Source organism: Maylandia zebra, linkage group LG15 (assembly GCF_041146795.1).
Source record: "Maylandia zebra isolate NMK-2024a linkage group LG15, Mzebra_GT3a, whole genome shotgun sequence".
NCBI classification, from domain to species: Eukaryota; Metazoa; Chordata; class Actinopteri; order Cichliformes; family Cichlidae; genus Maylandia; species Maylandia zebra.
Window position 1 is genome coordinate 3,500,295 of NC_135181.1, and position 143,472 is coordinate 3,643,766.

Here is a 143,472-nt window from a genome sequence, read left to right on the forward strand (position 1 = left end):
AAACAGAGTGTGGGCAGAGGTTATGATGGTTCCGGCAATATGCCATAAAATCTGTTCACCCAAAGAAATATGGTCTCTCTCACTCTCCCTCCATCTTTTCATACATGGATTCACTTGTCATCAATATATGTTTAACATCTAACAAAAATACCTCTGTGTGTGGATTCTTGTTGGACTTTTAATGAACCCTAACAGTTCACCTTTTCTTACTTTTCAGCGTTTGTGTGTTGAATTGTGATGGTCTAGTATGACAACATCATTGGGGCTTTAAAATAATAAATATGCCAAGAGAAGGGCTGCTGAACTGAGTTAATGTCATGTAAGGTTTATAGCTGACTGTACAATGTAAACACATGCCATGCCAGTCCTCTGAGATATGGACATGTGGCTACACAGTGATATGGCTGAGAGCTAATATCTACGTTTTGGAAGAAGATAAAGATTTCCAGATTTTTTCCTTTAGTTTTATTTTTAGTGACCCGGTGCAATTAAACCCTGCGGCTTACATGTAAAGAATAAATGCAAAAGTCATGGAAAAGCATAATTGAGATGTAAACCTAATATAAAGGGAGCTAACTTAACTGTAGTTAAAACTTTAGATGATCTGATCTGCTTCAGAAAAAGGGTAACCCCCCAACACCACCAACACCACCCAGCAGTCTCCCTCTTCCTCTCATTTGCTTTCTCTCAGTGCTAATCTAAATTCCTCATGAACACCTTCCATCAGGCGGCTGATGATCCGTGCAGAGCGCCCTCCCTGACGAGTTTCATCACGGCTCCAATACACATAGACACTTACATGCAACACACACTGCATTGAGCCGCGAGCCTTGACCTTTGACTTCATCACCCATAATTCCACCGTGTTTGGATCCCACACACACTGGCCTCTGAGCGCTAACAGATAAATCCAGAGGACTTTCACCAACATAAATAGGAGAGGCACACACAGACACCACAAGGCAATGGTGTGTGCGCATGTGGCCAGGACGGTTCTCCCCTTTGAGACTCAGATTTAATTTAGGAGCACAGCTATGACTCTCTTGACTGCTATAGGCGCCATGCCCTGTAACGACACGGGGGCCAACGGAAGAGAGCACGGGAGAGCGTGCAGACATTTGTGAAAGTTTGAGGCTAACAAGTCTAAGGTAACTTTTTTCAGCCGGTAAAAACAACGGCGCAGGCACCAGGCCTCTCATTTTTTCAGACTAATATGCCGCAAGCTTGTATTTGTGCTCAAAGATTCCTACATGCATAAGTAGAACAGTCTGCTCATTTAGCTCAGTAATATTGAACTTTTATAAAACATAAAAAAAATTACAGAGTTAAAAAAAAGATCAAAACTAAAAATATCTCTTCTAAAAATTGGATTTGTGATTAATATAAATGTTACCAATGAGCAAGTTCAGATTGCTGCTATAAAACCCTAGATTTCTGTTTCTTCACTTATTTTTGAACCTTTATTTATTTTTTTACTGTTTCTTAGAATGAAAAGTGTGGAGAGGAACAAATCCAGTTATGCTCTTTTGATTGCATCGGCGCACGTTATCCAGATCTGCAGAGAGTGATGGTTTTTGAGTTACACGGTCAAAAATATAAAATTAGTAGCTGGACGCAAAATGTCTGCATCAACCTCCTCACGTTGTCGTCTCTGTACATGTACCGTCTCACCTCAAATCCAATTAGAACAACAGAGTGTGTGTTGGCTGCGGGCTGCATGGATGGATACATATAGCATGCCTCCAAAAAAGCATGTACATCCGCGTGTGTGTATGTGCGCTTGCATCTGTTGTTTCTCTGCCTATATGAGTCTAAATGGGGCCGTGTTTAAGCCTTGTAAACACTAAACATAGTGGGGCTGTGACCAGCACTCTGCCACGCTGCTTTTGATTAGCAGGTTACAACAGAGTGATCAGAGACAGCCAGGCGAACGGAAACCAGAGAATGTGTTTTATGTGGACCTTATTTTAGCATATATTTCCCAGAATTAGCTCCAAACATGGCGGGGGTAATTTCAGACACGGGGATGTAAATGCTAAATATAACACGGCAAACATCTAACAGATGCAAAGACAGAAACTAATAAAATGCGAAGGTTTCCTTGCCAAGTCTGTACATAAATGTGCATTGATGTGGAGCGCATCCGCACCCACCCAGAAAAGGCGCACACATGTAGCAGATGATGTGGGGGCAGCATAGATGTTGCTATAAGCGTTTCCTGTAAAACAATTTTCCCTGAAAACAAACTTCTAAAAGATGATCATAGACATAAACAAGATGCCTGAAATACAAGCATGTGTGCCCATTTCTATTTGTGTCTGTGCAACAGCTCCGGCTAAAAAACCCACTCTGACCGAAGCTCTGAGGTGTCTCATTATCAAGTTCAGAGAGTTCCTACCATACAGAGGTGCTAACCAAGATGCCGTGGAAGGATCAAAAGGGGTCTAGACTGAGCAGCCTATTACCACTATAAACAACCACGCACACACACACACACTCAAATCTTCAAGTACCTCTTACCCCCCGGATCAGCCCTCTTTGTGCTTCTGTTGCCCTGTTGTTTATGTCTGTCAGCAACTTCCCCTACACACACACTCCAGCACCACTGGCACAAGAGCATATAAGGAGTCAAAATAAAGTTATCTGAACGTAAACATGGACATATCGCAAAGACTGGGAACGAAGGGAGGAGGAGGATGAAAGAAAGGGGGGGAAGCCAGGGAGAATTGTTATCTGTTGCCATCAGCGAGAGAAAGAAGGTGTTGAAAGGAGAAAACCCCAAATCCTACACATCTGTATCTGAAAGAGCAGGAAATGCACATTGACACAAAAGGAAATTAACACCCCGTAACCACAAAGCACATTAGGGCAAAAAAAAAAACCCAAGAAACCGCTACAGGTAATCGCAAGTTGGGGCAGATGCCATGGGTGTGTTTCAGCAGCAGCCAGTGAGGCGTAGAGGTGACACCATACAGTCGGGATTACTGATATAATTACACTAACACAGGCAACACAACACTGTACAGCAGCAAAAATCACAGAGTCAGGGAACGTTGTGTGTGAGAAAGCTAACGGCCAGGCTGCGACAGCTTTGTATAAAACCATCAGAGTGTGGGGCAGGAAAGGCCAAATCACTTACATATTTTAAAGACTTCAAGGGGGGAAAGAGAGGAAATGAGTGGAGGGGACTAACAAGGGCTCTACGTGAGTGTGTTGTGAGGGTGACAGCATGCTGGCAACACCTCCAGAATTAACACCTTATTATTCACACATACATCATTATGTGTGTGTGTGTGTGTGTGTGTGTGTGTGTGTGTGTGTGTGTGTGTGTGTGTGTGTGTGTTTTTGCGTGTAAGGAAGCAAAAGAAGGGCCGTTATTCGTCCTTTAAAAGTTTTGAAATCTTTCTTTTCACAGACTTTAAAGAGAACTCAAGTCCGAGCACTAAACTGTATTTTAGTGAAAGTGATGCGGACACTTGCATGAGGTGAAATTAGGTTTAAACGAACGATTTGCTGATGCCGTTCACAGGAAGTGAGATTAGATTTGACTGACTCATCAAAGCAAGTCCCCATTAGTGCTTAAAAAACCTACTGCAAGAAAAAAGATGATCTTTCACAACAAACACAGCGTTTCCTCAGATGATTCCCAGACTGACGTGTTTCAGTTTTCAAATAATACGAGCAAGGTTCAGTTGCGTTCGGCGCTCTGTTCACATCGTCCATTTGAAACATGCAGCGTTTTCAACATTTACCCTCAGCTTTATGGTGCATGATAACAAAAACACAGGAATCATACGTAATTTAATAAAACTTTTCCTTCACTGCTTTCTTTATGAGGCACGGCAGCTCTGCGTGTTTACTGAGTAGACCAGGAAACTGGAGATGGACCATGATCTCCCCTTCCTCTATGCAACTCCCTGTGTGAGTACAGACCTAATCATCACCCGACCTAAATCTGTACCCCCCACAGCCACGTCACGCATGCAATTTCAATGTTGCATGCAGGGCTAACCAGTTAGCAAACCTGTAAAAATGTGCCTCAGTCGTGTGTTAAATGTGTCTTCGCTTAATTGATGATTGTATTAATGATCAAACCGATACATATCAGTGGATTCAGCAAGCTGGGATCATAGGTTATAATGGTCGCTGCCACTTCCTCTAAACCCTGAGTCATTTATAACAGCAACTCAACAGTTCCCTCTCACAAACTCCACTCCTCCTCCTCTTCTCACCGCTCCCTCCCTTCCCTAACCTCTCTCCTTCTATCTCTTCCCCTGCACCTCCCTATCGCCCGTCTCTCCTCCCCAGTCCTGCAAAAACTGTGTGAATAACTTCAACCTTCATACACAGAGGAGATAAGTGATAAGTGTGTGTCCGTGTGTGTGTGTGTGTGTTTATGAGTGTAATTAATGAGCTTGTGGGGGTGAGGACATCGTGTCAGACGGCTGTCTCCATGTGCAATCAGTTGTTACCTTAGAAACACAGAGAAGAACCAGATTTTCATTACAACACAACGCAAATCTTTGGCGGAGGCAGACAAGCAGCCGCTCTACTTTTTCCAACATTTATCCTGTTGCTGACCTTTTAATTGCACACAATCAGGGAGACGGATACACTCGTTTATCTTCTTCGTGGCTTTCCTCTCTGTGATATCACAAAGTCTATCCTGAGTCCTTGATATCCACAGCTATTAGCCCCAACTTTGGGGATTGCTCACTGTAGCTGGCTCTGTCCGGCTGCTGTCTGTTCGGTGAGGCCGCCGTTATTTATCACCCAAAGTTAAAATGGAGGGGGGCTCGCCCGGCGCCCGAGCCTTATTAGTGAGATTTACAGTGTGCAGGAAAAGCTCTCATGGGGGGAAACTCTGCTCTAAGCACCATCAGCTGTTCATCAGATAACACCCAGAGCAGTACATGGTCCATGCATGGGAGCTCAAACACATACACAGAAAGGTACAGCGGAAACGTGCCAATAATTTCCCACTGGGTTCAAAACATGGACCGTAATGTGACCTTTCCACTTGTGTAGCGGCTGTTGTTGATGGAGTTCAGTATGATTTTTCTTTTCTTTTCATCCCATAAACGCACTCATAACATTTTAATTCATGATTGTTTTATAATCTTAATCTTTAAAGTAATAAAGTTAATTATATTTTACCAGTATGTTGCTTTCTTTCTGTTTTACTATGAATGTCAAAAACATATGTGGTGACTGCCAGCAACATGCGTTGTCCATGTTCACTGTAGATTTTTAAGCGGTATCATCATTTTAATTGCATCCCTTCTAAAATTAGCAAAGCACAAAAAAGGTTTTAATACCCAGCACTGGTGCGATGAGAAGACTCGTGCTGACACAACTAATGGCAGAAAGCCAGTGAGGGATCAGGTTATTCACAGTTTTCTGTCATGTGACTTACGCGGCGACCTGAAGGCCAAACACTGTTAGAACACACCCCACAGAATAAAATATATATGTGAGCAAAGTGCACATTTTGGGTCCACATACACTAACTTATTGCAGTATTTCAGTTCTCTTGTAGACAATGTGATGATAAAAGGATGTAAAATTTTAGACAGTGATATATATGTATTTTAATGTGAAAGGGTCAATACACTGATTTGATATCAGTTTGATTGATGGAAAACTGTCAGTTTTTACGATTACATCATAGAAGCTATGTTAGCAGCATTAGCCTGAAAACAGAAGTGACATGTAAACAAACTAGACTAAAGATAGTTTATCCCCCCCCCCCTCCCCCAATAAGGTAATTACCTTATAAGCAAGCACACATCAGTAAAATGAAATGTGATGAAAGTAGAGGCCTCACAGGAGAGGTATCTTAGATCCAGGAAGTCAAGATGATATTTCATTATTGCTCATTTACATAGTTTGACTTGTTTATCAAAGAACACACCTTGTAAAGCTGCAATTAATTCTTTACTTCTTGCTTGGCATTAAATCAATCAGTTAAAATAAAATCAACAAAACTTGGAAAATATCCTGGATGTGACTGAAAAAATGCTAAATTAAAGGTGTGAAGAAGTTTGGCATGTTTACTTTTGTTTTTTCTTTGTAGATGAACTTTAAGTGTGTGTCAATAGGGATCTGCAGAAACAGGTCATTGGTATTTGTTTGGTGAACATTAAAAAGAGCTATAACACTGAGATTTGAGAGGTAAATAGCAGGATATCCTTCATTTTGTAAGCAAAGGTTAGAGATGATTAGCAAACATTAATGTAAGATTTCCTCCCACAGATCTATAAGGAGTTCCTGTAGTCAGTGTCAAATACAGTAATATCTTGATTAGATTAACAAAATCTTGTCCCATAAATCTAACCGAAGCATTTTGTTTCTAACGTCTGGTAAAATATTCCTAAACTTTAAATGACCCACCAATGACAACCCGAGGAAGAAGGAGGAACTCGTTGATCTGTTTAGTCACAAGTTGCCACTTTGAGAGAGATTTGCTGGAAGCTCAGCCACATTGACTTTTACGCTGTGTTCATACAAATCAATCAAATTAAAAGTAGATTAATTTGATCATCAATAAAACAGACAGCAGCCTGATAGCAAACATAAAAAGCAAGCAAATCTGTCACACAGCCAACTTGTTCAGCTGAACAACCATCCTGCGATCGTGGCTCAAGAGTTCGCCTTGTAATCGGAAGGTTGCTGGTTCGAGCCCCGGCTTGGACAGTCTCGGTCGTTGTGTCCTTGGGCAAGACACTTCACCCGTTGCCTAATGGTGGTGGTCAGAGGGCCCGGTGGCGCCAGTGTCCGGCAGCCTCGCCTCTGTCAGTGCGCCCCAGGGTGGCTGTGGCTACATGTAGCTGCCATCACCAGTGTGTGAATGTGTGTGTGGATCACTGGTTGTGTAAAGCGCTTTGGGGTCCTTAGGGACTAGAAAAGCTCTATACAAATACAGACCATTTACCATTTTAACTGAACAAATATGGTAAAACTAACAAAGAGGAAGAAGTTTTTATTTTACCCTCCAGGTGGGCATTACTATCATGACATGATGAAAAAAACTATGAAATGCATTCGTGAGTCAGACGACCTGCAGAGAGGGGAACATCATCTGTGTGACCCACAGTGTACCTGAACAGCGCTGGGCTGTGGAGGATTTTTGGTGTCACAGTCAGAAGTACAGCTCAGCTGACCACATTTTGTACAACTGTAACTGAAACGGCTTCTTTTAAATTTTAGAAATTACAAAGTATCAAAATGAAAATGCATCTCAAGTATAGTCCCCACAACATCAGTAACACCACTGGTAGGAAATAAAAAGCACCGAGCACAAATATAAGAGTTTAGTGTTTATATGTTTCTGAGTGCAGGCTTTGGCTAAACAAGATATGAATTGCTCCGACAATATGAACAACAATTAGCTGCATGCCAGAACATTAATTGGTAAGTCATTTTTGTATTTTTCCATCTAAGGTTATCAAAATTGTCCTAATTTATTTATTTATTTATTTATTTTGTTTGCTTTTCTTAATATTGTTTCAATTAGATCAGGTTTGGGCCTTTTGATTGGCCAGACCAGGCTTTGTAAAGTTGCCACTTGTAAATGTAAACTGTAAATGTTACAGAAACCTACTAAAAACTGAACAATCAAAAATTACAATCATCAGCATTTAGGTAAAATAAAGATTTTTAGTTGTTTAGTATATCTTGTAATTAATTTGAGGATCTAAATCTTCTTCCACCACTAAATAATACACAATCAACACAATAGCTTAATTTTTTTTTTTTTTTTAATGAATGAATTCTGATAAAACTTTGTAGGGGTGTAGAGTGGGCTCATGTTAACAATCTGGAAAAACAACCATCAAGGACTTCAAGGTCACCTTAATGATTTATTGGTCAAAAACTGATTAAAAAAATAACCGTATAACCGTATAAACATTTAAAATATCATGTCATGTTTGACCTCTGAAGTTATCTGGAGGTCAAAGTGATAAAAATGCCATATAGAGCTATTTTAAAATATGTTTCTTACTCCCATTGTGTGTATTGACAACATAGAGGCATATAGGAAAAGATATATTATTATGACTTATATAGATTACAGTAACAGCTTCTAACATAATAATTTAAATAAATGTTACTGAAGAAGAATAATCTATTTGGAAAACAAAGTCAACTTTTAATGAAATGAATCAAAAAAGATAATATAAAATAACTGTATTCAAAATTATGTCAAGTGTATTCAAATGGATTTCAACAGAGCAAATAACAAAGACCTGAATTATGTGCTTTTTTCAACTACATACAAACGTCTGACTTTAAAGTAAATACTCCCCAGAGAGTGAGCCTGTGGAGGTTTGCGCTCTCAGGGTGTTTATTTTCCCTGCTTTGGGTATTTCTTGTCAGGAGTGGGTCTAACAGTGCATCTCAACTTATTTCCAGATACAGACACAAATAGCTTGCGGTAATGTGCTGGCCACTGTCACGGCCCAAAAAGCCCGTCTCACCCACCTCAGTCAGTCCAAGTGTTAAATAAGTGCTTGCTATATCTCGTGTTGCTAAACGGTAGGCTTGCACACTCTTATCGGGACTCTTAAGTGCTGTAGTGGGTGAGAAAAGACAAACAGGGTCTCTGTCATGTGTCTCTGTCACAGTCTCTGTGCTCAGGATCTGGCCCGATAGCCATCGAGAGCATCATTTGTCACTTACTACATGCGTAAGTGTCGCGTGACAAACAGACACCCCTGCTGCAGTCGCATATTTAACCTACGCGTACACACGTAAACATTTAGTGCTTTTATAGAGTCACTAAAGCAGTTTGTGCAACACGTGCCCACCTCACACTACCCACAAGTATAGGTAGAAAAAATGATTCAACAATAAGTGCCACTGATTGCACTATAATGTTATAAAAACTGCCTGGCAACAGATTTTCTCTGCAAAATGTGTTTATTGAAATATTTCAAAATACTGGAGCAGGCGTTGCAGTTTTACTGAAAGATCAAACAGGCACAAAGCGCTGGACCAAGGCCGCAAATTCTGATATCAATTCAAGTTTTCAGCTGTGATGTTATATGTATGAGGCCACTAAACAGATCCTGTGGAGCACTTTCGCTATCATCCATATGCAGTAGCTTTTTTCCTTCCTTCCAGGCAGCGGCGGTTGTGTGCTGGATGTTCCTGTCGAGCCGTCTCCACCAGAATCCAAAGGAGCCGGAGTGATTTCTTAAGCTGTTTTCTTGGCCTTGGCTATGGCTACGACAGAAAAAGTGTCTTTATGTAAGTTAGTGTGCGTGCTCGTGTGTGTTGGGACTTCTTTGCAGTGTGCGTCTGTGTGTGCGTGGATATGATAAGTATGATGGGGTTATGTTAGAATCAGTTCCTCTGCTCCACTGAGGCTGAGACAGAAGGGCAGGATGCGGCAGAGAAACAAAACCAAGCGTGACTTTGTGTGTCTGTGCGCGCGCGTCTGTGTGTGCATGTGTGGGAATACAAGCTGCCTGTATTTACATGGCAAAAGTTCATTTCTATCCTTTGAAGTGGGGAGTATCAGTGTCTTAAGAAAACACACAGAGGAAAGGCCAGTTGGCTGGGTGTGCGTTTGTGTGTGAGAGGGAGAGGAAAGAGAAAAACAGAAAGAGAAAAAGGAGAAACCATTAATAACTTCTTTATCACAGAGGTCTCTCTTTGCCTTCATCTTCTCCTCATCCTCCCGTCATCCCTCTTCTGCTCCCTAATCTCACCGTCAGCATTTCTTTCACTACTTGTCTCATAGCAGCAGAATGATGGGGCTTGGTGACTCCAGCCATCATAAATATGACAGCGGGCATCTTCATTAATGTGAAACTAGCACCTCCCATCTTCCAGTGCATGTCTATGTGTATTTGAGTAAGCCTCGGTAGGGATGTATGCGTTTCCCCTGTCCTCACCCTTATCTTCGCTATATACAAAAAGGTCTCGTCTCTTCAGAGAGGGGAAAAGATTATGCACACAGAAAACTGTCGGAGAGACAACATCAGACTATGATAGATGTTAGCTGGGGTGAGAAAGAGAGGTCACCATATCAGAGGCATGAAAATAATATCTCATTCACCCTCAGCTGTTGCTTGTGTTTTGTGTTGGGAAATGTTAGTATGAAAAATTAAGATGGTAAACATAATTTCTGATGACAATCAACCTTGACTTTGAGCATGTTAGCATGCTATTCAATGTATGAAAGATGGATGTGGCCGCCGTGATACTGAGTGTTGGTTAGTGAAGTCCCGTCTAAGAAACCTTGACTTGAGCATTTTGATCAGCTCATCAGGAAAGTGTTTACTGGCCTCATAGATCAACTGTACGGTGGCCCCTAGAGACAAAGCATGTATAAACTCCAAAACACTTACAAATTCCAAAGAGCACGCACAAACTCCTCAACACATACAAAATCCAAAACACATGCAAACTCCAAAACACATGCAAAATCCAAAACACGTACAAAATCCAAGGCACGTACAAGCTCCAAAACACATACAAAATCCAAAACACGTACAAAATCCAAAACACGTGCAAAATCCAAAACACGTGCAAAATCCAAAACACGCGCAAACTCCAAAACACGTGCAAACTCCAAAACACGTACAAAATTCAAAACACGTACAAAATTCAAAACACGTACAAAATCCAAAACACATGCAAAATCCAAAACACGTACAAAATTCAAAACACGTGCAAAATCCAAAACACGTACAAAATTCAAAACACGTGCAAACTCCAAAACACGTGCAAAATACAAAACACGTACAAAATTCAAAACACGTGCAAACTCCAAAACACATACAAAATCCAAAACACGTGCAAAATCCAAAACACGTGCAAAATCCAAAACACGTACAAAATTCAAAACACATGCAAACTCCAAAACATGTACAAAATCCAAAACACATGCAAAATCCAAAACACGTGCAAAATCCAAAACACGTACAAAATTCAAAACACGTGCAAACTCCAAAACACGTGCAAAATACAAAACATGTACAAAATTCAAAACACATGCAAAATACAAAACACGTACAAAATCCAAAACACATGCAAAATCCAAAACACGTACAAAATCCAAAACACGTGCAAAATCCAAAACACGTCGTTAGCTTGATAGCATAATTGCCTAAGTCATTTTTTTGTGTTTTCGGAAAACAAGAAAAAACTAATTTTCTAAATATCACATGCATATTTTTAATTGATATTTTCACAGAACATTTAAGTATATGTGAGGAAAAGTATGGAAAAAGAACAAAACCCAACATCATTTCTTTTGTCTAATAAAAGTGACTTAGGCAGATTATGCCTATGACTTAGGCAGTTTTTCTTCAAACTATAAAATGAACATGACATACTATAATGTAACCATAACACACTGTAACTTTTCAATTTTAATCACAAAATGGCAGCTAGAGTAAGGAGACTTACTCACTTCACCTCACCCACCCATTAATTTGCAGAGGAGGCCTGTAGGCTCATAAAAGAGGTGTGCGTGTGTCTATGTGTGTTTGTATCTGTCTGTGTGTGTTTGTCTCTCTCTTCTCTCTCTTTCTCTTCGTGTGCGGGTGTGTGTGTGTGCGTGTGTGTGTGTGTGTGTGTGTGCGTGCGTGTGTGTGTGTGTACTATTTGGTAGGCTATGTATACTACTGATGAGGAAGATCATCATAGTACTTGTGGGCCACTCTTGGTAGTACATTTTTCATTGACTGTAAGTCACTGTATTTCCTCAGGGTGATGGGCAACTGAGCAGGAAAGAGTGGGATCCACTTGAATGGCTTGTTGTCGGGTATGCTGATGCGCCGAGGCAGGTCTTCCCAGTCAGATTCAAAATCCAGCTTGTACCTGATCCGTCCATCAGTCAAGTACTGCAAAGCCCGGAGGTCATGGACTGTGGGGTCCCCAACTTTTTTGCCGGGTCGAATATTGGTGACATAGGTGCCAGATAACTTCATGAAGTCATTGTGGTATAGTTGAGTCACCCTGTATGGGGATGGATTAATGCGTGCAGCCTCAAAGATGACAACGTAATCTCGTGGAGTGTAAACGTCTTGCACAATGCGCCGTTCAATTAGACTGTGCATGGAGTCACACTCCATCTGTGTGTGGCCTGCAACTAGAAATTTCTGCTCAATGCTGACACCATGCTTCATGGCCAGGTAAAGGTAGGCGTTGCTGATGGTAGCACACCGGTTCTGATACCCGCAGCCATCACTCCAGACAATGACTTTCTCAATGTTTCTGTTGGCCTGTAGGACAGACTCAAAGTGGTTGGACTGCAGATGTGCAAAAACCTCACTGCTGAGGGAGCCTTCATGTTCTTCCCAAGCATAACAGTACCCATCTCTGTTGTTCATGTTGAAGCAGGTAAAGTTGTGCATCTGTAATTTAGTTTTGTAGTACATTGTACTTGCTTTTGTCTGGGGGCAAAGAAGAACGCGTTGAAGGTCCATTGTCCACACTGAAAGTGTGTCACTGGATTCATTTTTGTCTGCAGCCTTTTCAGCTTGAGCCTGACTCTTCAATCTCAAGTGTGTAGCAAGAGCATCCTCATCTGTATTTCCTACCTTGGCGCTTACACAGATGTCACATTGGTCTTTTTTTGGAATGAACACAGAGTAATCCTGCTCTCCAAAAACCTTCCGAAAGTATGTCTCACTCACAGCACGCTTTCCATTCTCATTGGCAGCATTCTGGTATTCCTTGTGAAGCTCTCTCAAAACTGTTCCTGGCTCCAGGAACTTCTTGTTCTGATAAGAGGGAACCTGGCGGCAGTAATGGGATGGGACTGTAGGTATTCCAGAGAGCCACTCTTTCAGGAAGGCCTGGTCTCCATCTGATATTGGCATATGAGGACCAGTCTTGTTGATCTTGGGGTTGGGCTGGGTATGAGTGTTGGGTTTCATGCCTGCAGTTAACCATGATCCAATGGTTCTCAGGGCAATACCAAGTGTGGAACAGAAAAGATTTTTGCACACAGGTATTTTGCATCTATCTGAGAGTTGCAGGTGGTATAGCAGAGATGTTGTTCTCCTTGAATCAACACCACCTTTCTTCTGTTTTATGGGCACATTTTCAACAACAGTCTGGATATACACCTTGCGTGTCTCCCAGGAAGGCATGGACCAGAAATTGTTGAAGATTCCTCTTCTCTCAACTTCAGTCAGTAGCTCACAACTTCTTTTCGTTGACTTGAAGCAGTGCTGTGATGTGCATGGTGGGCCCATGGCCTTTGGTGGTCTCTCCTGTCCCATTGTATTCTTGTAATTCTCTCCCTTCAGACGCTTTTCTTTGATGACATTTTTCTTCCACGTATGGGGCAGTGGACGCTTGTGACGAACAGCAGAAGTGCTGGGGGTTGGACTGGCTTCCTCTTCCTCTGCTTCCACCTCCCCTCCTTCCTCTTCCTCCCCTTCATCTTCGTCTCCTTCCCCTTTCTTTTCCTCTCCATCTTCCTCTCCTTCTCCTTCCTTTTCCTCTCCTTCCCCTTCCTTTTCTTCTCCTTCATCTTCGTCTCCTTCCCCTTTCTTTTCCTCTCTTTCATCTTCCTCTCCTTCTCCTTCCTTTTCCTCTCCTTCCCCTTCCTTTTCTTCTCCTTCATCTTCCTCTCCTTCCCCTTTCTTTTCCTCTCCTTCATCTTCCTCTCCTTCCTCTGGCTGCTTATCAGTCTGTTGCCCCATATCAACATAATTTCCTCCTTCTCCCTCATCTATATCCACCAACTCCTCTAAGTTCACATCAACTTCCTTTCCTGATGATACAACAGAAAATAAAATGCTGTTGGAGTATCTTAAAATGGTAAATCAAGATGACATCTAAATCTACTTGTGTAGTCAAAATGTCTGCTATGTAAAAAAAAAAAAAAATCAATTTGTACTATTAATATCAAATCAAATCAATTTATTTTTGTATAGCCCAAAATCACAACAACAGTCGCCTCAAAGGGCTACATGAATATTACTGGCAATAGAGTTCAACCAGTATCAGTCATTTGAACACAGTCAATATAAAGTCCAATTTAACAATTAACAATGAACCCAGGGCGTCCCCCGTCCTTAGACTCTCCTCCTAATAAAAAGCAAATGTTTGAAACATAATATAATTTGCAAACTTGCTGAAAATGCTCAAATTGCCTTTGAAATTGCCAAAGATTTACTCTGGTAGCATGCTGCTGTTAGCTAGCTGCTAGCTTGTACTACATTACTATGCTAATGCTACACTACTAACGCTAATGTTAGCTAGCCATCATACTTTGTTTGCAACAAAAAAGTAATCTTTTAACATGGTCATAACCTCTTTGATTGAATGAAAATACATTTAGTGACCAAAAAACTAAAAAAATATGAACTTTTACCAGATGTAAATGAATCAAAAAGAAGAGCAAGGGCTTCACTTGCGGTCAACCTCTTCTTCTTATCAGCCATTTTGCATACATCAAAACTGCCTAAGTCAAATTGATTGTAGCAAAACTGCCTAAGTCCAATGGTAAAACTGCCTAAGTCAAATGAATGACTTAGGCAAGTATGTTTTTTGACTCTTATGAGTGTTGTGATTGGCCAATGACATAGGCAGACGGACAGGATGATGCAGCAGTGGTAGGGGAGTAAAGTTAGGCAAAAATCTCAATTTGACCAAAAAATGACTTAGGCACTTATGCTATGAAGCTAACGACGTACAAAATTCAAAACACATGCAAACTCCAAATCACAACGGAAGTGCTCCAGGACGCTAGGGGCAGTGTTGAGCTCGATTTGTAAAATAAACGGCAAGTTTGTTGCAAACACATGGGCTCTAGTCTCCGTTGCGCTTCCCAGGTTGCCTAGCAACTATGATACTAACAGCTGGAAACGTGTCATACAACTTTTTTTGACAGAAATGAAGGAGAACATATTTTTTTTTCATTTGTTTGTTTGTTTCTACAAGAGCTTTGTGTGATTTGATAAGTATCTGAGGCTGAGACCACAGGACAGTAAAACATGATTTTTGGGCTTCATTTCTGTACTGAACAGTCATTTAAGATTAGCTAATGTTGTTCATGAGACTAAAGTCATATCACTTTGGTAATGTAAATATAATATGGCCAATATTATGGTTATTATATTAGTCATTATTAGGTATTACAGCAGTGAACATGAACTCTTTGTCAAATACTGAGCTTCAGTACAGATTCAAGTTGCAGTTATTTACATGTCTTACCACCTTAAATCTTCACTCAAAGACAAGTATATAGGAATGACTGCCAAATTTATTTGCCACTGAAGCCGAAGGATGGCATCTGAATAAAACCTCTCTTGACATGCCTAGATGACATTAAAGCTTGGTTGGCTCTAAACTTTTTAAATTTGAATGAAAAGAAAACAGATTTGTTGGTGTTTGGACCCAGTGGCCCCTGTGAGTCCTCTTCTTTTCATTTGGAACCCGTGGAGGTTTATTTTAAACCTGTTGTTACTGCCCTTGGTTTTAAGTTGGACCAGTCCATTTTTATCATTTAAGGCGACTGGCAAGAGTGAAATTGTTTCTTTCTAGGCAGCACTTTGAAACCGTGATCCATGCTTTTATTTCTTCCCCTGTGGACTACTGTAACGCACTTTATGTGGGGGTCAGTCAGTTGTTACTCTGACATCTGCAGCTGGTTCAAAATGTATATTGACAGTGCATATATAGGTGTATCATATATAAGAGACAAATGTTGTTCCTTCAGTATGTTGGCATTACTAAATTTGGCTCAAATGCTTACATACATGTGTAAAAAGAAAATGTACAAGCTGTGAGCTGTTTCAAATCAAATCACTTTTATTGTCACATCACATGTGCAGGTACATTGGTACAGCACATGTGAGTGAAATTCTTGTGTGCGAGCTTCACAAGCAACAGAGTTGTGCAAAATACAATAATGTAAACAAGCAAAATACAAGAATGGCTACATCTGAAACTAATAAATATATGTACAATATATAATAGTATATATATGTTTCTGATAAAATGAAGAGTAGACTGATGTATTAAATATTCCTTTATTGGGTGAGAAAATCAGACCATGTCATAACTGCTTTAAGTCATACAGAATAGATATCAGAGCTTTAAACAGGCTGACGTCTGCTAAATGGGTCAAACTGGGCAGAAAGTATACAAACACATAACATCCTTATAGAATATGATGTAACACTATAGATCAACTTACCTCAGAATATATAAAGCATATAAACAATTACAGCAATATGATGCAACAAACACAGCAGTGCTACTGATCCAAAATACTCAAAGCTTCATAGAACTGAAACAAACATTTATTTTTAGCTCCATTCTGCTGCTGATACAGACTTTAGGTTTCTGAACATTAAACTTGTTGCTGCCTTTCATAGTGTGTAACTTGAAGGCCCTGAGTACTTTCTCCCACACTGGAAACACTGGAATGATAAAATTATTTGAACATTACCTAATAAGACTGATTCAGGACAGACAATTAGTTATTTTAAACTTTTCTAGCAGTCCTTCACAAACAGGGAACAGTCTGTCTATTCTCTCCATCTGTCAGCTGCTGCTGGCTCTTCCTCCTCCTCTTCCTCACATACTGCTGAGATTGTCCTGGTGGATCATCAGGGGTGCAAAGCCTCACAGATGATGTAATGCAGTGGGTCCCTCAGTCTGTCCTCACTCTGGACACTTGCAGGTGTCACACATAGAAATCAAATGTGTGATAAGCTGCAGGATTCAAACACAAGTGTGACTTATAAATACATGTTCATACTTTTATTCCACAATCAGAGAGAAAGAAACAGAGAGAGAGTGCAGGACAGACAGACAGGTGACAGTCTCAGGTGTACACACTGCTACAAAACAGCACCAGAGAAGGAGGATTTAGTGTTTGTGTCATTACGAGTGTAAACAAGAAGAGTTCCCAGATGGTACAGTGGACACATGTGTGACTCCGGTGATTAAAGCATCTTTCTTTCAGCTTAAGGAGTGAACCGTCAGCTGACTGACATGACTGACTTTAATTACGCATAAAATCATCACATTCTCTGTAAGATTAAAGTCAGCTATTGAACGGCGAATATTTTGAAGTGAAGGCTTTAAAACCAAGTTAGTACAAACGTCACTAATGTCACATAACTTTCCCGACATGTTGCCAACAGTAATGTTTTAATGTTCTTCATTATAAAAACATTTGCGCATAAATAAGTGACATAATATTCAGTACTTACTTCTGGAAGTTTACTCTTCGTCCGCTCCGCTTCCGCCGTTTTTTTTCGGCAAAATTATCCAAACCACCGCCGCGCTATGAAGTCTGGGATATGTTGGGCCATGAAGGCTACACAGACCCATCCTTAAAATTCAGGGAAATTAAGGACGCATTTGAGGGCCGCATTTCGAGCAGCCTTTGAATTGGGACAGTCTTTGTCGTGTCGCTGTGACATAATCGGCCTTAAAATGCGGCCTTTAAGGCTGCAGACCCCAAATCCGGTCATTGGTACTTCCTGGCTTGTGTAGTTACTAGGTAACAAAAGCTCAACACTGCCCCTAGCGTCCTGGAGCACTTCCGTTGTGTTTTGGATTTTGCATGTGTTTTGGAGTTTGCGCGTGTTTTGGGGTTTGCACGTGTTTTGGATTTTGCACGTGTTTTGTATTTTGCACGTGTTTTGGATTTTGTACGTGTTTTGTATTTTGCATGTGTTTTGTATTTTGCACGTGTTTTGTATTTTGCATGTGTTTTGTATTTTGCATGTGTTTTGGAGTTTGCACGTGTTTTGGAGTTTGCATGTGTTTTGGATTTTGCATGCGTTTTGTATTTTGTACGTGTTTTGTATTTTGCACGTGTTTTGTATTTTGTACGTGTTTTGTATTTTGCATGTGTTTTGGATTTTGTAAGTGTTTTGGAGTTTGCACGTGTTTTGTATATTGTACGTGTTTTGTATTTTGTAAGTGTTTTGTATTTTGTATGTGTTTTGTATTTTGTACGTGTTTTGGAGTTTGCATGTGTTTTGTATTTTGTACGTGTTTTGGAGTTTGCACGTGTTTTGGATTTTGTAAGTGCTTTGGAGTTTGCACGTGTTTTGTATTTTGCACGTGTTTTGTATATTGTACGTGTTTTGTATTTTGTACGTGTTTTGTATTTTGTATGTGTTTTGTATTTTGTACGTGTTTTGGAGTTTGCATGTGTTTTGTATTTTGTACGTGTTTTGGAGTTTGCACGTGTTTTGGATTTTGTAAGTGCTTTGGAGTTTGCACGTGTTTTGTATTTTGTACGTGTTTTGTCTTTTGCATGTTTTTTATTTTGTAAGTGTTTTGGAGTTTGCACGTGTTTTGGATTTTGTAAGTGCTTTGGAGTTTGCACGTGTTTTGTATTTTGTACGTGTTTTGGATTTTGCATGTTTTTTGTATTTTGTACGTGTTTTGTCTTTTGCATGTGTTTTTTATTTTGTAAGTGTTTTGGAGCTTGCATGTGTTTTGGATTTTGCACGTGTTTTGGATTTTGTAAGTGTTTTGGAGTTTGTACGTGCTTTGTCTCTAGGGGCCACCGTACAACTGTGATGAGGGGTTGCTTTGTGCCAGACTTCTATCCGGCCTTTAAGTCTGACGTCATTAGCCGTGCCTGGGCCCAAACTCCGCTGCAGGTCCCTAAGTCACGCGATCACCGCGGCATCACTGAGAGTTAAAAACTGTCTAAATTCTTGAATCTGTAATAAAATGATCAGCGTTGCTCTACCAGGTGTAACAATTAAGTTTAACATCCAGGCATCCATGAAAACAGGATTTATTAAATTTAAAGTTAGAAGTTAGCGGGGAGTTAGCTCGCTAGTTTCCATCTAAATATAAATTACCATGTTCTGAATGAGAGATTCTGAAACAAATTAACACGTACAGCTCTGCTATCACTTCCAATATAAATGAAGACAGGGTTACTGAAGTTGGGCTAGCTGGTATATAATGATGTGCTGCGTGATCGCTAGCTACACAACTATGTTAGCATAACATAAACACAGTTAAGCTGGAGGATGAACGCTAACTTTTTCCACTCGATAAAAGTTAACGTGAGGGTTCCCGATGGTTAGAGACAAATGCAATCGCATGGCAGGATGCTGTAAACGGACCAAACTTCAGTCAGGAGAACAACTGAGATAATCCATCTACAATACGAGGTTAGTCATTCATACACTGCTGCATGGGCTGGGCTTTAGTTACATCGTAAGGGTTTAAAAACTGAGCTTTAAAAGGATTAGCGGTAATAAAAACCGAGAGAGGCCGACACTGATCACTGACTGTTTTTAGGGGCTTGTTGAGATTAAATAGAACAAGATACAAAGAATTAAAACATGTTAAATACACAAAAGCCTTTATTAAACGCAGAGTAGTTTGGGCCCAGAAGCAGGATTCATCACGGCATCACTTAAAGACTGGATACAGTCTGACTTCTTTTTCAGTCAGACGCGTTTCCCCCTGCTGGTCATTAGAAAAAACACATATAAAGTATCCCAAGGCTAAGTGTATCTTTCATATGCAGTCAATAACGCTGAAATGCATTTTTGTTTTTACATTTTCTCCCCACATGTTTAAACACATTTCCAGAAACTCTAAACCCAAACTGAAAAGATTTAACCGCTTTGTTAAAACTCCACAGAAGTCTTGTAAAAAGAAACATGGCACCAAAAACCATGTTCTGTCTTCTCAACACTCTCCTCCTTCCACCAAAACAATACTGAGAGTTATCTTACAGGCGTTGATTTGATCTGCGGTATCAGTGGAGCTGTGCTTAGACTTTAGCAGTTTTGAGTCATATTTCTGATGCATCGGCGTCACGTTTTCAGAATTGTGCTCGATTCTTTGCGTCTACAACTCTCAGAAGCACCACTGCCTGCACTACACAGCCATTAGCATTGTTTCACACTATCACTGGTGCGACCGTCTGTGCTCCATCTCAGGTTTTGTGTCACACTACATTACTGCAGTTTCTACCTACAGTTTCTTGCTTTTCATCAAATACAGCCCATCCAAGCAAAGACCCCTCAGCCTTTACCCTGTGAGCTTCACGTCATCCAAAAAGATCGCCCGTAAAAAGTTTGACAGGCAGCATTAGAGAGACCTCGGACAATGACAGCGCAAGATCACTTTTACATACCATTTGTCCATTAATAGGAATAAAGGCACGCCTGTACAACAACACACTCTCAACACGTGTGCAGAGGTTTCACTAACTTTATGACGTCTTGTAATATTTTTTATTGGAAGCGAGAGGGGAACGGAGAAAGATAGGAAGAGTGAGACAGACAGATGGAGACAGAGAAGTGGGGAGGTCGCTCCATGAGCCAGTATCTGCAGATAAAATAATCTGGTTATTCTCAGCAGCACCAGGAGGAGACATGCCTTGTACATGGCGTGGCCCTGTGAGTGCGCGATTAAATGTGTCTATGTGTTAATTACATCTACAGGGAACAGATACTTTACATGAACTCCAACTACTTGAAAGCTGAAGCGAAACGGTGGGTGTGTTCACTTTGGGGCAAAGACACAAAGAGTGTCCTTTAATAACTGGTTCTTTTTGATGTAATCATTAAGCCGTGATCGTAAGCATATAAATGTTATTTACTGCTTGTTTGTGTCCTGTACTTTACAACTTTTTAAACTTTTTAAATGCTATTACTTTTTATCACAGTTTCTTCACATACACGGGAAAATGTGATGTTGTGAACTTTTTCCTAAGATTTTTTGTCTAAACTCAGCAAAATAAGGAGCACCACATATTTTACGATTTTACCAAATACAATATGCTCGGTGCCTTCTAATTTTCTCTGTATGGCAAAAATCTAGAAACAGAAACTCTCCGATTCATATTCTTTTAGTGTTGAGGCCAGAAGTTGGTAAACCTCTTGCAGGCCTGGACGAAGATCACTGTACCTCAGATGTTTATGGAAAACAAGACTGAAGTATTGAGTGGATTACACTGGTTGATGAAAGTAATGTCAACTCCATTTTTACTGTAAATGTTTTTTGGTTTTTATGATGGCCAAGTATTTTTGAACATTTTTGTGGAATCATAAAAAACACAAAGTCTGTGCTGTTTTTCCATCCCACGAAAGAATCACTATTTTTCTTGGTTTTCACTGATTATGTATGTAATTTATCTCAAAGAACGTTTCTACTTAAAATAGTACTACTGCACAGTGAGGAAGTATTTGGCTCCCTTCCTGATTTCTTAGTTTTTTTAATATTTTCTATTTAGGTCCTCAGTCATTCAAGTCATTGATATCTAGGGAGCTTGGAACGAAAATCAGCTAAGACCAATAAGAGATACATAATGGATGACAGCAGGTCCTCGATGGGACAAGAATCAGCTGTTCATCTGCATCTAAAGGATAAAGGTCGCTCTTTCGAGGATGCCAATGTTCACAGAGAGAAGACAGACGGTTTGAAAGAGGAGTGAAAGAAGCCATCTATGTCCGCTGTCAGTCACATGACAGGGTGAGGCAAGATCTCACAATAGTTTCACCCTTAAACTCTACTGATGATGACCAGTGATGGGAATAACAGCGTTACAAGTAACGTTACTAACGGCGTGTAGTTAATGTGTTGTCTTGTGTAGTTAGTGTGTAGTGTTGTGGATAGTTTTGTGTTGTGTGTCAGAACAATGAGGCGACTGCTGTCTCCAGGTAGAAACAGGAGTGATACACCTGCTGCTGTCAGACCTGCAGGTATCAGGCTGTGATGTTCTTCTTTATAGTGGACAGAAATATTTGGAGTGGCACAAATAATTTGTGCAGCATTTTATTGAAGAACAGCTGATTGTTTGAAATGTTTTATGTTTTCTGTCTGATTTTAGATCAATTATGTTAATACAGTCTGTCAAAATGAAAACCTGACTGTAAATTCAGACACGTGAGGTTGTGCTGAAAAGGATGATACCAAACAAGGCAAAGTAAATAGTTTTAAAGGTGAAATGTGGAGGAAACATCAAAACTAGTGAAAAATGGCCAATTATACCCTGGACCCCAGAGGGTTAAACAATTGTTTTTTTTCTTCTTTTTTTTTTTAAAGTAACGCAATAGTTTCAAGTAATTAATTACTTTTAGAATCTAGTAACACAGTTACTAACTCAGTAACTTTTTTGAAGTAGTAGCTATAATTAATTACTTTTTCAAAGTAACTTGCCCAACACTGGTGATGACCCACACCATTTCTCACACCTTGGCTCATGTGATGAGGCAAATGATCAATAGTGGGTCAACGACCCTCTTAACTCCCCACAGGGTTTAAAATCTGGGCCCACGTGGCAACGAGTCTCTCATATTGCTGTGCAGGAATTTTGGCCCACTCTTCTTTGCAGAATTGTTTTAATTCAGCCACACTGGACAGTTTTCCAGAATGACCAGCTTGTTTAAATTCATACCAAAGCATCACAGTTGGATTTAAGTGTGGACTTTGATTAGGTCGCTCCAAAACCTTTTTGTGAGCATTCAGAGTTGGACTTGATGGTGTGTTTTGGATCATTGTACTGCTGCATACACTATGTGTGCTCAAGCTTCAAGCCATCACCTTGTGATTTTCTAGAGAGCAGAATTCCTGGTTCCACGAATTACAGCAAGTCATCCAGATCCTGAACCATCACAAGTCATATTTGACTTTTAGCGTGATGTTCTTTCAATGAAATGCTCTCTTAGTTTTATGCGACATGTAATGAGACTCAAAGCTTCCAACAAGGTGAAGTTTTGTCTCTTTAGTCCACAGAATAGTTTCCCAAAAGTCTTGGAGACCGTCAACATGTTTTTTTACAAATGTTAGACAACCTTTGTTGGTCTTTCTGTGTTCAGCATTTACTTCCACCTTTTGAATTCTCCCATTTTGCCCAGTCTCTTTCATATTGAGGCACGCGAGGCCTGCAATTCTTTAGAACTTGTTCGGGGTTCTTTTGAGACCTCCTGGGTGAGTCATTAATGCGCTCTAGGAGTAATCTTGGTAGGCCAGACACTCATGTAAAGGTTCACCACTGTTCCAAGTATTTTCCATTTGTGAATAATGGCTCTCACTGTGGTTCACTGGAGTCCCAAAGCCTTAGAAATGACTTTGTAACCCTTTCCACGCTAACAGTTGGTTACTTTGTTCCTCAGCCGTTTCTTTAGATTGGTGATCTGAAACAGTGTAACAAATAAGTGTAACAAATAAGTGTAACAAATATACAAAAAAACCAAAACAACTAAGAATCACAAAGGAGCCAAATCTTCTTCACAACTCTTGAAAATGAACCAATTACACTACACTAGAGCTACTCACTAGAGTACCTCAGTTTTTCAGAGCTGTGATAAACAAACGGGACATTTTATTCCCGGGACATCAAATGCTGCCATTTTGGTATCTCACAGAGACACACGAGAAGTCCTTTGCCATGAAGCACTGGATCAGAGCAGAAGGGAGACAGATCTGTCACTCCCACCTCATCACACTTGTAAAGGATCGTACTGGGTAGGCGTCATTTTTCAACCTGCAGGATTAATGTTGTGAAGGGCAGTCTTTAAGCCAAACTGTCATCTTTTATTAAAGTTCATCGAGTAGTTTTTAGTGACAAATGTAAACAGACAGTGAAAGGAAAACTCACACTGATCAACATATAAAAACTAAAACTCAGCCAAACAGAAAGTGAACCTCCTGGCTGACAAGTGTGCAGCTACTTTGTAGTTCATTAATAAAGGGACGTTATGTATTCAGCTCTACCACAGATGGTGAGTCAAGGCCCTATCAGCAAAGAACACCTTTTGTGTATTTTTATGTTTGTGGGAATGGGATGAGAAACTTTGAACCAGAATAATAAGAAGGCTTTTTTTGTTGTTGTTTTTCTGTTGGAGGATCATTGCATGAAAAACCAGTGAGAGCCACCCATCTGCTAATCTCAAAATCAGCTGTTTTCAGCCAGTAACATTGATGCTCTTATGTTCACGCAGTGTTGTGAACCCCTGACAGTCCCAGAAAGTTGCAGTCATCACAGCTTTGGTTCAGTCGATCAAACCAACCTGTAAACCAGCAGGTTGTCTGGCAAAGAAAATACAACTTTGTCCAGTTAACACTCAGTAGGTCAGCGTGCTTTACATGCTGCGAGAAATCTGGTTATCTCTGATGCTACTGCAGTAACTGTCAGCTCTGCTTTTATAGGCCTTATGTTTTTAAGCCTGAGACCAAAAAAGATACATAAATAATCTATTGCATCTCTGATCAATCACATAACACCACTATATTTATTTGGTACTCCTGAATATTGATAATCTCCTTACAGCCCTTTTAAAGGGAAGAAAAAAAGCTAAAGACATCATTAACATTACATTAAGCTCACTCGTCTCTTCTGCATGTCCAGGGTTATAAAGCCTCTCATGATGTGACATTCCTTTCAGTCATACTTAAATATCCTACCACTACTACTTACTGGCTGCATTTAATGACATTCAGATGATATAAATACTTCATTTCAAGGTTTCTGCTCAGGAATTAAATGAGACCTTGGCTGCAATCGTCACATGGAGACCTACCAGCAAAGAGGGCCTGTGACTTATTTCGGGTGCTGAGCCATAGCTTAAGTAACCACTGTCATTGACAGCATTCAATAAGTCTATTTCCAACTGTTTTAGTGGCTCAATTTTCACTGCCCCATTGCAAACAGATTGTGGGGTTAAGGCCAGGAAAATAGTCATAGGTTGAAGTTGCATCCAAGCGTTTTAGAGTGCAGAACTTCTGATGCGGGGTCAAACTCTTTAATAAGCTACTTCTGTTGACATAAATTATAAATTGAAAGGATTTTGTTACAGTTTCAGTCAAAAGAATTGCAGGAGCAAAAAGCAAAAATGGACAAGTGTTATGAATCACATAAACTTTTCCATGCTAGTATATAACCTTCCTGTTCGTCTGTCCTCTACCTTTGTCTATCTGTGTCATTTCAGTTCAAAAGCAGATAAAAAACTGACAGCACTGCACTAAATCTCTATCACTGGCTTCATTCCTTTTTGTTATCTTGCACTTTTTATGTCCAAAGCAGTATTGCAAGAACATAAAGAAAAGAAAAAAAGACAAAGGAAGAAATGTAAAATACCGATATGCACATCCCTTGCTCTGAAAATCCAAGAAATTAGCTCCAAAAGGCCAGGACCACATGAGACTGTGGGAGGTAGGTGGGGTGTTGCCATTTGTCTGTGTGTCTTCAGCAAATTTGAGGTGCCTACAAATGTGTGTGTGGGTGAACGCGTGACTGGTTTTATCATCAGAATTCTTAAAATGCTTCACTCTGTCTGCGCTGATATCATAGCCTAACCCTAAACAAGCTATCAACAGTCACAGTTCACCAACAGCTATCAGCATTATCATCATCATTTCATGTCATCAGTATCATCCTGGACCCCACATTCATCGTGGTGCTGCAGCTTTGCAGTAAACAAGGTTGCAGGTTGACGGGGGAAGCCTGAAGGATGAATTACAGAAGAATTTCCACAGTTTTATATCTGCAGACAGGAAAAAGCAAGTGAGTAAAGCTGCTTCCTCTGGTACAGAAATATGTACCAGGCAGATTGGAAATGCACCTGTGGGAGTAAAAGTGTTTTCAAACCCCAGTGATGCGAAGGTCAAGAGTGTCAGTCAGTTGAAAGACAGCAGAAGCATATTTTCAACAGGCAGGACTGTTAAGTAGCTAGATAACTGAGTGTTATCATTAAATACCTTTGAAGGCCACGTCACAGCCTGGGTAGGGTACGGCTGGTGTTCATGGAACTGATAAAAATAAAATCTGTGTTTAAGAAATTAATGTCACTTTGTCTTTTTTTTTTCTACCAAAGCCAGCAAAGTCCGCTAATTACGTCCTGTTTGCTGGTACAAAGACAGCAGCTGACGAGGACTGGTTAGTCAAGACACACAGCACAGAGTCAGAGACCACAGAAAAAGGCTGACTGATTTTAAATGAGAAATGTGAATGCCTTCATATTTAAACGTATCTTTACTTATCTTGTAGGCCAGATAAGTAAAATCTGCAAATCAAATCTAATGTTAAATGTTACAGTCTGGTTCTCTACATCAGCACTTTGATACTTTTACTCCTTTCTGAAGTAAAAGTATAATTTTGGAAGGAAAACTTTGTGTATTTCCAAATTTACCAGTTTTATACCTTTTTTAAAATTTGTTTACTTTTTGATTTTATTTATTGTTATATTTCTTCAACAGTGCAATTTAGTAGTTTTGAACACTTTGCAGTTCTTTAGCGTGTCATATCCAGCTGATAGATTTAATCTTCCAGTCACGGTTACCTATCAAATCGATCGTGGCTCAAGAGTTGGGAGTTCGCCTTGTAATCGGAAGGTTGCCGGTTCGAGCCCCGGCTCGGACAGTCTCGGTCGTTGTGTCCTTGGGCAAGACACTTCACCCGTTGCCTACTGGTGGTGGTCAGAGGGCCTGGTGGCGCCAGTGTCCGGCAGCCTCGCCTCTGTCAGTGCGCCCCAGGGTGGCTGTGGCTACAATGTAGCTGCCATCACCAGTGTGTGAATGTGTGCGTGAATGGGTGGATGACTGGATATGTAAAGCGCTTTGGGGTCCTTAGGGACTAGTAAAGCGCTATATAAATACAGGCCATTTACCATTTATCAAATATTCCACAAAGGCTTTTTTTATTTTTTTTTTATTTAACCACTTATGATACTTTATACAATTCACCTGGTCTGGTCTGAAAACACCAGTAATTGAGTCTCTTTGTCATGGGTTAGGTTTTCTAAAATGGAGCCAAAGCTAAAAATGTTTGTTCACTGGTTGCTTTTGTAGTCGTTTTGAACAGTGATGCATAAATGATGTTGCCTACCCGTTAAGTTGGATATGTTAAGTTTTTTAAGCATTAAATATTTTTTTAAGTTAAGAAAGAATACGAAAATGTTGATATTTTATATGTTGTTTGTTGTATCTACATCAGTACGCACTATTACGTACAGAAGTCTGTCACATTTTTTCCATTAGAGTCTGTTAAGAGATTTGAACTTTTAAACCAGGCAAGGCTTAAGTGTTCTCGCATGACTATAAAATACAAACAGCTACATGTGCTGGCTGTGTGTCATTGTGTGCGTCTGCATTTTAGTCAAAGTGCTATGAAGATACACAGGCATCTTCATAGCACTTTGACTGGAATCATGGCACACTGAACGCCATAAAACTGAAGGTGAAAATTCAATTTTCCTCCCGCCTAAGCTGGTGCTGGTTTTGTTATTATGAAGGTGATCAAAAATGCCACACACTTTCTCTCGTTTCCTCTCACACACACACACACACACACAAACCACAAGTCCCTCACAGGCCTATACAGACCTGTCTTTAAGTATTAAAAGCACCTCCAGAACGGACGGTTGGGTTGGGAAAAAAAACCAACACCATGAAAGTTTAGCCAAGACTGTACTTGTCCCTAGAAACCTACAACCATTGTTAGCGTTACTATTATTATTATTGTTAATAATAATAATCATATCAAACGAAATCACCACAAATATGACAGCATTTCCTCAAGGCTTCATTCTCAAAGCATTTTTCACTTTCTCCAAGACGCACATCTGAAAAATATTCTCAAGTTTCAAAGGAAATACAGTACAGCCCACCTAAAGCTTAAAACAGGTTATTGCTGAAGCAGCTGCATCTAAATGTTCCACTTTTGTTCTTAGAAATATTAGATAAACAGATGATTTTTGTGAGTTATTTGGTCATAGACTCACTCTGGGTCATTTTTTAGACAGAACATGCACTTTAGTTTGCCACATGGGTTCAGCAACAGAAAACAAAAACGACCGTGCATGTGTGCAAGTGTAGATATTACCCATCTACACTTGCACAGAGGACTGTCAAAGTAAAGTTCTTTTGTAATTTGGTAAGGGACAACATTTAGCATAAAACTAAAACTGTGGTGTATACCAATATAAAAAAACACACATTTTTCTATCAAATCAGGAAGTTTTGACACTCCAAGAGAGCTCCAGCTAAATCCCAAGGGCACAAGCGGGATGGTGCATCCCTAGCAGCTATGATGATGGTGGTCTGCAGGTTTTTTTAAGAAGATGATCCCATATTGGTCAAATTTAAAACATACGAGGGTTTCTGATGTTTCTGGGCCACTTACCTAAGCCTTTTCCTGCCCTTACTTACAAAACGAGTTATTAACTGCAATCTACAAGCAGTTCAACATTAAAAATGGACTTGCTTTACTTTTTTTTTTTTTAAAACCAAAAATCACATGAGAAGACTCATTTAGCACAGAGTGGGAGTCCTAGTTTAGCATAAAAGCTTAAACCAGGCAGAAATAGCATAAAAATCCAATATGGAATCAAAGCTTTTCAAACGCTCTCTAATTAGCACGTTATATCAGCTTGTTTAACAGATACAGAAAGAGAAATGGAAACACTTCCATTTGTGGTTTTAGGTGGAGTTGCATGCTGAAACTATTTCTTGACAAACAACAGGCAGATTGTTGGGCACTGTACCCAGCGTCACAGTCTTCTTGTCTCAGTCGCCATGTTCGGCCCCACCGCCCATCGTCTACAGAACAGAAAGCCAAAATCAAACTCTGCAACCCTGATGGAAGGCTTCAGTTAGAACTGTAGGCGGTTTAATCTTAACGCTGACCATATCTGAACTCCGGCACGACGTATTTATTGCACAGAGTTTAGCGGGATATCAATCTTCTTGTCCAACGTTAAGAAAAAACAGGAATAAGTATATTTGTCAAAATGCCGGCCGACTCCTTTCCCATTACTGACACAGAAGAATGTATTCAACTGTGTTCAAGGTGCTGATGCATGCCGAGGAATGCATGCAGACATTTTGTGCAATTCTTGGGAAACAAAGTCCACAAAATAAACAGATTCGAAGTTGACACAACTACAAAGTGGAAATCATCACATTGGCTGAACCACATGAAACAATAACTATTAAGTCATTCTCCTGCCCTCTTAAAATCCATAATATGTTGAGTCTGTTAATCGTTTCCTCACTTGCTGGGACATGATGAAATGTGCTGACAATCAAAATAGCATTTGGTTTATTTTCTCTCCTCATGGTTACCCTGTATACATGAACATAAAACATGAAATGCAACTCCTGGCACAGGCCTCAGAACCCTGCCAAGTAATGAGTGCATGTGTGTGCGCGCTTTTACCCCGTTGGGCTTCGGATTGATCGTGATTGTTTCCTTCTACGTCCCTTCAAAAAGTTTTCATGTTTCTCAAGGCTGAAACTTTATGTTGACTGTGGTCTCGGGGTTTGGTTATTTTTGAGAGCAAATGCAGAGAAAAATATCCCAAACATTTTAACGGCCTTTCTTCAAAGGAAGTCGAGTCGCTGTTGAATTTAATTAACAGACAGAATCGAGATTGCTCTTAAATAGCTTGGCTTTTTACTGTGCTTTTAAAAACTTCAACATAAAAACCACATTTAGCAGTCATTAAGTCCACGGATCGCCACACCACTTTACTTAAGTACAAAATTAGGCTAAAATGGGAGAAATCTTTATAAACGTAGCGGGACATTTTTGGGACTCGAATGCAGACATGTGCACCCAAGATACTCTGCACAGCTTTTAACAGCATCACAAAGGTAAATACGGACATTATAAAAGAACAGAAATGACCCTGGTCCAGTGTAGCGATTCTTAAAGGACAGAGTAGGCGTATGTACAGTGCCTTGGCAGTTCTAGTCCAATATTCTCAGTGATGGATTCGTTCTCCAACAGGTTTTGAATAGTTTGTTTAACCTAAAAAGTATCAGACAAATAATCACGTCTGAAGAAACCTGTATCAGTGCGCCACAGGATACATCAAAGATTTGTTTTTACGAATCTCATAACATCCTCGGTCCTCTCACTCTAGGCTACATGTTACACATAAATAAGGTCAAGCATGTGCAGCTGCTTCACGTCCCATCTGTTTAACATAAGAAAGAGCTCCCTCCTGAGGCCGTTCTCGGCGCTACCCGGCTTTTCCCTGGAGAGACCAGACAAGAAGCGATCCAGATGTGGAGGAGGAGAACAGAAAGGGTGCAAGGGCAGGTAAAGTGACAGGACTTGTACGTGTGTGATGTCTTCATTGGTGTGTGTGTGTGTGTGTGATGACTTAATGCAAGTCCCAGCGGGCTGAAGATTTTAACAGAGCATGGATCACAATTACTGTTCCTCAGAGAGAGAATGGCAAAAAAGGGACATAAATGTTCTCTCTCTCCAAGTCTCACTCTTTCTCATACATACACACACCACAGACAGGCGCACACACATACATCTGCTTTGTTCCTTAAGTCCGGCAGCTGAAATTCCCATCAGAACTTTTACATCGTAAAGCCCCATCATCATCACTGCAGCCTCTCTTTGGTTTCCTCCTTTGTTCTTCGGCCACGCTCTCCATTCCTTCATCTGTAGGTCACACACACTATTCTCTTGCAATATTTATTAAACAGAAAAGAGCTGTGTTTACTTTCAGTTTTAGAAGGAAAACTGTTGAGAGAACTACTGCAAACGCAGGTTCGTGGCAACAGAAGGTTTTCAACAGATTAGTGGATGTCAGCAGGCCTCAGCAGCTAGTTCAGCCGCCAAGCACGCCATCCAAGAAGAAAGAGGGTAAAGGTTTTATTCGTGAGAATGCAAAGCTCACCAGAAGAAGATCATAACGCGTTATAATGTGTTGGCAGCAATATATGAAAATATACGCACTGAGACAATCTTTTTTTAAGGTGCCAGGGCTTCACTAGAAGTCTGTTCGGCACGCAACAGAGCGACACAGAGGTGACAGCGGTGATGACTAAAGCAGAAGTAACATCAGATGGTGAAGGACACACACGCGTGAAATAAAGCACCTCGGAGGCAACATATTGCCAGCTCATTACATTCACTTGCACAATGGCCTTTAACACCGCACACCACCTAGAGAGCTGCGTGGCCCCCCACGCTGCAGCATCATCTCACACATACCGACCGAGAAAACAATCTTCTTTATGTGATATGTTTTTGTCACATTAGCTACACTGCACAGGGTTTATATCAGAAGGCTCTTTCAGGACCTGAATCGGTCAACAAAAGCACCCAAGTTACACCTAAATACAGTGGTTAGAATTATTTATTGCCTCAAACTAAGGTAAGCCGATGCAATACAACATAGTCGTGCTGTGGCACACAACGGTACTGTCCTGGGTCGCAGGTCAGAGGTCACATGTCCCACTGACATTCTGCTGACTACTCCTTCTTCAGCCAATCATCAATCAGCTTCCATTATCAGATCACATAACTGCAGCAACGAGCTCTGTCAGCAGTTAGCTGAAGGCCAAGAAAAAGAGCTGTGTGTGTGTGTGTGTGTGTGTGTGTGTGTGTGTGTGTGTACGGGCATTCCAGGCCCTGATGTGGTGTGAGGGTCAGGGGTGAGCCGTATGCAGGCCCTCATCAGCTCTCCTGGGAGGGAGGGGGGAGGCGAGGGGGCAGATGAGTAAATGCACACTTGTTGACCACTCACTCTGTTTAAGTGACATGAGTGTAATGATGAAACAGTGGAAACATGCGAAGAATCCACCAGCAATCAGCACTGTTGTTCTTTGCTGGTGGTTTCTAAAACAATTAGATTTCAAAACCAATTAATTTGACTAATAATGAACTAATAATTTGAATTTAAAAGCTGTCGGTTGCAACAATGAACTCGTAATTTTTACATCAAGGGGAAAGATTTTCTTTGGTCTTGAGTAATAGCCCTCCAGGTTTTTCTTGGACACTGTCATTTTGCGTGCAGTCTTTATACCTGACCAGAGTTGACCCGTCTACTGTAAACTGAAGTTTCATAAGAAACGTCTCTGTGGAAGGGTGGCTGTCAACAAGTTATTCTTAAGGAAGAGGGAGAAAAGCCTGGGATATGCCAAATTACACAAGAACTGGAACAGGTCTTTATGGAGTGATGAATCCAAATGTGACATTTTTGGTTGAAATCGTCATCAGTACATATAAACACAACAGTGAGTGTCTACAGCCATTTGTAAATCATGATGGAGTCTATATCATGGTTTGACGCTGCATTTGCAATACCATCTGCAAAGCGTTTGATGCATGACAACGATACTAAACAACAGCCAATGCAGGAAACTACACACTGGAACACCACCAGTCATGGATTGGCCTCCCCATTATTGAAGCAGTGCAGGATCATGCCCAAAAGTTGGTTCTGTTCATCTGGATGTAGCATTTTCAGTGGGAGAGATGTTTCATATTTGCATATTAATGATCAAAGAACTGACCTCACAGCCCATTGTTCCTTCAGTGGGCTGGTTTCAGTCATTATGCAAATGTACTGTTTATAAGATTGGGGAAACCTGCAGTCAGCTGAGACTGAAGAAGTCACTTGGATGAGTGATGAAACGTTTCTCCCACAAAATGCTACGTCCAGATGAACAGAATCAACCTTTGGGAATTTACTTACCTGAATGATTGAGCATGCATCGAGAACTGTGCTCGTTACCTTCTCTGTTCTGAACATAGCCACTAAGTTCCTTCACTGTAATTTTCCGTATAGAAACCCCAGAGTGAGAATGTCCACCTGCACCTCAGTAAATTGAATTTTGTCCATTTTCCCTCCTTTCATCCTGTGTTTGGCTGAGTTCACGCACACACACACACACACACACACACACACACACACACACACACACACACCCCTCTGCTCTGCTTTAAAGCACTGCCTATCCAAACAGGAAAGTAGCCTCTGCCCCTGCAGCAGTTGAGGGCACAGCAGTGGAGATTTCATTAGTCACAGCTAACAGGCAAATTATTCGCTTCAGCACACCTGTAAAACTTTACTGTGTGTCAATCTCACACAATCACAGACACAGCTTATAGGTGAGAGTGGGTGAGTTTGTGGACCTGTAGGTGGGTGTGAAAAGATGGGTGTGTAACTAACACACACACACACACACACACACACACACACCACACACACACACACACACACACACATGTTTTTGTGTTAATATGAACTGTGTCGGTCGGGCCTCCCTGGGTATGTGCACAGTTTATGTCCAATAGTATGACTGGCATCCAAAGGCGATGGGTTATTTATATTTAAGGTAAAGCAAACTCAAAAGCTGTATGCTTAGTTAAATAGCTGTAATCAACTTTTAAAACACAGACTGAAAAACAAAGTCTGGGGATGGAATAAATACTCTTCACAATTTAACACACAACACCACCCTGGGAATTTCACCCAGAGAATACTGGATCGAAATAATGCCAATTACCAGGAAGACACTCAGATCCGTTATACTCGAGACGCGGTTCAATGATTAAAAACAGATTGTTTTAAATAGTTGATAATATATTTTCAATGTAAAAGCACAAGCAGCGATATCAATATACAAGTATTCTAAAAATTCAGAGCGGAGGCTTACCAGTGTGGGGGGGGGGGCAGGGATGCCACCAGCGTTGGTCAAGTTACTTGAAAAAAGTAATCAGTAACTAATTACTTCCCCAAAAAAGTAATCCCGTTACTTTACTGATTACTTATTTTCTAAAAAAAATTAATTACTTAGTTACTTTTTAAAAACACGATTTACAACCTGAGTAGGTGATAAAGCGATAGATCTTTCAGCCCAATTCTACTTTCTGCATAATCCATCATACAAAATGTAATCAAATGGAAAAGTCCCTTTTTTAAACTTGTTTTATTAGTTTTAATCTTTTAACTTTATGCATCAAGCAAATATTACATTATATGCAACATTCTCTGACTTGAAGAAATTAGTTTAACATTTAAACCTATTTTCTGCACATTCCAGCTCATAAAATAAAATATTTTTTGTGTTTACACTCAGTCTTTCAAATAGATGCAAGTAAAACACAGCAGAAAATAAATAAAGTCAAAGACTCAGCGGTCCTGTTGCTCTATTTTCACCTGTAAAGCAGGAGTGGGGCAGGCGGAGGTTTGTCCTGGTGCAGGTGTGCCGCAGCGGTCAGTAGAAGAATCCGCGAGTTTCTCTGTGAGTTTCCCATTACGTCATAGCTCACTCGGTGCTTGTTCAGGGGTTTTTTTTGCTGTAAAAAGAGGTTTTCTTCCCACGCACAACGGATGCTAATGTTTTTGTCACTTTTTATGGAATCAAACTCAAAGTAAGGTCAGTACTTCCACGCTTTAAACGCTGCACGCTCATACTCTCTCCCGCACTCGATATATGATCCACTGTTGATCTGCCCACAGCTGTTGTCACGAACGTCGCACTCGCTTACGTCACTGTCGTGAGACATTCTTGCAAAAAAAAAAAATCACGGTTTTAGTAACGCAGCAACGCAGCGTTCCTACGGGAAAGTAACGGTAATCTAATTACCGTTTTTGCAATAATAATCCCTTACTTTACTCGTTACTTGAAAAAAAGTAATCAGATTACAGTAATGTGTTACAAGTAATGCATTACTGCCCATCTCTGGATGCCACACACAGAACAATTAAAAAAAGGAAAACTCACCAATACACAAGTGCAGCACACTATCATACACACACTAATACAACTGAAAAACACAGGTGTGTCATACTCAAAGGATCCCACCACCAAAGCACCTCAGTCTCCTCCACGTCAGGCCCTCTGCATCTGAGTAAAAGAAACAAAGAAAGTTATAACGTGTTCATAAAAAACTAATATGCACACACTGGGGTCAGCCCAACTGCAGAAACACACTGGTGATCTGCAGCTAGAAAAAGGGCCTCCTACCAGTGGTGTGACAGAAACCAAATTACGAATCAAAACAACAGAGAGCCAGGCATACAAACTAAATTAAACCTTAAATCTGGAATAGCCGAGTCACTGTGTTATTCCAAATTGTCCCCCGCCCCACTACTCCAATCTAATAATTAAGTCAGTCACATGTACGCCAGCCGGCTCCCGTGGCCGTCATGTATGTAGCCACTGTCCACACAGACGTCCACTCGAGGCTGGCAGCAGAAGGGAAAAAGAAACCTTGCAAACTCAAACTAAAGGAGAAAGGCAAAGCAGCAGCACCTCTGTCAGGAAAAGATGCCCACACTTCCTGCAAGGTGTCATACCATACATATTTACTAAAAGAAAAACAACATCAAGCAGGGATTGTTACAAATCAAAATTACACACCGATCAACGGCGGCACTCAATTTACTAACGAGGTGGCTCGTAGGAGGCTCCGGCAGCTACAACCTATGAATAGCATTAGTTTACCACCGAGCGACATAGTATACACATGCGCCAAATAAACACCTACCAGCCACAATGGAGGCTTCAAAAAGGCAATATCTGTAACATGAGAAACACCACTCAACACACGCACCACCAAGTCAGGCTGAGACAGCAGCGACGCGCACGCAGCTCCTACCTGCAACACCGGGGGAAGTCAGGTGATCGAAAGGAGACGACAACAGGTACGCGGATTCGGGGATGTTCAGATGGCCGCTACTATTTATACTAGCGCCCCTGATGCGCCTGACTCAAAGTGGGATCAACAAGAACATCTTTTTTCCCTACTTCAGTAAAGGCTCAGTCACACTAGATGAGTAAAAACCGTTTGGAAAATTAGAGGAAAACAAATGGTGGTTACCTGTTGATTGTACTAAATTTTGTTTTTTGCATTTGGCAACCAATTGCAAGTACAGGTTGAGCAGGCAATGCCCACTAGGAGACTAGTTCATCCATCCATCCATCCATTCGCTTCCGCTTATCCTTTTCAGGGTCGCAGGGGGTGCTGGAGCCTATCCCAGCTGTTGGAGACTAGTTCAGTCACTAGGAAATTGCACAGGTTTCCTGGTGGGAGGCAATGTGTCTCTAAACAACCACAGTCCAACTCTGAATGACTTCAATCACTGTCAGACAGACAGGCGATGGTTTACAAGTACTTGCTGTCCAATTTATGGAGGCAAACAGATCGCCAACAGGTTGCAATCAATCTGAGTAAGTCTCACAAACAGACTGGACATGATGGACAACTTTACACTATTCAAATGCAAACTGATTTAGTGACTCTTTTTCTATTTTCTTCAAAACCTTCTTGTGGTAACTTTTCTTTTAGGCCTTTGAAAGCAAAGGATACATTTTCAAGTTACAACCATGCAGGCTTTCATCCCTCCAATTTAATAATGGTCTTAAGTTGGTCACATCTATAAAAATAACCAGTTTCAGCCACTAAGGAGTCTTCTGAGGTCTTGCTGTGAAGTCTTCCTTTTAGCGACTACAGAGGAATGAACATCTATATAACAGGAGATTTTTAGTCAAAAATAGTAAAGGAAATCATTTTAAAGGCAGACACGTAGGCTCTTTAAAGCATGAATTGACGGTGAAATGACGCACAGCTTCCAACTAAACATTTAGTGTCTCAGGGTTTAATTATTTTTTCTACACGACCTCTGTTTGAATGTTTCTCATTTAGTATCCTTTCTTTAAAGCCACACGTGCTGAGGCCCAGAGAAGAAGAAGACAGCATTAATCAAAAGCCCCATTCACCTGTTTGAGGGTTTAGGGTTTCAGTGTTTAAAATAACCTAAAACAGAAAGATGAAGGAAGGCCACCGATGTGCGTATGTGCAAAGAGGCTTTGAGGTTAAGGGAAATTCTCACCATTTTACAGCAAGTGCCAAAAATCTGCATCCTGCCTGATGAATAGAGCTGGAGAATCGCACAAAAACGTCCACACACAGACACCGGTACCCCCTGTCTGGCAGCCTCTTTGTAGCCATGTTGTGATTGTATCAGATGTGGAGCGATAGAGGTTTGAAGTTTGGGGGTGTTGGTAGGGGCATGTGTGAATTTGTAATGTGCTTATACTGGAACCGCAAAGACAGGAGATAGGGGCTCCAAAGCGGTGCTATACTCCCACACGCTCACTCAAAGACACACACACTAACACACTGTGGGGAGTGGAACTCTAGCTCCCTGAACTCCTTTCATCTGAAGGTGGAAGTGAGTGCCAGGTTTCCTGGAGTCACACCGAGATACAGCACTCTATATCCTCTGCAAATCTACTGCCTGCTGCCTGTGTGTGTGTTTTTGTGCGTTTTGGTTCAAAGACTTAAAGTGTACATTGCTGAGGTGAGCTGCGTCTGATCTCTCGAGCTACAGCATATGTATAGCACCTCACAGTTTGAATTGTTGGACTAAACCGTATAGCACCTTTTGTAAGGGGGCTCTGCAGATGTCGGAGTTAACAGAGAGGATGTTTTAAAACTTTGCTTTACTGTACCTGTGTTGCTGTGATGTACAAGGCTCAACATGCATAAGAGATCAGATAGCCTCCATGTGTGGTGGTGACTGAGGTCCTTGAAGGTCACCAGAAGCTAAAGGACAAGTAGCAAATGGTGTCACTTAGCTTAACGGCAGGTTAGGGGTCAAAGGAGAAATGCACGGGACTGTTGAACTGGACAGCAACAAAACACCTACAGCACGCTGCACTGTGACATAAAAGAAAACATCCAGTGTGGTCCATAAGCGACCACAAGGGATCTTAAATCAAACAATCAATGTTTAAGTGCAGACTTTTAACTTTAATTCAAATTACTGCAAAAGGTTTTTTGTTGTTTTTTTTTGTTCTCCATTTCCAGAGGCTCAAAAGTAATTGGACAAGAAAAACTATTTTAAATGTAAGGATTGTTTTAATATTTGGATGATATTCTTTGAAGTTAGTGACTGCATATACATATAAATATGAGTGTGATGGGTCCTAACAAAGGGTCGATATCTAACAAGTAAGGTGTGAGAATGTGTTTCAAAAATCTAACTGTGCACAGAGTGTAACATACTGAATTCTTCAGGCAGATACAGACAAGAACAACAAGCTCTCAGTCCCAGGATGTCGAATACTGACGTTTTCTGAATCCTTATGGCCTGAGTTGACTTATGCTACTCAAAGCTGTCAGCAATTATCTTACCTCTGTGCAACTGATCATTTCCTGTCTGCTACCCTTAAAAAATCCCTGAGAAAATCAAGAGGTTGTTATATTAACTGTGGTAGTGTGGTTAGGCTCTTGTTGCTGTGTGTTTTTGCCTTGTCGTTTGGATCAGTGTTAGTAATTGGACTCACCTCCTTCTATGTGCAGGTGCTTCCAGTCTCAGAAGACTCTGAGACAGAGAGAAAGCTGTCTCCCTGTGCCGCATTCCCAAACACTCCAAAACAGCTTCATCAACCTGTTTTCCTTCAGTTTCCACAATAAACATGTTGAACTTTTAATCTGTGGCCAGTGTTTGAGTCCAGCCCTCAGTCTCAGCTCGAACCGGACCACTATGATGTGGCTGCTGTGCACAGGGCTAAAGTCTCAACTCATGTTCAGCCCAATGCTGAAGAAACTGATCACAGTGCAAATGGATGACGCCCCATATTACATCCTTTTTTCAGTTTTTTGATTGGTTCAACAAAACGTTTTAATCACAATTTCATTATCGTCATACTACAGCCAGCCTGTCCTGGGAGAAGGATGGCTGAATGTTCTTATGTTTCAGGCACATGGGCCAGACGTGGCCGTCAAAAAGGCCAGGTGGGTCTGGTACCAGGTAGTTTCTTGTAAATACGAGATGCTGAAAGGCACAAACGCATGCATGCACATAAACGCACAAAAGACTTCCTCTTGCTCACTGTGGTCGTGGTATTGTGAGGGTAGCTGGTCTAGCTCCTGTTTCTGTTTCTTCATATAATATTATCAAAGCATCTCTCTGTGTCTGTGGATCTCGGAAAATCCGCCCTCACTTCCTGAGCTGACGTTCTCTCTTTATCTCTCTCTCAGGCTCTCGCTATCTCACCTTCTCTTTCACTATTACACATATGCACACACCATGCATGGTGATGAAGGATGGTAACCCTCCTTTCCCCGGTCTCCTGCTGATTTACACACACCCTCTTTGACAAAGCACCTGGAATAACACCTCAACACACACTGGCACACATACCAGAAAGACAGAGCCGCTCTACTGTTGCTGTGCCAAGATAACCATGAAGCAAAAATCACACAACAGGACTGTTGCATTAGACATGACTGTGGGATCATTATGCAAACAAAAGGGGGAAAAAACAGTTTCCTTGTTTCTCTGTTAATGACATTTCAACCGAGGTTCTCCTCATTAAGCCATTACCACATAAACTCTCAACATACTGCAGCTGCGGGATTAAACTGCATATCTTTGACCAATACACCACATCAGCAACATTACTGTCATGGAACATTTCATGAGCTTACATGATTCATTTGACCTTTGTTTCACTTGCTCCTTAACATGACTTCTTCCTCTGCCAAATGGCAGACGCAAGGCCCCACTGGGCAAGTCTGAGCTGGAGGACACAGTGGAACAAATGGAGCAAAGAGAGAACGAGAGAGAAGGCGAGAAACGGCGAGAAACGGCGAGATAGTGAGAGTGTTTTATCTTATGTGGAAGAAGGACATTGGCATGATGGAGAAAAGTACTAAATGTGCACTCTCTGGGTGTTTTTGCTATGTGGGCAGGAGAGTGAGTAAAGACACCAATCTATGAAGATAAAGCCCATCCTGGTCAGGAGGAGGAGGAGGAGGAGGAAGGGGAATAAAAAGATAAGAGAAAAAAAACAGTGAAGCCATTCATAGAGCTTCAGGGAAGTAGCTTTGTACTGGGAGGAACTGAGTGGAAGAGAAGGAATTAAAGTAAATTTTAGGAGCTACAAAAATAATAGGGTAGCTACAAAAATCAAAGATATTAGCAAAGCAACGGGGCTGTTTGATCTATATGGAGATACATATACAGTGTACAGTGTGCCATGCGTGTGGTCTCATGCTCTCATCCTGTTTAGGAAAGAGAGACCCCTGCTTCCTTTGGCTCTGAACCCACTGTTGTGACTACATTACAGCTCCTCCACTGCCTCCCCCAACTCCATATGTCTACCATACTAAAACCCAACAGCAGCCCATGCACACACGGCTACACCCTTTTCAGAGCACCCTTTCTAGCTTTTAATTAAACACAATTAAGGTAACAGTTAAGGTTTAAGAGAACACATGAGAAACGCTTTGCTCTTTGTTGTCATTTTAAAAGCAGATTATACTATAGTGTGTGATAGTAAGTCCACAAATTTGCTAAACACTGCTCGGTAATTTTGATATTTCCCTGTTACCAGATTTAAATATGAATCCATTAAACTTTGGCAGCGTGTAATCAATTAGAGATACATAAGACTGCTTATGGTGTATGAAATAGCTTTGCAAATATTTGGGGGTTAACAGTGATATACCCTGTTTACAGCAGTGATATGCAACTATACTTCACAGTTTAAAGACTGTTTCGGTCATTCCTGGTGTTTCTTTTTGACAGTACAGCAACTCGAAACACAAACAAAGAGTCTATTATTTTCTTTCGCTTACTAGCTTGGATGAGAAGTACAATCTTCCTAAAAAGCGCATTGCTATATTATGAAAGTTGTGTTTCTAATGTTGCTTAGAGCCTAAATTATGGCCAATGGGGACACATGTCTTATAGCAGGTCACTGGAGGAACAAGTTCTGGATGCAGCGAGTCAGAAGAAGCTCTGTCCACAGAAGCAGGAGAAGTGAATGCAGGTAACAAATTTTACTCAGTAAGTTCCACCTATCCTACCACCCAGTTAAAACAAAGCAACAAAAGGAGAGGAGGAACCATTGTGCCTTTTTTTGATTGATACTAGGCTTAAGAGCAACTTAACCATGCATCACTGAAAAATGGTGCTAAAGAGTACCCAAGGTTCTTTAGCCTGACATCAAGTGTTCCTCAACAATTGAAATATGTGACAAGTTGACGGTGAAACTCTTCTCACTAGTGTTATGTACAAACAGAAAGACAGCACATCACAGAAAATATGCCAAAAGCCATCTTAGTCATGTCTCTGGGATACTAGCTGCTTTGATTCCCAGGAATGTGAATGGATTGTTTTAGCTGCTACTTAGACATCTAGATGGAAAGAAAAATCCTCTGCTTTACCATGACACTGGCTTCTTTCTACAAATAAACTGTGTTTTTCCCTTTCATTTTATTTTAAACCCATCATTCAGTTTCCCAAAGTAGGTGGATGAATTGTACAAAGGCACCGTCCCAGCTGAAAATGAGCAAGAGATGAAAGAGACTTATAAACGATTCATGGTCACATCCACACCTTCAGCCAATCTGGGATCACTAATTAACCTAAAGACTTACTAATAAACCACTCCAACCATTGTTAAAATGTTGCACCAAACCAATTAACAGAAACTTACACATGTTTTTGTTTATAAAAGCGAAAAACAAGATGCACAGCTGATTAGTAAAATTCCAAAATCTTTGTGGATGCATGACCGAAGAGTAGATGAAGCCAGGGAAACAGTTTTCCTGTGGTTTCAGTCGTTATCCTAAGCTAACAGCATTAACAGAGTGGAGTCGCATTGATCTTTTCATTTTGTGCTCTCTTAGAAAGACAGTGAACTCGGGAATTCCCCCAAAATTTGGAAACATTTTTTTAAAGGGAAAAAAAAAGCTTTTAGATACACAGTAACATCTTTGTCTTAGCAGACTAATAGGAAATATACACTGGCAGTAAGGGAAAAAGAGGAAACCTGGAGCGAATTTCTTCATGTTTACCCAAAATATACAAAGCCCAATTCCCTCCTTCCCAGCTGAGCCCTCACAAATCCGCCAACCGCTTATCAAATTAAACCCCCATTAGCAGCATAAACATACAGGCTCACACACACTCGCACAAACAAGCCATTACCAATACAAACATGCTTGTGCCTCACACATGTTTAACTACCCTTCCTGCTCAGAGTGTGTTGCAGACTCTCCAAATAATCTTTCACAGCAAACTCGACTTGTCTTCACATACAGGTAAACGGCTCTGTGCGTCACACGCTGCCCCGAAACAGCACGGCTTCTTGACCTGCGTCTTAATTGTCAGCACTTGTCGCTCCGTGCGTCCTCAAGCATTTCAGATTTAGCCCCATATTGTCACACCTGATGAGACCCGGCACCCAGCATGGAGTCGGCAGTCTAATTCTTTCCATGTGCACTTGTTAACATGTAGGATTTTCTTTGCAGCCACCATAAAGCAGAGTGCAGGTAACACAATCTCATGAAACTTGGCTCTGTCTGCCAGCTGCTAAAGGGATTTACCTCGTGATGTGGTAATGTAAGCCCCCAAAGTAAGACACCGACGTAAAAAGGACAATTTCATTTGTCCTTCTTCTTCTTCCTGTGTGGCCCCGAGGGGATGGCTGGCTAGCAGTCGAGGGTGAGAGATTGGGGAAAGCAGAGAGTAAATGGAACGCTTATATGCACTCCATCAGCATAAACCAATCAACAGATGATTTTCAGGTGGACACCAGTGTTTGCATGCGTTTATGGGGCACGTCCAGGGTACGGATATAGCGGGGGTATTGGAAAACCCGGGGGCAGAGCTTTTGGTAAAAGGTAGCCAAAAATTCAAACTCTGTAAAGATTGTTTATGGATTAACTCAAGCAGCAGAAGCTGAAGCTCCCTCGGTATGTTTCAAACTCTCTTATCTCGTCCATAAAGTTCGGCTCAATAACACCAACTTGAAATGAATCCCTCAAACATAATAGAAAGTTCATCAGGAGTATCTTCCATTCTTCCCTCTTATTCAACTGATACGAGCAGGAAGGACCATGTCTCAAGGTCTTTGTAAATGTATTAACAGTTTGCCAGAACTTCTTTCACACATCATCAGTAGTATGAGTTATTCTGGAGGCCTGCGGAAACAGAGGGAAGTCATGCTTCGCTCTTTTACTCTGCATTTGGTTTTGTTTGCGAGACGCTTATGGTCATTTGCTGAAACGTGCTGAAGAGCCATTTTGCTGCTGGCAATTTTTTCTTTCTGAAAGCAGACCCACATTTGGATTGCTGTTTTAAGTGAAATTACATTACTGACATTGCTTTATAGTCTGGAAACTTTCCATGATCCTGTAAAAAGCATCCAATCACCTCTACTTAACTATGCACCCTCATAAAAGGTCGATTAGGAAGCCATTTTTGTTGTTTATTTGCATGCTCCATAGAGATACACTCTGTGGCTCTTAAATGTTTAGAAAAGGCTCTAAACAAAAACCCTGAAGTCCTGCCTGCTTTCTTCCTCCTCTTTCCTCTTCTTCGTCTTTCTTCCTCCTCCTCTCTGGAATTCTACTCTTTCTCTATTCTAATAAATCTGAAGGGGCCTCTTCCACTTTTACAGGAACAGCAACTCATTAAATGGTTGATTTCAGATGGCAGAGTGTGAATGTTTTGAGTTAACTTTATTGATCTGCGAGTGGGTCTGTGGGCCAGAGAGTAACGGACGTCCCCTCCAGCACATGGGCAGTAGATTTACACCTCTGCATTTAAAGACACCACTAAACCCAGATGGCTGCAGGCCTGCTCTCGCCTGTGCCGTGCTGGCAGGGACGCTGTGGTTGTCTCTGCTATACACATACATAAACACAGCAAAATGGGAAAAACCTATTTTACTCACTTACCTGCATGAATGCATCCTCCAAGGCCTGTGAGCCCACGCCTGGTTTACTTCTGCCACCTTGGAAGTGTCTGCGGCACACAAAGAGGTCGTGTGGCAGTCATGCAAAACAGATTTAAATTACAGAATAATTTATTTTAGCTGATTTTCATTCACAGTGGGAATGAAGGAGAAGCTGCAGAGCCCGGGGTAAGTGGAAGAAACAGAAAACAGATGACATGAAATCCAACTTACTCAGCCGAATGAATCAAGCCAAATTATTTTACTCTTCTGTGACATGTTTTTGAAATATGGCGGTTGCTCTTTGAGCGTGACCTAACAGTGACACTTAAGGGGGAAAAGGACCTGAAAGACAGTCCAGTTTAATTAAGGAGTGTTTTTTAGATCCTGCAACTTGTATTTGTCCTCCCTTCACTGTATCAGCCAGAGAGAATTTGGTCTGTCTCCTATATATATTACATCACTCGCTGAGCATGAGCCATTTCCCATAAACCTCTGTGGTCCCCAGGGTTTCCCACCCATGAGATCAGGGAAACGGGCAGGGTGATTAGGAAGAACCAAGACTGCCTTTTACCAGTAGTGAGTTCAGTTTTTATCTTGCCTGTTTCTGTTCAGCCATCCAACAGGTTCCTGTGAGAGCCAACCATGCAGCACATCATTTGTTTTGCAACCGTTTCATGCTCATTTAGTCATGGAGTCTCCATCTCTGTGTGCCGGATTAATCTGTTTAGACTGTCTCTTCCCTTTCTCTCTCCGTATCGCTGCCTCTCTCGCTTCCCCTCAGGGCGGAAAGCTGTGAGGCTGTAAGGTCCTTCTCTTCCCACAACTGCTCACAATCACCCCTGTGACTGTTCGCCTGTCAATCACTTCATCACATCAGACCCACACTGAGCAGATCGAGCCTGCTGGCATACAAACACATATAATACACAAAAAAAAAGAGACGGGGTTTACGGGGGGAGTGGAGAGATGAAGGGGGTCCTGTCAGCACCTGCTGCGCCTCACCGGAAAATGTGCACAGATGCACACACATATACACACACCACAGAGCACAACTCTGTGAAGGTACCTCTTTAATATTGGTCGTATTTACTCAGCCTCCCTCTACGTTGCCTCCAACCATGCTGACCTACAGTGTCAGCAGGGGCTACTCTGCTGAGAACCACGCTGCAAAGCGCATACATGCAGAAATGACACAGAGGCGCACAGAAGCATGTATGTGCAACGAGAAACAGGAAGGTCAAACAGCTTGAAATACACACAAACATCTAAGGCACCCTAAAATCAGGTACTCTCTATGAGCTGCGCAATCACACCGAAATATAGACTTTACTATTTCTCAGATTGCTTCTTATGAATGCTCAACCTCCCAATTAATTTCATCTGTTTCTGTCCAAACCACACACACACACACACACACACACACACACACAGATGAAACGCACACACACAAACATACACACCGAGTCCATTAGGCTCATGTGTTGGGCCCAAACCACGGCCCAGAGTGCTCTTTCATGGCTCCATCATTACATCAATAAGTCTTCACATTAATCTCAGCACAGCACACAGGCTATTACCAGACCAGCCCTGCACCACAGAGGCTCGCTCCGAAGCAGACACAGGCAAAATAGTAGACAAATATATTCTGGATACTTGAAAAACACACTAAGGCGTGCTCGGTTAGTCTCGGTTTGCCGAGGGATGTGTCCACTTCTGAAGCTGCTTAAACAGCAGAGGGTGAATTACGTATGCCTTAAGCAGTTCAAATGCATGAAACCGTATCTAGATATATTCATCTCCGTCTGCTGTGAAAAGACCTCAAAAAGACTTAAAGAGTTGTGTTTTTTTAATGTAAATGCTGATTTAATACACAGCCCAAAATTATTTTTGAGGAGCTGGTTTCAATAGCGGCTAATAAGAAGCTTTCGCCAGAGCCTTTTCGAATCTGCGTAACATAAGATCATGCCCTTTTAATAAAGCTCTTGAGAGTAGTGTGGAAAAAAAAGCATGGTAACTCTTGAGAGATTACCTTACATTGCTTATTATTAAATCAGTCTTTGGTCTGCAGTAAAGAGCACCTGTAAGAAAAAGCGGTTGCTTAATAATCAGTGGGATGAGCTGCTGAGGCAGCTAAGGCGAGGCAGCCGTCACAAACACATCATCAATCGCATTTAAAATGAAAAGAAAATGACTCAAGACATTCAGAGAAAGAAAGAATGAACGAAAGGGTAGAAGGAGAAAACATGGAAGAAAGAAGCCGAGTGGGCTTGAGAGGAGGCCACTTCTGTCTGGACAGGAAAGGGGGTTTTTTAACCCCTGACCCAGGTCCACTTTTCGTCTGTGTGTGTGTGTGTGTGTGTGTGTGTGTGTGTGTGTGCGTGTGTGTGTGTGTGTGTGTGTGTGTGCGTGTTTCTCCCCTTAGAACAGGTTCTTTCTGACACTGGTACAGGGACAGATGGTGCTTGTTGTCATGGCAGTCCACGCAGGTGCGTATGCGTGGGGTTTCCTGTCCCAAGGTTCAGGAAGGCAGTGTGGAGGGGTGTTTATTATTCGCAGTGCCAACGGGTAGCAGATTCCAGTCGTTCCCAAGAGTCAGGAGGAACGATAGAGGATAGAAGGAAAGGAAAAAAGTGTGTGTGTGTTGGGGGGGGGGGGATAAAGAAGAAAGTCAAGGAGAGAGTGGTAAGCTGTAAAACTCTGGAAGAGCGTCCACTTTTATCGCTCTGGATCTGTTCTTGGATGAGAAAAGCTGTGAAGTATGTTTTTCACTCGTCTCTCATTCTCTGCCATAATAAAAGAATAAAAGAATATTGCCTCAGAAACCTCCACTGTTCCAGGAATGGCGGCCTCAGCGCCGATGACCTCAGATATTGTTCCGCTGTATTCTTTTATTCTCTTTCAACGTTTTGGGCCGCAAATGCGAGACGGGAGAACGAAGGGGGGGGAGGCGTGGTGGGAGCGGAGAAGCTGGGGCCAAGGGTCACTGCTGCAGAGTCTCCCCTGAAGGCAAGTCCGCTACAAACGGGGTAATAATAAACGTTTGTCGTTTTGAGTTTCCAAACCCCACCGCCCCATTACTCTGTCACGTTAGTCTGCAGGCTTCGACTCCTTTACCAAACACACTCGCCTAGACCCATCGAATTCACAAACTTACTGTAAACGCAATCTTAAACGTATGTTCTACAAACTGTAAATCAATAGTTAGGGTTCTGGTTAAGTCACTGGACAAATATGTTGTAATCGTTGTCCTCTGAAAAATCTAACATTACTAATGCCGCTTTTTGTTGTTGTTGCAAGGATCAATTCAAAAATACTAAAAATCTGAAGTTACAAGAGCAAATTTTTTTTTTTAAATGACAATCATATCTACTAAAAACTCCCAAACCTACTAAAAAATAATAAGAAACCTATTTTCTTTTGTAAGAGTTAACCCCAAGCTCAATAAAAATTAAAAATGAAGCATGAAATTAAATAACCCTAACTGATTTGTCCCAACACACGTAGAAACACATCGGCATTTAAGAAATATGTCAGTGCTGTCCGTCTGATCCCAGGCTTTGCTGTTTGACTTGTTTGTTTTAGTGTTTACTCAGGAATGTCAGACATCCGAGGACACAGCTGAGAGGAAGGTCAAAACCGCAAACCTCCAAAGGCTCAACAAACATTATTAAATTCTAATTTGTTATAAAATGTTTGCGGAAAGTGGCGCAGTAAAACTATTAACGATTTCACTGGTTTATGCACTGTGGGAGCGTGTTCCCTTTAAATCCAAACTACACAAGCCTGATGATTAAATCGGGCAGGTTTGTATATCGTGCCAGATCTCGAGCATACAGTGCATCATGTAAAGAAACATCACCGCCAGAACTGAGTGCCATCAAAACATAAAACAAAGTCGTAACCGAGGAAGCAAAAATTTAAAGGTATAAAAGAACCTAGCAAGAAAAGTCACAGGGTGCAAAGTTTGAGCGGACAAAGGCTAAAAACCATCTCCTCAGAGCACATGACCTAAGATGATTTCACTGATCGTAACTTTTTTCTTTGGATTCATTTTTCTCAGTAGAAGCGTATGAGTCAATACCCTGTTTGAACGCAAACATTAATGACACATTCACTGAGCTTTAGAAACAAAAAGTTGATAATTAGAAAAAAGCTCCCGAGGAGCAGAGCTCTGGTTATTTGAGTGCATCATTTAGCAAGAATTCTGAGATCAGGCTTTCCACTTTTATCTGTAAAAAAAAACAAAAAAAACGAGCCTGATCTATAGTGTGGAAGAGAGGGGAGGAACAGGGGATCATAGTGCTGAAAGGGCTGTTAAGTCAGATAGATCTTTTGGAACCCTAACAGACATAATTACTCTAATAATGACGGACTATACAATAGCCAATATCGCTGCAGCCTGCATGAGGGGAACATGTGTTGCTGCTATGTGTCCATTTGTGTGTACGCTGTGTACTCATTAGCGAAAAGCCTCAGTGCAGACTAGCTCCAGTTACAGTAGTAAACGCTGCCTTTGAACTTTTAATGGAGCCCTGAAACCCAACTAGGCCTTAAAAACACACAGATCTGCAGCAGAAGACAAAATGCAGAGAAAAAGGGAGAAATGGTAACAATAAATAAATTCACATAAAATGCAAGCAATGTATGAACTAAGACAGCGAGCTAAAAACCTGCCGTAAGATTTAGATCCACAACACCGTAATAACATCCAGGCACAAATGCTATGGTTTGGTCAATGTTAACAAAGCAGCTGTTAATTAGCCAACTAATGAAGCACAACATGTTAAATAATCGCACAGCTGTTCACCTGCTGATGGACACATATTGTAGCTTCATACTGGTATATCAGGTATCTTAAAATTCTCATTTACGCACATCATTATCATCATTAGGGCCCCTGCTCTGTGCGGCACCTGTACCTGTGCCTGCATGCAGTAATTAAATCGCCAACCGGTGTGTGTGTGTGTGTGTGTGTGTGTGTGTGTGTGTGTGTGTGTGTGTGTGTGTGTAAGTCAGTGGGTATTTATCAGGGTGGGTGTTTGTGCTGCACAATCTCCTGGTATGCATTGCAATAAACAGATGTTGAGTCTTTATGAGGTCTTTACAACAGGTTCAGTGTGTGTGTGTGTGTGTGTGTGTGTGTGTGTGTGTGTGTGTGTGTGTGTGTGTGTGTGTGTGTGTGTGTGTGTGTGTGTGTGTGTGTGTGTGTGTGAGAGAGAAAGCCTACATGGGCCTAACATGGAAACCTCTCATCAGTGAGCCAAAAAAAGACAGACCACAAACGGAAATAAGCAGGAAATGTAAATGTTAAGAGAAATACTGCTCATTAAAACATGAGCAATTTAAACCATTGTGGGAAAACCGTCTACGTTAGCAAACAATAACGACAGCAATGCCACCTCTGCTAATTGTTTTATATGTCGATTTGTCAGAGAAAAACTGGATGTCACTACAAAATATGAATTTTAACTGCCTCAGTCTTCCCAGTGGGTAAGCATGCAGATTGCGTTATCAGCATTAAACAATAAATTACACGTGTGCTTTCCCTGCTATCGCGTCTCCAAATCTCTACTGAAGGCTCGCTCAGCGATGAGAGTGGGGAAGGCTTGTGAACAGAACTGTTTATTTGACTATGAGCTGTTTACAGAGATGGACGCTGTGGGGCTGAGTGACAGCATGAGAAAATACCTCTGATAATATACTGACATGCAGAGAACTCGGCAGTGAACCTGACTCCTTGCTCAGCTCTCAGGACCTATGGGCATCCCTCCAGAGTTAATCGGAAAAAAAATTTTTAATCACGTTCCTAATTCTATTAACTCTTAAAATACCACGATCTTGACTTATCCCAGCAGGAAAAGGCCAGGTGTTTAAATAATATTAGCCGAGGCTTTGCAAGTGTAATGGCTATGAATTTGTTTTCTAACACCTCTGCCGGGTCAAAAATATCTGCTGAGAATAGGCCTATCTAACATTATCTAATATTTGCTTTTATTATTAGATACTGCAAATACTGCAACACACAGGCCTAGAGATCGGTCAGTGAACATCTGGCAACCACTGGGGGAAAATGTATATTCCACAACTGGTGGGCAAGTGGTTGCAGGAGTTGCTGGATGTCTGTGAAATCAGCTGCTCAAGTCCAATTCACACAAGCCTAGAGACAAGTCAGTGACCCCCTGGCAACCACTGGTCGCTAGGGAAAAGTGCGTACTCCACATCCGCTTGGCGAGCAGCTGCTGGAGATTCCTGGCAGTCAGTAGCATAAAACCAGTCACAAAGAGCTGAACGGTGCTGCACTAAAAACCTCTTAGTTGACTTCTACAGTTGCCAGTAGTTTCTTCCTTGATCTCTCGGCCTGTGTGACTGAGGCCTTATGCAGATGTTTGGAAAGGTAAAGAACCACCTACTGCTTTTCAGGTTTGACTGAAGGATTTATAGAATATTGTCAGTACTAAATAGTTCCATAAAAGCAACTCGTTTGCATTTTACATTGTTAGATGAGTACTAGAGAAACAAATTCATCTTCTAGATCTTCGTGGTCGTATGTAAGTCTTATAGCATCGTACTAAAAATATCATATTACATGAGACCACTTTGTTTTCTGAGAATGAAAATGTTCCACATGGAAATGTTTACTTACTCACACTCTTGGACAAGCACGTGTAGCTAAGACTTCACCATCCTTTTTGCCGCTTGTTTTTCTCTCTGCCCTTCCTGTCGCACAACAACGTAGAGATGATGATTTAGAAATGTTTCAATCCCAGTTATAATGACAGTGAAACATTAAAACAAGTCCATCTCATTTTAACAGTTGGGCCTGCGGGTACAGAGTACCTCCTGCTGACAAAACAATGATCACCACCTGAACCTATTGTTAAACAGAGCTGAATACTGCTGCTTTTATAACCAATAAAAGTGTTCATCGGAAGAGTCTGGAAACGTAAACATTGAAAAATCTCCATTTATTGTGTTTTCTCATTCTATCAGCATCTGTTTTTAACAGGGAGAGAGATTTGTGCAGGGAAATAAAAAGTGAAACTTTACTTTTTTTTTCTCCCCACTTTCACAATAAAGTTCTAGACAGATGACAGCTGTGGACACACAGAGTGCAAGCTGCATGTTTTATCGCCTTCACCCATAAATAAAAAACGCAGAGTGGAAGAAATACAGTCAAAATATATGATTTATGGCAACGGGCACAGAAGGGAGTCTGGAGATTTCTTGGACAATATGAAAATAAAACTGCAATAAAACTGCACGGGCCTTGATTGTGGTCTATGGAGAGACATGGAGGGACTCCAGCACAGCTTTATTACTTCATCTAAGAGAGAGCAAGAGAAAAGGAGGCACACATCAACAGATTCAGACACTATTACAGTCAAATCCTTTACCCAAAGTGGCCACAGTCTCCATCCAAGGACCCCAGCCCCTTTTTCACCCAGCAAAAAAGGGCACAGTAGAGGACAAAACCTTCCCAATTGAGTTTACCCAGCTCTGTATTTACATAAACCTTTTACAACTTAACTTCATGGCAGGCATCATCAAGTCTTAAACTGATGGTAGTTGTATAAACATTGTGGGGAAAGAAGAATTAATGTTTTAAATAGTAAAACGGACTGCTGTTTATGTAAGTGGTTGGTAACCTTATGGTGATTGCCAACTTAACAAATAATTTACCACCATTTTCATTTCCCACAACATCACAGCACCCAGCTCTGCTGCTCTAAGCATTTAAATTCACTTTGAGGGAGCCATCTTTCTCATCTGGGAGGCGGAGAGGTGAAAGGGAGACGGGAAAGCGTGCATTTTTTAGGCGATTAGAGCAACAGATAACTGGGCGCTAGGCGAAAACAGCCTGATAGTCTGCAGGCCACTGAAAGAAAATGCTCCAGACTTCCATGGAGATTTAGCAGTAAGAATCTTCTCCTTTTCCCTCTTCTCTGAAAATAGGCTATTATATGGTGTTGCATCTTTCTTGGCTGGAGCTTCGCAAAAGATGTAGGGTTTCAGAGAGCATACTGGGGGACCGGTGAAACTGGAGACAATATCAACAAATATGGCCTTGTATTTTTAGGTTGTGATTATAAAGCTCATTTCACAGTTTAATACTCCGGGGAAGCCAAACAAACATGGTTGTATAAAGAAACCAGCATCCAGTATTGGATCAAATCTCTACTGCTCCCAAATGTCCTGGACATACAAAAAGATATGCACATGCAGTATATATACTTAGTACCGGGCCTATGAAGTTCAGTGACAGATTTAAATACCACACACTGACGTACAACAGGTTCTCTTTTAGCAGAGGAGTGATTCCTGTTATTTACCTAATGCATGCTATTCTGAGGAAAACGAAGACACATAATTAATTACAGATAAACTAGATCAACAGTGAATTTTTTAATGACTAATTTTCTTTTCATATTTATACTTTTATTTGGTTTATTAAAAAGTCCTTTCACATATCATGAAATACTCCTTTGAAAAAATATAAATAAATACGAGAAAAATAAGTGTTGTACATATCCAGTTCCTTATTTAATACTGCCAGAAAACAATTATTAATACTTTTTTTACTCTTTTTATTGGCCTCTTCATTCATCTAATAGAAGCAATTCAGTTTGAAATGATAGTTTTACATCAGCAAAAAAAAAAAAAAAAAAAAACTAGGATGCTATTTCTTTAACCCTTGTATGGTGTTCGGGTCTGTGAGACCCGTGTTCAGTTTTTTTCAAAAGAAAAATTAAACAATTAATTATTTTTTCACGTGTAAATGTGCTGTGTCTTTCCACTCACTCCACTTGATTATAACTGATTTATTTATAACATTTTATATAAAAGAAAAACGAGAAGCACATTAATTCATAAATGTGATCTAACAAAGGTAAAGGGAAAAAATTAACCATGTTTGCTGTTCATATGTCTTGTAATTGGGATGAAGTAAACATCTGTTGAGTAATTTAACATAAAATTGTTTGATAGTGTTAATTTGGAAAGCCAAAACTCTAGCGGGTCCACCAGACCCATGAACACTGGCTGAGTAACAAAAATACGAACACCACACAAGGGTTCAAACAAAAATTTTTTTTTTTTTTTAGATCGGAAAACCGTGTATAGTGCGTTAAAAAAGCATGACCATTTGATGCATTTTTTTCTGTCTGATTATCGGTACTCTGCTGGCCCCTGCTGACCAAACAGAACAGAACATTTCCATTACTGATACCTTCAGTTAAAAAAACAAAAATGTGGAAGCGGCATAGCAGATATCATGTAAAATAGGCTGTCAAGTAATAAACTGTACTTTATTAGGCTATGATACACCTAAAGGAAAACTTCGCATGCCCTCTAATTTGTTTAAATTCATCTTGTTGTATATACTCCTCTTGTCTGGCACATCTGGTGTGGAGCATGCACAGTTTTGTTATATATGTACAAGATCAATAAAAGGCTATTTTATTTTATCCCAATCTATTTAACATTTGCACATTTACCTTAGTTGGTTAATATTTTATTGACTAATTATTTAATTTTGCTTTTCAAAACTGTTACAAATAGCTAAAACACACATAAGAACATGAATTTTGTGAGGAAAATGACTGTCAGCCTACCCGCTGCAGTTTTTGTAAAGTTTTTTTGTGCTTTGACCAATGGCAGCTAGTAGCTTAGAATTAAAGTAAAAAAAAAATTAAGTATTAAGACATTGAAATTGATTAAATTAATATTTTTTAAAAAGCCTTAAATTACTTAAGATGTTGTATCCAGAATTGGAGAGCATTTGTTTCACTAATAGCAGTGCTCTTTTCAAACAAGCTAATTGGCTAACTTTTTGTCTTATCAGCTAGCAGTGCTAAACCAAGGTGTAAACACAATAATATTAGAGCAGTGCAATTCAAATGTTTTTATTTAAAAATAAAAATAAGACTGTGCCACAAAGCAAAATTGAGCTATTTATGGTTTGCAGTTTTTTTTTTTCCTGCAGATATATCAAGAGGCCTGATTTATCCGCTAGCTTAATTAGAAGAACAAACAAAAGTGTGTTAACAAGAACTGAAAGCATATCATTGCAGGTTTAAATAAATTAGCACTTTATTGTTATTAAAGGAGATAGTGTTTCTTACCATGGCCTGGCCATCTACATATGGAGTGTAAATGTAGGTGTAATTGTAGTGTTGAGTTTGGCCAAAAGTTTCCGTTACCACTGTAAATTACTGCTGCCTTATACATACGGAGCTTGATTGTTGATTTTTATCCATTGTCGACATCAATGCATTCTCAAGCCTTTTATTTATAGGTTTAACAATCCCACCTAGATGCCAAACACCTGAAGCTAATACTAAGTTTAAAACAAAATCCAACTCTTCAGCCTCAAACAGCTCTTTGAAGGGCTAACAACAACAAAAACAATAATAATAATAATTTATTATTATTATTATTATTATTATTATTATTATTATTATTATTATAAAAGTGCAAATGATCGAATGCAATGCAGGTAACTATACTTACCTTTAACCTGTGTAGTTTAAGCCACCTAATAACTAAATTAGGTGGCTTAATAACTACATCTGCCCCTGGTAGGGAAGCCTTTTATTTCCCTGACATGTGCATTTGACATCATCTTACATTCTTTTTAATCCGTTGACAACTACCTTCTCTCCATGTACAAATGGGCTGGATTAAGCTCTCGCCGCACTAGAACAGGTAGCCTACAAATCCCAAAGACCATTGCGGCTATTGCGGGAAGCACAACGGCTGTCGTTTGTGCTTAACCCTCCATCATGGAAAGTCAGAGTCGCGTCTTCGCGGCGATAGTACCGGCCGGGCGGGAGCTCTCCGGTAACGAAAAAGAGCAGGGGCTGGAAGTAAGAGCGGTTAGTCGGCAGAGTCCCGGTAAGTGTCTACGGGAGGTCCAGGTGACAGGGACAGCGGAGGTTCGCTGCCAGGCGGACCGAGCATCGGTGCGGGTCAGCGTGGGCAACAGCAAGGAGTCCGTCAGCGAAGCAACCCACAGCGTTTCACGGCGACTTGGATACATTTTACAGGCTCTCAGGTGAGAAAAGAAGTTGGAGCGAAGCAGGAGCAAACTGTAAAGTTAGCTAGCTACTGTTAGCATTATGCTATTACCGGTTAAAGAGGCAGCAGCGAGAGAAGTGCGTCCGCAGATACAGCCAACTCGTTTAGGATTACCAGCAATGGAAGAAGCGATGAAAAGTTTATTACTGGTATATTTAAAAACGAGAATACAACTAGAAGAGTTTCATTTCGAATTTTAAAATAACCCCTTAAGAGGATGAGAAATAACCGTACTTATTTGTGTATTTATTGGTCCTACTGCTGTTACAGCTGCATGCAGGGGCGGAACCTGAGGGTGGCCATCACAGACTAAACCCCTGCTACCCTCCATCCTTGTATATTTGAAGTCAGTGATTTTGGCAAACTAACTTGGATTTCAGTGCTTGTAAAAACGTAAACTGCACAATTACTTCAAATTTGCAGAAGTGGCACATTAAATATGCTTGCAAAGCAATTGGTGTCCAGTAAAGCAGTGTTTTAAGTTGATACAGTTTGGTTTTGTTTATATTTCTTTTAAGGGACAGTAGCTAATTTTTCAAAGTACACAGTAATTTTTGTGACCATGTGTTTATTTTTAATCCATTCTGCTTAGACAACATGACATCAGAGAAGAAGACACTTCAGTAAGGAGGTTTCTCCACCGAGACGCAGACATGTATCGGATGGATGCAGAGGTCGAGTATTTGGACAAACACCGATGAACGTGCAGCACAGACGTGTTGAGCAGCATGTGACCGTGCTGTAATATATCTTATAGGTCATAGTGACTTTCTCAGACTTTGAGAAGATGGAGCGAATATGTAGCATCCTGCTGGAAAAGCTAGACAAGAGCGTTTTTGTGGGGACACCAGAGTTCTACCACAGTGCTGAATGCCTGAGTCAAATGAGGTATGAAAAAAACAACACAATCGTACCTCTTTATTATTTTCATTAAATGGTGTGACCGTAACTAGCCCGTGTGTGCTGCAGGCTGCGTGCGTGTGTGTCTGCAGTCGAGAATGCTCAGCTGAAGGCCAGCAAAGTCAGTCAGCTCCTGGGACAAAGTCTGGGACCCCCTTTGCTGGTTAGAGAGGACGAAACCAAAGAGTGGAGGAACAACGAGGACAACGGTGGTGGGGGGCAGGGGTCTGCAGCCCCTTCTCACTTTCCCAGCTTACCTGCAGTCACTGCTTCCTCGCAGGTGTCCGTCTCCTTCAGCCTCAGAGACACGAGCAGGAAAATGAGATGAGAGATATAATGCTTAAAAAAAAAAAGTAGTTTTAATTCAGCCAACACTTTCTTGAAATAAAAAAATAATTTTATTTTGACTTTAAAAGCAATTTAAAGAATCTCAGTCTGTCAACGTTGTTTTTTTACATATTTGGTAGACACTTTAAATTATTTTGTATTTGTAAACTTCAGAGAAATAAATGTCGTAATTCAGAAGCGTAATTACATTTCTTCATCTTTGATCATTTATCTTCAGCTCCGTTAAAGAAAGGGTTCGATGGTCACTCTTAACTCCTATTTTTACTTGAGCGGGTCGATGACTCTTAAAGACGGCATTTTGTGTCCACTCGTTGGACTCCAGTAGACAAACAAAAAGAAGAACCAGGCTGAAGAAAACCACAGAAGCCAAAGGATGAAACTGTCTGTTGGCTAAGGCTTTCATACTCCAGAGTCAAAAGTCCTCGCCCTCATCATCCTCCTCGTCTTCGGGGAAGAGCTCTCTGAGCCAGGGCTGCATAACAAAGCGTTTCCCATTAAAGTGCGTGAAGTAGTTCTCCAGGGTGGGAATGTCCGGCTGGAAACATCCAACAGTAAGCCCAAGACCTATTTTAATATATATGATTGTATGCGCTGTGATTTTCAGGACTTACCCTCATCCCTGTGATGCGCTCCAGCTGTGTCTGGGGCAAGTATGCAACTATGACAGAGGAGGGTCCAGGTCCTCCAAAGATCACCTTGTAATGAGGTGTCTTTTCTGCTCTTGTGTCCTATATGAACACACGCTTCCGTTACTAACACTTAAATGATATATTACCAATAAATGATCAGAGGAAGTGAAGGAGGCTACTGACATCAGAGCCGGAGTACATTCTGTCAACCCATTCTGGAGGAGCTCGCAGTTCAGGGTCCCAGCTCACCACTACTCCAACCATGTGGCCTTTTGTCTCCAACACCACCTCTCCGACCCGCAGAAACACATACGGGGGACGAGGGCTGCGCGCCGTCTTGGATGCTGATGTGACAAAGACAGAAGAGATTACAGAACTGACATGACATGCATGAATAAGATCTGTTTTTAATGAAAAACCACGATCAGATTTCCTTCTGTGTCTTTCTAGAAAGCTCTGCTCTTGCCAGGCAATAAAACTAAAATCCCATGATAATTTCTAATATGACCTCGGTAGGTTTTCTGAGTGCACAGGCTGTGATCAGCTAAACTGCTGCTCTTTGTGGATTTACACAAGTGAATTCATCAAGATGTCAGCAGATGTTTCACAGCTATCCTGGCCGATATACATTCCCTACACTGTTTATAGTATCTTTGCATTAGACAGTTGGTATAAAGTTGGAATTCAGTGAATGAATCTAAGCATCATAGTCTTAAATGCAAATTCTCTGCTACACTTCATTCTTTTTTTCTCTCCTTGCAAATACAGAAGCTGGACCCATAGATAGCAACACATCGTGAGACAAACTGCACACAAACAGTTTGTGTGTTTGCTGATGTTTGTCGAGCTGATAGAAACGTTGAATTTGAAATTGCCTGCCACTTAAAAAAAACATCACTCCCATTCATGCTTCCTCCCATCTGTAGAGCTGTCTAGATGCTGAAGTACCGCAAACACAACATACGGATACAAGCACACTCCGACTTTAAATCCTGAGCATAAATGCTATAAACGATACTGTTGAACCAAATGTAAGGAATAAAAAGTACGGATTTTTGGAAGTAAAAGTTGTCAGAAAAACAAATACTAATAAGGTGATTGCCAAAGTGCTTAGCTAAAAACCTGTTATATCCCAACATGGTGTGGAGTGATTCTTAGGGCAAAAGAAACGACAGGCCTTAAAAAAATACCTACAGCAATCCAAAGTCAAGAAACGGAGGAAAATGCTGCAAAAACCTGACACTGGGCCTGAGAGCTGCATCTTCAGCTGATCCATCGAATGCCATGGTTTGGGGCTGCATTTCATACAGTGATGTTGGGGATCTTGTCTTACTAATGGACTTACAAACAGAGCAATGTACCATCATCATCATTATATTTTGATCCACCATAGAGTAGCATCTGGAAAATGTGTGACTGGCAACAGCTTTAATTCATCAGAATGACCCCAAACACACAGCCAATGCAGTAAAAGCACACCGGGATAGAAAAACCGTGGAACACCATCAGTCATGGATCGGCCTCCCCAGAGCCTGAACCTCAACATTACTGTGGGATCATCTTGACAGAGAATAGAACAAAAGGGCAGCCAACATCCAAAGAAGAGCTTTGAATGTCCTTCAAGAAGCCTGGAGAACTATTCCTGAAGACTACTTAAAGAAATAACAAGAAAGCTTGGCTAAAAGAGTTCAGGCTGTGTGTTGAAGAATAAAATATTGATTTTCAAGCTTTTTAGGATCATACAAACTCTTGTCCTCATATACTGTATTTCCATGTGTGTTTCACTGCATCTATTTCCTATTTTCCTTGCAAAATATAAAGATATCAGGGATGGTTCAAGACTTTTGCACATTACTATAAATGTAGTGCTTTTCAAAGTGCAATAGTTCAGGAGGACATGTAAAATTAGAATTAAACATCCATTAGTTTTTGGTAATTAATTGCACTCGATGGGGAAGGTGAAATTTCACATTAACCTATGAGAATGAGGATATGGACAGACTGTATCACATGTGGCTGGTTAAAAATGCTTCAGTATAGCAGAGCTATAGACACAAACCTCCAAAGAATCCCAGGTCATTGTCAAAAAGCATGGTCTCCACGGGAGGTGGCCCTTGTCCCACTTGATCTTCCTGTCCCAATCCAACCAGAGACCTTCAGGAAACAAACACATCACCAGTCTCTAAATACAACTCATGTGTTTCCATAAAAACACCAGAAATCACTTTTGAGGTGTGTGGGATTTGAATATGAAACAAGATTATGCAAATAACTGTAGCCTCAGATCCCGAGTGAGCGAGCGATGATTCAGGTTAAATTCAGTCCTCATTTGAATGCCATTCATCTCAAACACTCACATGGCTTTGGACATCTGCTGGCTTGTCCAGTCTGACCATGCAGTGACATTCATGTATGATTTTCTCCATTCTCTCCATATTCGAAGCAATCTGAAACCAAAAATGTTCTTTTTATTAGTAAAACAGAAAGAAAACGGCCACAACAGTCCTTAGTCTGGTAAGGCCCACTTTATCTAATAGTTCACATAAAAGGTTATCCTGGGTCATTCACATCCAGCCAACTTAAGGCGTTTTTCCCCTTTTTGCAAACTTCGATGCGGTAAATAAAAGCTGGTTTTTGGCGCACTGATCTCACCGCGTGGTCGCATGGTAGCGCTGCGCCGCCGAGGAGCCGCTCCACCTGGAGATGAAGTACTGCGCGGGCACGGCGGAGAGCAGCAGCGCGATCTGCAGCACCGCAGAGGCCCTGAGCACAGGCATGACCGCACAGCTGGCACCTGCCCGGAAACCAAAAGTACATGCACGAAAGTGAGCGCCAAAATTAACCTAGGCGATAGTTCTATATTTATTTTAGTTAACATATATATATGAGGTTTAAGTTTGTTGAGCGTAGGCAACTATCAGCTCAAACATATGTTTATGGCGGCTGTTAGATTTATATAAAGTTGTGGCAGGTAAAACTTTAAAGGACACGTGACCCCGCAGGTAGGTCAAACCAGGTAACCGCGAAAGCTCTTTACTAATTCTAACTGTGACACTTACCTCTTGTTAAGCTCTAAAGTCTTCCCTCTGATTGCGTGTCGAACATTGCGTTTGAGTGAGTCTGCTGCGCGTGGAAACCAGAACACAGCGGCGCGGTTTCACTTCTGTTTTATTTACATAAACCACACTCCGGCCCATGTCGCCTCCAGCCACCTGTGTATTTACATTTTTGGAAAAATTGCCAAACAGGTATTCTAACCAATAGCCGCAGCCCACGGAGTACCCAAGGACCTTTAGCGGCTCGCCACGTCAGGAAGAGCCGGAGGTGTGGGAAGTGATTTTTGTGCACTTACCGTTTCCAACGCTAGGTGGGAGTGTTGTTCATTCTTCTGCACCTCATTTCCCACCTGCAGCTCGAGCGTCAGTGTTTTTTCATTATCATTATTTTATCTTTATACAACAAAGAAGCAACAAGCATTAAAAGTGAATATGGAAACACAACTTTTTATTCACTTAAAATATTGGTATGAACTAACAGGACAGCAGTACTCCCCTACACATACATTCTAGCCTTATGCTTATTTTTTTTTGCATTAATTCCTTTATATATATATTTATATTTAAAAAAAAAAAAGTATCCAAACTAACAAAGACGACCTCATCAATTCACATGAAAAAGACCCCTTCTCCTCCTCTTCTGAAAACATACCCAAAATTCTTCCTGGTGGCTAACATGAAGTCCCTTCTCTCTCTCTCTCTCTCGCTCTCTCTCGCTCTCTCTCTCACACACACACACACACACACACACACACACACACACACACAGTGACCATTAACCAAAGACTGTGATGCCAAAACAGCACAGCTCTGCCACACATTAACACAGGCCAGTGTGAATGTTTACATGAGCTCTGAAATGTAGCGTCAAGGCAGAGGTGCTGCTCTGAACCAGTAACACCACCACCTTACATTAGAATCTGAAAACCTAACGGCATATATACCTCCACCGTATAAAGAGCTGGATACAGATGTGTGTGATGTCTGTTTGAATGGCTTAACACCCAAAGTCTTGCTTATACACCAGTGAGTTCTTTTTAAGGCCCCTTTAAAATGATTAGGTTGCACACATTGATCTGCCACGGTTAAGGTAATATGACCAGCTACGCTATATCAGCGCATCTACTTTGACCCGTGATGAGTACAGGTAGTGTGATGATCTGATGAATAGGGTGTCACAGCAGAAATAACCACATCTGATACCCACTGCATTCCCACTTTGACTGTATTTCAGTGAAGAAAAAAAAATAGATGGAAAAAATATACAGTATCCTTACCCATCACCTTATTGCATGGGGATTAAATGGCTATGTAGCACACCAGTAGTTCCTAATTTAATATGGCCGTGTAACCGATATCTCACAGTCCCATGTAGTTCTGGAGGACTGTTTATTTTTCAGCTGGCTCATGTAAACACATTAAAGGGGATCTATTAAACTTCTTATTTTCTGATATATTTATATATTGTTATAATGGTGCCGATTCAATTAATGACATCAGGATATGTTATGGTGGCCCATCTGAGCCAGAAGCTCAGGGTTCGTCTAAACACTTTGTTTCCAAACGTTTTTTTCATTTCTTGGCTCTGTATGATGTCAGCGAAAGCAGACACCTCCTTATACGGTCATTTGAGCACAGAAGCTCCGCCCACAGATTGTTTGTTTGCGGGAGCCACACAATAAAAGGAAAGCTGGCATAACAGCAGAGGGAGAGCTTGTTTAAGACACTGGATCAACTAGAACTACACCAAGGTCCAGTAGAGGGTAAAAAGGATAATTCTGAACTGTGAATTAGGCAGAACTATTGTAATGGAGTCCATTACAACAGAATACATGGACATGGACGTCGGAGTAAAAGGTCCCCTTTAAAAATAAAGTCATACCTCAAATTTGAAAATCCTGGGTCAAAGCAAGCCCATCTCTGCTTTCATCACATGATAAAAAAATCTTTAAATCTTTGTGTTTCTGAAGAGTTTTTAGAGTGTTTTTTTTTTTATTAAAGCCATGAATTATTACAATAAAGTTTCTCCACAACATAAATATTATCATAGGCAAATATAACCTTGAAACCTCAAGAATAAAATTCATTTTCATGTCATTTGTGGAGGATAGTGTCAGTGTTTTTAGGCAATTTTTGAATGAAACTCTTCACAAACACAGCATAAACAAAGCAATTATGAACCACCAGAACATCTGAAACAGGTGTGGCAGAGGATAAAAAACCCATCTTCACATATGCGGCCACTGGTATATCGTCCTTTATGGCAGGGACACAAACAGAAAACAGCCAACGCGTCATATGTAAAACAGCTCAACACACTCACCATGGAGACAATAAAATCTCTTTAGAAAATAAAACACATTCAAAAGCCATGTTCTACAACTTCAGTGCCCAAAGACAGAATTTGGCATTGACAAATCCATAACAACAACAAAAAGACATTGACAATAAAGATGAACAGATGAGATATACGTTTAGTAATATGTGACGAGACCTATGAAAAGAACCAGGTGTATATTGATGCTACCATCCAGTTCCGTCCAGTCAGTCCTGCAACACGAGTGGAAACTCATGGATTCTGGCATTCACTCACTCCGTGCTGTGGGGAAAAAACCCCAAACAAAACAGAAAAACCCCACAAAAAAAACAAAACCCATCTTTATAAACTCTCACCTGTGTGTACAAAGAGTGACATAATATGTTTGTCCCCTGTCAAAATGTTAATGTTTCGGTCTTTTCATTATTTTCCTCACGAGCCTGTCAGGTCTAGTCCGCTCCCCGAAGTCCAGTTTCTTTGAACCCAGTGACGAGCGGGACCGGGAGATCCGAAACGATAACAAACACTAAAAAAATAAAGGCCCCAAAGAGGAGAAACCAAGGATTCAATATGCCAGAGTAGCAAAGGCACACAATCAGAAAGATGAAGGTAAGACTTGTCTCTTTCTCCGGTTTGCTTTCAGTTCAAATTCAGTCCGATCCCAGTTTGATCCGTCTCCTTCCTGTTTGCAGCAGGCGTGAGAAAGTGCTAGAACATGCGAGACAGATTTGCGTGTGTCTATGTGTGTGCGTACAAGTTTGGAGTCACTGTGGAAACATATCGACACTTTAAAACTTTATATGTTTAAAGATTTTAAAATACACATGGTTACTCCCTAAGACTGCATTGATAACCGGTCTCTGGTAAGTGCATCTCAAAGCTAGTCACCCGAAGCTCCACCCCTCTGTACCTTAGGTATAAACTGACAATAGGTTGGTTATAGGATAATATATCGACATGAGTAATGGTATGCTTACAACAACAGTAAATTTCTTTTCAGCTGCTATAAATACATTTCTTTGAGAGGTTTTCACAACGATCAAACTGTATGCCACTGTTTGCACGCTGAAATGACACGCTCAGTTGTGTTATTAAAAAAACAAACAAACGAAAAAACATACACACATTCCTTCAATTACCCGCATAGTCACAACTAAGTTCGTACACAAACAGGCACATGTACTTTGCAGGGCAGAAGCCAAGCACGCATACACCTACATGCACGCACGCACCCATACAAAAGACATAAAGGCACAAGGTATTGCTAATGTTGAGGACGCTTTGAAACATGAACTAGAGAGACATAAATGACCCTTTTCACCCATGCATCCTTTTTCTCCTCCTCGCCACAGTAAAAACAGCATCAGGAAAAGGAAAAAAAAGTTGCTTCCTCTTTCTAATAACATGCAAAGAGAAAAGAAAGGAAAAGAAAAAACACCCACACACATCAATAGTAAACAAAACCTACAGATCTACAGTACCTCCGAAAAGGTACACCATTTGGTATTTTAGCGCAGACAGATAGGTCAGCCAACGTGTAAGACTTCCAAAACAGAGAGCAGTGATCACGTACAAATCTTAGAAAAAGCAGAGAGCAGGTTGTATAAAAAAAGACTGGGAACAATGAGGAAGGGAGGGAGAGAGGGGGAAGCGGGAAAAGGACGTTGTTAGGCCAGCGGTCCCGTTGTCCATTACCGCGTTCAGCTCCGTGGGCATCTTCCATCTGTCCGGCGGAGACGCTTGAAAAGTCCTCAAAAATAGTAAAAGTTAGATAAGATACATCTGGCCTCCTCGTGATTTTTTTTTCAAGTACTAAAAGTCTCCAACTACCAACAACTTTACCCAATCTGACACCAAACTGTGTACAAGGTCAGAAGGAGACAGAGTGGTTCACAAGAGAGGAGTCACAACACCGTCGACATGAGGCTCTGTGATTCGCGCTCCTGCGGGATCCAACATGGATCAATAATGTAGGAGGAGCTGGAACACGCGAACATGCCATCGGATGTCGTACAGATGTGCTTACTGGGCAAGAGAGGAAGGTGGAAGGGGAGGGGCAGCGACAAGGAGTGGGCTGGTAACTCTTTGCTCTCCTCAGCTTCAAATAGCAGCAGCTGAACCAGCGACTCCATGGATGTACGCACACATACGCACACAAATGCATACACCGCTAAGCGTGACTTCCTCCACTCCGCCCTCCCAGTCCTCCAACGCACGAGCGAACATGTCCCAGCCTGCGTGGCTCCTCCGTTACCAGCCAATCAGGTTGGCTTTGGCTTTCTCTGTCAGTTTGCGGACACGCCCTTTTGAGGAGGTGCCAAAGGTTATTGATGAGTCCTCAAACAGCAGCTGCCTTTGCTCCTCCTCGGAGTCCTCCTCCATGTACCAGGCTGACCGTCGACCTTGGTTACGTGTGCGCATGGACCCTCCTGCCTCGTCGCCTGCCTCCTCCTCCTCCTTAGGAGGTTCTTTTCGGCTGGGTCGTTGGGTCTGGAGCGGAGGCGTGCCCTCTTCGTTGGCCCTTCTGCTGCTCCTCCTCAGTGGCGAGGGCTCCGGTGACTCAGGAGGAGGAGCAGGTTCCTCGATTCTCACCACTCGGGGCCGGCCACGCCGTCTCGGCGTCGACGCCATGCCAGAGTCCGACAACACTTCCTGTGCAGAAGACATGCCGCCTTCGTCGCCTGTAGACGGGTCAACCTCGTCGTCAGGGGTGAAGCTCCTGCGGCTGCCGCTCTGTCTTGTGTCCTCCGCCTCCTGCTTGCTCTTCCTGCCTCTCTTCTTGCCAGGTGGGCGACCTCGCGGTCTTGAAGGGCTGGCCGGGGTTGAGACCTCTGGTGGACTCACTGGCGGCTCTGTTCTCGACTTCCTCCCCCTTCTTCCCACACCTAGGGTCACATGACTACCGTGGCCATTCAGGTGGACTGTGCTATGAGATGAAGTGCTGCCAGGAGAGCCTGAGATGGAAAAGAACAGAAACGTAAACGTTTACGTCCTGATCGTAAACCTTTGCTTTACACGGTCACATGATTGTGACGTGATCTCTTACCTGGTGTGTGTCGAACAGGTGTCCTGAGTTTCCGTCGAGTGCTTCCGCTGCTACTCTCTGTGGGTTGGGAAGGTGTCACCTTCTCAGGAGCTGGTGATGACGAAGCTGGCACAGAGTTATGAGCCCGCAACGAGCGAGTCGACTCTGTTAATGAGAAGGAGATAGAAGAAGGAAATAAACAGCCAGGCTAGGCAGCAGGCGAGGAGATGTAGTGTGCTTTCTTGTCCAGCATCAGATAAGAAAATCAACATCACTTTGGTTAGCATAGCTTAGCATAAAGGCTGAAAAACAGGCAGCGTATAGTTAGCCTAGCTTTGTCCAAAGGTAACAAAAGGTGACTGTCAGCGACTCACAAACTTGTGTTGTGTGTGTATAAAAACCAAAATGTAACAGCAACATGCTGTGGCCGACTACTCCTTTGCCTGCTGCAGTGACTTCCTGGAGCGTTATCGTATTTATTGAACACGTCTGTGATGATACCTGTTGTGCTCGGCGTGCTGTTCGTGACGTTATGTGATGAGGATGAGGAGGGTAGTGAGTGTGTAGTATGGCGCGCAGCGCTACGCGTGCGTCCTGGAGCTGGCATTTCTGCTTTGCCGTTGACCATCTGAGGCGGCTGCTGCTTGACGGGGATGCTCTGCCTCAGAGAGGAGGGTCGTGAAGGGACAGGCGAAGGCTCCTTCTTTGCGTTCACTCTGGACGATACGCGTCTCTTCCTCTCTGGGCTAGAAATGAAATCAAAAAGTAACCGAGTGTGACATCAGGTTAAAAAATATATATATTTAAAGCTGCAGAGAAAGTTAAATTTCATCTACCTGGACGCGGTGCTGCTTGCAGGAGATTCGCTTCTCCTCCTCCTCCTCTTCATTACGTGCCGTGTCTGTCTGTCTGTAGTGTGTCGTGTCTGTCTGTCGGTGCCTTGTTTGGTCAGTTTATCAGTCAGGCCGTGGATGGCTTTGTAGTCAGCCAGGATGGGGCTGATATGCTCCTCAAACAGGGCAGAAAGCCTTAGGCTCATACTATAAATCTGAAGAAGTTAAAAAAAATAATAATTTGAGGATTTAATTTTATGGACCCATAAAATCTATATTATAGGCATAATGAGCTGTAAATGTGTGTGTTTGTGACCCTCACCCGAGACTTCTTACTGGGCGTGTAAGCTTTGGAATTACTAAAAATGAGCCTGACATCCTTGCAGAGCTCGATGGGAGACTGGTACTTTCCTTCCGTCAGCGTGTTGAGAACAGTGCCAAAGTCCATCGGTGATTCGACTATTTGCAGGTAGTCCTTGAAGAAGCAGAGGGACAGTTGGGATTTTTCATCTTTCATTGAATTGTTTTCAAAAGATGACAGAAAGGAGAGAGAGAGAGAAATGGGAAAGAAGTGAGAGAATAGAGAGGTTTGAAGTTTTTACTGTCAATGAGCTGAAAAGGAAAAAAAACCAGAAGTGAAAGAACTGCACCCTTCTTCTTTTGAAGAGAACTCAAGGCCACTGAAGCTGTGAGTCTGTTCACATCATGAATGAAGAGGCCTTTGCCTCAAACAGCACTCATCATAATTGAACTGGAGCCACTTGTGCCCCCTGAAAACACAAATCAATGTGATTGTGATGGAAATTTACAAGGAGCTAAAAATTCAGATCAGCTCCAGAGAGTTGAGTTTGATTCTGAGCTCGCAGGTCTGCACCGCACATAACACAAAAAGCGAGAGGTTTGTTGCATAGTTACCGGGTACTCTTGTAGGTCTACGGGTTCTCTGAAGGGCTCAGAGTCTTCACATTGAAAGATGAGATCCAGCAGCTCTTTGCAGCGTCCCTTCCACGCGTGAGGGTCGTACGAATGAGGTCGAGCTCGCAGCTGGCGCTGCATGGGTCGACGGGCCTGTGGGAATTAGTAAAAAAACAGTAAACGGCCATTTCTGATACCGAACCTGCATCGACACTGACACTGTATCCGCTCGTGTGAATCTGTTACATATGTTACCTTGTGGTTCCGTGTGGATGTTCCAGGAGTATTAGTATCTTCGTCCTCTTCCTCGTCATCCTAAATAGGATAAAAGAAAAATAATCTAACATGTTTCTCTGTCAGCTTAATTAATTATATTTTTTAGCTCAATAATTCAAAAAAGAAGGAAAAAAAGCGAGATTAGTGTCTATTTTCAAAGCTTTACGCTTAACGTGCCCGGATCATCGTGTGAATGAATGCAGTGTAAGCATGCATACGGACAGTCACACACACCTCGTCTTCAGAGTCAGAGAAGGTCGCCTTCTTCATAGTTTTATAGAGGGGCATGATGTCTGTCAGACTTTGGTCCCTGTGGAAGAAATGAGGAGGAATCAGGAGTTATTCCTCTGTGATAGGACAGGGTCAATGATCTAAAAATTATTCATGTCAAATTATTAAACCCAAAAAGTCGACTGTTGCAGCTGTTGGGAAAGCTACATGTGGGGAATGAAACATTCATTGATGAGTAAGGAGGACATTTCAGATGATTATTTTCACATCACGTAACTGTGATTTAGTAACGCTCGACATTAAATGTGCTCACTTAATGAACTGCAGCATGAGGTCAGAGACAAACTTGGCGGTGGTGACGATGAATGACCCCGGCTCGTTGAACGTCTGGGCGTTGTGTTCTATGTAGCGAACCTCCCACATCAGAGAGGAGAGCCGCCTGAAAGGAAAACGCAGCTGTTACGGTCGGTCTCTTTCACACGCGCTCTGTATGTGATAACCCGAGAGGACGCACCTGTAGAAGCGGTTCACCAGCCTTTGGCGTATAGTGCTGAGGTCAGTGACGTAGGCCACTACTGTGCAGTACGTGGGGTACGCCTGCAGGTCCACTGGGAAGGCAAACGGTGCTGCAACATCTGTGTTTGTTGAAGCAAGTACGTGATAAGAGAAATACACATGAGTTATATTAGTGGTGCACATGAGCCAATGGGATCCACATTTGGTATTATGAGGAATTAAATCAGTTTAAACATAACAGAAAAACACGAACTGATTTATTTTCTATGGCAGGATGGTGTGCATGTGTTTCTTTAATCCATTTGCTGAAATTGATTTTGATTCCTTTCCAACAAAAGAAGCCCTGCAACAGCAATGCAAACACTTTTATCCTGTTTTTCTTTCTGCAGCTATTCTGAACATCCCTGTCTTAATTTAGATGTTTCCAATGGAGAAAAATATTTGATAAAAATCTTGTTCTGCAAAAAAACAGTCTGCTCTTCATTATGATTACTTATTTCTCTTCATTTCCTTTCACCTATCGGACCATCATGGAGGATGTTTCTGTCCCTCAAATGCACTTTGAAGATGGCTGGCTCCAGACCCACATATCATACCCGGAACCTTTTATCATTTATTACATATAAATACCACGTGATAGCTCCATTTAACACTGTTAGGGAACAAAATCTCTCTCTTTTGGCATCTTTGCTTCCTGCACCCTTTCATCTCATCCTCATATCTCTGTTTAACTTTGTCACTGAATGGGGCTTTAGCATAACTGGAAAACATTCCTGATAGTGAACCATGGGCTAGATTTAGGACAAAACCCTTCCTTTACCTTAAAAATAGGAAACTTTAAGGATTTGCTAAATAGGCAGAGTGTCAGTTTTGTGACTGAAAGGTGTGGACTTGGTTCTTTTTGCTTCTAACTTTATTGTTCATATATTTGAAGAATTGTTTTCACTCAGAACACAAAATCAGAGTTGGAATTTTAATTTTTTATGTGTCTATGATAGTTTGCAGTAGGAGTGCTGATTTACTTGGAATGCCTGGGGAAGAGGTTATCAGCACAAACACATAATAGGTTTGGGTGTGACGGCTCAAAGCTCCGAGGGCAGTGCCAAAGCTCTTCACTGAATCCTAACACTGAATGCTGATACTGGTATTTTTGATGAAACAGAGCAGAACTTAGGATAACTTAGTGTGGAGCATTGTAGCTAGGAGCAAAGGCAAAATACAACAGACAAACCTTGGACATATCACAGTCAGCACAGTTAGTTTTTACAGTGACTAGAGTGATGTGCAGTGTTTCAGGTTTTTAGTAGGGGTGCAACGATACTCGTATCGATATTGAACCGTTCGATACAGTGCTTTCGGTTCGGTACGCATATGTATCGAACAATACAACATTTGTAATTTATTTTAGCAACTTTCCTTCTGACGATGCTGTCTGTGTTGAGCGCTCAGTGAATCTGCGTTCGACTACTCCGCCTAGGCTGCACTGTCGAGCGCAGATCCACTGAGCGTTCAACACAGACAGCATCATCAGAAGGAAGAGCGCAGGGCAAGCTAGCGAGACAGAAGTTAAACTCTCCTTGCAACATGGCAAATTGAACCTCCCCCACCCTCATTCAGATCTGGCGTTTGGAATTATTTTGGTTTTCATGTGACGTATGACCCTGAAGGTAAGCGAGTCATGGACTAAAGTAAAACAGTATGTTGGATGTGCCACGCAATGCTCAATTACATGGGTGGGAACTAGTGTGTTAGCGCAGTTAGCTCGTTAACGTGTTGGCCGTCTAGCCCCACGCAGGGGTTAACGTCATTTCAACGAGATTAACGCTGACAGCACTAGTGGGAACACAACGAATATGACTGCACATTTACCCCGACATCATCCTGGTGCAAAGACAAGTGGAAGCAGACAAAAACAACAAGCATGCATGCTACAAACTTTACCCGAGTCATTTAGACAGCCGTTAGCACATGATTCTCCTTATGTGGACCTGATATGTTTAATATTGTGGCGAGCTCAGACAAGGAGGAGACGGAGGTGTCGTTTGGTCTTGCTTCCCGTGAGCTAGCCAGGGAGCACAGCCGTTTATTGACATCTGCAGAAGAACACTGCCGCTAGCGCGGCAACCGCACAGCAACAACAACACACAGAGCGCCCTCTGACCCCGGAAGGACACACCGTCGCAGCAAGAAGGCGTCACCCGTCACTATGGCAACATAAACAAACCATAACTGTACAAACAGAACCCCGAACAGCCCTGACCCGCTACATAGCCCCCACCTAAGGGGTCAGTCGTCCCCGACGACCCCATTACCCCACACAAAGTCATGCAAATGTCCAGGTGCCTTCTTTTGGCGCACCGGCCGATCACGACCAGCGGGGGAAAAGTTACTCGGGTCAGAACATGGGGTGCCACCATCATCCCACTTCTGACACCAATGTGGCGAGCTCAGACAACGAGGAGACGGAGGTGTCGTTTGGTCTTGCTTCCCGTGAGCTAGCCAGGGAGCACAGCCGTTTATTGACATCTGCAGAAGAACACTGCCGCTAGCTAACTGCTCAGCGCGGCAACCGCACAGCAACAACAACAACAACAACACCACACAGGGCGCCCTCTGACCCCGGAAGGACACACCGTCGCAGCGAGAGGGCGTCACCCGTCACTATGGCAACATAAACAAAACATAACTGTACAAACAGAACCCCGAACAGCCCTGACCCGCTACATAGCCCCCACCTAAGGGGTCAGTCGTCCCCGACGACCCCATTACCCCACACAAAGTCATGCAAATGTCCAGGTGCCTTCTTTTGGCGCACCGGCCGGTCACGGTCACTCGGGTCAGAACATGGGGTGCCACCATCATCCCACTTCTGACACCAATGTGGCGAGCTCAGACAAGGAGGAGACGGAGGTATCGTTTGGTCTTGCTTCCCGTGAGCTAGCCAGGGAGCACAGCCGTTTATTGACATCTGCAGAAGAACACTGCCGCTAGCTAACTGCTCAGCGCGGCAACCGCACAGCAACAACACACAGAGCGCCCTCTGACCCCGGAAGGACACACCGTCGCAGCGAGAAGGCGTCACCCGTCACTATGGCAACATAAACAAAACATAACTGTACAAAAAGAACCCCGAACAGCCCTGACCCGCTACAATATGCTGCTGAGAATATAGCCCAGAAGAAGCGTATAGTATAGCTTTTATTTTGGAAAGAGCCATTTCTCTGTAATAAACTCTCTTTTCGTAAGATGAGTGATTCCTCAATCAGATACAGGTGTTACCGCGCCAGATCCGCGGCCCCGAACCGTAGTAAGGAAACCTCTGGCAGTTACTTGAAGGTTCCGTAACTGACTCGTAGCCGGAAACAGCTTACTATACAGGTCAACTCCGCTAGCAAAAAGATCGAAGGAGGCGTAGGAAACTGCTTCACCGAACTTTATTTCTTCTCTAAGGCACGAACACCGCGTACAGTGGGCTGAAACAGTTTACTCACAGCGAGCATCGCCGACACAACTCTGGCTGTCGAGGGAGTTATTATATTCCTTTTATTTATTTTCTTTTCGTCTCTTCTGTAGCTAACCGTTACTTTTCCCCCTTCTCCGCTCTCTCTCTTCACACACACCAGGCAGTCCCGCTACACACATCCCGAATACATTTCCCATCAGGCTTCATCCTTAAAGGGCCATGCCTGTAACACAGGGCTTGCAAAATCGCTAGCCCGACGCCCCGGGGCTCGCGAGCTATTGTCGGGCTATTGTAGGAAGGAAAAATATATGTCAATGCTTTTGCATTCTATCGGAAATGTAGCTGGGTAATTAGGTCATTGGCATCGGTGAGCCACTGTCAATATGTGACATATTGAAATCGCGTTTGAATTTGCGCTTGTTTTTTGCTTTCACTTTGCAATCGTGCGAACTGTGTATAGAGAGCGACAGTACTGATTGGTGAGTGATGATAATTTGCGCACCAATTCCTCTGACATCGTCTTATCAATCGTTAGCTTACTACGCAAACATGACGAGTGAAATCTCCCACAGCAAGCTTAAACATATGAGAGGTTGATCGCTCAGAGAATCGCTGACTGTTATGTGTGTGTGTGTGTGTGTGTGTGTGTGTGTGTGTGTGTGTGTGTGTGTGTGTGTGTGTGTGTGTGTGTGTGTGTGTGTAAAAGCAGCAGGATATATTTTAGTTCTGCTGAGCCAAATAAGACAGGTCAGGGTGAAGAAGTTATGACAAATCAGACTATAAGGCAAAAAGAAAGTGCAGCTTTATGGTTTCATGGACAAAAGAATTTCTGTGGCTGCAATATGACGAGCTAAATAACCAGGGCTGCACATAAGTGGTCCGCAGGTGGGCATTCGCTGTGAAAAAAAACACAAAAAACGCGCACAAGATATGAAGTTGCAACGCGTGTTTGCATGCATAAGATTTTCTGGAGGAGGACAGACATTTGTTTAAAACTCTTAAAGATGTCGAAGAAGCTCCTTTAAGCAATTACTTTGGTGTTCCTCCACCTCCAAAGAAATGTCAGAAGGAGTCCGAACCACAAAAGAAGCACGTATTCTCGGAAAAGTGGTTGCAGGAGGTGAGCTGGCTTCAGACAAATGATGAACGCACAGAGATGTGGTGCGGAATGTGCCGTGAAAATCCCACTCTAGCGGACAAAAACAGTGCTTTTTATATGGACGCAAACGCGCGTTGCAACTTCTTATCTGGTGCGCGTCTTTTATTTTGACAGCGAATGCGCACATGCGGACCACTTATGTGCACCCGTGTAAATAACATAATGTTCTGCCGGGTGTATTGTTGGTTTTCTCTCGATTTCTGAGTCGACAAGCGTCTTTGTTACTGGGACCAGTCATTTTAAGAAAGGCCCCCATTAGAACCCATGAGAAATGCAAGAAATGCATTATTGCTCAGTCTGCAATATCTTTCCCAGAACAAACACCAATTGCAAATAACATACTAAAAATAAACCTGAAAAATCTGTTTAGAACAGCGTACTATGTTGCAAAGAGTGAACTACCACTGGCAAAATTTAGCAGTCTTTGCAAACTTCAAAAAGCAAATGGCCTCGATCTTGGTTCCACTTGTCTCTTACCCCTGACTTCAGTGGAAATTTCAAATTCAGGATCTGACACAGACTGATTCATGTCCTACACAGTTCTTACAAGTTCATAGAAATTTCTGTTCAATTAGAATCAAGTATTTGAGTTGATGATTGTAATTTTTATACAATGTTGTAATTTGTTTTTCAACAATTTTTTGATTAATGTTTTGTTTCCTTTACAATATTATACTTTAATGTATAATATTGTAAAGGAAACAAAACAGGAAACAAAACATCAATCAAAAAATTGCTCTTTTTTATTCGGGCTACTTACATTTATTTTGGGCTACCAAAAACTGAAGAGTCCCTGCCCGAAGGGCTACCAGGGATTTTGAAATTTTGCGAGCCCTGAGATATATTTATTTTTTTAATTACTTTTGTTTCAGCAACATTAAATTTAAAAACTGTACTTTTGAGTTAAAATATATATTTATAATTTTAATAAATGACAAATTAAAAAGGCATGAACATTTTTTTGTATCGAAAAAATATCGAACCGTGACACCAAAGTATCGAACCGAACCGTGAATTTTGTGTATCGTTGCACCCCTAGTTTTTAGGTACATTTCTACACAGAGATCGGTTCATAAGGAAAACTGCAGAGAGCACGAGAGCACCTGCATCTTTGCTCATTTTACTCAGCGCGCACATGGAGCTCTGCAACACGATACGTTATTTTTATGCATTTTACTTTTTTTATCGCTCTACAATAGGATCAGTTATAGAAAACTTTGAAATGTCTAGTAGTACAACGATGTTTAGTGTTAGTATGTGTGTAGTAGTGAGTAGTAATGTGTGTATTCTTACAGCAAAAAAGAGCAACGTGACCATTTATAGATGTGGTGCAGCTGCAGCAAGTTCATTAACATGATTGGAACCTGATCCCTGCTGATCCCCATGTTAATGATTTGACTGCACAGGTTTATATGGTGGAATCATTCTTTATAAAGCAGCCCTGCTCTGGATGAATCCTGAACACAACCCAAGCTCTTTGATTTACTCTGAGAACGACTCCCTCGACTTCCAAGACCCCTCGGAGCCCGCTCGTTTCTAACACAGTCCATTGCCCTCATATCAAAACCAGTTGACATGCAAATTTGCGCTGCTTTTGGTAGATTGCATTGGTCATTATTTAAAAGTACCAAGTCTTACATACGTACATACGTATATTGAATGTGACACGTGACACAAACACAAATGGAGAATGTAACATTGCATTTCAATAAATGTAATATGAATGAAAATCAAAAGAATTGGGACAGACTTAGATTTTTTTTAAACATATAGATGTTAATAATCGTTGTTTGTGAAACGATGTTCGTGCAAAGTTTCGTTTAAATTTGCACACCGATTAACTCTTTAAAGCCGGTCGGAGCGGGCTTACCATCAGGGCCTTATGAGCCAATACTGGTGTTTTTAAAAGTTATGTTTGACTTTATGACTTTCTGTGTCGTTTCTGGGATGCTTAGGACTCATATTGCACTGCTGGAAATAGTTTATTTTGATGCACATGCTGTTTTTTTTGCAAATTTGCATTGTAAGATTTATTTTCGTTTTTTCCTGCAGTATATAAAAATTGGTGTATTTCAAAAATAAAACTATGAAGACACTTAAAATAAATTTCCTGTGGTGGTAAACTATTTTGTGCAACTTTTTTGTATTTACAGTTTTGAGGGATAAGCTTCTTAAATTTCTCTAACTAGAAATATATGTTAAAAAAACAAAAACAATTTTAAATTTTTTTGTAGTTTATTGCACGTTTTTGCAATTTATGTAATTACTATGCACTTAATGCAGACATATTATTAAAATTTGGGCTATAATGGTTGTATTGATGTATATCAACTTGAAATGCTCCCAAAAATGGCTCCACAGCATGTAAAAATATAATATAAGCTCTGGCGCACTTGGTTCTATGGTCGGTCTTAAAGGGTTAAGGAAGACATGAATACAGACTTATATAGATATGTTATAATCAATATAGCTGGCTGACTGTGTGTTCATAAATTAGCCATATAACCTGCCACTCCCACATACTTGCAGCTTCAGCATCACACCAATTTGCCCTGCTAAGTAAATCTGAGGCCAAGCGTGCTGTGCAGTGAGAGCTTGTGTGTGAATCTGTGTCTAATCCCCAAACTGTCACTAGAGGGAGCCATCACACCATCTTTCTTCCACTAGCAGGCCTTCAGTCTGTTCCTAATGTGTCATTACATCACTTAACGGGAATTCATGAAAGCACCTTAACATTTAGTTCACTGTGTTAGCAGCTTACTCCTTTGACCATATGATCCTGGCCCCTGGCTGGTTCATCTGACTCATGGGGTAAGAGTGGTGACTCACACTGGGAAGAGTCATCCAGCTGCTACCTTACAAGAAATGCGCCCTCATGGCGGAACTTCATATCACCGCTTACATGGCTAATGTTAACGGGCGCTTCGTGACATCATACCGAGCGTGCAGAGCTGGTCGATGGCTTTGATGATGCGTTCGCACTCCTCGGCGCGTGTGCGGCAGCCCCATTCACCGTCCAGGGGAACGTACAGCAGCTCCTTCTGCTCCTCCTCGATGAGCGGAACACTCTGGCCCAGCTCATCCGGAAACGTGGCTGCAAAGACATAAGGACAAAACTGTCACAACTGTAAGCTGTTAAAACTGAAGGAATGAGTTCTTTGTTGTTTTTCAGATGAGCACCGCATTTCAGATTCCTACCATCATCGGGGATGGGTTCCATATCCCAAGGACTCATCTTCTCTGTGTCTCCATTATCCCAGCTGGATGGGAAACAGGGTTGGATTATAATCATCATCATCATCATCATCATCATCACATTGTAATCTTAGTATTTTGTTAGTTCTTTTGTATTTTACAAAGTCGGCATGTAGTATTGAGCATACCGCTTCATTCTTTAACAAGGTTTCAAATAATGAAGCGCTCAGTAAACATACAATATATGTATCAGTGGTTCAAACTGTAAAGTCACAGCAATGCAAAAGGTATTTTTTCCAAGCCACGAGGTGTTTCGTGCAATAGTGAGGGAGATGCAGCATAATCACAAGCAGCTATCTGTCCGAGTTTGTCCAAGCAAGTAAATTCCTGTTAAGTGTTAATGGGAATATTTTAATGACAAATATTCTGTTGGTGTTTCAGGATGTAAGAACCTGAAATCGTTAAATAATAGTATTCACTATTATCTTTTTGTACCAGGAGACCAACTGGACAGTAGACAAAGTGGGAACTGATTGGAGGGTTTCACACTTTTGTAACAGCCAACATCAAAGAAAACAAAGAAGACCAAAAAAAAAAAATCCTGGTTGAAATTTCTCTGACTCATAGCGTGCCATTTTTGGGGGAAGTTTCATGGTGTCACTAGCTCTATCAAGTATGCCTCGTCTACGTTATCGTATGCCATTGTTGTACATGACTGTAGTGGAGTCTAGTAGAAACTGTCTGGTGGTGATTACATCATCTATACTTTGGCTTTCTAACCTACTGTTTCAGCGTCTCAGAGATATTTCTGGCATTCAGAGGAAAAACACGTCAAGTATGTAGTGACTGTCATCATCACCTTTGAATCTGATGACAGTCAATGTGACACTTTGCTCCTCTTTACTTCCTTTTCCTCACCATCACCAGCGAGTTCTTCTGAATGTGATTCATGTTGGTCTTGTTTGCGTCATCCCTTTGATCTAATTTCTTTGTTTCTGTATGCATCTCTGCCTGTGCACATTTTTGTTCTTATATAGACCGTCTTGCAGTCTTGCCGATGCAAGACAGTCCTACCTAATGCGAATGCAACGGATTTGCTGTCATGCCAAAAAGAAGTGCAACCCTGCTGAGAATAGAGCAAATCCAAGCTGTGGTCATACCAGACATTGTAGCACTGGAACAAGCTGTCAGGATACTGGGACTGGTAGGGCTCCTGGCTCTCAATGGTTCCAAACCACCAGGCATCATCGATCACTGACCGAAACCTGTCACCTATGGAGACATCACATTACTACAGAGAACTCTGCAAAAAAGAAAATGAATGTCATATACGATATCATTTATATTTGAGTGAAGTCGCACTGCAAAGGTAAAACTGACCTATGCGCCACTGCCTTTTTCTGGCGTTGTCAAACTGCTGCCGCAACACCAAGAAGTCGATTACATCAGGCATGTCGTGGTACCTGCAAGTAGTCAAGAGATTTGTAGTAGCGGTTCACTTCTGTATGCATAAAGTATATGCTATCTGCTGTCAGGAAATATTACTGCAGTCAGTGTTTTTATCAATAACCTCTTGTCTTGTGTAAAGATATGAAACCTTGCTGAAATGTGAGTTTTATAACTGCCATGTTGCAAAGTTGAAGAGAGACCATATAACATGATATAAGACAAGAGTCCCGTAGTGTTTTAGAAAGAGTAATGACGTCGGCTCATCTTAAAAGCTGATAAATGTTTGGCATGTATTGCAGTCTGTTTAAACTCTTTTACAACAGCAGTTATTCCACAGATGATTTTAGCCAGAGCCAAAGAAAAACTATCAGTATTTATAAAACAGCACACACATTTTTGTTTCTCAACTCAGAAATGAACTTTTCTACTTCTTAAAAGTATCAACCAAATTAGTACTGCCGAGTACTGATTTGCATGCAATCAGCTGGTGCCAAATTCGGGTATTAGAACACATCTGGACGAAAGGAAGATGAAGAGCGAGTGAGACCATGTGCCGTTAATTCAGTTATGTGTCAACAATCACACAGGCCAATGGCAGCAGCGGTGTGCAAAAAGCAGCCTTGGGTGGGGCTACGCTTTTCAAAACGCAAAGCAGGCGACACAAAGCTGGCCGTGACAACACATCTAATCTGGGGAAGCACCTTGTCAGACTCAAGAATACATCTAAAAGCTGTGGAGTGTTTGACATCTTGAAAGCCAAATACACCAGAGGTCTGTTGCCAACATATGAGCCACTGAACCCACGGATGATGGTCGGGACCCTACATCTTCTTCAGATAATTAGGTAGCTGGATAAAAATGTTTTATGTATTATTTTACAAAAAGCTGTACTGGAAAAAGGTATAACTGGGAAACAGTCCCAAATTCCCCAAACACCGGCTCTGGTACCAGCATTGTTTCAAACGTGAAAGGTACCAAACCCTATTGTTAGGGTAACTAAGTAAGATAACAGAGTTGCATTCTGACTTGCAGTCAGAGGCCAGATATGAGTCAGGAAAAACCCTGTACTCTTATGTGGAGGCAGAGAGAGACACTTACTTCATAGAGAAAGATCCCCCGGTTAATTTTCCAGTGTCTGGGTCCAGAAACGCCAACTTCAGGCAGCACAGCGTGGGCAAACCCACCTCATACTTGATGCCAACTATCTTCATCAACTCCTGCTCCTAAATGCCACAAAAAAGACATAACGAGCATGTTTGAGTTCTCAAGACAAAAAAATTAAGCAAACCATCCTGAAAGTCTCGATTAATGATTCCTCTTTCAGTTATTTCTTGTTCTTTCCTACAGGAAAGCCCCAAGTCAAGGGTTTGGTGTTTTTTTTTGTTTGTGTGTAGGGTGCAGGTTTGTTTCCAGCTGAGAAAAAGTGAAACTTAAAGATAGAAGTCTGGCTGTACAAAATACTAAGAGAAAATAAAAAGACGTCGTAGAAGAAAACGCTGCATTTCATACACTACAAGCAGCACATTCACAAGGAAGCACACTGTGCCCGCAATGCATTATGTTCTGCTGTCTGCACAGGAATTGCTATTTCAGCTTCCTCACGCAGAAGGACAGAAAAAAAATGAAATGTATACCAAATATAAAATGCAATCCTATAAACTGTTGCTCTCAAGTGTTAAAGTGTCTGAAGTTGGTGGCTTTTTTTCATTCTTCCGTAGACAGCTCCATATGCAGTTTCATAACCTTTTTTTTATGCTCGGTAGACATTTGTCTTTCGGTAGAGAGACGTTTTTAGGAAAGAAAAAATAAGATTAAACTAGGAGTGTGAAACCAGACGTGTGGCGGAGATAAAGAAGCCACACCGGTGAAAGGTTTGCAGCAAAAATCCTGTCGAATTTTGCATTGCAACAAAACAGCAGTTAATGATTACACTAACATGTGCGTGAATCCCTGGGTCCTGCTATGTATTCCTAGGAGGACAGTGTCATTTTTTTTTATTTTTTATTTGCCTTATTTTGTTTTAATCGTGTCCCGTCTGGCAGCTTTTGCAATCACAAATAGGAGCTGAGCGACTGTCGTGCCAAACACATTTTGCTTTTCCAAGATCAGCTCTATAAAGTCTCTATAGGATCTTCTTGTTCAGGGTTTAACTGTTTATTTCTTCATTTCTATTCATGTTATTCCAGTTATTACATTCAATGGGGTATACAGTATGACACGGGTAACAAATCAACACTCTTCTAGTGGTGTGTGTGTGAGAGTGTGAGAGAGAAAGAGAGAGAGTGTCAAGTGTGAGTGTGTTTGTGTGTTTTTGTCACCAAATGTACTTGAAAATGAGGGTGGAAAGCTGCAATGATGGCCCTCAAGAGCTCAGGCAGACAGAGATGGATCCGGGAAAACTGGGTAATCCCCATCCCTGCAGGACAAGAAGGGAGGGCCTAGATGGGGCGCCCAAAGCCAAGGGGCGCGAGTCCCAGATGACCAGAGGCAGCAGGCAGCCGACTCCACTAGAGGCCAGTCATACTAGCGTGAGCCGAGATCAGGGCTCCATGCGCCAAAGAACCACCCGGCAGATCGCGGACCACCAAGGAAGTGGGTCAACGACCACGCCAGAACATCCAGCCACGCGCACCAACAAATATCCACATCCCAGTGGGAGGGGGTAGCAGGGTGAACCCCTCCATACACGACCATGTCCCACACGGACCAAAGCTCAGCAAGCCCACAGCGTCTTTTTTAAAAATTTCTCATGGGCTCGCCTTTTTACCTTTGGATGTCTACATTCTTAAAAGAGAAATGTCACTGAAAATATGACACCTTCAAAATGTCAGTGAAGCCAGGATATAACTGCGGTTCACTGCATATTTAGGAGAGAGGCAGCGCTTTTCAGAGAAACGCTGCTTTGGTTCGGATTTTACTGTCAAACTGTTTCTTACCCGGAGCTCCATCTTGTGCCACGGCTGCTTCTTAGGATTGATGCTGTAAATTTTTTTCTGTTTGGCCATCTCCACGTAAGCTTCATGGCCCTGTCTGAAGTAGTACACCTGCACACACACACATATGCAAAAGAATTAACGGCTTTAACTGCACTTGTAAATTCCTTTGGTGCGCGTTTGCAATGTAATTACAACGACATGGCATAACTGCTCGAGATGTGCCCTTTTGTTTTCATGGGTGTAATGACCGTTAATGCCACATGAGGTCTCTGACTTGTGATGCAGACTTTAGTCCTTGTTGCCATGTAAAACATGACCCTGTGTTTTGGTGTGAGCAGACATGTGGTGAAGATGCGGTCGGCGTGTACCTCGTCGCCCATCTGGGGTATGTAAGGACATCTCCGGGGGACCGTGTCTGTGATCCAGGCAGAGGGAAGCCATTCCTCCAGAGTTAGTCCTTGCTCCTGAAACTGCGTCCTCTGCAAGACGCACAGCAGAATAAATATGACACGTACACTGCTTATAATCCGGCGTGAAGCAAAAGACCTGACTGAATTAAGTTAGTTCATTCGTCAGCTTCAAATAACTTCGGAGAAGGAAAATGCAGTTCGTTACTGATAACAAACCTTCCTCTTCTCCTTTGGCTTCTTCTTCTTTGGTAATGCGCCATCTTTATCTGCTTTGTCTTTCTTCCTTTCCTTCTTCCCCTCCCTCTTCTTCTCCCCGTCCTCCTCTGAGCCGCTGCTTTTCTTCTTCACTTTAACGCTCTTCTTGGGCGGTTCAAGGTTGATCCCGGCATCGGCTGTCCAGTCCGAATAATCGCTGGAGTAATCGCTGCAAATACATCACGGGGCCGAGATTAAACACACAGATGTGCGGCGTCTGCTCGTGCCGCGTTCTGATTTGCATTTAGTGTGCGAACGCATCGTCGGGAGATGAGTGACGTGATAAATTGGAGATGCGCTCGGTGTTTCTTACCTCGAACTACTATGCTCATCTGGCCAGGGCTCCTTCTCCTCTTCATCCTTCTCCTCCTCTGAGGAGTGCCCGTTTATTTGCCGTACCTCCACCTCTCCCTGAAAACACATACAAAATTAAATTAGGACACAAAAGCAAATGGACAAAAAAAAGACAAAGAAAGACAAAAATCATTATAATAAAATGTAAAATCCTCAGAACATCAAAACTTAAAACTATTCACTAAATTCGTAACAATGCAGAATGAATATGTACCTCTGAGGTGCTATCATCCTCATCTGCAGCCTCAGCACTCTGCCGACTTGTCTCCTCCATAGCAGCGCGGGTTTGATAGCCATGGTTACCTTGGCTCCTCCTCGCTTCGTCTACCACACACTCTGATGTCGGATGAACCTGGAAAAGCAAAGAACGGAGCTGAGTGTAACCAAAGTCCTGCGTTTGAGACATTTCTGGTTAAGAAATTAAAAAATTAAAAGAAAAAATCATAATAAAACAGCCATAATCTAGTCGAACAGCTATGCTCATGAACTCACCCTGCTCTCCTTGGGGAGAGAGTGGAGAGTACGTCTTCTCCTTTCTGACTGATAAATATTGATCTCTTCCTCTCCTTTAGCTTCACGCCAGTTCACTTGTCTCCTGCACACACACAGATCACGAGGTTCGTCATATTTAGGAGATCCTGTGCCCCAGAGAATGTGAGAACGTGTTTGTGTACATATCTGTTTCAGGAGTTACCTGACAGAGGCTTCTTCGAGCTCAGGGACCAGCACCCTGCGGCTCCAGGCTACCAGATCTCCCTCTGTGGCCATTTGGCTGCGAGGGGCGTTGCTGTGCATCTGGCGGACCCCCTCGATCTGCCCGCTGCGCCGTAGACCCACGTTGGGCGGGGAGTGCACCTCAGTGGGAGATCCCACAGATCCTGAGGGGTGGGGGAGGAGAGATAGGGTTTCACTTAAACTGTTGGGGAACTGTTGCACAGCACTAAATAAATGATGAGCCCACTAGCAAAATCTCAGAATTATTTCCAGTAGACCTTCTGTTAAGGTGTGACATATGGGACACTTCAGTGCATCACAGTAGAAAACTTTGATATAAAATGAGAAAGTAATGAGAAATAAATTGGGAAAATCTGTAACTAGAAATTATTTGAATTATCAATAATAATAATTAAATCTGAGATTCTGAATTTTAAAAAATAAATGAAACTCATTGATTACATAAAACCCACAGAATTATCTGCAGTTTTCTTCCAAAACCAGAAGTTTAAAGCTCAAGTTCATGTTTTTCTTATTGAAATTATTTTTTTAAAAAAGAACAATTTTCCATTTATTTTATCTCCCGTGATTAATCGACTGATCACCAAGGACTCAAACACAATTGGTTTGCATAGGTAAGAAATAGGAGTTTAAAAAATACTTTTTTAAAACGTGACTTCAAATAGTAGAGAGTCGATTATTAAGTATTTTAGGAGCCCATCAGCTAATCTGCTGACTCTGGGGACATAACACAGGGGCTCAGGTGCAGCCAGTAGATATACAGGCTGAGACGACCAGTCACTGCTTAAGAATGCAAATAAATTTAATGCAGCTAGTAAAAAGCTTAATTGTCTTCAGCTGATGGTTTTGAGACTGAACATTTTTTTTGTCTCCACACTGGCCGTTTACCAGCATGTACCCATGATGTCTGATGTCACTGGTCAATAAAACCAACACCACAAATGGAAGCTGGGACAAGCTTTGTCTACAGATGTCTTCATCTTTACATGCAGATATCAGTTATTAAGCCACCGACTGATGGAATCTATAAAGGGAAAAAAAGTGTTCTTTCATAATGCAGTTGGCTCACACTCTATTTTCATGTGCTACCACGGAGCACCAGAGCTGAGGACACAAATAGTTCTGATCTTCTGTACTCATCACTCTGAGAATTAATTGACCAAATAAAAAATCATATCCCACAAACACACATTACCTACTCTCAGTGTGCTCTGTGAAAACAGGTTCCCTGCATTCACTAACTCTTTGAATCAGGGGGGGGGTTTATTACATTTCCTGTTTAAAATTCCACTGAGACACTTATTTACATAATTGCAGTTGTTGCAAATTATGCATTATTTCATTGAATAGTAATAAAAAAAACTTTCTTCACGATCCACGAATCATGTTGTCAACCTAAAGGTCTGAGAAAACATAAATAGTGGCTGTAATACATGTGCTGTTAATTCTACGAATTAATCAATCACAGCAAACACATCTGCTTCAAGTGTAAGATGATGCTCCAACATATTAGTGCTGCTATGGATAGATGTGAATAATGACTGGAATCCAGGAAAATGAGAACAAAAGAAATTTGGGTGGGGAATGAATCAGAATAAACAGTCAGCATCGCTTTAATGTCATGACTCCTACCTCTGCTGGACCTGGTGTTTGAGGCAGCAGCAGAGATGTCATTGGTTCCCAGTCTTTGGTCCTGTTCCTGCTGCAGCCTCTGAATCATGGTGTCCAGAGGACTGGGACCATCCACCGCCTGTTCACTCACCACTTGATTCAGGCCTGCCAGGAATAGCGCAAAAGTGAGAGAGAGAGAATTTTAAAAAATGAGCTTAAATCCAACCATTGTTACAGCCATGACGAATACAACTGCTGCCTAATAACTTAACTATCTCTGCTGTGCCTTACTAACACATTTCATTAACTGCTGATTGCTTCTGTTTATATCCCAGCCAACAGCCTTATGAACTCTAATCTTAATTGCCATTGCTACTGTAGTTTCAATAAAAGCCTCACATTGAGCTCATTTAAAGACAGATAAGATTATTGTCAGGCTATGACAGCACAGACAGATGGTCTCTGATAAGACAGAAGACAGCATCACCTCCAGGCAAATATCTAAAGCGCATAAGCAGAACTCCAAAGAAAGAGGTCTTATTTCAGCCTGAATACCTGAGGAAGTGACCCCCATCTGAGGAATCAGCTGCTCATCCCTGCAGTCCTCCCTTCCGGGCACCAGCCGCTGGTATCTTGGTGGATGTGGATTCCCATCCACATCCACCAGGAAGGGAGGGGGCATTAGGTGTGGAGCTTGCTGAGTTTGTTCGTCCAGCACGTAGTTATTGGCATCCCGGATCAGTGGCCGGTAGTCGGTATGGAAGAACATCTGATCTGCTATCTGAAACAGTTTTGAGGTTGAGAGGGTGCGGCGCTGTTGTTATTACTAATAACATGCGATGAGTTGTCGTGTATGTGCATAAATATTGCAGGTCAGTTTACCTTGTCGTACTTGCTGCTGGAGCCGAAGCCAAAGATGAGCAGGTGACCGTGGGAATCGGTGGCTGCAAAGTGCTGCCCATCTGGACTGCATTTGCAGTCGAACAGCGCTCCGTGCCCTTGGCCCTCAATCTATCAAGGGTGAGACAGAGTGGAGGGGAAATCTTAAAACTGCACTGTAGCTATTTGAACTGCATGGGCACAACCCACTATTAATGTCTTGTCAGCAAGCCAGCAGAATTGTCCAGAAAGAAATATGCACACAAAGAACAAACATCAAACAGTTTGTAGCACAACAGTAGCCTGTTTATGCAAACCGACAGGACACCTGCAGAAAGCAAAACTTCTTCAACAGGAAATCAGCAAGAAACCCCTGACTGCTCTGACCGTCAGCCAGCTGCTGCTTTTGGTTTGATCTGCGGGTTTTCCTTCATTCTCACAAAGGCTCCATTCAACTACAAGATGGAAATATGCCAAACTCAAACAGCACATAGACTACTCAGTTTTATACACCTTGCATGTGTTTTTGCCCAGCTGGATGACAGAGTTGTTGGAAATTAGCACCATAATTTTGCTACAATAGAAATACCGATTCAAAAGAATTCAAGCTTAAAAGTGAAACCAGGGCATCCTGTAAACAGCCTCTGCCGTCCTGCACTAGTGACATCGTTCAGAGAGTCTGTGCAGCAGGTATGGGCCTCAACAGCAACTTTGAAGCCGTGCGGTTTAGAGGGGACCTTGTTTCTGTGGGCTATGAGTGGGCTGTGTCCTCTGTTGGTGCTGGTAGTGGTCAGTGAAATTTGTTTTATCGAGTCCAAAGTCACCACAGGTGTGTACCAGGAGATTTTAGACCATTTCATGCTTCCACCCACTCACAAGCTTTATGTAGAGGGAGCTCTCCCTACCCCACAGCGCCCAAACGACTACCAGATGATTCACTGACCATGTTATCACAATGTTATTACTGTGTGAAGGCCCCTATAACAGCAACCTGGGATTCAACAACACCTCAGCAGTGCCCGATCTGATCACCTCCATCCCAGCCCGCAGTGATGCAGTGATATGCAGGCAGCGAGTTTAAAAATGAACATACTCTCCAGAGGCTGGACCGATCTTCAGGGTTCAGACAGCTTTAAAAGCTACGTTATTTACATCACCGTGTAAAGTCAATGAGAGCTGATCTCTCTAATAGGGTCATCTCAGGCACTCGGCTCTGACAGTAAGCCACACCCACCTGCTGTTCACATTTTCTGCTTAAGAGGGGCAGCCAATTAAGAGCAAGGCATCTTAAAAGCAGAGGGAGGAGGGAGTTAACAGGGCTTGTTGCAGGCAGAGGATGAAGTGAGGGGGTGCACTAAGGCCCGGTGTAAGATAATTAAGGATTATGCAGTTCCCTGCCTGTGTGTCCTTTCTGCTTGTGCTAATCTTACTCTACATTCACCTTTACTCTTCAACCCTCTTTTGTGTTTTTTTCTGTCCACAGGGAGGTTTTCAAAGTTTGATCGGACCCAATGAAAAAACTGCTTCCTCCTTACACTGCTGTAGTAAAATTATTTTTCAAGGCATTGTTTTTTATGTTACTGCTGGGCATTTTTGACTTACTACTTTACTTTCCATGTATCTATCGTCCCTATTGTTGTTCCTCCAACCAAAAGACCCATTCAAAGCTAGGAAAAACCCTGACAAGAGGACGCTTTTCAGGAGAAGTCTCACAGCAGGTTTCAGCCTGAAACTTGGGCCTTTTCACATGCACAAAGACTTTGTGTTGTTAAGCAACACTATTCACTGTCTATGACCAACACCAAGATTTGGCCAAAGGACCAGCTCACTATGTGAGTCACATGTTCTGGGAATGTGGTTAATGCCGTCCTTGGTTACCATAGAAGCAGGAAGCAGGAAATACTACAATAATTAAAGCACTGGATAAATTTGTGGAGTGGCATATGTGATTCATTTTGATGAGAGAGCCACGAAGGCACGAAGGGAAGTGAGAACAGTAAAGAAAGCAGAGCGAGAAAGTGAAAGTATAGAGTTGGGAGAAGGTCAACAGCGGGTGAAAGTGAAATAAAGGGTGAGACGAGGAGGGGAATGGGAAAAGAATGTGTGTAAGAGAAGCAGAAATATACCTGATAAAACCACATATATATGCAGATAAACAGAGAAAATACAGTTAAAAAAAGTGCAGGGAGAGGATCGAGATCTGGACACTTGTGAATGAAACAGAAGCGAGTGAAAGGCGATGACACGCGGGCGAGGAGACGTTCTGTGGACGAGACGCTCACCATGTTGAAATAGGAGCGGATCTTCACTCCTCTGGCTAGATCCCACACAATACAATTCCCATCATGCCCCGCTGAGAAAAGGATTCTCGGATCAAAGGGATGTGGCTCCAGAACAAACACTTCATCCTCGTGACCCTGTCGACCAACAACACGAACATCTAGGATTAGATTAAGAAATAAGAAAAGAGAAGCAACAGCCAAACCTGACTTTTTATGCTTAAGCCCACACACAGCTGAGCATATTTTGCAATCCTCTCACTGTCAGTGTGCAAACCCACATGCTTTTTAAGTTAACAAGTAAAAAATTCATATTCATCTGTTTTTTGTTTGCTTTTTATATACACTGTTTTCAGGCAGCTATCAAATGTTCCAGTTTTATCACTGCGTCACCAAGGAGACTCTGACAGCGTGTTAGCAACTAGATTTCTGATCAAAAGATAAAGTAAAAATGATGAAAACAAGGCCAAGAGCTAAGTAGTGAAACAGCAGCAGCCTAAGATGACCCTAACAGCAACACCGTAATACAGAAGAGTTACTTGAGTACAATGTTTAGTTTGTTAACTGACAGGAAGACAATAACTTAAAGCAGAAGGATGGCATCTCCATAAAACCACATGTCTGGGTGACATTAAAGCTTGGTTGGCTTTAAACATTTTAAATTTTAATGAAAAGAAAACAGAGGTGTTGGTGTTTGGTGCTAGTGGTCCCTGTGAGTCCTCGTCTGTTGATTTGGGATGCCTGGAAGTTTATTTTACATCTGTTATTACTGACCTTTGTCCAGCTGTTATCATTTAAGGCGACTGGCAAGAGTGAAATCTTTTCTTTCTAGGCAGCATTTGGAAACAGTGATCCATGCTTTTATTCCTTCCCGTCTGGACTACTCTAACTCACTTTACGTGGGTCAGTCAGTCGCTGCTCTCACTATGTCCTTTAGAGTTCATCTTAATATTCTTATGTTTGTTTTTAAACAATCACAATCTAGCCCCGCCTTACCTCTCTGAGTTTCTACGTCCCTACACACCCTGTCCGTCTCTTAGGTCAGCTGATCAGCTGCTCCTGAAAGTACCGAGATCCAAGAGGAAGCTCGGAAGGGGCGGGGCTTTTTCTATCATTGCTCCTAAATTATGGAATAACTTGCCCTTGCACGTTAGAGAGGCCCCTTCACTGTCCACTTTTAAAACACGTCTTAAAACCCATTTTTATTCTTTGGCTTTTGACCGTAGTGAGACTTAGTTTCTCTTGGAATTAAATTAGTTATTAACTAACTAATTAATTATTTTACTTTTTTCTTTTATTTGGCTTTTATTTATATCGTATGTAATTTTATTATTTAGTTCTAACGTACAGCATTTTCCATCAGCAAATCAAAAATTCACAACACAACATGGATGACTTATTCCGGAAACAGCCTACACAGCAGCTGCTGAGCCATATCACTCATGTGTAGGGATGGGTACCGGTATCCGGTGACATAAACGGTAGTAACCAGACCGAAAAGCAGCGCACATTTCGGTGCTTTTTTTTCCTGAGATGTCATACACTTTGGATTCTAGCCAATCATTTTACCTTTGCAAGCGGGCCCAGGTACGTACGTTCTTTTAGAGCAGAGCTACAGATTAAAAATGCCCAAGGCGAAGCGGTCAAAAGTCTGGCTGTACTTCACAGCAAAAGATGCAAACTCAGCAGCCTGCAACAAGTGCTTTAAGGTGGTACTGTGCAAAGGAGGTAACACCTCGAATCTGATGAAACACCTGGCGACGCATAGCGTTTCTTTAAAAGCCGAGAAATGCACCGTATTTGATAGCTTGCTGCAAGAGCTCACACCGAGCACATCTACTGCGCGTGTGGTGCCTATTATCGGACCCGGAGTTAGCAACATCCCCCAAGAACCCGAAGAGGAGAGTCCTGGCCCCTAGCCCTGCCAGTGTAGCAGAAATGATGAGGATGATGATGCAGCAGCAGCCGTTCTTCTCTGCGTGAGTAGCTTAATGTTGTTCGTGTGTAATTTACGTTGAGTAGGCTAACCACGTTATTACATTAATGCATGTAAGGTGAACTAGCAAACACCGTCGTAGCTACATGCGACTGTCTTCTTGTTTGATGGCAGATGTTCCCTTCACCCTGGCCAAAAAGGCTAAAATGACCAAAGAAAAAGTGGAAAACAGCTAAACATGAGAGGTTTTTGGATAAAGTTTGTGTTTTTTCCATTGTTTAAGCACTGCTTCCAGCTAAGAGTGATGCCATAAATCCCCTATAGCTGCAGAAAAGGCTAACATTGTTATCTTTTTACAAAAAAACAGCTGAACATGAGAGGTTTTTGGACAATGTGTGTGTTCTACATTCTTTGAGCACCGTTTAAGCACCGGCACCGTTTCAAAAGTACCGGTTTGGCACCGGTATCGGATAAAACCTAAACGATACCCATCCCTACTCATGTGCTAATAGGCTGTAAGTCTGCAGGGCTTTTTAACTCACAGCATCCGAAAAAGTGAAAATTTGTAATAACATCAACATGTGGATAAGTGAATAAGAGGGTTTAACCTCTGAGGGCCATGCATGTGTATACAGTGTGAACTGGCAGTGTGTTGTGGTCCAGTCAACAGTGATCTGAGCTGTTACAGAATAACACACAACACTGAACTACGATATTATGATACACATCTTTGTTTGTGTCCGAGTGTCAAGTCACCACATACCATCAGGACATGGACCAGATTTCCAGTGATGGAGTTCCACACTTTCAGCGTCAGATTGTTGGCCGCCGTTATCACTGTGCTGTCATGGCGATCCCATGCCACCATGGTAACCTTCAGCTTGGTCACCTTGTCTTCCAGCGGCGGAGGGTTGTACTTCCTGAGGGGGAGAGCAGTGATGCCGTTCAGGACTAAAATTTAAGCCCAACTAAGGTATTTCTAGTTTAGTTTACACATAAAAATCAGACACAGAGTCGTTGCCAAAGGTATTAGCAGCAGCATCACTCCAAAATTCAAATTTTTATTCATTTCCAATAAAGGTTCATCTTCACCATATCACAGAAACATGGAAGAAATCATCTAAATAAAAACTGAGCAGCATACTGCATGAAAAACAAACTCTGTGCTACTGCCAAATGTTTTGGCCATGACTGTGTATCAAATATGAAAATACTGTAAAAACAAAACAAAAAAAGTAGACACAACAAAAAATGAAATGCATCTTTTTCTAACTACATTAGTTTTAAGTTTAAAAAACTCCACTGTCCTTTCCTTTTGAGGAATGTATTCTATTTTCCTCAGTCCCTTTTTACACCGTTAATGAGGAGCCAGACCAATCTGACAGTTAAACCTTATCTTTCTGCAGCTTCAGATAATTATTCACAACCCCAGCTGTTCCTGTTTACATAAGAAAGATGTGAAAATCAACACATCCAAAACATCCCAATACTTTTTGCTGCAATTCCCTGACCCAGACTTTCTTTATTTTACAGACCGATTGTAGGAGCAATGGTTATAGATTTAACTCTATTAAATACTTCAAGTAACTTCTTGTATTATCCAAGTTGTGGGCATTTAGGACTTTTTTTAGGTTTTGTTTTAGTTGACCTCGTTGCTGCATTAGGTTTGTTGCGTTTGTTCAGGCAACAAAGACATAAACAGTCTGTCAGTGTACTCTACTCATGCACCGTCTGGGAATAAATCTATACTCTGTCTAGGAGCAGTCAGGTAATCAATCACCATGTCACACTTTATCCCACAGGTGTGAAAGAGATTTTTCTTTAACTTAACAATGCAGCTTCTGTATATTATGCAGTAGGTCATTGTACTTTAAATACATAAAAGCACGTGTAAAACACTTCAAAACTCTGCATTTTTCATGAGAAGAATTCATCACACACTGTAGCGTTCAATGCAGGTGATTGATTATTTTAAAATGTAAACTGACATCATCACCTCCAGGATGATCCCAGCTCACAAGGTCTTTATTCCAAGCACAAAAGCACTAATGGGAAGGCCAGGCCTTGACGGCAGTGCAGAGACACATACCCGGGTAATTTGGTCTGCATGTCCAGCAGAATGCTCTTCCAGCCCTGAGGGTGAAGCTGCCAGATCCGAGCTGTACCGTCCCTGCTGCCGCTCACAAACCTGCAACACAAGCGCGCGCGCACACATTTATGTGAATGAAAATATAACACTTACTTTGAGATCAGCTTCCTGCAGTAAAATGGTTCCCTCCGTCTCCACACATCAACAGTAAATACATGTACCCCCGGATCTCCACCTCTACCACCCTGGCTCTTTGCATACACCGTCTACACCTTCCTCCCTGCTTAGATTACAGCAACCCAGGGGAATTACAGCTGAGCTTGTTTTTCTGCACTCCGTCTAGTTTAATATGTCGCGCACAAGCACAAGTGTGTGTCTGAATGTGTGTTTGTGAGAGAGAGACACACACAAAGAGTGTGTGTTAGACATTAAGCAAAGCTGCTGACATCATCAAGTTATATCACAGCACCGCGAGGTTCACAACGCAACAGTGGTGCAGAAAAATTAACTGCAATAACTATGTACCACACGCACACACGTATAGAAATGCAATCTGCGTAAACTCACCTGTCACTGCAATGTGAAAACTGGATGCTGTCAACTTTGTCCTAAGTGGGAAAATATGAGAGAGAAACGTCAGCGCAAGCCTATTTCTTATTTAGTTAGGGTTAAACTGTATTTTCAGCAAATTAAAAAATGTCAAATAACTCGTTCATCTCAGACATTTTCAATTACAATTCCACGTTTCATTGACAAGAACAATATTTGTGACAAATCATTTCAAATCCACCTTTAAAATTGACTACTATAAGAGCAGCTTTGTATTTTTCACATTTCCAAATAGATATTCCAATTTTTTATTTATCCTCTCAATTCCTCCTCTTTGGCTCTCTTCACAAACTGAAGGTCTGAACAGCAGCTGGTGCTCATGATCAGAGCAGTATGTCTGGAATAACTATATCCACTCTTGCTGAGATCATACACAGGCAAGAGTGGAAAAAACTGTCTGAAAATGAGCACTGTTTGTGCACATGTCGTATTTGTTATTTGAAGCATCTGTGGTTAGAAGAGTATATACAGGACAGAAAATAAGGAAGACTATTATAGGTCTGCTTCAGATGTTCCTGAGGAGGTTGATATATGGCTGAAAACTTCAGAAGCCAGCATGTTTTTTTTGCTTTTATTGTTAAAATAAATCAAACTGAAAAATCAAGAGGAGCTTTCACTGAAAAAAATAAAATAAAACTATATCACAAACAGTAAGAAAACTATAGCTATAGATCTACAGCTACAGATTTGATCATTTTTAGTAATATTCTCAGAGAACTAGCTCAAATCGTAAACTTGTTCAATAAGCCAACACAGTGCGCTTGGATTAAAGCTGTTTTTGTAGTAACTAAATAATAAATAAATAAGTACGCTGACTCACCGTATGGGACTCAAGCTCAGAGATCTTTTCTGGTTGGCCTGAGCCAAAGTAGTATACCCTGATGATGTGGTCTGTGCTTCCTGTGGCGAGGAACATACCACCTGGATGCATATATTTTTAATAGAAAGAAAGAAAAAAGATTAGGGTAATATTTGTTTCACATTCACTGGTTTACCTCGGGGACATTGGTATACATTAACTATTTGCAAATGTGCGTGCTTTTGTAAACCAGTAATATTTCTAACCCTTAAAATAGAAATACCCACAAAAAACAGACCACAGTCATTCCACATTTACTGATAAGGAGCAGCAGCCACACAAGTGGTGACGCACAATGTGTGCTGTTCTCCAGTTAGTCTGAGTGAGCATCTTGTTCTGTTTCTCTGTCAGTGCTCTGGAAGCATGCATAAAAAAACCACAGCGAGCTGCGTTCACCTGCGCTGAAGGAGGAGCAGATCATCTGGACGCCGGGTCGAGAGCGCTCTGTGAATTTACTGGGCCTCTGACTGGACGCACACACAAACACACACACGAGAACAAAATCATTTATAACACAATTTAACACAAAGAACCACCACCTTGTGTTTTTAATAGAAAATGTTTTACATTTTGGCGTCTTGGCTGAGTTTGGCGTGCTTTACATACTGCACCTAAACATTTCTAAAACTGGCCAGTTGGCCATTAAATACAGAGACAATTATAAATTCATGTGTACTTAAGATCAATACAATCAAACTTTTACACAAATAAGCCTCTTTCAGACATGCACTCCTTTCCATTCGTCAAAATTTATCAACTTCATGTCTCTTTTTAAAAAACAAAAAGACCGTGTGCGACCGAGTAATTATTTCAGTGCAACACATGCCTAAACTGCAAGCAGTCGAATTTACGTAATAAGATTACACCGCACTGACTTCCAAGGGCGTGCACAGGTTTCTAGCCAGTATATAGAGACCCATTAATGAAGCACAGGCTCTCTGCATCGAGTAGCAGAGACAATATGGGGACAAGGTTCACAGAGAGGTAATATGAGCGTCAGGAACAAGCCAGTGCAGGTAACAATAAGGAAGAAGATGCAGGAAGCTCAGATCAACTTCTAAAAATAAAAATAAGTCTTTTTACTCCACTGAAAACTACGTGTCATCTCGTGCCAAATATCGCATCCAAACCGTGGCTTTCTACATCGCGGCTGCGCAATTCACTGAATGAGGCCGTGAGGAGCATGAGCTCAAAAAGTGACCTTTATCTGAATGACAGAACGCTGTCACTTACAGATTGATGAGGACAACTGTGTTATGTATGCCGTGTCTGAAAAGGAGCTGCGATGACGTGCTGACAAAATGCTTGATGCACAAAGTGTGAGAAATGTTTGTGCAGGTGAGACCGTGTGTTTTTCTCACCCAAACTTGAGTGTCCGTGCATCCCACTGCCAGAAGCAGATGGTGCCATCAGCTCCAGTGGAGGACAGGTAGCGCTTGGAGCCGCTACAGAGAGGAGAAAACTGCAAACACAACCAATCAGAGGTTAGCGGAATGAACAGAGGACAAAGACACACACAAACACAGTCGCTCTCACTGGGCACTTCATTAAGTATACCTGTTTGTCTGCTTTTTAAAGCAAATATGGAATCAGCCAATCGCATTGACAGGCTACAGCAGCAGAAAGACTACATGAGTGCCACTCCTGTCAGCTACGAACAGCAAACTGAAGCTACAATTCTCATGGGTTCACCAAAACTGGAAGAATATTGCCGGGTCTGATGAGCATCAATTTCTGCTGTAACAACCAGATGCTGGGTCAGAATTTGAAGTCAACACATATTCTGATGGCTGCTTTCAGCAGGACGATGACACAAAGCTCCAATCATCTCAAAGTGGTTTCTTTAACATCTCGGTGAGTTCACTGCCCTCAAGTCAGCCTCCACAGTTACCAGATCTCAATCCAGCAGAGCACCTTTAGGATGTGATTTTTAATACAATGCATGTGCAACAAATCTGCAGCAGCTGTGTGATGGTATCACATCAATATGGACCAAAATCTGTGAGGGATGCTTCCAGCATATTGTTGAATCTCTGCCATGAAGATTAAAAGCAGTTATAAAGGCAAAAGAGCGTCCAGCCAGGAGCAGATAAGGGTGACTAACAAAGCGTCCAGTAAACTGAAAGCAGTTGCACAGATAAAACTTGACACAAGTTAAACTGTGTGCTGTAAACACAAAAACATTTATATAGATATATATTGCCTGTTAAGTAAAAACCTAGCTTTCTACAGTAAAATGCAGTTGCAGTTTGTGGTGGCTTCTCCCAGTCTGTAAAGAATATGAAATAAAAACAGCTTTAAAACAATACCTGCAGTGAGGTGATGGATGCTGCGTGTCCCTCCAGGACAGCCAGAGGAGCGCAGGTTTGTAAGCACCACACTCTAATGGTCTTGTCACAGGAGCCGGCGGCAATCATGGTGTTCTCATAGCTGACGGCCATGTCGGAAATCTCGGCAGCGTGGCCGCGCAGGGTTGCCAGCAGACGCCCGTCATCTGTTCCCCAGATCTTCACGAGACAGTCATCTGAGCCCTGGGACAGAAAGAAAACACCACCGCACATGAGTGAAGATTCACATTTGAGATCAGCGCATCTGCTTCTGGGAAGACAAATTAAAAATGTGAAGTTGAAGAAGATTTCCAAAATCTATCTGGGCACGCTGCAGAGCAGGACTCTCAGCAAATTGGCAAATGTGGAATACAAACAGAGGAGGGAAAGAGACTCTTGAAATGTAAAAATAGATCAATGATTAATTTGCTTTTTGACAAAAAAGCTACAATGAACATCTCAAGGCACTGACGGTGCATTTGCATGCACTGTAATCAGCTTATTATTAACAGGTAAAGAGAAAAAGACCGCAGCTGGCATGTAAACACATTCCCTGGCTAATGTTATCAATGCAAAACAACAGTGAGCACTGCCAAATGAACACGCACACTGTTACTGTGGTCTGAGAATATCTTAGGCTGATTACATTTGACTCAGTAGACTGAGACTGGATGTGATGACACAGAGTTGGTTTTACACACATGAGAACTCGACTGTTAGAACGGAGGCACAGAAAATAGATCAGGCAGGAACCAACTCATCTCCTCTTACTTTGTAACGGTTTTGTAGCAAAGTAGAAGCAAATAATAATTCTATTAATATTTATAAATAGTTACCAAAAAAAAAGCTTTGTTAGTGAAGCATTTACAAGAATTGTTAGCTCAGATTCTCCTTAAACACTCATAAGTCTGCAATCAAAGTGCACGATCGAGTCTTCAATCGTGAAACCGCCTTTGGGGCAAGTGCCTGACTGCGATCCAACTCGCTGACGGTTAAAATGCTCGTGATTCAACACGTTGCCAGATCCATCTGTTTTTTGGTTAAGAGCTCAAAATGATTTAAGTAACAGGTAACCGTGATGAAGACGCGAAAGACACACAAACACAAATCCACTTGTTTTAAAAAGCCAGCGATTTCAGGATGTAACGCTTCATAAAATTAAACTTCTTCGCTTTAAAATAAGAATTTTTGACACGCTGAGGGTCAAACACTGTTAATGACGGTGTTTCATTTTATGTGCTCCAACATGCACCTGAAACCTTTTGAAAAATCATAACGCTTTATAAAATAACTAACACAGTGCTGTATGTTAAGTATCAGCTGACGTGTTGGTTGCCCCGAAAGCCTTGACCTTTTATAACTACAAAGCATTTTGGGAGACCTGCCACGCCGTCTGCACCACCATAGATTTAAGAGCAAAGTGCAATCCTCCCTGTTTCCTCACAACTACAGATAAGATTTTAACCACAGTCACAAGGACAACAAGCACAAACCAACTGCTCTCGATTTGTCTTTTCAAGTGACCACAAGAATTGGCTGGTTTTAAAATTATGTTATGCAAATCGATATAACTGACAGCAAAGCTGTTGTTGGACCAAACTTGCGTGCACTTGTTCACCGAACACAACGATCCCCGCGAATCTTTAGGGCGCACAAAATAATCAATTAATATGCCTGAAACAGCATAAGAGCCTGAGCAAAAGGACTGAAGAGATCTAAAAATAAGAACATATATAAATAAAAATGATCTCGTGATAAAAGGAGGGGGAAAAGTAGCAGAGAGAGAGAGGGGGGGGGGGGGGGGGGGGGGGGGGGGGAAGGGAGAGAAAGTGAGGGAGAGCAAGGATGAATTTTAATTCTGGCACTTAGCCAGCGCCTCAGAGGAAACATTTTCTCCAGTTATGATGAGAAATAGCAAGATGAAGAGTGGGGGGGAGGGAGGAAGAGAAAGGAACAAAGGAGGGGCAGCATAGCATGAGGACGGGGGGAGAGAAAGAGAGAGAAAGAGAGATAACAGGAAAAAAGACACAGAGACACTCAATCTAACCCCCTCCTCCTCCTCCTCCTCTCAGCAGCCAGCCATTTTTAGAGATTTAAGAAGTGAAAGCTGAAAATGGTGTAGAACAGCAGGCAGTGTTTGACTCAAGATTCCAAACAGAAGGACGGCGACATTAAATCAACATTGTCTCATTGTTCCTTCACCATTTAACACGTTACCAGAAGCTGTACCTCTCTCAAACTAGGTGGAAAAGGCATGCGGCAAATGTATACAACGGGCACCCAGGGGGCAAAGGTCAGCTTACTTCTTTTGAGATAAATGCTTTCACTTCATTACCCGTGATTATTATCATCGCACAGCTGTCTGAGTTTTTCCCGACGTATAACCCAACAGGTTATAGCTGTGAGTCACTGAGTAAAAGCGTCCTACCACAGTTAGGTAAACAGTAATTACCGCCTAGCAGAACCGTTACAGCATGAAACGCAGATGCTTGTGCATCTTGGTGAGCGAGCGGCACCTTGTAACAATCTAACACAGAATGCGAGACGTGACTCTAAACAAACACAGAGCCTCTCGTTCACAAGCTAATGTCAACGCAACGTCGAACAAAAACGCGCGTGGGAAAACTTACGGTGAAGATGCGTCGCCCCGTCCTGTCGAAGGTCACGCAGTACACGGACGACAAGTGTCCCAGGATCCTCTTGTGCATCTTCATGTGTGTGTACACGGCCGTGGGCACCAGCTGACGGAGACGGTAGGCGCCATTCAGTCGACGGCAGAAGCTCGTCTCCACTGGATGTCAAGAAAAACATGCACGTTAGTACGGAAAGACACGACTGTACAGAATGTACAGATGTAAACGTCACTAAATATACATTAAATTGACAAAAGTCTCCACTCGTCTGCTTTCCCATGCACACTCCAATCTTAATGCAAAGAGTTTAATATCCTGTCAGTTTGGTACCATAACAGCTTCAGCTCTTCTTTCCACAAGGTTTAGGAGTTTGTTTATGGGAATTTTTGAGCGTTCTTCCAGAAGCACCTTTGTGAGGTTAGGCGCTGATGTTGGATGAGAAGGCCGGGCTCGGATTCTCTGCTCTGATTCATCCCAAAGGTGTTTTATTAGGTTGAGGTCAGGACTCTGTGCAGGCCAGTCAAGTTCTCTTCCACACCACACTCGATCTTCCATGTCTTTATGGACCTTGCTTTGTGCAATGGTGCGCAATCATGTTGGAACAAAAAGAGGCCATCCCAAAAGTTTTCCCCCAAAGTTACGAGCATAAAATTGTCCAAAATGTTTTGATATCCTGAAGCATTAAGAGTTCCTTTCACTGGAACTAAGGGGCTCCCTCAAACCCCTCAAAAACAATAATCCTGCCTCCGCCAAACTTTATACTTTATACTTGGCACAAAGTAAACCCAAACGCCAAACCCAGACTCGTCCATTGGACTCGTCCACAGAACACGACTCTGTTCCTCTAGAGTGCAGTGGCGCCGTGCTTTACACAACTGCATCCGACACTTTGCATTGCGCTTGGCGGTGTAAGACTTGGATGCGGCTACTTTCATGATGCATAACCGTTTCCATCAAGCTCTCTACACACTGTTCTTCTGCTAATCTGAAGGACACAAGTTTTTACAATAGAGCATAAGAATGCTGAAATATTTTAAAGTGAATTATTTTAAAAAAAAGACCTCCATCTTTTCACTCTTGGACTTATTAAGATTGGCTTTGTATGATTCACCATTCAAAATAATCCTCATTTATCTTATTTATCCTCCGCAGCACAACCCTCTTCTGATTGGCTGTCCCTGACACACAGTAGGTTTGAATGTAGATGAGTAAGGCTCCTCTGCGCTGTATCTGATGCCGGTGGTATAGTTGCTGCATCTGCTAGTTTATAGAGGGTCTTTCGTCCTTCACGTTTCATGAGATGCTCTGTAGAGAAGTGTCCATGTGACCTGCAGTTTTTTGCAACCAGTGTGCCAAAATTCGCATGAATGCTTCAGATGGATTCCAAGAGGACTTGGGGAAAAAAATAGAACAGGAAGGACTACTCATCCATGGTGTCCACAGCTGTCCATGTGCATCTCCACAAGCAAGTATAATCCTGGACTGAGATGGTGGTACTGAGCACATCCACTCTCACTGACACTGACATCAGATCCAGGAGTTTAAAAAAACTGTCCAAACAGCGCTCTTATACACGTCTGGAGCCGGAGCTTTTGGATTATTTGTAGATGCATCCCCCTGATTTTTGGAAACTATGGCCATGTTTATTAAGCGCGAGGTGGAGCACAACAAGTCCACAAGTCTGTGTGCAAACATACAGACTTCTTTAGGCAAATCAATAGTTGGCCCAGTCATTTTGGCCCACTTTACCAAAATGACTGTTTTCCTTACCAATATTCGGCGGACTCCCGTAGATAACAGGTGGCTCCGGTGGACGTCCACAGTGCAGCGCAGCCAGCGCTGAGCCTTTCCACACAACATGTTTGCAACCTGGAATTTACACACAGCACAGATGCATAAGCACATGCACAGCTATAGTTAAGTGTGTGTTGTGCATGTTGATCTGGATGTATGCAGTCATATTTGCATAACCACGCAAATGTATACATTCACTCCATGTCTTGGTAAGTCAGCACTTACACGCAGGAAGACACAGGCATTGAGCGAGTGGGTGTTTTTGCACGTGTGTATATTTAAGTATGCAAATGCACTGCACGTGAACTCACTCTTAGCGGTGCGGAGAAGATTCTGTCTGCCAGCTCCTAGAAGGCTGGTGAGTCCAGGCACACTGGCAGGGACCTCCCTCTCCAGCAGCGGACAAACTCTGGTGCAGACCTGCAGCAGGTGGTCTGGCGTGATGTGCCTGTAGAGCTTTACCTGAACGCAAGCATACACTCAGATTAAATCTGTCTTCAGGCTGGTAAATGACCACAAAAAACAACTACTGCTAGTGGGGGGAGGGTGGTAGAGTTTAAAAAAAGATAAAAAGGAAGCTGAGAGAAATGTGCTCAAAGAGCTTTCCTGCCAAAAGCTGCTGTGTCAAGACATCAAACCCCCACCAGCTGGATGATTTCTGCTGCTCGAACCCGACGACAGTGGTGTGAAAAAGAAAACGTCTCAGTGGAGGTACAAATGGGTTCCACATTACTACGCCAATTTTCACACACAAAAATCTACAAATCTATCGAACACATCAGGGGGTGAAAACATGTCAGAAGGCAAACGGTGGCTGCAAAGTAAAGGGAAATTGAAACTTTAATTTCAAATTCAAGTATTTCCAGCAAACAGAAACACTGAAAAATCCAGGCCACTTCCACAAATGCGGATGCAAGTAAAGGCCCCTCTGCTCTCTGAGTGTGTCAGAGGAAATCACACTAAACCGATAACAGATAAACTAACAGATAAGATCCTCCTTTTTTTAATAAACTGCAGAAATAAAAATACAACCGGACACGTATTTATACACTAAAATGAAAAAGATGAAGGCTTCTAAATGGTGCGGCTCCCAGCAGCATACGCACTACAACAGTGTGGTGTGATGGAGGGGGTGTGGCATGCAACATAAGGATGAAGCACACAGAAACCTACGCTGTTATAAACACACAGCCTCTCTGATTCCACTGACACATGGGGACCCTCCTGCGTGGCCTACTTCTAAAGAAACATGTACGCCTGAATGAGTGGAATGGCACGCACGATACAGCCGGGATGTAAGCGAGACACGGAGGGGAATAAAATAATGCAGCATGCAGCAGTGTGTTTACTTGGAGCAAGCCAGATCGGTTTAAATGTATTCACTCAAATCAGACGTGCAGTCATCGGCTTTGTTTCAGACACGTAAGCCTGAAATTAAACAATTATTCCACTCAGTCACACACACACACACACACACACTTTTTCCATTCCTTTATCTGTCTCTGTGACACACACACACACAATTAATGACCCCTTAATTGCTTTCAACATCCTTGCTGGTTCACAGACGTGATCAGTGTTTCTAAGTACATATCAGCCCCTCTTAGGTACACGCAGACCCACAACTGACACACACACACTAAACTAAGTGATGTGCAATAACAATTTGCTCCATTTTCCTTCCTTCTGAAGGGTAATGGATAACACTCCCCCAGCCACGGCTGCACCATCACAAAGCACATGGCCCCACACCACTACAAGTTACCCTCTATGTAATCATTATTAGTATTGCTATTATTCTTATTATTATTATAAACATCCTGCTTTCCATTCATAGCCCTACAAACATCTTTCACCTCAAGCATCACTGCCTCTGACATAGATTTGCATTCATTAAAGTGTATTATTACTGACAATTAATCCGTTAATAAATGAGTCTAAACACATTTGTGCTGATAACGATGCAGGCTTCCACTTCCACTCAAAAACACGGCCGTATTTCATTGCGCTTCGTCTTCCTGATCAGTTTGAAATGCGACACGAAAGCAATCGAACATCTAATGAATCCGCCTTCGTTAATTAGCCGCAATTAATATCGTTAATTATTACAATATCATTGTTGAGTCCTCAGTGATGCCCAACCCCCTTCTTTAACAGCGTCCCCCCCCCCCCCTAGACATCTAACTACAAACGCCCACAAAAAAATAATAAATAATCATAAATAAATAAATAAATCCAGCCGATATCCTGCCCTCCTGCCTCTAACCTCCCTGCTTCCGCTTGGTCTAATAATTAAAACCCCTCCGCAGTATTTTTTTAATACGGGAAATTATGCACAATAGACTGGAGGCAGGCTGAAAGACTGGGGACGGGAGGAGGAGGAACGGAGAGCCCAGCGAGCCAAGCAGGAAGAGAGAAGAAAAAAACACACACACACTCATACGAGCGGGCAGAACGACGCTGTCAATAATTTCTTAAACCTATACATTTACATGGCGATCAAGCTGCACTTTACGCCATCTAGTTCCGTGTGTGCTTTGGGACGTGAAGACGGAAATCGTCCCCCACAAACATTATCTCGTAGATTAACCAGGTCGCTGTTTTTTAAAATCAGTATTAAAATAAAACTTTTAAAATAACACAAAAAGGGAAAAGAAAAAAAAGATAACGGGGAGTGCGCGCTTTTAGCAGGTCTGACTCGGAAACAAATATGTAAGAGGATGGTGAATTCACTCCACGCCCCCATGCGTAAAAACGCCGCTTTCAGGCGAAAGCCCCGTTTGTTTACATGACAATTAAGCGCTCCAATTAATAGCGCGATTATAATACATCAAGCTGAACGTTACCTCGCATCTTCACACCGACTGATCCTTCCTCTGCTTTTCCGTCCGAGCTCGCACCAAAACAACCCTCTCCCCAAAAAATAAAAAATAACCACTCCACAACAACCTCAAAGAACAGGGGGCGAGCCGTGTCTCCGGCTATACTGACTATACTCTTTATATTCCCCACGAATAAAAAAAAAAGTCCTGTTTTCTAACTCTTGTGCCCCCCTGTGTGTTTTCAACCCATGCACACAAATTATGGTTCTTGCAGGACAAGAGCGCCTCCATCTCTCTCTCTCTCTCTCCTAGAGGCTCGTGGCGCAGGGAGTCCCTCCTCCGGATCCTGGCGCTCCTACACCACAACACTCATGACGTATCAACATTTCACACACATTTTTCACCAACAACTCTCGCAACCTTTTGGACATGCATGGACACCAAACTCGCACACCGTGGCGCACACAAGGTTGGGACCCGAGCCCCTTGTAAGTGCTCCAAAAAGAGCAGCTTCCCTCCCCCTAAAGCCTGCAGCCGACTCGCCCTGCAAAGTCCTTCTTCAGTTTGTGCTCCACCACCTGATTTAAAAATTGCGGGAAATTCAATTTTTATTTTGCTCTCTAAAAACTTTTTCCTCAGTTATACAGCACCCTTACCAAATTTTCGTACGTCCCGGGGTGTTCCTGCCCCGTCCAGTCCAGCCTTTTGGGCAGCAGCTGAGGTGGAAAAACAGTGTGGACCGTGATCACCCAGTTTATAGACGTTACAGGTGATGTTTTAAAACAGTAAATGGTAAATCAGAGTCAAAGCAACATCACAAAGTACAGTGCAGAGAGAAGCATCTCTCTCGTGCTGCTGACTGCTTACCTCCTTCTCCTCCACCTCCCTTATCAGGGTCTGAAAATAGCATAAAAATACAGAATTACACCTCGTGACAATTGCCGACATATTATAAATTCTCCTAAAATGCGAAAACACCAACCTCGGCTGCTTTTTGACACGGTCCAGCTTCTAGAAATCGGGCTATTAGGAAGTACAGTTCTGGTATGGTTGGAGGGGGAGAAGAGGACGGGAGCTGCGTTAGAAGAGGGCACCGAGGAAATTGGGGGGATATTACAACGACCGTGACATAGTTTCCGATCTCCTTTACTCACCAGAAGTCAACTGCGCGATGTGTGTACTGTCTGAAGCCATTTTGGTGTTGTTTGCCAGGGCAGCGCCAGAGCCTGTGTGGTGGGTCTAGGTGGCTGCCCTGTAGCTGTCACTGTTTATCCACCAGGAAGAGGCTGCCTCCATTCAGCTTCGCTCGCACGAAGTCCCGGCTGCGGGAGTATACCTCCGCGGAGCGATAATTAGTGCGCGCTGAAGGCTTCACCCCGCCAAACACCGCCTTCCTTTAACAAAGACCGAATGGCTAAATTGTGGCTGTACTGAGCGCCGGCTGGGGCGAATTTCACTTACGACCGGTTTGCCGTGGAGGCATGTTTGTTTTAATCCCCCTCCCCCTCAAAGGAAAAAGCGCAAGCCCTCTGCGGAAGAATACAGGCGCTGTGGCTCACGTGCGCCGCCGTCGAGGGGAGGTAGAAATGGCAGCCTGCTAAAGGAGAGGACACATTGCTGCAGAATGGCTGTTATTTTGTAACTAGACGGCATTTATCACATTTTTATTCATTAGAGTCCATTCCTCTGTCATTTAGTGTCTATTGCGGATTACCACAGCCTAATTCTTGCCATATTTATTTTCTGTATATTCGTAGCTGGCGGGTTCAGAACATGGCTCCCGTGTTTGAGAGGGATTTACAGGCGAGCAAACGTTTCAGCTTAGTTTATCATTATTATTTTTTTATTATCAAACACCACAGCTAGCCTGTTCTCTTATCAGCTCTCCGTGTTCTTGCTGCTGGTCTCGCTTGTCGTAACTTTGTCGCTATTGTGTAATAAGATGTCCTAGCTAACACACCCACTCTCTCAGGGAGCCGTTTGGTGGGGAAGTCGTCCATTTCTCTTCCAAATACTACCAGGCAATAAAATGGGGGAAGGGTTGGAGAAGGGGAATGCAGCTTAATGAATGAAACCCCGTGAGTTACAGCAATTTAGTGGCAACTGAGACACTGAGACAAGGCACACACATCAAGGGGGGTTATCAAGGAAATGCATGACAGGATGCCTCGGTGACAGCTGTGAATGAAAAAAAAAGGAACAGCAACTCTTTGGTGTTAATTTTTACTTTTTAAAGTAAACTCACAATAATATGTGTGCAAGGGACGTGCATTATAGTTTTATTAAAAGCCACGTCACCAATGACAAACAACCCCTCCTGGTCTAATCTTATTTCCCACATTTAATGTTTACTGCTGCAAGTAAGACACAAATGAAAGTGAAGGTAAATACACACCACACGTGTTTCAGATCATTTTACAACAGTTTGGAGTTTTCTTTTTCGAAATATTTTGCCACATATCTTCTGGTTTTTTTCTCTTTTCACTCATATCTATAGCTTACATGTGTGAAGTTGCCTATGTGGTACAATTGAGCTAAATTGAAATATTCACACCCACTTACAGTTGCATATAATTCAGTCTACCTGCACAAATGATTAACACTAGTACAGAAACATATCACCTCTACATTTTAATTTCTTCTTTATAAACTATTTCAAATCTAACACATCAACAGTGCATCTGGGAAGATGCTATAAGGCTTCGTGCTTCTAAGAGTCAACTTAATTTTTTTGTCTATTTTAAAGAGAGTAATGCCATTCTATTTGTAAAACTAACAAGGTGTAACTCAAATAAAATCAAGTGTAACGCACACAAATTAGGTCTGTATCGACACTTTCCACAACTTTGTCATTTATGTTGCATCGTTAGGCAATTATGGGTTCATTTTGTCAACGTTAAACACAAATAATACAACATTTATAGGCTGCCAGATGGACAGGAACTCAACAGAGAGTGTTCTCATCACCAGTGGCTACACCACCTACCATTATTCCATGTCAAAAGCGTTCTGGCAGATAGGTGGGTGGACGATTACTCTGAGAGGAACAAGCAATATTTGAGCTTTTCAAAAATCCACTTTAGTATTCTGACCCTCCCCTGACAGAGTTTTCGATCTTCTCTTCCAAATGTGCGCATCGTATCAGGCCAGATTAAACTGTCCATCCGTGGACTTCACTGATTGGGTGTAATTTGACCAACAAATTCTGTATATATTTTTTAAAGCACAGAAAAAAAGTTAAAATAATACTTAAAATATTTAGATGATCAGTTATGGGTTTTTCAGCCTAATCATTAACTTGTATTTTACCGGTTGACCTGAACTCTTATGACTAAGTTTATTGTGTGGGCTGACACCACCACAAGGAGGCAACCTCACCATGTGTCACTTTACGGGCCTAAGAGGAGTCAAAGGTTATGAAAAGATGCAATCAGTTACAGGTTTTCTTTTACTATAAATAGCTCACTGATAAATACTAATCACATTAAAAAAGAGATCTGAAATGGTTTGAGGTTATCTTGACAACAGTCCACACAGAGATACTTGTTTATCCACACCCTTGCAAATCCACACCCTTTACTAAACTTTGCCAGATAGCTTAAAAATCCTGTGAGGTGTGGAAAATTACTTGGCTTCAACACTCTTTCCCTGCTAGAGACAATCATCAGACAATCAGGACTCTGATGTCTTCACTAGTTAGAAAATAGAAGTTTCAGCTAAGTACTTTTGCAGCCACGTAACCTTTCTCATATCTTTAGTCTGGATTCAATGGTCTGCTCTGTGGGTTAATACAATGGCTCTTTTTTAAGTGTCATGATCAAGGTTAAGTAAAAGTAGGTGTGATAAAACATTTTAGTTAACCCCAATGAAAATAATTTTAAATAATTAAAAAAAAAAACGTGAAAATAAATATTATAGTGGTCAAATCTTTCACTACTTTTGTTGAGACTTGTCATGTTTACAATACTGTGACTCTGCTACGTTCACAGAGGGTTGTGTTTGCATTGCTACACTTTTTCTGAATTTCTGAAATTGTCTCACTTTCAAATTCCCTGCATATTTGAGTAAATAAAGATGCTACAGCTGACAATGAAACGAATAAAACCACCTGAAACATGAGTAAAAAAAAAGGTAAATAAAAAATTTAAAAGTAATAACAAAATATAAAACTAGATCACTAAGAGTGATTGAGTGGTTTGCACCATAACCTTGCATCTAGGAGCTCCTGGGCTGATGTGCCCTGCTTTTGGCCCCATGACAGCTGGGATACATTGAAAATAAAATTCTGGTCAAAATGCTTTAACTAATTTAATCACATGTAAATTATCCACATAATTTTATATAATGTAAAATGATAAATTAATCAAATCTGCTCAAAAGAGATTTACTTGATTGGTATACATTCAGCTTCTACAGCTCTTTAGTGTTTCGGGTTCTCTGTCCTGTGTTTGTCTTTTATGTTTGCGATTATTTTAGAGCACTTTGGTCAGCCCTGCTGTTTTTTAAAGCACTTTATAAATAAAGTGGTATGGTTAGGTAAGCATTTGAATAAATCAAACCTTTTATTGTATATATTTCAGTTTCATTTTATTCAAAATGATTGTTTCATGTTTACTGAAGGTGAAAAATCATTTTTTGGGAGTTGGCAGCGCAACCCTAAACTGGTTAAGTGGTTAAGAAAATAGATACATTGTTGTTTAACAATGTATTAAATGAACTTGTAAATTAAATGTGACCAAAAAAGGACACTAGAAGGACATATTTGCACAGAGTTGGAACTTTCTGATACATTGCACCCATTGATTCTTTGTGGGCAAGTGCGCTGATCAAACTCCTTTCTGTGTCTTAAGTAATTTTATGTATATTTTTAACCCTGGAAAACCCGTGGGGTCAAATATGACCCCATGGTTTCCCTAGTAAACCAATGGGGTCGGATCTGACCCCATGGGTTCTCCAGGGTTAAATGAACCTTTTGAAAAACCTGGAGGTCCCACTGCAGCACACCAAAGTACCTATAGGGGTAACACTGGGTTAAAAGGTGTTTCCCACTTAAACACATTATAGCAATATTTGTGTTTTACAGCATCCAACAGCTGAATGGTGATAAAAAGGCATCATGTTGTTGACCGAGGCTCATCTCAGTACAGTTTTGTCTCAGTATGTGGCAGTACCTGCACAGCCATCATTTCACCTCTACATGCTAGAGGGAGGAACAGGCTATAGGCCCACAAGTGTGAGTGACAGGTTGTCCTGCAATGGAGAGACCCAACACTTTCACTGGTCCCACCACTCTGGCAAATGCTGACCTTTCACTTCCTGACGCAGCAGTTGTATTTAACACAGCCACGTGCCCCTGGCAACCTCACACACATGCACACAAAAGTGTACACAGACACAGAGTGGCAGCTTTGTGTTGGTTAAAAAGTACTTGTAAAACCTGAACACAGAGAGGGAAAGCAGCCTGTGTGCAGGCATACAGTTAAAATACAGCCTACTAGTGTCTGGGGAAGAACAAAACATGGCATTGCTGTCCAAATGCAGAACCTATTTCACAACGTTTTTATTTACCAACGAGTGAAGAGACACTAAAAAAAGAGTCCCACGAGACATCAACTTTTTCTTTTATTTCAAAATATTCTCCCAACAGGATGAAACTCAGAGAAGCCCAGAGGGTCCAAAGCCAATAGAGCCGTCTAGAACAGAAGCACCACTCATTATTGCTATGTCACTCTGCTGCAGGACAAGGTGTTCAGGGGAGAGAGAAAAAGAAAGAAAGAAAGGAAAGGAAAGGGGGAGGAAACAAAGTCAAGCACAGAGACTCACAAACACATTCACTCCAGTATACACATACAAAAGGAGCTATGTGAAACACAGTGGTGGTGACTAAAAAGTAAGATTTTTAAAAAGCTGCAGATGTTCTCCATGGTGACTGTGGAACTGGTTTCTTGTGGCTCTGCAACCAAACTGTTGATATGCTCACCTTAGCCGTAAGGGGGTTACATCATGGTGTGACCATCATCCGATTGCAGGCAAAGTGCCAGTAAGTGATGTATTATAGAGAAGCATAACTACGAATGAAGGTAGAGCCGGTTTATAGATTTAAAAAAAAGTCTTGTTTACAGCTCCTCTTGGGCAAAACAAAGAACATCTGCAGCTGTCTGATAAAACCACTTCATTCTGCCTTTCTGCTTCTAAGAGGCATACAGTATAGCAATACAGAATGCTGGGGGGAGGAGGAGAATGGAGCAAAAACAGGAGGTGGGGGAAGGAGTGTGAAGATACGGGAGGTGGGGCTGCTGGTTGTCCATCTCTACTATCACAAGTCTAAAAAAAATTCAGCATGGTACAAAATCGTCAGTAAAAAAAGATGCTTTGCTGCCATGGAGTCAGAGGGGGCGAGTCGATGGACGCGCCCGTGCCTTTACGCCTTCTCCTCGGTCGCCTCTTCTGCTGCTTCAGTTACCTGGAGGTGAAAAACACACATGCAGGTGTAGCCATTATTTACCCCAGGAGACGTAAGAGGGCCAATGAGGTACACGGAGGGGAAAACCCAACCAGTAAGTTGTGGTAACCAACCCTTCAAACAGTGTAGATCCAAACTTATTTTGCATAAAGATCACTTAATGTTTTGGTTTATTGTCTGTAGAGTAAAAGGCTTTCCAAATGAGTTATCTGGATGGTTTTGCTAACAACTACAGGGAGTTATAGGGATGCTTGTCTGTGTAGAAATTCTAGGCTTATAAATCTTTTAAAAGTTGAGCTAATGTGTTTTTTCACATCTTTATTAGATAGTTTTCACTGAAGCAGGTAGGACATGCACCAAAGCGGCTCGGGTCAAAAGCAAACCTATTTCGATGCCGCTTTGGCCTGGCAGCCACCCCAACCACTGAGCTAAATTAGCACCTGATTTATTTCACTTTTGTCGTATTGTTTCCTCGTTTTCTGCTGGGGATGCCAATAACTAGTTTCTATTTTAGTCTTCTTGCATTTTGTCATACTGTCTGTAAACATTGAGTGTAACAAAGGATAAACATCAGGTCACATCTTGGGTGTGAGACTGCGCTAAGTCTGTAAAATAAAAGCTATATAAATGTCATATTTTTAAACTCTTACCTAGAAGTCTTGTTTGATTCTTTACATTCAGTCTAGCGCATGTCTTTTTTAGGTCTTTACCAGTCTATCAGCATAGACATTTATGACAACCAATAAATGAAAATTTAAAAAGTAAAGAACAGACGGCAGGAACACGGTTTGCCCAGCTATTAGCACTCTGCAACTGCCAAGTTGGCAACAAATGTTTGGAACCCCACAAACACAACAAACGGCAGAGTTGAGCAGAGTGTAAATGAGTAAATAAATAACTACAGATAAGGGGTGGGTGATATTTCCTCAAAATTTCAAGAAAATCTATAATTATGATACTTCTGACGATAGAGAAAAAACAATACTGAACTACATTTTATTGATGCTTGCAGACAGCTGCGTTTCTACATTTTCCATCCTTTGTATCCAATGAGAAGTTGGCACTGATGGCACACTTCCTAGTTTGAAGTATTTAAACAAGGTGCCTAAGTAGTTTCCTCACCGGACATTTTAAGTATAAAATAATTGCGTAACGCTTTACTTTAACAATAACTAAAAATAAATTACATAATAAAAATGTAAAATATTTTCTCTATTGCCTAGCTCCATCCAAAGTTGTCAAGATTCACCTGAACACACCAACAAGATATTTCTATGGGCATTCAGACTTTAAAGGGGTTTAAACACATCCACTTTGCAGCTTTGAACTTTTCATGACATCTCCCAACAAAGGTGCATATGAGTACACAAACTCACAAACTGCTCTATCCAGGCAGAACATCACCTTAAACCACATGGAGTATTTCTGGTAGGGTAGATGCATCTGAAGCTGACTGTTTCCTGCTGTGGTTTACATGTCAGAAAGAAGAACTGTCAGAAATATCCCAGCCTGATTCTTCCCATTGTTCATGTGTAAAAATGGCTTATGCTAAGCTAAGCCTGGCTTCATTTGTACTGTACAGACACACAGAGAAAGTGCGATATTTTTTTTTTTCATAAGGTAAAAGCAACCTATTTATCCAAATGTCAGGCTCTTTCTTTAATGGCTCAATTCATTTCCCCAACAAAACACCACATTTACTCACTTACTGCCAGCAGTGGCTGATTTCTATTTATGGACCTCTCAAACCTCCAGTAAATAAAAGCAGAACTATCAGTACTGCGATTCGACCGAAGTCAACCTTCAATAAGAAATTTACAAAGTCAGGCAGGTCGGTGTTCATGAGTTTCAAGGTAACATATGACCTCATTTGCCAATGAGGAGCTTCAAGCTGTTAGCTCAACTCATCACTCGTTTTTTTCAAGCTAAAATTTTGCAGCGGCACAATTATTTTATCTTACTTACTTTTTACATTCTCTCCTGACTTAGCAATAATTTTGTTGCGATCTCCTCTGAGAGCTAAGTTCAGCACAGCCAGGTTTTCTTTGTGTTAGTTGGTTTGACCAAACCTAACACCCTCAGAGGCAACAGGTACCACAATAGTGGTTAAGAACTTTTGTTGTTAACCCAGGCACATCAGACAAGTCAGTTGACTGAGCACCAATTATAAAACAGTGCAATGCAACACTGTACCAAACAAGACGACAGTGGTGCTGAGAAAAAGGATAATTTTGGGAATCTGTGATCATCACAAGCGCACAGAGCAGAAACATAATCATACCTGGCACTCTCGCTGTGCTGTTGTTGGTTAGAAACGTAACAACTGCGCATCACAGCTCTGATGTTTTTAAATGAATACTTTTAAACAAAGGTCAGGGTACAGTCTGTTCAGTCTGTGCCATAACCTAATGAAGAAGATATGAAAATCACTTTATATCAAAATCAAATTTACTGTATTCATCTAAAACTGTCAATAAACAACCTGCAAATGTACTGATTTGTTATAGTTTTGTATTTTGTATATTACTTTTTATTTTTATTTCATTATGATTTGTAATTTAGCTGAAGTTTCCAGAGTGCATTCTTTTTTTTTTTGTTTCAGTTGAGTTTTTAATGCTTTGTTTTAGTTTAATTTTTGTTAATTAAGTTGGAGTGTCTTAAATTTCTATTATTATTATTTTATGTTTTGACTCACAGTCTTGTGGACATCCAGTAAACATGTTCATCAAAGCCTCGTCAGGTGAGTTGTAATAATATTTTTGCTAAAGAAACAAATACTACATTTAAGAATATTTTCTCTATATTTTTTTGTTAGTTTTCCAACTTTACAAAATTTAGTTTTCATTATTTTTAATTTTTGAATTTTTTTGGTCAACTAAAATGTTTTTTAACGTCTACATTAGTTTTAATTAGTTATAATCATTTTGGAAATGCAGTTGATCGGTTTTCTCACCTGGGTTCTAGTTGCAGCACAAAGAAGAATTAGCAGCAGGTTAGAGCCAAGCATAAAAACATTCATACATTTTATGCATCACCAGCTGAATGCATGCAAACTCCAGTTTGGGCTGCTGAAGCTGAGCTTCATGGTGGTGTTAGTAAGATATTGCTCAACAGGTTGCATACAAAATATATTCGTCAAGCAGATATTTGTACTTAGAAGTGTACCGAAAATCTGAACGTAAAGCTTATGAGTTTAGAAAAAGCAAACACGGTAATGTTGCCGAGTAAAAAGAAAGTCACTAGTGACACAGAAAACTCTGCCTAAAAGCTAAACATAGCTCGGTAACCCGTTAATCTCACCTCCCACTACACCCCTCTGGTCAATAGTGGAGTCAGCTGTTCATGAACCAGAGCACATTTCACATTGCAGCTCTGTGAGCAGCAGCTAACCTTCCTGCTAATGGAAAAAGTTGTGTCAGACCCACTTCACTGCACACAGAGAGCAAGTGGGACATCCTTACTTCTTCATTGTGTTTCCCAAACACTCTAATAAACACAGCACTGCAAAGCACAGCGAGTAAATGTTTTCCCTGTTAACGCAGACGTGACTATTAGCAGCACGTTAGTGTCCAAGCACACATACCAAAGACCAGTTAGAGACACTCAACCATACCCTTAACTCTGACTGTCTCACTCTGTCCTCTCACTGACATCATGGAGGGAGCCGTGCTTCTGATGGAAGACACACTGACAGACGGACGAGACACATAGATCTGTGTGTGTGTGTTTATGTGTGAGGGTATATCCATGTGAGCAAAAACAGACGTGTGGCGTATTTGTTGTAATTAATGTTCGTTTGTACACAAATTGACAGGATAAGGAAATAAAGATTATTATTTTTAGAACTGAATATAATTTTCCTACATTTTATTTAAAAATTACATCATGTTTTTATTTTCCCCTCCTCATACCTCATTGGCCTTGGTGTCTCCATTCTGGGCAGGACCGTCTTCCTTCTTCCCCTTAGCGCCACCTTTCTTTGCCTTTGCCCCCTTATCATCTACCACCTTCTGCACAGAACAAGTGAGAATAACATAATGTGCATATAATGATAATTATAGTAACATTTTCTAAATCAGCATTGCAAAAGCTTCACAAGGGCAGCAAAGAGTCAATACACAGTGGTTACAGTTAAAAAAATCAAACTTGACTAAAACCAGGAAAGGACTTCTCTATTTTATATTGTATCTTAAAGGAAATAAGTGGTTCAGAAAATGACCTTTCCAGAGCTTTGGGGTGTTAATGCTCTATCCCCTTCCGGCTACAGCCAGGCCCCTGGAGGACACAAAGGATCTGCCCAAGGATCTCAAGGCAAGTACTAAGATGTCAGCTCAGAGCAAGGCCGTGAAGTAACCAATATAATCTTCCAGAATATACTGGGAGTTAATATAAATAAGGCTAAAACTAGAGTGATGTGATTCTGTAAAAACTCAGTAACAGTACAGTAATGTACACAAGTCTTGAGCTACCCCCCATTTCTTTGTTTTCAAGTAAAAATAGCCTGAGTTATTGCATACATACTCATCACAGTTAAGCCTGCTTTCAGTTTGTGTTTTGTTTTTCCAATCCAGCAGCTTTGGACAGTCATATAAACTAATACTAAAAGGCAGCCAATTTCCTCAGATTTTTGCAAATTATTACAAATAATTTAGTGTGTGTTTGTGTGTGTGTAATCTGTTTCACCTTGACGACAGTTTTCTTGGGCTTGGCCTCAGGCTTGGGTGGAGCAGGTCTCTGAAAATTACAATAAATAAATAAATCCTGTCAGAACTAATTCATGGTTCAGAGTTTATGAAGACATGTTGCTCTTATCTATATTATCTAGAGTTATCTTTTCTCTTTACTCTTTGAAAGCAGTTTCAGCTACTTTGCTGTACAGAGTTATTCACTGAGATTAACCCAAAGCCTGCTGACTGAAATGTCTGCACTTGATCTTCCTGTAGCCCAAATATTGATAATGATTAAGTACTTGCACCATATTTCATAACCCATGGGCTTTCATCATATTCCCATGGGTTTTAAATATCAGATGTGGGCTGACCTAAGACCACTGTGCAATGATTTTATCAGATGGGAGCAAAGATTCTGGCCATTTTTTTAGGCTGCTGCGTGTGGACCATGTTACCCTGAAGCCACAAGCTACAGTAACGCTGCTGTGATCAAATGAAATCATGTGATTTATTCTCACAATATCTCTGTTTTGCTCAAGAAATGTCTGACACAGCACATGTGATCTAAAATAAAAAGGCTTGAATTAAGACAAACTGTGCTGAAGAGGGTCAATCCTGCTAGTAACAAATTGCCTAAAGATACAATTTAAAAAGTAAACCTACAGCTAAGAAATTGCTTGCTAGAGTGACTTAGAGTTGAAAATAAAAGGATAAGAGGCACTTTAACTGTAGCTAAACCTCAGTCTACTTGGCGTTAGCTTGAACGAGGCACGCACAGCTTGTAGTGTAGACAAACCAACCTTGTGGCTACACAGACATGGTATCGCATGCCCTTTAAAAAAAAGAAAAAAAAAAAGAACTTACACCATACATTTTTTTGGTGCAAGTAGTTAATTTGTACCTTTGGACAAGCCTAGGTAGCATAAAGACTGGCTACCAGTCTTTATGCTAAGCTAAGCCAAGCTAACTGCTAGCATATCTAGCATACAGAAATGAGAGATGAAAGTGATAAAGATTTCCCATGAAACCCTTAGCAAGAATTACATAGGCTCAAAATGTCAAACTAATGTTTAAATCAAGGGTGTCAAACTTACAGAGAAGAACCAGCCCCTCAAAAGCTATTAAATGACTGCGTAAAGTGTGAAAGAGGCAGAGAATGCATTAATAACTCAGGTTTTTTTCTCTTTTTTCTTGGTGCTGAGAAACTTTTCAAAGCCAAAAAGTATGTCTAGATGTTGACAGGTTGCTTGAATCAGAAAGAATTAAATTGTGGCCTTTAACGATCAACTGCTATCTACAAATTGTGTTGCACATGTAATTAGAGGAGACTGACTACATATGCCAAAAAGAGATTTTGTTCAAATGAAAGAATTAAAGACAATTCAGGCTGTTCTTCGCCAGTTTGATACCCATGATTTCAATAGCACATGCAAATAGACGGGGTAAAAAGACCCAGCACCGGTGGATTTAACATGCAAAGTACGCACACACAAACACAATGACTGCACAGCAGGGCTGCTAGACCACATAAAAATAACACTATATTTCAGATAACATTGTTTTAAAATGCCATTCACAATCAATAGCTTAATACAAATTAGGCATAACGTCATCAAGGAAAATACTTATTTTCATCCACATGATTACAGAATTTATAACACCACTGGTGGCAGTCATGCAGCCCTGAACATCAACATGTTGTGCAACATACAACACTGAGAATGGGCAAAGACAACAGAGAGTAGACATGCATACCAAGCCAGGAGCCAGTCCTCTGGGAGCACATTTATGGAGCTCTTTTAATTGGCGATTGCCTTGATGAAATCCATAAAGGTCGAGAGGACTTTACTCAGAGCCTTGGTAATGTGACATGTTTTAGCCCGGCGGGATGAGGGGTTGACACTGAGAGGAAAGAGTGGACAGTGACAGAGGTGAAGACAGAGAGAGGGGAGAGTGAAACTTACCGCTGACAATCTCTCTGACCTTCTGGTGGGCTACCGGAGCAACAAATGATCAACAAGAGAGAGATAGCGAGGGAGAGACAGTGACAGAGAGAGAGAGAAAGAGATATCAGTTGTACCTTTGCCAACTGCTCTCGAGACGATCTACTTGGTGACTGTTACACGTGTCCTAATCATTAACTCCTCATGTGAGTATTCTTTCACTCATACACACTCCACACAGCACGCGGAAACACTGCCACGCACACACACACAGCACACACACTCACAAAGCGTCTACCTGTTTTGTGACTTTGGGGGGCTCCTTGCCCTCAGGAGCCTCTGGGGACTACAGGAAATAAAATGAACATATAAAAAAAGTTCAAATTTAATTTTTCTCATGCACAAGTGAATTATCTCTGTGAACCAAAACAGATTCCAGGATGTCTTAATGGAAATATCACTTACTACTCATGGTATAACACATCTGTAACAATAGCTGAAACAATTAGCATGTTTTTGATTAATCCTCAGATATTATTTACATCATAATATTTGAGGATTTTATGATGGAGGAAGGTTTTTCTCATTCTGGCCGAATCACAAAAAGAATGTAATCACAATTAAATTTAATCCTTCTTAAGAAAAGGATTAAAATAATTTCCCCCAGAAATCAATGGTCTTTAAAAAAAAAATAAAACCACTGTTTAATGTTTCACATAATCAAAGCACAATTTCCATCACACGTGACCAAAATTCTCCACAGATGCAAATCACATTATGTGATGATGATATATGATGATGCCACAATCTCTCTGGTTAATTCCATTCTTTTAATGGAGGCATCTTGCTTACGTGCAAAAAAAAAGAAAAAAAAAAGAATAATGGACCATAAACATCGATTCACTCGGGGGAGGGCGCTTATTAACTAACAACACGGGCGTCATTTGTTGCTCCTAATGGACACCGTATTTCCCGGCTCCAGGTAGGCAGGGACGGCGCACGAGAGAAGTGCGCCCACTCCCACCATGAAAAAAAAACCCGAAAAAAAAATATTGGTTTAGCTCGCAGGTTGACATTCACATTATTTGCATCATTTGCATGTGGCCGACCTCCGCCCCTAGAGGCCCCCCATTCTCTGTCCTCAAAGGCGAATCTGCGAGGACAATAGCCGTTTTTTTAGGTGACAGAAAAGCCAATTTCCATGTATGCGCTGATACAATGCACAGGAGCTTGTCGTGCAGTCCTGTTCAGATAAGAGCCACGGCCTCTTTTCACACAGCGGCGATTGTCCCTGATCCTTCCCCCCCTTTATTCCTTTCTCTTCATGGGGCTAAGGGCTCGTTCGTTCTGCGTGGCGCCTGCCATATTCATCACCACCCGGAGAACCAAAATTAGACAGGGAGGTGGAGGGCTTTTATTTTATTTGTTTATTAAATATTACATATATCACGCATTATTAGGAATCTACATGAGTAGATGAGAGAATCTATATGAGTGAAATGCGCCCAGAAGAATGATCACAGCGCACGTCTCCAACAGGATTTACGCGTCCATCCATCCAGCGGCTCTAACATTCACCGGTGCGCACTGTGGACAGGGAAGTGGCAGGGGGGGGAAAACGACCACAAGAACGGCCATTGGGATGAACACGGGGATTTATAATGAAAAAAGCCCCAAAATGTCGCATATAAAATATCCGTTATTAATAAGTGGGTGTTTAACGCCTACGCGTGAAAGGCTGCAGTCGAAAAGACGTTTCCTCAAACTTTGGCATCACCTCACCTGCCTCGACGTCGCCACAAAATATTATTCCCATTTTTCCTCGATTGCATGAGCTCGAAAAAACTACAGTGAAGTGTGCTGCACGCAGGGACGACACTCACCTTTCTCTTCGGCATTTTATGCGTCAATAATTCTCCACCGAGCAAAATAAAGGTCAAAGCCAAAGGGCCAAGATAGGTGAATTTGAACTACCTCGAAATACGGGATCAATATCTAAGCACCTTCGATAATATGTTGATTATATGCACTCCCCCAAAACTTACACCGTCCGCAGCCATTGGGCAGAGAAGTCAAAATCCACTCCTGTGCTGACTCCCGATTGGATCGTCTCGTCTCTATGTAAATAAGAGGGTCGCGGGCATTGGCCGAAATTTACCAGAGTCTCCCAACGATTGGCTACGCGCTCTTTGTGCGCAGATCCCTCCCGGTGAATCTGGGTAATGTAGGATGGGATAGAGAGAATGTTGTAAATAAAATACAAAGGACCAGAAAAAATGGGCACAATGGCACAATGTCAGCCACAGGCGAGATCCAGAAAAGCTGGAAGGTACTGTGTCTTGTAGGGGTTTCCCTGCTACAGAGAACTAGAGAAATCATACACAACGTTTCTGCAAAAAGGTTGTCACATTCCCTTCAGGAACGCGATGGTCTGTAAAACGATGCAATGGGGGGGGGGGGTGTACTGTGTTAGATTTCAGCGTGTCAGACAGGGTTACGAATATTGTGCACAAGTGCTTTTTTTGCATTTGTATTTGCATCCTAGAAATAAAGTCAGAATTAAATCAAGTTGTAGATCACGAAACCAAATCTGTCATTCATGTGCACAGTACAATTTTTAACATAACACACCTTTGGATTTAATTACCTCTTGGGAAGTTTTAGGACCCCTGTAGTCAGGCAAGGATTCACTTGTAATCCCAGCTTTCCATCTGGTCAGCCTTGGTTGCCCCAAGTGAACTCAGATGACCCAAAACTGCCCTCCTGATAAGCCAAATTGCGCACTCATCATGACCCGAAGGACAAAATGAACCCAAGGTAGATATCTGTGCTTAGGTATAACAGTGTTACTGACAGTGGAGGCACCATCAAGAATACAACTGTGTTCAGAATTTCAATTTCATTTATATATTTATACATTTCTATAGCACCAAATCACAATGACAGTTTCCTTAAAATGCTTTATATTGTAAGATAAAGACTCTACAATAATACAGATAAATCCCCATAATAAGACGACCAAGCGCCTTGGTGACAGTGGGAAGGAAAAACCCCTTTTTAACAGGAAGAATCTCCTTTGCTTGATGGATGAATGGCCTTTATAAAAACTACACATTTTGTGCAACTACATGCAGATGATTTGAACAGAGAGAAAAACATTTTAAAAATTCTGTAGAAATTATTTATTAATTGTCATTAGACTTTTTTACTAGCGGTGGCTTATAATATATTTATTTATTCTAGGAGCCATGACACTTTGTTCTTTTGCCTGCTTTCTTCTTATGGACAAAATAAACCAGAATGACAAACACCTATCGCCTGGAATGAACGTCTTTTTGATTGCATGCATCACATCCTCTTAGTACATCAGCAAGTATTGGAAAAAAATGCCATTCACATTTTCTAAGAGGCCAAGGTGCTACCTTCAAGCAGCTCAAATAAAGAAGAAAAAACATTTCGTTCAGCCATCCAGTCAAAGAAGTCAACCAAATACTCAGGATAGAAGGTGTCAATTCATTTCTTTTCGCTAACTTTCTGTTTCTACTCCAAATCTGAGCTAAATCTCGTGATGTTCTAAATTACACCGCTACAAGGAGTTTAATTTTCTATTAAAGCTTTAAAACAGGTGTTTAACTGTTTAGTGCTCCCATGAGTAGGTATAGTCAATTTTGAACTTAACTTGAACTAACAATAAACATCCAGAACTTACAAAGCAACTGTTTTCAGCATATTCTACAATATACAAATGCACATATTGCACTGTTTTGACACACAATAGCCATAAAAAAAACTGCACAGAAATCAACAAAAGGCACATTCTTGTTCAACATAACAACAGACAGAGAAACGCACAGAGAAACCAGTTTTACAATAGGCAGAGCTTTCCTGCCCTAAACAAGCCAACAAACAAAACCCCTGATTTCCACACAGGTATGAACGCACAACCGCTGTAGAAGCCAACTAACCCAGAACCAGCTTGATGGGAGCTGCAGTGTTCCCACATAGATTGACACAGTCAGCTCAATGGAAGAAAAGAAAATCACAATGGGGCGCATCTACAAGCTTATATATACAGACAGAGAGTTTTAAAAAAAAATCAAGGAAAAACCTGAACCCACAAGGCCACGGGGTGAAAGATGACACAAGTGTGAAAACTGTCTGAATCATCAATATGCTGCACAGGCTTGTACGGGCACCATTTGAACTGTTTCCAATAATCTGCCACTGATGTGAACACAAAAGATGCAAAGCAAATACATTGCCTAAAAGGTTAAATTAATAGAATGGAACCATATCTGTGTAAGTTAACGTAAAGAGAGAGAGTTATGTTCACAGCAGGCCAGTGAGATTTTGCAAATTTTGTGTTTGGTTGACTTCAGCCAATACAAAATAGTTTAGGTTTTAAAGTTTACCGTGTTTAATGAGTTTCACTTCTGCTTAAATATCCAGTCAGTGGGGCAAACATGGTTACTTTGTTTCTCTTTTTTATTCATTGAATCACTGATTTCTTATCGCCTTACTTCCTGGTGAATTCTTTCACCTCTGCTGGTCAAAATGAATCTATGTTCCACACCGAACTTTTGAAAATGCCCTATATACACTAAATCATGCATATCATGGATGTTTTCTCCAGGTACTCCAGCTTCCTCGCAAAGACAGCCTAGAGACCTGTCCATGTTGTATCCTCCCTTTGACACTATGACAGCTGTGATAGGCTCCAGACCCCTGTGCCCCTGAATTGGGTAAATGGAACAAAATGGATAGATAGGCTGTATTAAAAGGAAAGATTAGGCCTTTAGAGCATGCTAACATCTCTATAAGGCTGTTCAAAGAGATGAACAACTTATTAATGAATCAGGCTAAGTGCCTATAGTCTGATAAAATAATGCTCACATGTTTAACAAATATAATGTTTATTCATAGTCTGTATCTAAAAGATGGAAATTGAAAACATGGCGTCACCCGTTGGTCTGAAAGTCTTGCTTTGTAAATCTGAAGCTGAGCATTTTGATATCGCCATCCCACCTTTTTTGAAAACAGACATTGTGAGTGAGGCGTTGATCTAACTGACAAACTGAGGACAGCTCACGTTTATAAGTTAGCGACATGCAATAAAAGCCTAACAGCCCCAGTTTGTCAGCCCTTCTTGTAATGATGGAGAGATAATGTACAAAACCAACATGATTGTTTTATTTCATAAGACTTTAAGCTTGAAACTGGGAACATAAACTTATTGCAAAATGTTTAACCGAGGTCATGGTTTATGGCAGCACAGGGTCATTTGCCATAAGTACAGCGCCTCTGGGTGACATAATGAACACTCAAAAGTTGGTATAGACATTAAACACAAGTGATATTAGTATTGCTCTGATAAATTTAAATCAAGCAGAACCAAGCTCATTCCTTTTAAGCTATATTAAGTCATAATAGAGGACATGTTCAGCCTGATCTTTAGTTTGTTTGATGGGGGTGGAACAGTGGTTAACATTGTTTTCTCATAGCAAGAAGGCTTGAATGGCTTGAAAGGCTTAGTTCCCTGCTGGGGCCTTTCTGTGTGAAGTTTGCGTGTTCTTCCTGTGCCTGCGTGGGCTCCCTCCAGGTACTGTAGCTTCCTCACATAGTCCAAACTGGCCATAGGTGTGAATGTGGGCAGAAAAGATTGTATGTTTCTCCATTAGCCCTGTGATGGCTCCAGGGGTCTAGATATTAAGACTGTTTGTCATTGTGACCGTAACATCTTTGTCTGCGCTCGCTGATAAAATATCTAAGATCTACAGCTGGATGACAAGTTAAAGTATAAATCAGCACAAATATTTAACCTCATATGGAACCATTGTCCTTTCTTTTCCTGCAATTTGTCCCCTGCGTTTCCTCCTGCTTCAGCCCACTTTGAATGAGAACTAGAAAAGAAGGAGAATCCACGCCTGCACAGGGAAAACATGCAAACTCCCCACAGAAAGGCCTCGGCTTTTCCAAGAGCTGTCTTGCTGTGAGCAGCCGTGTAAACAACTTCCCCACTATACCACCCCTGGGAACATTAGACAACAAAAGCTGAACTTTATGTACCCATGAAGCTTTTAATCATCCCACATGATGATAAAAGAAAAAAAGGAAGTCTTCCACTTTTTCTTAAATTCCAGTTTCTTTGGGCTGTGCTCAGGGCTAAATATCAAATTATGCTTGGTCAGTTAAGAAGGTCAGTGTGTTCCTTTTATACAAATAAAGCACAGTTTATCAAATTAATACAATATGGGTTAACGTTATCCCCCACACTCCTCTGACAGATTAAACACACCGTGTCTGTGTCTGATTAAAATTTGGGTTTCCATATTCATTGTACTACTCCAAATGAGAAGGGAAATCGAATGACTCGCTGAAGCAGTACACATCAGTAAAAGAGCCGAGGCTGCCTCTGCAGACACGGAAGTGCTCGTCAGCAAGTCAGAAATAGTCTCGCTCTCACCACGCAGTGACATTATTGAGATGCCATATTTCGTTGTAGAGAATGTGAAGAAAGCCAGACCCAGGCCCAAATACACCCGCATGTAGGCAGGACGTGACTGACACCTTGTGGACAATCTTTTGCATGATTATTATAGATGAATACTGAATTACAGAGGATTGAAAGTCATTTTAATATGTGCACCGCATACAAGCCCAATTCCATCCACTGAAACCTTTTTCTAATAATCTCTGTAATAATAGCAAATAAAACTCTTCATATTTCTTTTTCCCACTTTCTTCTTCTGCAAGGAAATTTAATAAGCACATTCTGAAAAAATTCACAATTAAAAAGCTATCTGCTTTTTAAGATGATGATCAGGAACGTAAGATCTCATATCTGATATGTGTCACGGACTCTAGTGTAAGTCCAAGGACAGCAACACAGACTCCTTACGCTTAAACTGTAACACATGAAGCCATAAAGAAAACAGAAAACGCAATGAAAGCTGAACATGAAGCACTTTCATTAATTCATACAAAATTTGCAGTAAATAAAAAATAAAACAAAATAAAATAAAAAGGTGTTATTTGGCAGTATGGCATGCCAGGGTGCCTGTCAGGTAGAGAGGCTCTAAGATCGATGAAGATTCAGATCTCAGACTCTCAGATGAAAGTAAAACTCACTACTGCTCACAGATGCTTCATCTCTGTTCATGTTTCACATTTTGCAAAGCCCTCCAGTGGGTCGAATTGGATCCTTTGTTCAGCCAGGTCTGGCTCCCTGGCCTTATGTTTAACATCTCTGCCCTATTTCACGTTTCAGCATTAGTATATTATTCAAGGAAACTGCTGAGGGGTTTAAAGCAGCAATACATTTTAATATAACTATTTCCAACGCAGCGTTTTATTATTTATGTGACACATTTAAACGTTCTCTTTTTTGCTCTTAAAACGAGACAAACTTAACCCCTCTGACACCCAGATGTCTATTTATAAAGCTGGATCACCCTCCCACCCATCACTCTTACCGGTCCGGCATTACGTCATTGGGACACACAGTTTGTGTGCACACTGGGAAATTTGAGGCGAATCATGCGTCTGCAGGAAACACCGGTCAGACTGCCTTTTGTCTGCATATGATCCGCTTTTGGTTTATAGCCTCTAAACACATAAAAGCAGCAGAGGGGCAAAAACACACAGCAGGCTGATAGGCGGGACTTCCTCCTGGCATAACTCAGCTAGTCGGGCTGTTTATCTCGTCGTGCAGCGCAGGGATCGAGCCAGTGCAGGATCTGATAACAAGGTAAGCCCGTTGACAGCAGCGGGGTTTGGCGTGTTTCTCAGTTTGTGCATGTAGTCTGCCTCGTTGTCGCTCCATCCGCTGCACTCGTGTAAATTGCACTCGTTGCTGTGCGTGGTTATTGTTGCAATCAGAACTGCGCGTTTTTTTTAGCTGTTAGCAATGCAGCACAAAGGCTAAAACACGGGATCTGTTATAATGTAGCGGACTGTCGGGAGGTTCACTTTAATTCGTCTGGATGTGAGTGTCTCTCTGATGTGTCGCCGTTGTGATATCCTCAGCTCGCCACATTTCCAATGACATCTTTGCTGTCATGAACTGAAATATCTAAATGTCGTTTTTATTATTATTTTATCATTTACGTTGTTATTTAAATCAATTTTCTCAATTAATTTCTGCATTGTTTTCATAACCAGCTTAGTGTAATGTATACATATATTTTTTATAATTTGTTTAATTAAGCCATTAGTTTTATTATTATTAATTAGTGATGCAAGTTCCAAGGAGGCATTTTCAGCTGTTTGTTTGATTCGGCCAAAAGTTCAAAACCCAGAGATCTGTTATTATGTAGAACAGCCCTCACATGTGCAAATGTGTGTTTCTTTTGCGTGATTGATTTCCTAACTTTACTCTACTAATATTTTAATATATAAATCTGGGTAATCAGTAAATGTTGCCTTTGCATTCGTAAACTTTACGGGGCTCAGCCCCTTAAGGGTTAGGGTAATTATCATAATGTAATGCATAGAGTGCGTTGCAGTTAATATTAATGTCACCGTTCAACCCATGTTCATTGACATGAATCCTGTTAAATGCTGATATTTATATCAATTAATATGTTCTATTTAGAATGTGAAATTGTGGACAAAGCAGAAGTTACCTCAGCTTTGTAACTTTTCTTGACTTGCCTTCATGTCCACTCTAACCTGTTTTATTTTGCTCTCTGCTGTCTTCATCCAACGCTTTCTCCTTCTCACCTTCCCCATCCACCTCTCAGTCTTTGTGTTGTCACCAAAAAGTAAATGGAACAGTGAAGCTGAATTTATCATCCAATAAAAAGCTGATTTACGTCACGTTACAACAATATTCTAATTAAATACTTGCTGCCACTGGCTGTTGACAGTCAACACTCTTCTGACGAGCTCTCTGGAGCTCTGCTGTACTGTAAACAAACAATGAGACTCAATTCAACCAGAACAGGAAACTAATAAAGCAGATCAGCTACGTGGTTGGCAAATAGCGGCTTATTGCTTAGAAAGCTGAAATTAGTTAATAAATCAGGTGGTCTAGCCTCCAGTAGCTAATGTTTTTGATGCTGTTTAGAGAAGAAATATGCATAGGCAAACAATTTTCACATCACAGCAGTGACCCTTCATTACTGGAACAATTTGAACTTTCCCTTGTTAATGTTTCATTTGCATATGAAATTACATCTTTGCCTTCTTTCAGCTGCAGCAACGCAAAATCTTAATTGTTAACAAAAAGCGACGCTGCAGCACCTCTGTGTGCGAACACTGGGCATTTAAACTGTTTTTAATGGTCACCTGTACTGTCTCCAATAGACAAGTTGAGAGGAAAAAATAAAATGCATACAGTCATTAAGGAAGGTAAAATGATGCCCTCAATGTTTTTGAACATTTTCACAAACTAGCTCACAGCTTCTTGTAAAAAAACAAATGTCTGTGTAGGCTTGTATCAGAAAACCTATAATGGAATATGGATATGTCTGTGATTGGTTAGTATCCAATCTAATCTGTCAGGCTTTAGTTGAAACCACACGTAGTTCCTCCAAAACTAGATTAGCAGACGGTACTTTTATATTGATGAGGAAGTGCACTAGATGAATAAAACAGTAAGTGCAGCTGATCAGATAATGTTGGAAGTTGGGTCTGCATTATCATACGATTTTCTAACTTTGTATGGATTAAATAATTTATCTATGATTTCAGTAAAAACCATAGATAATCATAGATTAATGTATATATTGTACTATTCTTAGTTAGCGTATTGTCTGTCTTGTCTTAATGTTGGTTTAAAATGGAGCACTGTAACAAAAAATAATTTCCCCCAGGGATCAATAAAGTATTCTGATTCTGATTCTGATTCTGAATAACAGGTTATAGACTTAGAGGGGTTAAATGCTGGCTGTAGTCATTAATGTGTTGTTTTTTCGTAGGCTGTTTCGTCAGACTGCACACTATGCTCTGCTACTTGTTGCGAAGAGGCCACAGTCCTCTGCTCTGCCTCTGGGCCCTGCTTCTGCCTCTGGCATCCCTCGATCGCCCAAGCCACCGTGGAAGTAGGGACTACCTTGTAACGGAGCGGCCCAAGCTGCTGCTCGTGTCCTTTGACGGCTTCCGTTGGGACTACATTGACCGTGTTCCAACGCCTAACTTCCGCAGCATCATGGACACAGGGGTGAAAGTGGAGTTTGTGGAGAATGCTTACATCACCAAAACCTTCACTAATCATTACAGCTTAGTGACGGGGCTTTATGCCGAGACGCATGGCATTGTGGCTAATGAGATGTACGACCCTGTTCTGAACCGGTCCTTCTCCATGGAGACGGACAGTGTTTATGATTCACGGTGGTGGGAGGAGGCTGTGCCCATCTGGGTGACCATCCAGAAAGCTGGAGGACGGAGCGGGGCAGCGATGTGGCCCGGGTCTGATGTCAAAATCCACAACATGTACCCTACTCAGTACCTCCCCTACAACGCCTCAGTCTCCTTTGAAACCAGAGTGGAACGGATTATTGAGTGGTTCTCTGCACCAGAAGCTGAGGCGGTGGACTTTGGAGTTCTGTACTGGGAGGAGCCTGACGAGAGCGGGCACAACCTTGGACCTCAGAGTTCCTTAATGGACGTAGTCATCGCGTGGATTGATGAGAAGCTCGGCTTCCTTATAAACAAGCTAAAGGAGGCAGGGTTGTATGACAGAGTGAACCTCATAGTGACCAGTGACCATGGGATGGCTCAGCTTTCTCCTGAGAAGATCATAGAACTGGATGAGTACGTGAGCAGAGACCTGTACACCTGGGTGGATAAGAGTCCAGTGGTGGGAATCCTGCCCAACGAAGGTATAAACCGTAATGTTTTTGGAAATTCATTCACTTTCCTCTTCACCACCATCATGCTTGTATATTAAATATGAAGCTGCAGCTGTAAATGAACTTTATCTGGCCAAAAAAGGGAAAGTGGATGTGCAGGACTGACCTAAACATTATCAGTTTAGTTAACAGTTCATACCACAGACAATCCTCCATGATGACCAAGGTTTACATCACAAACTTAATTTTTATTAAATTTGATCCAAAACCAGTGACTGAGCCATTTTCCCCCATAGACTTCTACAGGACCGGAAGTGATCGCCATCTGGTGGCCTTCATATAGAATGGAGGCTTAAGGCATTTCTGCACTTGCTCAATTTTTCTGACCTAGAAACTATAGTCATCTTATATTCATCCTGTCTGTAACTGTAGGGTATGTCCATCTTTTATATACAGTTGCTGCTTTTCAGTTAATCTCTAAAGTATTGAACTTTTGTTCCTCATGAGCCGCCGTTCATAAATCAGAATTTGCAGCCTCTATAAAGATTTTCTGCTACCGCTCGTTATGTGTCCTTCAGGGAAACTCGACGAGGTGTATAATCTGCTGGTGGATGCAAACCCGAACATGGTGGTGTACAAGAAGGAGGAGATTCCCCAGCACTACCATTATCAGCACAACACAAGGATCATGCCCATCGTCATAGAGGCCAAAGAAGGCTGGACCATCATGCAGAACAGGACTGGACCCTTCATGCGTACGTTTTCGCACATCACAAAGCTCTGCTGAGTCGTTACTGTGCACATTAAACAGGTTTTGTCAGTTTGTTTTAGCAGCAGCCTTTTTTCTGCTCTAATAATAGCTTCACAGAAGGTTTATTTCAGTCACTGAACCAGCGCTTGGTTTAGAGCAGCTGTAATTAACAAAGAAAGCTGGATATGCTTTCCCTTAGGACCAGCAAGAGTGTGTTTGAGTTAAAAAGTGTGTGTGTGTGTATGGATGGGTTTGGAGGCTTTTATTGCATTAACTCTAAGTGCAATCATTTTTTCCTAATACAAAACCTACTGAGCATCACCTCCTCAGATTAGAGCGTTCAGACCCATGTGTCATGGAGGCAGAGTGTCTTTTCACCAGCTAATGTCACTGCTTAATTCCTCCTCGCTGCTTGAAGGCTTGTTAATGAGTGAAATGACCAGGTGGAGCCTGCGGCTGGAAAGAAAACTAGCAGACTTTCAGTCTTCAGGGACAAAGCGATGTGAGACTGCTTAGATACACATGTGTGTATTATGATGCTTTCCTGCTATAACAAAGTTTTTGAGAGGGAGCGATATGCATTCATGACTAAAACATGTCTCTTCCCGTGCAGCAGTGGCCCCTTCTGTTTCTCAGTGCATCACAGAGCGCTGCGGAGTAATGCAATACAAATAACACTGCAGCTCCACAAACCCAGTCATTCTTCTTTGTTTACATCAATTGAAAGAAAATGTGCTCTGCGTTTCTTGGTATTCCATTATATGTCTGTCTCTATTTATTTGGCATTTGCCTTTATTAGATACTGCAGCGGGAGACATTTTATACATCCATATTTAGTTGCTAGCAGCATTCCGCCGGCTGATTGCTGCACTTCTGTGCTCATTCCTTGCGACATCGATCAGTGGAATGGGATTACAGCACTGGTAGAATTGCTAATGTTCTTGCATGCGCGCGCACGTGTGTGTAGTTGTGCATGTTTACAAAACAAAAATATAGAGGAAAGAAATGTCGACCAGGCAACGTTGGGGATCGGAAATCTCCGCGGGGTATCTTTAAGGTAAGATTTATGGCAGACCCTGGACCTGCTCGAATGGCCGTTAAACCCTCTGAAGCTGCCGTCGCAGCAGCGCTGATAGAGTGTATTGATTTTTACTCACAGCGCGCTGAGAGAATCACGTCAGATCTTCTGGATGTAATAGCACTGATAAATTTGAGGAGCGGCTGTTAGCCTGTCTAAGCTTTCATGTAAGGTCTTTGTGTTTTGTGATTTCATTTTCAGTTTTTGTTTGGGCTGCGCTGTGATTGATTTAGCCTTATCCCGTCTGCTGAGGCAAGTCGTTTTGGCAGTAAATCATCAGGTAGAGCTGCGGCGCCAGGTCCCATAAATCTGGAAACAAAACGAGCGGTCTGTGATTTATGGGATGTGAAAACCAGATATAGATGTATAAAAGGTCTATTAGCAACAGAATAATAATTTACATCAAAGATTTCCACCTTCTTATGCAAATGTTTTTGTCTTTTTTTTCATCTCCAGTGGGAAACCATGGCTATAACAACAGCTTACGTAGCATGCAGCCTGTGTTCGTGGCTCGTGGGCCGGCCTTTCGTGAGAATTACGTCAAATCCTCCATGCGCTCCGTTGACCTTTACCCTCTCATGTGCCACATCCTGTCCATCCGCCCTATGCCGAACAACGGCTCCCTCTCGAATGTTCAGGACCTCCTGTCCATAGAGCCCACTGTGACCACGCCGGTCCTGCCTCACCCTCCCGTTCCCCCTCCGGGCACCGGGTACTCCTGCGCCCCCATCGTGGGCTCGTTCCTCGGTGTGGTTTTGGTGCTGGGCTTCCTAGTGGTCTACGTCATACTAGTGACACTCAAACAGCGGCCCTCGAGAAAACACAGGAGCTGGGAGATGTCGCAGCCTTTACTGCAAGAGGATTTGCACCTGTAGCTTGAGAGTGGAAAGAGAGGCAGACGTAAAAGAAGAGGAGGTATTCCTCCTCCCAAGGTACTCCCACATCCAGAAGCATCCCCTGAATGCCTCCCTTACATCACTAAATGCCGTTGTGCTGCTCTTGTTATTCACTGAAGATCAAGGAAATGTACCCTCCCACTCGTGCGTAGGGGTACGTCTGGTGTAAGGGAAACGTCCCGGGCGTGCTTCTGGTTTGGGTTTATTCAGAATAATTGGTTTCTTAGTGGCTTTGCTTTGATTGTGAATTCTACCTAATAGCGTCTAACATTTTCATTGTCACTTTATGAGTAAAGATACAAAAGTATACGTGAAGTTTGAGCCTGTGATTGTAAAAGGGTGAGCTTTTGGTGGCCAAGCCTGTGACACGGATGATATCGAGGTATCAGTATGCTCAAATCCCACTAAAGCTGTTCTTTTCCAAGGTGGGGTGTAAAAATCTTGTAATGGTGCGTACCTTCAGACAATCTTACCTTGTTGGAATTTATAATGTAACACTCATTAGCTTGTTGGGAAGCTGTGCCATGAGCACAGAAGGTCAAACGAGTAACTTTTTGGAAAGCCTACTGACACCTTTCTCATCCTGACAGTGAGAGTCGTCTTCAGTCCGTTTGCTTTGACATTTTCAAATCTATGCAAAACAGATTTGTATGTCATAAAGTGAAAAAGGGATCTGGTGAGATTTTTTTTTTCCGTCACCACCTGTTCTTCTTGTGGTCTGAGCACTGAATAAGATGTTACTTTGAACTACAAATGCTGTGATTAATCTAAAGTATTCCAAACTGTTCGTTTTAAGCACTTGACTGTGGTCAGTGTTACTTCTGAATGTTAACTGGAACCACTAAAGTCTCACTCTTCGTGCCAAGCTACTGCTCATACGTGTAGGTCATTCCATGAGCTAATCACTTCAGTAGTCAGTTACCATTTGCCTTTGAACTTAACCGAGAACATCTCTCGAACGTGTGCAGTTGTTTGTGCGTCTGTCCTTTTTTTGTGTGTGTCAGGAGGGCCTTTTTTTTTCTTCCAGTGTAAGATGATTGTGTAGTGCCCTTCCATTCATATGTCTGCTGTCATTACCATGGTCATTTGTTGGTGAAATGTGAAGTGCAATTGCTATTGGTCAGTATTTGTGTTAGGAGTTTTAAGGGTTCTGTTTGGTTGAGAAGACTATTTCGAGCATGACTTGCGAGAGCTGTTCCCATAATTTGCACTACAGGATTGAAATGAAACTGAATGAAGGGGCAGTAGCTGGAAGCTTCTAGGTCATGTATAATTTGCACTTCTAGTTTGTAGTTGCTGTTTGAAATGACGAAAAAAGATAGGTGCCTCTTGCTTAAAAGCTTTTTAAGTAGCATAATCGGAGAGAGAGGTAGAAGACTAGAATTATAATCTGCAGATTAAATACTATCATTTTTTTCCAGCGTCTTTTAAGAAAGAATTGGTTCAATTTCAATTTTCTCCTTTTTGCTTTTCGACGCACTGACTTTACCCGTGCCCGAAAATGACAGACATCACTGTGATATATACTTTTTACAAAATTTAAATTCATAAATTGAGAGCATTTATATGAAATTGTTAATTTTCTGAGAATTGTGTTGTTTTATGACGGAAAAGTGTTGTCTGATAATTTTCCCCTAACTTGTTGACAGAGAAGTGAAATGTATCCATGCTATATTCCAAAAACGATTTATTTGAAGTTTTTAAGAAAAGAAAGAATATTAGATGAAGCTGATCTCAGTTTGTTACTACCTTGGATTAAAATCGTGGATATTTAATATCATTTACAAATTAACTATCTTTGCCATATTGAAGCAAATAATGAGTCTTCTGGAAATAAAGGGACTAATGTGAAAATAACTGTGTTTGTTGATTATTATTATTATTATTATTATTATTATTATTATTATTATTTTTAACCCTTGTGTTCGAGGCCCAGATCTTTACATTTTTTCTCTTAGTCCACAAAAATTAAAATTTTGTAGTAATCTGTCATTCTTCAGAAATGCAGCTAAATATTGTAAAGTGTGATGCATTTAAGGAACAAAAAAATAAATAAGAGCAGCACGGTGGTTAGCACTGTTGCCGCACAGCAAGAGTTCAATTCCACCATCAGGCCGGGGTCTTTCTGTGTGGAGTTTGCATGTTCTCCCCGTGTTTGCGTGGGTTCCTTCCGGGTATTCTGGCTTCCTCCCACCGTCCAAAGACATGCAGCTTGTGGGGACAGGTTAATTGATTAATCCAAATTGCCCATAGGTGTGAATGTGAGCGTGAATGGTTGTCTGTCCCTGCGACAGACTGGCGACCTGTCCAGGGTGTACCCCGCCTCTCACCCTATGACAGCTGGGATTGGCTCCAGCGCCCCCTGCAACCCTGAAAAGGATAAGAGGAAGCGAATGGATTGGAAAATAAATGGAAAAAAAAAAAAATCAGTCACTTAGTTGAACCATAAGATTCCCCTTTTTCAGACTGGAGTATAACTGTGCATGCAATCATGCCTACCTTTTCCATTTCTTTGAAAAAAATAGTGATGAGGACGGTTTTGTAATTTTAATAATTTGGAATTAAAAAAATATTCTCACCCTGCAAAGAACATCCACCAAAGGAAGCTCAGCAGTATCGTGATACCATCTTTTAACCTTTTAAAGTTGGGTTTTATTGTTCATCAATAACACAGATTCACCTCAGTAAGTAACACAGACTCTTTGCCTTAACAAAACTTCCTTCCTGTATTTTCCAATGGGTGAAGATAACAACATCTAATAGATGTCAAACTCATTTTATATCAAGGGGCACATACAGCACACTTTAATCCTAAGTGGGTAACCGGTGGAACTCCCCTTTCTGTCAGTATAAAGAGGTTTAATTACACATTTAATCCTTGAATGTAATAAAAAGACGACAGTATGTCTCAGTCATTCCACATGACAAAGAAATGCTGGTGCAGTAAATGAAAGACACGTGTCAGCATCACCGTTTGAGCTGAAACTGCAAGAAATAAATACAGAAAAACTGGAAAACTCATTAAAATACATTTGACTGTCTGAAATTTTAAGCCCTCTTTTCTGCACCCATCCAGTGGATGTGTGTTTCTAAGTTACTGGCCACAAACAAAGCTTGCACCTCTGTCATCTTATAATCATTACAGTACCCACTATCCCCCTCTTTTCTATCTTACTGTCAGCCGCAGGGTGGAGGAAACCTGGCAAGGTGCATTTACACAGATTTTACATAAGCAAGTCTAGAAAATGCACAAGGGCTCTACAGCTTATCAACCTTGCAAAGGTCCCAGAAGATTAAGTCATCGTGTTCTGATTTAAAGTTCTGAAAGGTTTTCGGTGTTTATGTGCTGCTCTCTGTCCTTGCAAGCCATCACATTTAAAACCGGAATATCCGTGAAGGGGCACAGTGCTCAGCTTTTACGCTATCCACTCGTTAACTTGCAGGATCAAAGGTCTTTTATAAGTTATCACTGGAATTTGCTCAGTGCGCTCAGTCAGTGAGTCAGAGGCAGGCACACGGTGTGAAAACACTGACCACTCCAGCACTACTCCTCCACTTTCAACTTCAAGGTCTGCTGCCAAACATGGACAACATCTACGAAACACTAGATCACGAAGATGTGCCCGCAGGACGCGATCGCGTCGAGCCCAAATATGAGAACTCGGGTGAGGCGAGGGAGCAGCTGTACAGCGAGGTGCTGGTCCACAGGCCGTCTCAGGAGGAAGACCGCAGCTCCCCGGATTACATGGAGATCAGGGAAGGGGGCAAACACAGCGACTCCTCTTCTTCATCCAGCGACGACGAGGACGCTAAAGCGAGAAAGGAAAAAGTGGAGCCCCAGCCTGCGGTGGAAGTGGAGGCACAGGTGCAGGAGGTGAGCGGTGAGGCGCACAACGGATCCAGGCGCTCATCCTCCTCCTCAGATTCATCCGCCTCACCCGGAGATCCTTGCGACGACCCGCCGTTTCAGAGGAAGATCCAGGAAGAGGATAACGCCGAGGATGGGATGATGATGGCCTACAGCCGCCCTAAAACTGACCCCGAGCCGCAGGAGTCTGTCGACTACACGCTTAAAACTCTGGAAAGTGTCTCTTTGGATGAAAGCAGCTCTGCGCCAGCTGATCCCAACCAGCCTAACATCGCCCTGTACATTAAGGTGAGACATATGTTATACTATATAAAAAGAGCTCTGCAGGGTTGATCCAGGCATCAACAATACACAGCCTCAGGGTTCAGCATGAGCCTTCAGGCGCGTGGAATTTCACTTCCTTGCACAAAAGAAGGCTCTGAGGCCAAGTAGAGCATCCTTTTGAAGAGACTCTCATCATTTGCTCCTGTGCATATTATATTATATTATATTAAATTATAGAAATGATAATTCACCTCATTAGACGTCCATGTGGTTACTAGTTAAGTCAAAATAGTTATATTTAAATATAAGTGTTACTAAGCTGTGTATATTTAGAACAATGCATGTTTAAAAGAATAGTGCATAAGCAGTGATTTCTTTGTATCCAAATCTTTGTGTGTGACTTTAATCACTCTGCTGTAATAATTAACTTGTTCGCGTTAAGGTCACAGGAACCAGGGGTGAACTCTACGCTTGAGCAAATCCGTCTGTGTGTTTTGTTGCTTTTTGGTGATACCTGCTCTGGTGAGTGTACTATCAGTTAATGCAGGGGTCACTTTGCTGATTAGGCTGCTGGCATCAAGTCAGTGAAAGTCATGAAATGGGTAATGGCAACAGGCTGTTTTGTTTTTTTATTTTATTTTAAAATTGCCTTGTCTCCCTGTAGCGTGAAGCATTGTTGGGTGAGACGGTGAATGAGTTTGATTCCAGCTGTGTTACATGTCATAATCTTCCTCGCCCACACGTTTCCTGTTTCCCTGTTTACTCCACCATAAAACCAAAAAGGTGATTATGACAAGGAGAATAGAAAACACCAGACAGCTTTTCAAGAATAATAATGTTTTGTCTTTAAAAAAAAAACACATTTCAAGAACCCTACAAAAAAAATTGCATCTAGTTCAGAGTGCACAGTTTTTGTCTGAGCTGCTCCTTCTTCCTCGGTGAGCTGGAACGACATTGGCAGGATCTGAAAGCTCATCGCAGTCTACACACTTAACACACTCAGTGTACAAAACTACATTATATCACAATTATGATAAATATGCAGGATAGTTCACCCCCGAAGACCGTAGGAGACGACAGACGTGATAACATCCTCAGCCCCTTCAAGAAAAACACCCCACCCTCTATCCTTTATGTGTCTTTCCGTGGGTGCGTTTCCCAACAGTTTAATCATCAACAATGGCCATAAACTTAACACGAGCTCCATCATAAAAGTAGGAAGGTGAGTTATGAGGTCACGTCTCTGAGGGGAAAATTTAAAATGAAACCTCCACAGTCAGATAAAGTGGGCTGCCCTAGGCTATCAACAGTATCGCTAACATGCACTTTTACTGGCTCTGTCACTGTTTTTGTGCGATAAGACCTTTTCACATAACTGCAACTGTCCAAGACTCTTCAGCAGTTCTGGCTCGTGCGTATACGCTGTTCACACACTCCCTGTCACCTCAGTTCCGGAAAGAGACAATTCTCTGTAGCCGTTTGATGTTTATGGTGAATGATTAGCCCAGCGAGTCACTGATTTGAACTTCCCTTTGTTTCAAAGGGATCGAAACGCCAAGGCCATATCTTAGAAACCACTAATGGTCCCATTATTATTGATTTAAATTACTGATTTAGAAATCCATGACAAGAAAAGAAGACATTCTGGTCGATACTTTTACTCGAGTTAGATTAAAAACTGTACAGTTTCTGTGACTGCACACTAAATGTAAGGCTGGAAAAAAGGGGAAACCGTTAGTGTGATTCAGCACTAACCTCCTTTGTCCATGTTTAAGTCCATTTGTTGAAAGAATTACAAGCTACAGGTGATAAGAGTCTTGGTGGTGGAAATTTGAAAAAATCTTCTCATCTAGACTTTATTATTATTATTCTTTTTTAAAATGAATATAAATCCAGTTGTGACATATTTTTGGTATCCTCAGCTCGTTATTATGGATAGTCCTCCCTCATTTTGGTGCTGTTCACTCAGTAACTTTGCAAATAAACTAACTAAGACCTAAAATAACACATTCAGACACTGTTCAAGATTTTCCATCCTGAACTCTGATAATGAGCACCTTCTTCCTCTGCAGCTCCCTTTTAATTGGTTTGTGCTGCAAGTTGGTACACCAGCCAGGAGAGGGAGCTGCTCTATAAATAGAAACAGTTAAAACGTTTCTCTCCAGCTGAGCCATCTGTCTCCTCTTTGCTGTTTTCATCAAACTTTCTTTCTCGGCTCTATCTCTCATAAGCCACACACACACACAAACACACACACTACTCAGTTTCCATGTGTCAAATGTACCTGCTTTTTTTAAAATTATTTTTGTGGCCTCTTTCTGCAAACAAATGCAAATTTTTGCCTTAAAACCGCAGCCGTGCATCAATAATTTAGAGAGGAATCTTCTCTAGTCTGCTGGTGGTGATCAAATATAACCTGCCAGAGTCAAACACATGTGAACATGAATTAAATATAAATGCTGCTGCACAACTACTCGGTAAGTGATGGACTGACAGCCTCAGAAACTCAAAGTGACGCAAATAGTGTCCCATTTTTGGCAATGTTGTCAGATGGGGAGAATATATTATTGATGGTTTGGGTGTTCAGGAAGTGTTTCATCAGTTTGGCAAAAAATAATACAATAAAACATTTAATAGTGGAAAATATTGAAAAATAAGAATGTGTCAGCTGTGGGGCAGAGAGATAAGGGAGTAAGTGCTGCCTGTGATGCGATTTTGATGTCAGGTTTGGTTGCAGTGGTGGGAAGAGAGACACGGGGCTCCACCCCCTCTGCTATAGACTGACACCTGTTTTCCACTTTGTGTCAGTGACATCTAATGCTGCCCTCCATCTGTGTCTAAATCAGAGCACAGGGCTGTGACTATCACCTGGACCGACTTTCAGCCTCACCCAGGAGACACAAACGGAGCAGAAAACTGCCTTTACAGCTGCAAACGGTGGTGAAGGTGAAGGGAACAGAACTTCCTTAGGTGTGAGAGAGGATAACCTCAGAGAAGATAAAAGTTTCTCCTCCTTTTTTTGTCTTTCCAGAAGATGTAGAGCTCCAAGGATAAAAAAGGACACATAGTTTAAAAAAAGTAAAAGAAAAAGGAATCATGTCTGATGAAGACAGAGACCCTGATATTGAACTTTTTGTAAAGGTAAGATAGACACAAAACTATGGCTGCAGTGAAGGTTTTGATAACATTTGAGGGACCAAGTATTGCCTGAATTTCTCAAATGAGCATCGCTGCGTGTTATGGAGCAGTTGCGTAACCCAATAGCGGAGGTAGAGTTACAGCAGCACCAGCAAGCACCCCGACCCAGGATGGTTGTGACAGTGATACCGAAGCTGCTTGTTGATGGTGAGAAGCTCACATCAGGCCATGCAGTGGTACTGTTACTTCAGTCCACACTTTTTCAGGGAGGACTGTGCTATGCAATCAGTCTCGAGAATCTGTCTAATGTCTCAGATGTAAAACAGACATTGCATTCCTGAGTTGAAATCTGCAGTATTCAGCAGCAGCAAAGATGTTGGTATAAACATGACTTCCAGGGGATGAACAACTTTTATGATCTTTGTTTTTTGGGGGCAAACTTTTAAAGTACCTTATAATGCTATACCTGAAGTTTCTATGTTCCAGTAACAAATGAAAATGAACGTTAACGCAGACAACTACCCAAATACATCTCTGGAAGAATTTCAAGTGGTGAGGCTTGCTTGTTCAAGGACCTTTCAAAAAGATGTTTTATATAAGATAGCATGTAGGGTGGAAACTTTGAAACAGGTAATAATAAAGTGGAAAAAAAATGACAACAGTTTGAAGGTGGTACCATCAGTGGACACAGCAGTGGTGTTTTGTTCTCTATAAAAAGCTTTACTTCAGGTCCGCTGAGGAATCACACAGGCAGATGGATACACCTGAGGCAGGTGGAAAAGCTAACGTGCTGCCTGGATGCACAGTTCTAATTAGCTGGTGAGAAGTCTGACTTTCTGCAGGCACTTCGGAGGTCAACTAATTAACTTTTAGGCCTTTATCTTTGATTTAGTTTCTAAACTGTCATTTTCTTTCAATAAATCCTAATTAAACACAAACTGTATTAATATATATAGAGAGTGACTACAATCCTAATATAATAATTTATTCATCGTGCTACGATCTACATGGATCTGATGGCTGGAGAACTATCATGCTCCACCCCACATACAGGAATTAGCCTATAAACGGTGACTATCGGGGGTTATAGGAGTCTTACGTGCACCAGAGGGATCAATCTTAGCAGTTTTAATCTTCGTATGCCTTTTAGAAATTACAGTATTATTCTGTGAATGACTGTAGTATCAATGTTTTCAGTTAATATGTCAGAACCCCATTTATGAATTCTTTGTTAAAAAGCAGGCTTAGGCAAACTAAGGACGCCAAAACCCAGTTATAGTTATAGCATAACACAGCATGTGATGGATCGTATGACGTGAGAGCCCCCAACAGTCATCATCTGATCACTCAGCAGCTCCATGCTCTCACGTTCCTCGGGCCTAGTGGTCTAGCTGTGTGTGGCAGCTTTTGTGCTCTGTGTTCTAGATGTTGATTGGCGATTATTTGAGGCCAGTGTATTGTGTTACCACCATGCGACTGAGCCTGGCCATAACAATACACAGACAGCACTGAGAGCATCAATGGCTGGCGTCCATACAGTTGGCTCAGCTACTTTGAGCCTGACGGCCCTTTTATTTCTGGTCTTTGCTAGGAGCTGTTTACTGATGATGGACGTCTGTGGTGAATGTCAAAATATTTTTTAACGTCGTTGCAGTAACTTCTTTTTTTGAAGGGATTGTTTGTGTGTCCAATTATTTGTTATACTGGCCATTCAAAGGTTTTAGTGACATAAATAGTGAAATAGCATGAAATGAAGTTCATCTGCCGTTCTAATAACTTTAATGTGGTCAATGGTCACACTTGTCATGTAATGACCGGGACGTCATTGCACTCACATATTTGTTATGTGTTGTGGGCTTGTGTGCGTCTGCAGGTCGAACGCTGCTCTCTGTGCCCCAGGGGCCAATGAACCTGCTTATCAGAATCACCATGTATAATTCAGAAGGTTCACTGGATCAGATGTCACCGTTTGTGCTCCTCTGAGTATCCGTGCATGCCGACACATAATATCAGTGCATGTACACAAGCATATGATAGGAAGGAAGTGATTCTGTGTAGCTTTGTCTTCATCAGAAAATAAATAAATAAAAATACAACGTTTAAAGAGAAAAGCAGTGAACAGGTGAATCAAATCAAACCCGTTACCTGATTTAAATGTGGCCTAGCTCATGTTCGACAGCACATTCTCTCCCATATCAGGACAATGTGCCCTGCTACTTTTTAGATCTTTCGGTGGATGTCCTCTTGCATTCGTGTCTCTACTATGCACGTTGTGGTGGTGCGTTAGGACCACATAAACCTCCTGCATTTCTCTGTACGGGTAGATGATGGAACCCTGGCACATTATGCCCATTTTAACTCGTTCATTCAGTATCATCTTCTCATACACATCTGTGCTGCTGCAATCTGCATGGCTGCTATTTCTAGATTACTATGCAGAAGTTTTCGTCAGGCTCCACTTGCACTTGTGCCTCAGCAGTGCACATTGAATCTCCTCTAGTGTGTCGAAACAGTGATTATTCAGCTTGATCTTTATTTACAGGAAGTGAGCAAAGCGGTAGGTATCTCAGTCTAGTGTGTCGTCCAGGTAGTGAAGAAAATTGTGTTGGAGCAGACAGAAAATTTCCTGTGCTGTCTGTGCACTCTGAGCAGGCATGAGACAACTTGCTGACAAGCACCGCAGTTCATCCTCCAAACATGTTTTGCGCCAGTTTGAGACAGAAGTTGATTTGAGGTCTGTGGTGAAACTGCAGAGCACACAGTTTAAGTGGTCAGAAGGGGACTTCCAGGGAGCAAACTAAAAATAGCACACGTGGCTGAGAACATGACCTTGAACGTGAGAATGGCCAAGAGTAAATCAGGCCAGGTTTTTAACTTTTAAGGACCTTCTCTCAGAGCTTTTTGATCAAAGCACAAGCGTACTGTCAAAAATCAACAACCTTGGGCACTGTTGATACACTGCTCACAGGCACTCGTATGGTCAGCATCTGCAAAATAACAGCTACTTTAAATTCATCCAGTTCATTCAATTAATTTGTCATGAATAGTGGCCATCTCAAGACCCTATCATTAAAAATATTAGGGTGTGAAACAGCAATCCCCTGTGAGCAAACACCCACTGACAGTGGGGAGGAAGAAACCTCTGACTTAACCAGACTGAAGGAGGTGCCTGGAGCCACGCGGCACGAGTGGGTGGGTTACGGTTGGGAACAACACAACAGACAATCCAGAGAGAAATACTAAGTGCAAAAGTGCAGCTTCAGAAAACAGAGTGTGCAGAAAGGTACAGGGAGACAAAAACATAGACGACAGCACAGAGAAGACACGGTGTTAATGGCCTGTAATAAATGCATATACAGGAAGAGAGGAAAGGAGATCCAGTAAGTGTATACTGCACTGACTGTGTAAATACTGACGTTATCGAACCTACTGTAAAAGTTTAAGTATTGTTACTTAAACTTAAGTGCACTGGTAATAATTAGCCAGTCATGTCTTACATAATTATTGAAATTATCACTGGTTATTTTTCTTCTAAGTGTTCAAAGTGGTTATATCTGATAGCTGTTATGTATTAATATAATAAAAAAGAAACAGGATGTTTCCTTCACCGTGCTCGTCCACTTGGGAAAGTAAATATGTTGGGCATTTTTTTGGCCTTCAGACAATAATTCTGATTGCTACAAGTATGCAGTTCACATCAGATAATAACACGTGCACAGACGGTAGGTTTAGTTTGACTCTGTCCTTATCACGAATCTGTCACAATGACCTATTTATGTGTGCTTATGTAATGTTATATGTTACTTATTGGAACAACTATATCAGGTAAAGAGTGAGTTAACACTTATCGCTTAAGATAACAGGAGACTTATCCCTGTTAGTAGCAAGGTTGTTACATTGTTACCAAAGGGTCATGTACTTGCTTCCCACAGCTGAATTGGAGAAACAAGATGTAAGTCTTTTCATCCTTTGTCTGCTTCCAGGCGGGCAGCGATGGAGAAAGCATCGGCAACTGTCCCTTCTCTCAGCGCCTCTTCATGATCCTCTGGCTCAAAGGAGTCATGTTCAACGTCACGACCGTCGACCTCAAGAGGTGAGGTTACAAAAAGCCAAGTTTGCAAACATGAAAACAAAACGTGCTAACGTCGCCCCTCACGACATTCTGCTTTCTCCGCGTGTGTCTTCTGCAGGAAGCCGGCAGATCTGCACAACCTGGCTCCAGGGACGCACCCTCCTTTCCTGACCTTCGAAGGAGAGGTCAAGACAGACGTCAACAAGATTGAAGAGTTTCTTGAGGAGACACTCTGTCCTCCAAAGTAATTCAACTAGAGGGTTTTTCATAACAGAGTATCAGATTATACCACCAACTACACACATCCTGGTTTGGCTGGATTTATTTCACTTCAGCAGCATTGCTGAAAGAACAGGAAACTCTTTAGTCCAGTAAAAGAGTGCTGGATCTGATGAAGGCTGACGTTAACAGAGATTACTGTTTATAGCTGCTGCAAATCTATTTTGAGTTGATATACAGTATAATGTAAGTGTCCCAGGTATGTGTTTTTGCACTTTTAATTCCTAAATGCAAAATCTTTAACACTCTACATCCAAAGCTTTATTGACAAAATCTGATTGGGGTAATTTTAGTAAAAGAGCCTAAGAGGGTTCTTGTTGTTGTTATTCCAGTAAAAATGACCAGAGTCAGCGTGTGAGCGTTTGCAGAGAAAAATGTCAGATTAACTAAATCTTTATTTTATTGCCTGTAAAGTTTTTTACATTATAAACCGACCTCAGTGTGAGAAGCTCAAGGGGCGAGTAGCCAGCTTGGTGAGAGTGTGTAACATGTTTGGAGTGTGAGCTGAGTTTCAGCCCAGGTGTTAATGCTATCCAGATGGTTTGGTCTGACTGGGTCTCTGACTGCCTCTCCTGCCCCTGTCCCCCCATCCACTCAGGTATCCCAGACTGGCTGCCAAGCACAGAGAGTCCAATACAGCTGGAAACGACATCTTTGCCAAGTTCTCAGCCTACATCAAGAACACCAAACCAGAAGCCAACGCTGGTGGGCTGCTTATTTCATGCCATTTACATTCACACATGTACATGTGCAACGGAACAAGATGAAATCATGCGGGAGTGATTCATCAAATCCTCCACTAGGTGGTGGCAGAGTCCACTTTTTAGGCATGAGCTCATGCCGTTTGCTTTGCTGCCACCTAGTGAGGTTAGCGCCACACGTGTTCCGTCACCTTTTAAAGGTGTTGTATCTGTGCGTTTTAGCTCTAGAGAAAGGTTTAACCAAAGCCCTGAAGAAGCTGGATGACTACCTTAACAACCCATTGCCAGATGAGATCGATGCAAACAGCATGGAGGAGGAGAAGGGCTCCAACCGATGCTTCCTGGATGGGAACGAGTTCACTCTGGCAGACTGCAACCTCCTGCCCAAACTCTACATAGTGAAGGTAAAGAAATATGGCATGAGAGGAAAATTATTGAGGGGCAGTAATTAGTGGTGGTGATTCTACAGCTGCGTTGCCCTTCAACAATCATTCTCTACCGGCCCCTTATTATTCTCAGATGAGATTTTCATATCGGTACTTTGAGCAATCCAGATCCTATTATCTGTTAAAGTTAGACGTGTGTTTTTCCAAGTAACCTTTAAAGCACACACCAGTTTATCCAAGTTCAAACCACCTTATGAGGTCGGTTTCTGCAATATTGGACTTTGTTAAAAAGTTTCATACATTTTCACGGGCTAAACAAGTTTTCCAGTCTACAGTAAGGTTCACAGAAGTTGTCATATCAAGCTGTTCCTCTATTAAAGCCGGTGATAAATAAACACTTTGATATATCAAAACCAGATTTAGTACATGGATTTTGAACTCCATTTTGATAATGAATTCAGTGTTTTGCTGCATTTGAGTAATAAAGGCTGTGGTAATAAACCTAATATGTGCTTGATGATGATGATGATGATGATGATGTGTTTGCCTTAAATTGGTGTCTGGTAACACCCGGGGAGGTCCCAAGCAGTATTACAGTTAACTAAAACGAAATGTCAACGTACATTATAGTTTAAGTTATAACAGAAACTAGAGACTATAAATAAATGAAAATTAACTGAAACAATGTGTATTTAAAAAGAAAGAAAGAATTGAAGTCAAATAAAACTATGCAGTCAAAAATCGTCAACAATATGGTCAAATCTGTCAACAGCCTGCCTGAGGGTGTCTACATGACTGCGAGCCAACTCCCTCCACAAATGTTGCATTTGTATTCAATTTTGTGCCACAGGAATACATGAATGATTTAAAAAAAAGACTAAAACTAACACTGGAACTAATAAAAACTAAACTAAAACAAGTAAATCTATTCTGGAAACCAGCAGGATCTGAAAAGAAAGTAAAAAGGAAAAAAGGAAAAGACTGAAAATGTCAAGCAACTCTGCCCCCAAGGTGTGTTTAAGTTAGGTTTGCTCTTGACTTTGTCTTCCACAGCCACAATTTTTAAAAATTAGATTTTTAGATTTAAAAAAATAGTTTTCTCTTTTCTTAATTAAGGGGAAAAAAACTATCTTGAATTTGTTATTTGGGGCATTTAGTATCCATATGTCAAATTATTAGTAGCTAAAGGTTATACTGCTAAATCCCATTTTTAGTCCAGGAGGACACAAAAAAATGTAAGAACACAAATTCCCTTTAAAAGTTTTTTGTTTTAAACTAAAACTACAATTTTTAACAAGAGCAGGTCCTTTCTACGGTGGGTTAATATATCAGGCAGATAAGCATTCACCACTGGAGGAAAGTATCTAATGAATCTAACCGGCATGTCCTGCTCCTGCAGAGCTGACTTACTTAATGCTTCATTGGTTTTGCAGTGGAAGTGGTTCTGACTTACCTTTTGGATGCAGAGCACAGACGATATACAGAGTATTGCTGAAAGGCATTAATTCTTACATTCACGAGCTAAAAAAAAAGCATAAATGTTATTAGTTTTGTTTCAAAATGGCAAACTGGAACACCTCATCCAAAAAACATACCTCCTGGAAGGTGCTGAAGATATCAGCTCGAGTCTGAATGAACGGGGTAGTTTAGTTATCGCCTTGCATTCTCTCCTAGGTTGTTGCTAAGAAATACCGCAACTACGACATCCCAGCGGAAATGTCGGGGGTGTGGCGCTACCTGAACAACGCCTCCACGCGTGACGAGTTCACCAACACCTGTGCTGCTGACACTGAGATCGAGACCGCCTACAAAGACGTGGCGAGGAGACTGGCCAAGTAGCCTGACCTGAGCGCAAGGAAAAATAAACCGGCAACACACATCATAAAGAAAACATCCCCCATGAACGTAACACGCGACTGTCCTTTGTGAGATCCTCGTCTGTCATAATAAACAAGTCCGATGTCTTTGTTTCAGCTCCAGATGTGGATGGACTTTAGCTACTCGATGCACAGTGTGTATGGTATTTCAATCACCTCAGCAGAGACACGGCAAAGCAGAAGTGGAGCAGAAGATAAATCAAACACATTTAACGTGATTCGCATTTCAAAGCCAGGTTCCAACGTTGCTGCTGTGAGACTTCTGACATAACTCTTTTCGCTCAAATGTGATTGTGTCTGTCTGTATTTATTCCTCATAACACAAAGCTCCCTTTCATACCTACTCTACCGCACGGCCAAACATTTTACTAGCTGCTGATGTCGAGGTCGTTCACTTTATTTATTCCCGAGCCCACATAAGTCTAGTCTGACTCCAGTGTTTATTATCGGGCTCTGGCTCCTGGGGAGACACCTTGATTCATCTATGATTGATGATTGATGCTAATTGTTTGCTGAATATGACTGTTCCACTCTGCAGTTTCATTTTCAGTTCATTACTGTGGGTGTTGCTGTAGTTTCTTTTTCTTTTCTAATGCTTCTGAAAATTTGATGTAAAGGCAAAAAAAATATATATTATTCAAATATATGCTCGACAAAAAGAACAAATGTACCTAATATGGGCATTAAAAGTTTAGAACGAGGCTTGTTTCTGAACTGCTTGCATGCGTGAATGTCTTTCAAACCAATTCGGAGCCTTCGGAAATATGAAAACTCCACAGATACGTGGCTTTATTTGGAAGTATGAGAAATCCATGCCAATGTCACTGATGGATTCATTCTGAAAAATGTATTGCAGCCAGAGCTGGGACGTTTGTTTTGCCTCAAGCTATTAGTGTTCAGTCTCGAGTATTGATTTTGTCTTAAGTTACGCATGATATTATAAATG

At 41.6% G+C, this 143,472-nt stretch overlaps 6 protein-coding genes across 17 annotated transcripts in view; 3 read left to right on the forward strand and 3 right to left on the reverse strand.

Annotated features, from left to right (window-relative positions):
- The first annotated feature begins 54,130 nt into the window (after positions 1 to 54,130).
- On the forward strand, positions 54,131 to 55,737 carry irak1bp1 (interleukin-1 receptor-associated kinase 1 binding protein 1). Its single transcript, XM_004542211.4, has 4 exons — positions 54,131 to 54,484; positions 55,100 to 55,181; positions 55,265 to 55,395; positions 55,477 to 55,737. Exons 1-4 carry the CDS (start codon positions 54,213 to 54,215, stop codon positions 55,733 to 55,735), a joined length of 744 nt encoding a protein of 247 aa, XP_004542268.1. The 5' UTR covers positions 54,131 to 54,212; the 3' UTR covers positions 55,736 to 55,737.
- A 413-nt stretch (positions 55,738 to 56,150) lies between these two features.
- On the reverse strand, positions 56,151 to 59,697 carry si:dkey-261l7.2. 2 transcript variants are annotated; one of them, XM_076873701.1, is made up of 7 exons: positions 59,443 to 59,697; positions 59,037 to 59,181; positions 58,742 to 58,831; positions 58,444 to 58,538; positions 56,568 to 56,728; positions 56,367 to 56,483; positions 56,151 to 56,290 (listed from the first exon to the last, which is right to left on the reverse strand). In XM_076873701.1, exons 2-7 carry the CDS (start codon positions 59,159 to 59,161, stop codon positions 56,168 to 56,170), a joined length of 711 nt encoding a protein of 236 aa, XP_076729816.1. In that variant the 5' UTR covers positions 59,162 to 59,181; positions 59,443 to 59,697; the 3' UTR covers positions 56,151 to 56,167. The 2 variants fall into 2 exon arrangements, with proteins under 2 accessions (XP_076729816.1, XP_004542266.1); XM_004542209.6 differs by having other exon boundaries at positions 59,037 to 59,178; positions 59,444 to 59,695.
- Positions 59,698 to 61,409: 1,712 nt separating this feature from the next.
- Positions 61,410 to 102,783, reverse strand: phip (PHIP subunit of CUL4-Ring ligase complex). Its single transcript, XM_004542208.6, has 40 exons — positions 102,502 to 102,783; positions 102,330 to 102,388; positions 102,215 to 102,244; positions 102,004 to 102,063; positions 98,837 to 98,987; positions 98,502 to 98,600; positions 96,729 to 96,889; positions 94,081 to 94,302; positions 93,133 to 93,233; positions 92,168 to 92,238; positions 91,733 to 91,833; positions 90,871 to 90,911; positions 90,304 to 90,402; positions 88,978 to 89,134; positions 86,282 to 86,416; positions 84,003 to 84,131; positions 83,676 to 83,901; positions 83,142 to 83,285; positions 81,469 to 81,652; positions 81,267 to 81,369; positions 80,989 to 81,126; positions 80,734 to 80,831; positions 80,382 to 80,589; positions 80,124 to 80,234; positions 79,756 to 79,863; positions 77,918 to 78,042; positions 76,751 to 76,833; positions 76,531 to 76,642; positions 75,374 to 75,435; positions 75,114 to 75,269; positions 67,552 to 67,672; positions 67,351 to 67,476; positions 67,041 to 67,116; positions 66,786 to 66,845; positions 66,531 to 66,683; positions 65,938 to 66,090; positions 65,619 to 65,830; positions 65,284 to 65,528; positions 64,804 to 64,947; positions 61,410 to 64,711 (listed from the first exon to the last, which is right to left on the reverse strand). Exons 1-40 carry the CDS (start codon positions 102,539 to 102,541, stop codon positions 64,008 to 64,010), a joined length of 5,508 nt encoding a protein of 1,835 aa, XP_004542265.2. The 5' UTR covers positions 102,542 to 102,783; the 3' UTR covers positions 61,410 to 64,007.
- A 4,168-nt stretch (positions 102,784 to 106,951) lies between these two features.
- Positions 106,952 to 116,562, reverse strand: hmgn3 (high mobility group nucleosomal binding domain 3). 8 transcript variants are annotated; one of them, XM_004542198.4, is made up of 7 exons: positions 116,469 to 116,562; positions 114,722 to 114,769; positions 114,445 to 114,474; positions 112,494 to 112,544; positions 111,722 to 111,820; positions 111,424 to 111,523; positions 106,952 to 107,810 (listed from the first exon to the last, which is right to left on the reverse strand). In XM_004542198.4, the coding sequence occupies exons 1-7, from the start codon at positions 116,481 to 116,483 to the stop codon at positions 107,803 to 107,805; spliced, it is 351 nt and encodes a 116-aa protein (XP_004542255.1). In that variant the 5' UTR covers positions 116,484 to 116,562; the 3' UTR covers positions 106,952 to 107,802. The 8 variants fall into 8 exon arrangements, with proteins under 8 accessions (XP_004542255.1, XP_012772025.1, XP_004542254.1 ...); XM_012916571.3 differs by lacking the exon at positions 116,469 to 116,562 and adding an exon at positions 116,307 to 116,462 and having other exon boundaries at positions 111,722 to 111,817; XM_004542197.4 differs by lacking the exon at positions 116,469 to 116,562 and adding an exon at positions 116,307 to 116,462.
- Positions 116,563 to 121,927: 5,365 nt separating this feature from the next.
- Positions 121,928 to 129,799, forward strand: enpp5 (ectonucleotide pyrophosphatase/phosphodiesterase 5). 2 transcript variants are annotated; one of them, XM_004542207.5, is made up of 4 exons: positions 121,928 to 122,170; positions 124,344 to 125,246; positions 125,795 to 125,971; positions 127,502 to 129,799. In XM_004542207.5, exons 2-4 carry the CDS (start codon positions 124,367 to 124,369, stop codon positions 127,918 to 127,920), a joined length of 1,476 nt encoding a protein of 491 aa, XP_004542264.1. In that variant the 5' UTR covers positions 121,928 to 122,170; positions 124,344 to 124,366; the 3' UTR covers positions 127,921 to 129,799. The 2 variants fall into 2 exon arrangements, with proteins under 2 accessions (XP_004542264.1, XP_004542263.1); XM_004542206.5 differs by lacking the exon at positions 121,928 to 122,170 and adding an exon at positions 122,199 to 122,407.
- Positions 129,800 to 131,424: 1,625 nt separating this feature from the next.
- clic5b (chloride intracellular channel 5b) overlaps positions 131,425 to 143,472 on the forward strand; it is a 12,444-nt gene continuing 396 nt past the window's right edge. The window contains exons 1-7 of one of the 3 annotated variants that reach the window (XM_076873704.1): positions 134,874 to 135,019; positions 135,105 to 135,214; positions 139,195 to 139,304; positions 139,402 to 139,527; positions 140,161 to 140,267; positions 140,486 to 140,667; positions 142,324 to 143,472. The exon at positions 142,324 to 143,472 is cut by the window's right edge and continues 396 nt beyond it. In XM_076873704.1, coding sequence (XP_076729819.1) covers positions 135,170 to 135,214; positions 139,195 to 139,304; positions 139,402 to 139,527; positions 140,161 to 140,267; positions 140,486 to 140,667; positions 142,324 to 142,488 — 735 coding nt within the window. In that variant the 5' untranslated portion in view covers positions 134,874 to 135,019; positions 135,105 to 135,169 and the 3' untranslated portion in view covers positions 142,489 to 143,472. Of the gene's footprint in view, positions 132,098 to 134,873; positions 135,215 to 139,194; positions 139,305 to 139,401; positions 139,528 to 140,160; positions 140,268 to 140,485; positions 140,668 to 142,323 lie in introns of those variants that run through there. The other 2 variants (XM_004542195.6, XM_012916231.4) reach the window with 2 other exon arrangements.

What these genes read in the sequence shown, in the direction of transcription:
- irak1bp1 (XM_004542211.4), top strand. Translation starts at nt 54,213, where the DNA reads ATGGAAAGTCAGAGTCGCGTCTTCGCGGCGATAGTACCGGCCGGGCGG. An exon ending in TACATTTTACAGGCTCTCAG is followed by an intron (nt 54,485 to 55,099) that starts GTGAGAAAAGAA and finishes CATTCTGCTTAG; the next exon opens with ACAACATGACATCAGAGAAG. An exon ending in TGTATCGGATGGATGCAGAG is followed by an intron (nt 55,182 to 55,264) that starts GTCGAGTATTTG and finishes TATATCTTATAG; the next exon opens with GTCATAGTGACTTTCTCAGA.
- si:dkey-261l7.2 (XM_076873701.1), bottom strand. Translation starts at nt 59,161, where the DNA reads ATGCCTGTGCTCAGGGCCTCTGCGGTGCTGCAGATCGCGCTGCTGCTC. An exon ending in CGCTACCATGCGACCACGCG is followed by an intron (nt 58,832 to 59,036) that starts GTGAGATCAGTG and finishes TTTTGGTTTCAG; the next exon opens with ATTGCTTCGAATATGGAGAG. An exon ending in AGCGCATCACAGGGATGAGG is followed by an intron (nt 56,291 to 56,366) that starts GTAAGTCCTGAA and finishes GGATGTTTCCAG; the next exon opens with CCGGACATTCCCACCCTGGA.
- phip (XM_004542208.6), bottom strand. Translation starts at nt 102,541, where the DNA reads ATGGCTTCAGACAGTACACACATCGCGCAGTTGACTTCTG. An exon ending in CGGGAGTCCGCCGAATATTG is followed by an intron (nt 96,890 to 98,501) that starts GTAAGGAAAACA and finishes CTTGACATCCAG; the next exon opens with TGGAGACGAGCTTCTGCCGT. An exon ending in GATGGGGGTCACTTCCTCAG is followed by an intron (nt 83,286 to 83,675) that starts GTATTCAGGCTG and finishes TATTCCTGGCAG; the next exon opens with GCCTGAATCAAGTGGTGAGT.
- hmgn3 (XM_004542198.4), bottom strand. An exon ending in GGTCAGAGAGATTGTCAGCG is followed by an intron (nt 112,545 to 114,444) that starts GTAAGTTTCACT and finishes TGTAATTTTCAG; the next exon opens with AGACCTGCTCCACCCAAGCC. An exon ending in GAGACACCAAGGCCAATGAG is followed by an intron (nt 111,524 to 111,721) that starts GTATGAGGAGGG and finishes ACACACACACAG; the next exon opens with ATCTATGTGTCTCGTCCGTC.
- enpp5 (XM_004542207.5), top strand. Translation starts at nt 124,367, where the DNA reads ATGCTCTGCTACTTGTTGCGAAGAGGCCACAGTCCTCTGCTCTGCCTC. An exon ending in GGGAATCCTGCCCAACGAAG is followed by an intron (nt 125,247 to 125,794) that starts GTATAAACCGTA and finishes TGTGTCCTTCAG; the next exon opens with GGAAACTCGACGAGGTGTAT. An exon ending in CAGGACTGGACCCTTCATGC is followed by an intron (nt 125,972 to 127,501) that starts GTACGTTTTCGC and finishes TTTCATCTCCAG; the next exon opens with TGGGAAACCATGGCTATAAC.